At 35.4% G+C, this 144,179-nt stretch overlaps 2 protein-coding genes and 1 long non-coding RNA gene across 3 annotated transcripts; 1 reads left to right on the top strand and 2 right to left on the bottom strand.

Annotated features, from left to right (window-relative positions):
- Nucleotides 1-38,896: 38,896 nt before the first annotated feature.
- Nucleotides 38,897-43,443, bottom strand: LOC142872919 (uncharacterized). Its single transcript, XR_012921013.1, has 2 exons — nucleotides 43,359-43,443; nucleotides 38,897-39,016 (listed from the first exon to the last, which is right to left on the bottom strand). It is a non-coding gene; the product is annotated as an uncharacterized LOC142872919 (long non-coding RNA).
- Nucleotides 43,411-127,533, top strand: GNAI1 (G protein subunit alpha i1). The gene is made up of 8 exons (XM_012779493.2): nucleotides 43,411-43,539; nucleotides 97,790-97,832; nucleotides 97,924-98,065; nucleotides 109,778-109,935; nucleotides 113,683-113,811; nucleotides 119,965-120,094; nucleotides 121,307-121,460; nucleotides 125,730-127,533. The coding sequence occupies exons 1-8, from the start codon at nucleotides 43,422-43,424 to the stop codon at nucleotides 125,918-125,920; spliced, it is 1,065 nt and encodes a 354-aa protein (XP_012634947.1). The 5' UTR covers nucleotides 43,411-43,421; the 3' UTR covers nucleotides 125,921-127,533.
- On the bottom strand, nucleotides 107,232-108,914 carry LOC105880286 (spermine synthase). Its single transcript, XM_076006485.1, has one exon. The coding sequence runs from the start codon at nucleotides 108,909-108,911 to the stop codon at nucleotides 107,709-107,711; it is 1,203 nt and encodes a 400-aa protein (XP_075862600.1). The 5' UTR covers nucleotides 108,912-108,914; the 3' UTR covers nucleotides 107,232-107,708.
- Nucleotides 127,534-144,179: the final 16,646 nt, after the last annotated feature.

The following is a 144,179-nucleotide window of genomic DNA, read 5'->3' as shown; positions in this document are numbered from 1 at the left end:
CAAAATTCTTCTGTAGCCTCAGCCTCTTCTGTGAACCCTCGCTGTACCTTCTTACTTTGAAGAAAACCTGGGTTTCCCCTAAGGACCTTCCTTATTTACAGTCTTTTAAGATGATGCCTTATTTCTTTTCCCCTTTCTTCTTCTTCTTTTTTTTTTTCCAGTTTAGTGCATACAGCTTTTATTTCTCTAGTTTAGAGGTAAAATATGTCTTCAGAGTCCTTAAGTCGATGACCAAAAACCCTGTATCCCAACATTCCACTTCCTTTTTACAAGTGGGCCAAAGAAGCACTAGGTATCCTTGTTCTTCTTTGCTACTTCCAGCCCATTCTCCTTTCATCTTCCCTAGAAGTCTCCAGCTTTCAAATTTGTGTCATCAGTTTATACCTCCCATTGTCCTCCTTGCTGTAGTCATCTATAACTCTTTAGGTCAGGTCCTCTGCCCTAGTCCTTGAATAAGGTTTACTGGGTCTTTGCATCATTGTCATGCTCTCCAACATTACTCCCGTCAAATATTTTGTTGACTGCAATATCCATCTACATGATCCTTTCAGTTCCATTGGTTTTTAATTACTGGACTTCCTTTCTGCCAAGTGTCTCCTCTTGTACCCTCCACAGCAACTCACTAACATGACCTTGTCCATACCAATAACTACAACTTCTTTATAGTTTTTATCATTTTCTCTAATACCACCTCAAAGTTTTCCTTTTCTTTAAACCTAAAAATTATTTGCTCTCACCAGCATGTACATTTCATTGAACATACCAAGCTCTCAACTCTCTCTCTTCCACCAGGCCCATGTCTTTTCTCCTCTTTTACATACCTTAAATCTTATGATCAATCATAATAATTACTTCTTTGTCTGTATCCTCAATTCCCTATCCCTTTACCATTTGTCTTATTTGCTTGGTTAATCCATAACCCTAGTTAAAACTAGTTATCTGCCTACTTCTTGCATGTAGTTCCACAGCTGAGCATAGCTAGAGAAAAACATATAGCCATACTCACTTGCCTCAGTCACTTTAAATTCATGATCACTAACCCAAGTCATCCTTGATGCTGCTGATTACTGTATTATAAATCAACACATTATTGACTCTCTTACTCACCTAGACTTTATTTCTTCCTTTATGATTTATTCTTAACCTTTCAACAATTGTTTTCCCATCCTTATTCTTAGCCAATGACTTGACATCCCATTTTATTTAAATAACTGAAGCAATGAGAAAAGATTGCGCATGCACTCACAACACTGTAGCACACATGCTATCTGAATCTTTGCATTCTTGCCTGTTACTATGGCTGAACTGTCCATTATGCTACTAAGGGCCAATTTTCAATTGTTCACTAGATGCTGTCTCCTTTCACATCCTCAAGTATATTTCTCCAGCGGTTCCACCTCCTCCTCTCTCTTGAGTCAGCCATTTTTTTTTCTTTCTCCACTACATCATTTCCTTTAGCATATAACATTATTATTCTTTTGGAAATCATCTTTGAAAAAAACTCTCCCATAACCTCATTGCTTCCTCCTACTTATATCTCATTTCTTTCTTTCCCTCTATGCTAAATTTCCTTGAATAAGTTGTCCATACACCCACTTTTTCTTCTCCTGTACTCTTTTGAACCTTCTAATCAACTTTTACCCCCTCTACTCCACAAAATATGCTCCTATTAAATTCACCATTATACTTCACACTTTATTATCCAGTCTGCATTTTCAGTATTTTTAGCTCCCATTTTTTTATTTTTATTTCTCTTTCTTTCTTTCTTTTTACTGACCTGTCAACATCACAGAACTCATAGCTGACTTTGTTCCCCTTGAAACATTCTTTTTTCTCTTTACATCCAAAACATCAGACTCTCTGGAGTTTTGTCCTACCTGTCTAGACACTTTCTCTACCTCTTTGCTGTTTCACCTTAATTTCCTGGTCTCTACAGTGGAGATCTTTGTCCTTTGGGATCTTTTCCCTATGTCAACATTCAGTCCTTTGGGAATCTCATCCAATCTCATAGCATGATATCCCATCTATATGCTGAGGGTCCCACATTTTTATCTCTATGTTGAACCTCTCTTCCAAAATCCAGACTCATATAACCAACTGCCTTCTTTATATCTCTACTTGGAGTCACCTCAAGTTTAAATGTGTGGAACTGAACTCCTAATATCTCCCTATCATCACCACTACCACAACAAAACTGTTCTCCACAGTCTTCCTATTTCAAAAAATGGCAACTCTGGAAGGTATATTAGAAGAAAGTACACGCTTGAAGCTCTGACTCGAGATGGGAGAGGGGGAAGGGCAATATATGTAACCTTAACATTTGTACCGCCATAATATGCTGGAAAAATAAATAAATAAATAAATAAATAAATAAATAAATAGAAAGAAGTAGAGGCTGCAATGTAGATGTAATTATATATTAAAACTATTGCTATTCCATTTCACTATTAAGGATTTCAATTTTTATAGATTCCATTAGTGGTATATAATTTTCCTCAAAATATCCCTATCTTAGTTTAGATTTTTCTCTCTTTTTAGGGAGACAAAAAGTGTATATGTTAATGTACTAACTGGAAGTACAATCCCAGGTCACCAAGAGTGACAGAAAAAGAAAGTGAGATAATGAAGATGGAAAGAAAATGCAAGGTGACATGTTACTATGCTGATTATTACTGTTTGGTAAGTAACATCTTCTAAACTTATGTAATGGAACAGCCCATTGGGAGGAAGAATAGAGAGGAAATTTATCTGCTGTCTCTTATCAACCATTGGTCAAAATTTGTCTCAGCAGAAGAATTTTCCATGTACTTTTGTGTTGTATCACCTGGTCCCTGTGGCAGCTTCTGGGGCAATCAGATCCACATTCTTCAGCGGTAGTCATGACAGGGAACACAACAGAGTCTGGAAGGTAGGTAAGGCTGGGAAGCTCTGAGGAGACACGTGAACACGGTTTTGACAAGCCCCAAATAACTGTATAAGGAGATTTGAGGTTAATGTCTTCTAAATACCAATGGAATTTGTGTCTTCTCTCAGAGAAAAGTGCCATCTATATTTTATTTTAGAATATTTCTTAATAATAATAAGAAGATAGTCATTTAGAAGTATTATCTGTATTTATTTTAAACATAAATATCAACTTCATATGTGGCTTACAATTGTGGAATAGCCTGAAAATACCTAGGCATTCCAGACCATCGGCTCATCATTTTATGAATATTTACAGCTAGAGTTTCTGAATCATTTCCTAAATTATTTCCCAAATTAGAAACTGCATGATACTATATTTTATTCTACAATTTATTAAAATTGTACTTTTCAATTTGTTTTATGTTTAGCATGTTGATGACTAAAGTGAACTGCCTGACTTTTAATATCTAATCATAAAGTGATATTTTTCAGTTTGACATCCAGCAATAAGGATTCTTTTCTATTTCTGATTCTACTGCTTTTGGAGCCAACTGAATAGAATAATATTTTGTATGTGACTTAGTTGTGAGCTCTAGAAAGGTTTACAAGTGAAATGCCACTATTAGAAAACTTACTTCAGCATTAAATTTTATGCAGGCTATTAGTGAGTGGTAATGTTATTTGTCCTTAAGTTACCTCAAGATCAAACGAGTCAAAGCTGGGTATGGTGGCACCTACCATGGTGCCTATGGTTACCTATGGTAACCCTAGCTACTTGGGAGGCTGAGGCAGGAATATTGTGTGAGTCCAAGAGTTTAAGATCATCCTGGGCAACATAGCAAGACTTCATCTCAAAATCAAAATCAAAATAAATAAATGAGTCTACCTAAGATATTTAAAACCCCAAACTTTGGTTACAATCAGGCATTAACTGAGTAATTCTAAATTCTGGGACAGATAAATGTTAAAGGTCTACAATTTATTTTACATACAAATAATTGATTTCTTCTCTATAAGGAAAGTAAAAAATAAATGTTAGCATCTATTTAAATTATAGTGATAGGGAAAATAGTGGTTATAATATCAAGAATTTCCCCCTCAAATCTTCATTTTCTTTTCTTTTCTTTTTTTTATTTTATTACTTTTTTTTTTGAGACAGTCTCATTCTGTTGCTCAGGCTAGGGTGCCATAGCATCAGCCTGGCTCACAGCAACCTCAAACTCCTGGACTCAAGCAATCCTCCTGCCTCAGTCTCCCATGTAGCTGGGACTATAGGTGCATGCTACCATGCCTGGCTAATTTTTTCTATTTTTAGTAGAGACAGTGAGTACACTCTTGTACTCCTGACCTCAAGTGATCCTCCTGCCTCAGCCTCCCAGAGTGGTAGGATTACAAGTATGAGCAACTACACTCAGTCTCAAAATTTTCAACTTTTGCCACCCCTAGTTGTTTCATGTAAATTTTATTTATATATAATAAACATGTTATGTATAATATACATATAAAAATCATAGTATAATTGGTTTCCATATCAAGAAAAAGAATATTATAGAACCTTCCATTGTAGAGTATACAGTAAATGTGAAACTAAGTATGAACATGAATTTGCTTAAATTAATAATTGCCATCCAACACACTTCTGAGTTCATTTCCATCAGAATTATTTAAAATAATTTTTAGAGTACAGTGATAATGAGATCTGAGTTTCACATGTAACGTTCATGAGTGAACAGAATGTTCTCAAACACAAATTAAATCCCTGTATTTGAAAGCAGTCTCACATTGTCTAATATTGGCTAGATCATGTAGATAAATCTTTATGAAAGTATCACTTTGATTAATATATATATATTCAATTATTACTAATTTCTTTATCTATAAATGACAATATCTTATTTGCTTTTCCTAAACCAAACTGGTATACACCATACTTGGTCATAATAAATAAAAGAAAAGGTAATGTTAATATCTTTCTTCTAATGTGTAGCATTTTGAAAAGTTCAAAACATGAATATATTATGGTCGAGTTTACAGACTATTAGGCAAAAGTTTAAAGAATGTGCTTATACTATTAATACCAAGTGGTGATAAAATAGCTCTACTATGCTATAGAAACAAAAAGGCAAATTTTATTACTTCAGAATATGAATCTCTTTTTACAACCCTTTGTTCTAAGGCAGTCTTTTGTTTGATGTCTCAAAAGTAATTTACCTATTTTAGTAGCAGTAACTCATTAGCACTATCTGCATACAAAGATCTATATTAGAATATCTTTAAAATAGAAGGAGAATGGCACTGTGGACATCAGGCTAAGTGCACAATTGAAAAGTAAAAGATCAAATTAAAACTGCAAAAATTTGAATCTGTGAAAAGATTCTAGCAAATCTAACCAGCAGTAGAACTAACTGTAGGCAACTAATGCCAGATTCAAACTGAAGAATGAAGATAAATTAGAAACAGTTGGGAAGATGATTTTTATAAACCACTAGGTGCCACTGTTTTGTGAAAAACTCATTCAATGATTTATTTGATCTCTATAATTTATATTTCTTTCTTAAATTTACATATTGAATTGGGGTGTTGTCATATTATAATTCTAAAGTAAGTATATTTCTTTGCCTGAGATTAGTTAAACCCACACCAAAATGAAAGTAATGCAATATTTGAAAGAAGTGATAAAGCCTCAAATTTATCATTCTCTCATGTAAATCTTTGGCTTTTAAAGCTGAGCCCATCGTTGATGTATATTCAAGGGATTTATGAACTGAAAACTTAAGTAATTTCACTATGTGTAGTAAGATGGCTGCATAAGTGTATTTAAACTGTAGCATATTGCTTTGGTCCAAAATATTATCTTTTCCGACATGATCTTTTCCTTTTTGGTCACAAAAAGTTAGTGTAAGAAAATTTCTTGAAATCAACTCTCATTAATCTGTCAATTGTCATTAACCTCAAGTTGGATATAAATGGGTCTACACCAAAACTACAGAGAATGAGATTATTTTCAGAAGTAACCAATCCATTGACATCCAAATATGAAAGACCCTTTTTAAATAAATATGCTGAGTTTTAAGAGCTGATTCTACTTTTTGTTCTAAATGAACCTAAACAAAATCATAAAACAATTCTGTAATGTCAGGCAGAGTTGATGCCCTTTGCTCTAGAATATAATGTTTTTTCCAATGCCTATGGAAGTTTGGTGGAAAGTTTTCAGCAGATGAGTTTTTATACTTTCAAATAACACTAAAATTTAAATGTTTATAAAGTATTCCTTTGAATAGACTGATGACTTTCTAAATCTAACCAACATAATTCAAGCAACTATGATTGATTGATAAGTCTCATCTTCTCATTAGACAAATGATACACAATAAGCCGTCATCTGGTTCATTTGTTAAATGTTAATATTCAAAGTAATATACTGTCTCAGCACAAGGTACTCTATTGGTTACCTATTACTAATAACATATTATCTCAAAATTTAGTAGCATAAAAATTACAAACATTTATAATTATCTCACGGCTTCTGAGAGCCAGGAATCCTGGAGTGGCTTAGCAGAATGGTTCTGGCTCAGGTTTTTTCCCACAGGGTTGTGGTTAAGCTGTCAGCCAGGGCTGTGGTCATCTCAAGACTCAACTGGAATGGAAGGATCCATTTCCAAGTTCATTTACATGTTGTTTGCAAGCTTTCATCACTCGCTGGCTGCTGTCCAGAGACTTCAGTTTCTCATCATGTAAGCTTCTCCACTTGTTCACAATATGGTAGCTTGCTAGCCTTAGACTGAGTAATATGAGAGAGGGAGTGTGGGCACCCAAGACAGAAGCCATAGTCGTTTTATAACCCAATCTCAGGAATGAAATACCATCATTTCTCCCATATTTTATTCATTAAAAGTGTACCACTAAGTCCAGCCCACAGTCAAAAGAGGGTGATTGCAAAATGGCATAAATATGAAGAGGTGTGGATCATTGGCCATCATCTTAGAAGCTGCTTACCATAACAACATCAAAGCCTAAGATACTCAAGTATCTCTTAAAGAAACTAAGGTTTTCTAAAACTACCATTGACTAATAAGCTTTCATCTGATTATTAGACAACTAATTTAATTTTTAAGTATTAAAGGTAATATCGTTACAGCACAAGGATACTAAGTGCATGGAGTCCATAAAAAGAAACAGTCAATAGATTTTGTCACTGTACATTTATACTGCTCAGGCAGTTTCCCTGGCTAATAGAAGTAAATCCCTAAATTAATGTATAATAGTTTGATGATATTGTTTCCTGAAATCATTCAACTCTCTTTACCATGACTCTATATAATACATGTGCAAACAATATAATCTTGACAAAGTGAAGGCCTGTTGCAAACCTAAGTATTTGTCTTTGTCTGAATAATATGAAAATTCCTGTTGAGCCCTCTTAAAATGTTAACCTTCAACAGTTTTATTTCTTACTGCAATCTATAAAGTGAAGAAGATATGGCTGTGTTATGTGTGCCCTGGTTAATTCCACTGATGGAACTAGTCTGCTCCTTCATTATTCTAAGTATCTATTCCCCTCCTCAAACTGTGACCTGGATTGAAAGAGCTATTTCCAGAAAGTGCCAATTAAAACTTTCATATTTTATTTTATTAGCCTCTAGTGATTCATGTGAAATAATTTCCTAAAATCCTAATAATCCTTGAGTAACTCAGAAAAATTATGACTGTGGCATATAATTGATTCACAGTAATTCTGTGGAATGACTAAACATGCAAACCTGAGGAGCAATTTGACCACATACTGTTCCCTATTTTTTCTTTTAAAGGTCTTTCAATGTCCTTTTAAAACCATCCTCTATGCTTTTTGTTTGTTTGATAATTACTCTAGTTTTAGAGCATATCTTACTATAAGTGTTTGGATACCCCAACAGCCTCATAGTACACAGTATGAATATGGTGCAGCTTCTGTGGCCTCCTGGGGAAGAGTATGGGCTGGAAGGGGTGCAGTTTGACCTTGTTGTATGTTGTAGGTGTTGCCTGCTAGATATATAATAAATGTCACAGTAACTAAACTGGGCAAGAGCAAGGACAGATCAGCACTGCTCCTCTGGAACAAGCCTCCCTTGTCTAAGCTAGTTATAGCAAGTTTGTACCCAAAGTTAGCAAGGTCTAGCCAGGTTCAGACTAGAGTTAGGATGGCAGAATCAGACTAGTGAGGTAAAACACCAGGGAGGAGACAAGTCTTACAAAAGCAGGGGAAAAAAGAAAAGAAAAAAGAGGGAAAATGTGAATGGAGCTGTGGTAATTACACAAGAGAAAAAAAAACACCACGTAAGGAGGGCTGCCACTGTCTTGAGAAGAAGGCAGAACCTTTGGGCCCTTTCACAGCCACTTCCAGATCTGACAGATGTTCATGTTCCTTCCCTGGCTGTCCTGAAGTTGCCTCCCCTTCTAAGAAATAACTAGAAAAAGGGCAGAATTCACTGTCGATAAAGACTCTGAAAAGCAAAATTATTTTACTTTGACTGGATCCAAGATGGTAAACTAACAATATTAGCTTTAAAAAAAAAAAAAAAAAGGAAGAAGCCACTGGCAAACCTGATATCATTATATGTTGAAATAGAAAAAATCAGTTATCAATATCAAAGATCAAGGTGATCCTTAATAGCACACACTACCGACATATACATGCACAATTTATATTCCTAATTATGACTTTGCTAACTGTAGGAATATAAACAAGTTATATAACCAATTTTAAAGCTTCTGTTTCTTCCTCTACAAAGAAAGAACACCTACTCCACAAAGTTAGCCTACACATTGTATGAAACAATTTTTTGTATTTCAGTGGAAAACTACACATCTTCTAGAATATACCCTTCTGAGTTACCAGATTCTAGCCCTGTTCATTTTCTTTTTTTTTTTTTTTTTTTTTTTTTTTTTTTTTTTTTTTTTTTGATACAGAGTCTCACTTTGTTGCCTAGGCTAGAGTGAGTGCCGTGGCGTCAGCCTAGCTCACAGCAACCTCAGACTCCTGGGCTCAAGCGATCCTTCTGTCTCAGCCTCCCAAGTAGCTGGGACTACAGGCATGCGCCACCATGCCCGGCTAATTTTTTCTATATATATATATTAGTTGGCCAATTAGTTTCTTTCTATTTATAGTAGAGACGGGGGTCTCGCTCTTGCTCAGGCTGGTTTTGAACTCCCGACCTCGAGCAATCCGCCCGCCTCGGCCTCCCAGAGAGCTAGGATTACAGGCGTGAGCCACCGCGCCCGGCCTGTTCATTTTCTTTGAGTTATTTTGCAACTCTTTGTAAGTTGTAGGTAACTGATAGAATGAGGAAATTCTGTCCTGTCTGGTAGTGATTTAATTGACTTCTTCTCCTGTGTGGAAAACTAGTTTTATCTCCATTTGCAATTCATGTCAACATTCCTTTATTCCATAATCATTTGTGCTGCTTTCACTCTTCCTTTGAACCTGTTATAACATCTACCTGGTAACTTCATATCATATAAGGAAATAAATTCTTTAACTTGTGTTCTTTTTTATATCTGTATGAGTCATGATTTTATCTTTTTCTGAAAATTATCTTTTAACAAATGTGTGATAATGCTGGGCACAGTGGCACATATTAGAAATTCTAGAATGTAAATTCTATTTCTGTTTTTATTGTTCTTTATTTTTATCTGTTCTTATTATATTTTGAATTTTTAAAATTTAATTTATTCCTCCTAAAAATAATTTATGGCCATATTTTCAAAAAACAGTGCCAAAGGTTCACAATATATATCAGTAGTGAATTGCAATGTTCTGTCCATCTTTCAGGACTTGACCTCACAAATCATGAAGCACAACATTTATATCTATTTTCTTTGGTATTCATCTCTACATAAATAATATACTGACATAGCTATTTAATAACTTAGCAATCTTAGAAACTTCCTATTGATCTCACACCATTTCTTCCATACCACGAACCTCCATTTCTCTTATCCACATGATTAACATAAATATATCATAAATTTTACTTAAATTGAGTGTCAGTGTTTATTTACATAATATGCTATATGAATGGTGCCCCAGAGGCTCTACAAAGTAGGGATAGAGATTAAATAATTATATTCATGTAAATAGTGCACTTTGGTTATTCTTTCTTTCTAACGCTATTGTATTTGTTATATATTGCTGCTTAACAAATGACCCCAAAATTTAGCTTCTTAGAACAACAATAAACACTTATTATCTTATAGTTTCTGTGCTTCATGAATTCAGTAGTAGCTTATTTAGCTTGTTGGTTCTGGCTTGGAGTCTTTCATGAGGTGCTAGTCAAGACATTGGCTATGGTCACAGGCATCTGAAAGCTTGACAGGGGCTAGAGGATAGTTTCCCAAATTGCCTCACTCATGTGGAGCTGGTTGTTGGCTGGTGGCCTTAATTCTGACCCATATGGGCTCCATGGACTGCTTGAGTATGTTCATAGTATGGTGGCTGGCTTCCCTGAAAGCAAGTGATCCAAGAAAGAGCAAGGCAGGCAAGGTATCTTTTATGATGTAGGCTCAGAAATAACATATCTTCATTCCTTTCTGCCAAAAAAAACCAAACAAACAAAAAAACATTTCTTGAGATATACTTCACATACTGTACAACTTATCCATTTAAAATGGAAATGTACAGTTCATTCACATTTAATATATTCACTGATATGTCTAACCATCACCACAGTCAATTTTAGAGCATTTTTATCACCTCTGAAAGAAACCCCATATCCTTTACCTATCACCACTATAAACCCCAATAATTTTATACCTTAACCTTAAGTAACCACTATGCTACTTTCTGCCCCCACTGATTTCCCTTTTATGGACTTTCACATAAATAAAATATATTTATATGTGGACTTTTGTGATCGGCTTCTTTCACTTAGCATATTTTCAAGGTTAATCCAAGTTGTGGTATGTCATACTTCATTCCTTTTTATGGCCAAATAATATCTCATTTCAAGCTCTTCTCTTGGGTAGAAGTAGAAACACATGTCTAGAAGTGGAATAGATGATAAGTTTAATTATTAGAGGAAATGCCAGTTTTCCAAAGTGGATGTATAACTTTATATTTTTACTAGCAATTTATGACTTATAATTTCTACACACCCTTACCAACATTTGTTATTATATGACTTTTTAAATCTAGCCATCCTATTGGGTATGATGTGATATCACACTATGGTTTTGATTTGTATTTCCCTGATGACTAACAAGCTTGACCATCTTTTGATTTGCTCATTAGCTGTTTGTATGTCTTCCTTGGAAATGTGTATTCAGATACCTTGCCCGTGTTTTTTAGTTGGGTTGTTTATCTTTTATTATTTTTCTTAATATTCTAGATTCAAGTCCCTTATTATATATACATAATTTGCAGATGTTTTCTCCTATTCTGTAGTTGGTCTTTTTACTTTCTCAATAGTGTCCTTTGAAGAACAAAGTTTATGAAGCCCAATTTATCTACTTTTTCTATTGTCGCTCATAGTTTTGGTATCATATTTAAAAATCCTTTGCCAAATCCAAGGTCATGATATTTCTCTTTTTGTTTTCTTCCAAGCATTTAACTCTTATGTTTAAGTCTTTGGTAAGTTTTGAGTTAATTTTTGCATGTGGTATGAAGTAAGGGTTAAACTTCATCTTTTTGTGTATGGCTATCCACTTGTCCTAGCACCATTTGTTGAAAAGAATACTTTCCCTGTTGAGTGATCTTGGTACTCTTATCAACAATTAATTGACCATAGATATACTGGTTTATTTCTGGACTCTTGATTCTATTTCATTGATCTATATGTCCATCCTTATGCCAGTTGCACACTGTTTTAATTACTGTTGCTTTGTAGTGAGTTGTTTTTGTTTTTTTTACAGAGTCTCATTCTGTTGCCTGGGCTAGAGTGCCTCCTTGGTGTCGGCCTAGCTCACAGCAACCTAAAACTCCTGGGCTCAAGTAATCCTACTGCCTCAGCCTCCCGTGTAGCTGGGACTACAGATATGCACCACCATGCCTGGCTAATTTTACATATATATATATATTTTTTTTAATTGTCCAGCTAATTTCTTTCTCTTTTTTTTGTTGTTGTTGTTAGAGACGGGGTCTCACTCTTGCTCGGGCTAGTCTCAAACTCCTGAGCTCAGATGATCCACCTGCTTTAGCCTCCCAGAGTGCTAAGATTACTGGCCTGTAGTGAGTTTTGAAATTGGAAAGTGTGAATCCTCTTTCTTTGTTCTTCATTTTCTGAATTGTTTTGGCTATTCTGGGACTCTAGCAATTTCATATGAACTTTAGAATCAGCTTGTCAATTTCTGCAAAAAGTTAGCTGGTATTCTGGTAGGAATAGCATTGAATCTATAGATCAATTTGGAGAGTACTGCTATCTTAACAATGATAAATCTTCCAATCCATGAATTAAGATCTACTTTAATTTCTTTCAACAATGTTTCATAGTTTTCAGAGTATAAGTTTAGCACTTCTTTTGTTTATTTCTAAGAATTTTATTCTTTTTGATACTAAAGTAAGTGGAGTTATTTTCTTAATTTCATTTTTAGGTGGCTCCATGCTAGTATATAGAAATAAAATGAGTTTTGTATATTGATCTTATATTCTGCAACTTGGCTTAACTTGTTTATTAGCTTTTATAAACTTGTAATGGGTTTTTAGTGGATTCTTTAGAATTTTATATATATACAAAATTATTCATCTCATACACACACACACACACACACAAGATCATGTTATCTGCAAAGAGAAATAGTTTTACTTCATCCTTTCCAATCTGGATGCTATTTATTTATTATTGTTGTTGCCTAATTGCTATGGTTAGAACCTTCAGGACAGTATTGAATAAAAGTAGAGAGAGCAGACATCCTTTCTTATTTCTGATCTTAAGGAAAGCATCCAGTCTTTCACCACTGTGTATGATGTTAGCTTTGTGATTTTTGTAGATTCCCTTTATCAGGTTGAGGAAATTGCCTTTATCAAGAACACTTGGGGCTAGGCGTGGTGGCTCATGCCTTAACTTTGGGAGGATGATATTCTATCTCTTGTAGGTGACCTTTGTTATTTTCTCTGGAAGCGTTTTTTTTATACCTGTTATTTTGAAATGTCATATTTTGTGTGTTTTGTAGGCTGTTCTTTCACTTTTTTTTTATGGGCCACTTGTGTTGGACACCTTCAATTTGGAAATTTATATCTTTCAAGTCTAAAAATTGTTTTCTACATTTCTTTTTTTTTTTGAGACAGAGTCTCACTTTGTTGCCCAGCTAGAGTGAGTGCCATGGCGACAGCCTAGCTCACAGCAACCTCAAACTCCTGCGCTCAAGCAATCCTGCTGCCTCAGCCTCCCAAGTAGCTGGGACTACAGGCATGCGCCACCATGCCCGGCTACTTTTTTCTATATATATTAGTTGGCCAATTAATTTCTTTCTGTTTATAGTAGAGACGGGGTCTCGCTCTTGCTGAGGGTGGTTTCAAACTCCTGACCGCGAGCAATCCGCCAGCCTCGGCCTCCCAGAGTGCTAGGATTACAGGCATGACGCACCATGCTCGGCCTATATTTCTTGATAGAAAATGTATTCTCTCTTTTCTGTCTATAATTTGTATTAAGTAGTTACAGAACCTCATTGATTTGTCCTCTTTTTTCCTATATTTACTATTTTCATGTATCTGTGCATGTGTATTTTAACTTTTGGTCCTTGGCTTTATTTTTCAATCCTTTTATAATGTTATTTATTTTTATCATATTTTTGTTCTCTATTTTTTCCTTCTCAGAGCATCGTACTCTTGTAATAGCTATTTGAGAATATTACTTTCACATTTTAAAAAACATTTCCTGTATTATCAGTTTCCAACGGGTATTTTATTTGTTATGGTATCTCTTTTTTATTACTTTATTCCTTAATATAACTAGTATTTCAGTGAGTTTTGCAGAAGAAAATAAAGTAATATGTGATGAGTCATTTTCTCAAAAAAAAGTCCCTTTTCCCTTTTGATGTTCCAAAATATTCAGTTTATATTTTTCCATTTGTACTAGTTTAAATAGTGTCCCCTGTAATGCATGTCTTCTCAGAATCAATGAATGTGGCCTTATTAGGAAATAGGGTCTTTGTAGATGTAATCAATTTAAGATGATACCTGAGTAGGGTGGGCTATAAATCTACTATGACTAGTGACCTTATAAGAAGAAGAAAATTTGGACACAGAGATAAACACACAAGGGAAAAGAGATGTGAAGACAGGCAGAGATTAAGGTAACATATCTGTAAGCCAAGGGACATCAAGGATTGCCAGCAACCACCAGAAGCTGGAAGAGGTAAGAAAAGATTCTTCCCCAGAGCCCCACAGGGACCATGGCCCTGCTGACATCTTAATTCCAGATGTCCATCCTCTAGAATTGTGATCACACCCCCCCTGCCCCGGGCCATGGACCTGTACCTGTCAGAGGCCTGTTAGGAACTGGGCCACACAGCAGGAGGTGAGCAGCAGACAAGATAGAGAAGCTTCATCTGTTATTTACAGCTGTTCCCCATTGCTGGTATCATCGCCTGAGCCCCACCTCCTGTCAGATCAGCTGCGACATTAGATTCTCATAAGGGCACAAACCCTACTATAAACTGAGCATTCAAGGAATCTATGTTGCACTCTATTTCTGAGAATCTAATGCCTGATGATCTGAGGTGGAGCTGAGGTGGTGATGGTAACACTGGGGAGCAGCTACAAATACAGATTGTCATTAGCAGAGAGGTTTGACAGCACAGTGACCATAATAAATCAATTGCTTGCAGACATTTTCCATGCACTTTATTTCAATTATTATTACATTGTAATATATAATTATTTCATACACAATAAATGTAATGCACTTGAATCATCCCCAAACCATCCCACCCTACCACCACCACTACCATGCCCAGTCCATGGAAAAATTATCTTCCATGAAACCAGTCCCTGATGTCAAAAAGGTTAGGGACTGCTGCTCTAGAAACATGAGAGAATAAATTTCTATTGTTGTGAGTCACCTGGTTTTTGGTACTTTGTTAAGGCAATCCTAAGAAACAAGTATACTCTTTCTCATTAAGATGAATATAGACTTTAGCAGAAACAGAAAGATTAATTTGCTTTTTAAAAAGTTGTCTCAGATTAAAAGCTTCCTTTTTTGAGAAACAGAAAACTCAGACAGTTCAGCATCTAGCAAGCCTTCCCTATAATCGTACCAGTGTTGAAAACATAAATCCCACCCTTCCTGGCTCAGTGGTTTCTTTTGGCCTGGTCAGTTCACACAAAACTAGCAGTATTTTCCACCCAATGATATGTGGGCAGAAGAAAACAGTTCTTCCTATGGTGATAATTGAAGATAAAATTATAGTTTTATATATTTAACTAATTAGAAGTAGAGATAATGACTGCTTTTCATATATAATTTTGGGGTATGGGCAGTTTAATGCCTTTTTCTCTACAATCAGATTGGTATTCATTTTCTTTTATTACTAACAATTTGTTCGGCTCTGCTAATAATTTTACTCAAATATTTTTGTTTCAAGACTAGTGAGAGACAGAAATAAATATATTATAGAAAACAAAACAAAAAAGGGAATCTGAGGGAGTGAATAGTTCAAGAAGGAAATACTCAACTTTATCAAATGCCACAAACTCCAAATAAAATACAGTCTGGAAGCTGTTTTATGTGGAGGCAGTTAATGATGTCTTTGGTGTCTTAAGGAGTGTTATGAGAGACCAAACTGCACTAGGCTCATGATTGCATTAGAGGAGAGGAAATAGCTATGTAGATATGGAGTGTTCTACTCTTAGAAGAAGTTTGGTTTTGAAAGAAAGAAAAGAGAGGAACAGTTATATTATATTATTTTTAGAACAAAAGAGACTAGGAGTGTTTACATTCAGAAGAGAATTGGAGGTCAGGCGGGCGGTCGCAGTGGCTCATGCTTCTAATTCCTGCACTTTGGGAGTCCAAGGAGGAAGAGTCATTTGAGGTCAGTAGTTCAAGATCGGCCTGGACACAAGGCTGTCTCTACAAAATGTTAAAAAAAAAAAAAAAGAGTCTGAAAGGAAAGAGCAAGTGAAGGTGAAGAAGTTGAAACTATAGGAGACAGGGAAAGATAGAGTTGAGATAGAAATGAAGAGCTAATGATAGAGGTAGAGAGGAAAGATAATAGAAAGAAAGGAGAGAAGAGGAGAAGGAAATTGGTAGAGAGATTTTCTTGAGCAAGAGGGTGTAGCAATATCCAGACAACAACATATATTATTAGCCTTAGCTTTGGACATAAACATAGCCCCTGAGACTAGAAATAAAAATAACTTATCTGGCTGCAACTTTGTTTTAAGAAAGTGAAGTGAGGAGAGACAGGAAATTGACAATCCTTGACTTTCTGTGGAATTACAAGGCAAAATCATGTGCTGAATGCATTTATGGAAAGAAACTAAATTTAATAAGCTAAAATTATTATATTATTTTATCTCAAATCCAAATAGGAATAAATGACAAAATAAGCAGGTGCTTTAAGAGCTCTCTTTAAAACAACATGGAGAGAGAATCATTGAGTAACTTGAGGTATCCTAAACATATGGCTTCTTAGTAAGCCATTAACAGAACTTATAGATTTCACAGACCATCAATCTTTTATTTTTAGTTCATTTAAAAAACAATAAATGACAGGTACAGACTGTGGTTTCAGATGCTAAGAGACTGGTTGGTAGGTTCTGCTATTTTATCTCTGAAGGCTCTGAGTATCCTGTTTTGGTTGAAAAAAAAATAGTGCTTCCTCTAAAAGACATCCATTGAGGATGTGGCTTTATGAGGTACACTTTTACTTTATTTGCTTAAGTGCTTGCTCTTCAGAGTGTAAGTAAAAGCTGCATGGAAATTATATTTGACTTCATCTAGTATACTGTCTTATTTCAGAAAAATACTGGTTAAAGAAGTATGTAGCTCCTGTAGAGAACATGAAAGTTCCTGACATAAATTTCAAAAATCAGTAAAATATAGATAAGTTACTTACTGAAGTATTTTATGTCAAACTGCTTATTTAGAAGAGAAAAGAAAGTGCTTTCATCAGCTAAGTATATAATTTATCCAACCCTCTCAATTAAATGAACACTTTCATAATTGAACATGGCACAAACGTTTGCTAGAATGCCAAGAGACACACAGAGTAAGACTCTTGTTTACAAAAAAATTGTATAAAGATATTTGTAAAACAAAAATTCAAGAAAGGATTTTAAAAGTATTTTAGAAAGTATTGTGGTTTACATTTGTGACTTTTCTTCTTGCTTTTACTCCGTCTACAAGAGTACTGTAGACAAAAGGGAGAGGAACTGCACAAGTACAATTTTGTATTCAGCTTAGACACATAGCCACTTGTAACTAGTTTCATTTCCAAGTGAAATAACACAGTAATTGGTATAAGCCAATCCAAACTTGGTTGAAAACTATGTCTATTTCTAGCAAATTAATCAATCCTGCCATTATGATGAACTACTTTGTAATGCTTTTCTTCCTGTCCATTGGGTTAATGATGAAAGAGCAAAGTTGCATTAAATGTGATGTCTGTCTTCTTGGTTTTTACTTTTTCTACCAAAGATTATTTCTGAATGGATTTTAGTTTTTATAGCACAAAGCCAGGTTCAAGAATACTAAGGAAAGATCAAAAATATAGAATTATGGAAATGATCCTAGCCACACTTAAAAACATTTATTGTACTTATGAAAATGAGACTGCTTTAACTAAAAAAAATCAGAACTTGAGGAATGTGATTACCATAGAAATAGAAGAACTGAGTTTTTAAAGTGCCTGTTTTCTTAATATAATAGGGTAATATCCAGGCATTTCAAGGCTTGTTGAGAAGTAGAAGCAGCAGTTTGTGGGCTGAAAGATCATGTATATTTCATTTAACATATAATTAATTGATAATAAAACATTGTATTCATAATATTTTATATTTTACACTGTTATACCAGATTTGTTATTTTTCTTTAGAAAGAGAAAATATAACTTTTTAAAAAACATTAAAATAGAAATTTTCTTGTAAATATGTAATAATTAAACTAAGGGGAAAGTAACAAATATTTACAGTAATATATTAGTTTATAACAGAACAAAAGCACACACAAATAGGACATTAATAATGCTATTGTTATTGAATTCTTGACTACTTTCCATGTTTAAAAATATTTTCACAAACTGTACGTAGACTGAGTTTTGTGTTTGCAGTTAAGAAACCTAGATAAGCTATAAATTGATCACTTATCCTGATTATCACAGTTGTACCTACCTACATGTCTCATACTACTACACATAAAATTATTAACTTCCTGGTTTATAGTAATTTGGGTAAACTCTCAGTTTTTAAAATAGAAAGGTAATTTTTATAGTTCTGCATACTTAGACAATGTTGGGCCTACCGTGTTTCCCTGAAAATAAGACAGGGTCTTAATATTTATTTTTCCTCAAGAAGACACCCTAAGGCTTATTTTCAGGGGGATGTGTTATTTTTTTTTAAGTACAGTACAATAATCTACATTTATTCAAATATAATTAAGTCATCATATCTATAAGTCATCAAATATAATTAAGTCATGTTCTTCTGGAACATCATCATAACTCTCCAAACCCCGAATTCTTTCCTGAATTTCTTCTGATTCTATTTCCTTTAGAACCATTGGCCCCAATCTCTCATGTGGAGCAATAGAGCTCTCATAGGGCAGATGAGAAGGGCTGCTCCTCTTCTTTACCACTCCGGGGAGAAATGCATGGGTTGTGCAGGTATGCTGCGTAGCCACACCCATCACTAGGTCTTATTTTCAGGGTAGGGCTTATATTGCGCAAATGCTTAGAAATCCTGCTAGGGTTTATTTTATGGGTAGGTCTTATTTTCCGGGAAACACAGTACTACTTAGCCCGTAAAAACTCATCAACATATATTAATGTTACCAAGCCTATTTATGGAAATTAGTACATGTTTTTGTTTTTGAGAGTTCCCTTTATAAAGCATTCCAAATTATTAGTATTTTGGTTTGTCCAGGGCCTTATCACTCAACTGGGACCTCTGGATCAGCAGAATCCACATCTCCTTTCAGGTCCCACCTGGGATCTGCTAAATTGTAATTTACATTTTAACAAGATCTCCAGGCGATTTCTGTGCACATTAGAGTTTAAGCAGAAGATGTTCATGGGATTAAAAACTCTCAGGTGGTGTGGAAAGAAATTCCAAAGAAATGTAGTCCAAATCATATTTAACTTTACTTTTTCACATCTTGGATTCTCTTTAGAATCTATATATTGCAAGTAGGTCACTGAGTGAGTCACTTAAACAAATAGGCATAGTTCAGAATTTTATAGAAACAAGAGATTTTATTATGTAGGACTGTAGATTGGAAAATTATTTTTAAGATAGAAAAATATCAAGTGATTATTAGTAATATGTTTTTCTGGTTAATTTCTTCATTATTTTAAATATTATTTTAATAATATTCAATATATCACTGAATCAAATGCAAAAATCCTTAAACAATGAAGTGACTGAGCATTCCATTCACTTTCTTTGCATGACTTGAATAGATTTCTAAATCTGAAGAAACTCTTAATAGAGTGGAAAGTACATACGACTTGGTCCTATTTCGACAATGCACTGAATATATGTGCCAGAAGTTTTCCTGCCTTCACATATCGAGTCCTCTATAAACATTTATTGAATGAATAAATTAGTGAGAAATCAGAGTCAAAGACTATTCTTTCTAGAATGTATAATAATAGAAAAAGATATAGGACAATATCCAAAAGAAGCTACATTCAAAATGTTTTTGTTTGATTGCTTATAAAACCAGAAAGCCAATTTATTATTTTCAAATAAGAATTACATTATCAAGAAGAAAAAATATTCATGTTTGCTGATCTGTACATTCTCTTCCTGGAGAAAATATGTATTGGAAGCAATGTTATAATCAGAAAGTTACTGTGAGCCAAAGACATTAGATGGATGATTATAATGGCTAGTGCCAACAAGCCTGAAAAACTGATAGATCTGACACATAGCTTTTTACCATAAGAATATACCATAAGAATATATTGTGGGTTCAGGGTACTTCATCTGATCAGTTATAGAGTTTGCAGAGTATTTTATTATTATTTGCCCTTCTGATTCTTTTTTTTTTTTCCTTCCTTTCGGAAAAATGCTTAGAATGGAAACAAGAATGGACTGAGGGAAGGTAGTTAGGAGCCGGTTGTTCTGGTGTGTGTGTGTGTATTTGTGAGTGTGTGTGCACATGTGACCTCAATACGAATTTGCCTGGAGTAGACCTCATTTATACCTATATAGTATTTTCTAGGATTTTTTTCATTTTTATGAATATTAGTATTAATGTTTGCATTAAAATAATCAGGGGTGATTTTGTTAGATCCATTATTTGTGTTTCCAGCTTCTGTCATAGTCTGTCAGGCACATGGTTATATCTCAAAAAAACAATATTCCATAACCTTCTACCTTTTCTAGAGCCTTTCCAAATTTAGTATAATTAACTTCTCCCTTTCAAGAACAGCATACAGTATGCTGACTGATAAAACCAAGTATCCTCAGAAGTGAGTGGCTAGGGACAGTCAACTCTTTTCAGTTTCCTGTGGTAATAGAAGTTTTGAAGCTGCAGCCTCTGCCAGATGCTGTTAAACTAGCCAGCTCTGTTGTGGTGTATGTCACAGCCTAGAAGATGCATGAAGCTACCACTCAAAAGCCAGGAGGGTCAATAGGAAATATGGTAAATGAAAGGTTAGATATATGTGATACTTCTGCTGCATAATATTTAGAGTACTTTAAAATCTCTTGTTTGAGTAGTTTTCTCATTCACTGAATCCTGTAGATCTACAGATAGTTATTTCATTATTTGGTAAAGCTCTTTTAGTTTTCAATAGAGTCTTTTTGCAGCAATGAATTCAAAATATAAAAAGCATGTTTAATGAAAATGTTGGTACTGAGTATCCTTTTTTAAAAAGTAAGTAATATAAATTTGCATAAAAATGTTTATCAATGCTTATTCTCCATAGGAGCTATAGTAAAGTTGATATTAATAGTCACTAGAAGGCCAGAAAACACAAATATCTGTAAAAACATCAATATCTACTTCAAAAGTTAATAGTTATTTTAAGAAGAGTATTTCCAGACAACAATTTAATACCTGCAGCTTCTACATTCCATTCTGAAAATCTTGAGTTTTCATTTAGATCAAATAAGTTTTTTTTTTTTTGAGACAGAGTCTCGCTTTGTTGTCCAGGCTAGAGTGAGTGCCGTGGCGTCAGCCTAGCTCACAGCAACCTCAAACTCCTGGGCTCGAGCGATCCTTCTGCCTCAGCCTCCCGGTAGCCGGGACTACAGGCATGAGCCACCATGCCCGGCTAATTTTTTATATATATATATCAGTTGGCCAATTAATTTCTTTCTATTTATAGTAGAGACGGGGTCTCCCTCTTTCTCAGGCTGGTTTTGAACTCCTGACCTTGAGCAATCCGCCCGCCTCGGCCTCCCAAGAGCTAGGATTACAGGCGTGAGCCACCGCGCCCGGCCAGATCAAATAAGTTTTATTCTAAATAATTTATCAATCCCAATTTTTCTTATGCACATATGAAAAGTGAAGCAAATTGCACTTATGTCAGTTTTATGTAAGTGCCACTAGATGCTTCAAATAAGAAATCATATAAGTCGATTCCAATAACACTTAAGTTTTTTTCACACCAAATTCACAGAATCAAAGTGAAACCAAAGTAAAAATTTTGGAGAAGGTGAACATCTGTCATTTACAATATTATATAAAATTAATTTAAAAGTTCAACATTTAAGATACAATTATTTATTTTTAGAGCAATTATATGAATACAAATTTTGATGGAGCAAGGACTATGATAAAAACAATGTTGCAGGCCGTCACAGTGGGTCATGCATGTAATTCCAGCATTTTGGAAGGCCAAGGTGGGAGAACCCCTTGGGGCCAGATGTTGAAGACTTGCCTGAGCAACTTAGCAAGACCCCGACCTCTACAAAAATATTACTAGAGAAATTAGCCAGGTGTGTAGTGGTGTGTGCCTCTAGTCCCAGCTACTTGGGAGGCTGAGGCAGGAGGATCTCTTGAGCCCAGGAGTTTGACGTTGCAGTGAGCTGTGATGATACCACTGCACTCTAGCCTGGGTAACCATGTGAGACCCTGTCTCAAAACGAAAAGACAGACAAAAATATCACAGCTAATTTAAGAAACCTATTGTATTAATTGACCATGCCACATTAATGCTCCATTATAAATCACCCAACAAATTCAGTGGTTTAAAGCATTTATTTTCACGGGCTGTCAACTGTAAGACCAGCTAATAGATGAATGCAATAATCAAGAGTGAGACAATGGTGGCTCAGATGAGGATAGGAATGAGGGCATGGGTGGTAGTGAGTAGTGACTTAATTTAAACATATGGCTTGGCTTGGCTTCAGACTGTGGCAGCGCACAGTCAACTGACCTGAGCTCCATTCAGCTGACACCTTATTCCCTGTGTTTCTCATCCTTTTCATGGGACTAGTAGGCTAGACCAGGACCTGTTCTGATGGGGATGGCAAAGGCTCAGGAGGGCAAGCAGAATTAACAAAGGCCTCTTAAAGCCTAGGCTCAGAACTCGCACACTATCAAATCAATCCATACACCACTGGTCAAAACAAGCCAAAGGATGGGGAGGAACATTCTGCTCTGGATGACAAGGGCGTGGATACAAAGAAGGCTCCAAAGACTTAGGCCAATTGTTCAATGTACAAACACTTCTGGCAGCAATGAGCTCAAAAACAGACATATATTGTACTTGGAAGTATCCATTGTGCACATACAATTAATTGCATTCTGAAAAGTGCAATGTTTTTTCAACAAAATAGAGGAGGTTATATATGTCAAAATCTACACATTTTATACATTCACAGAGTAGGTGAACTACAAAATTTTTGTGATACAGCTTATGTTAAATAAATTAAAACATACTTCAGCCAGGTAGTACATGCTTTCTTTGCTGCTCATCATCAATAGGATTTTAAGAAATATTTGAGACTTGAAAGAATTTGTTTGTAAAACAACCTAAAAGGCCAACAGTGGAACTGAAATTGTTTTTATAAAAACAAACAACAACAACAACAAAAACGTCTCAATTTTGGTTCATTTTGTTCAAAATTAAATTTGACAGTCTTTACTCAAAATATTCTGCAAATGGAGCAATAAGACACTGTGGCTATTCAGGCTTTTAGAAAAGTAAAATTATTGAAAACAATCCTTAAAAGAGAAGGACATTAAACTATAAGTATATTAGCAAGGGAGGGACTGAATAAATTAAAGGATGAGAGCTCATATGTACATGATTTAATTCTGGAATCCTATAATTGTACTTTGGAATATTTTAATTTGTGAAATTTGAACCTTTTGATAGAGGTCTTCTTTTTAATGGATAAATGTATAACTTCTACTAAAATTGAATAAGAGACCTATAATTTTAAATATGGTGAAACATCCAGACATATAATAAAAAGAGATAACTTATTTGACAAGGTTTTTTAAAATATACATCAAAGAAAGCCTTTATGAATGAAGACAACAAGATAAAGCCTGTCAAAATATTTAGGTTGAAATATTTACACATTTGAATGCAAAAAATAATTTGACAATATCCTCCAGTTATCAAAATTTGCTCAGCTCTTACCAGGCATCTTAGCATCTATAAATAGAGTATTTGTTTAACTAAACATATAATGGTCCACAGAGAAAAATCAATCTAAATTGTCAACCATTTCTTTCTAATTTTAGTAGAGACGGGGTCTTGCTCTTGCTCAGGCTGGTTACAATATCCTGACCTTGAGCAATCCTCCCGCCTTGGCCTCCCAGATAGCCAGGATTTACAGGCATGAGAACCAGTGTGCCCGGCCTATCTGTACATTTTCAATACCAGGGTATTATGCTGGCTGTGATTTCAGTATATGTAATATGTGTATGTTTGTAAATGACAAAAAATGTTTTTTTCATGAGTAATAAATCAATATAGAATACAAATATATTAATTTTTAATTTCCTCAGTGCAGTAAATTCCAGTAGATTTATGGTTTAGTTGAATTATACATTATGTTTTCTGGATAAATGGAATTTAAAAATTACCTTTCTCTATGTTATCTTATTGGACTCTTCATTGATTTGCCTAGGTATCACATAAAATTAATATGTAATGAGTATTTTTTTCCTTATTATTTTCTGACTTGTTACTTTCCTTATTATTTTTCTGACTAGTTTGTCATGCCAAATCCAGAAAATGTTATCCTTTTCCTAATATTATTTCAAAACACCAAAAATAATTATATTCAGAAATTTCAAATGAATCAAACTTGGGAGGCCAAGGCGGGAGGATTGCTCAAGGTCTCAGCCTCACTAGTAGCTGGGACTACAGGCATGTGCCACCATGCCCAGCTAATTTTTTCTATATATTTTTTTTAGTAGGCCAATTAATTTCTTTCTATTTTTAGTAGAGACGGGGTCTCACTCTTGCTCAGGCTGGTCTCGAACTCCTGAGCTCAAACGATCCTCTCACCTCGGCCTCCCAGAGTGCTAGGATTACAGGCTTGAGCCACCAAGCCCAGCCTTATTTGAATATCTTGAAAAGAAATTTTTGCCTGTGTGCCTATGTGTATATTTTGAAAAATTCTTGTTGAAAATATGATGTAGAATCCTGCAATAATATAACAAATGAATTTATAGGCCAGGCATTGGTAGTTCTGAGTAGTTCTCATTGGTAGTTCTCTTTATATCTGAGAAACTTTAAATGCCACTCTTTATTGAAGGCATTTAGGTATTTAGCCTGGATAGGGGTCAGTAAGTAGAGATAATCAAGTGCTTCACAGATAACTACAAATGGAACAGAAAATAAATGAGCTAAATGGAAACAGAATCAGTTGGATTTTAACAATTATCAGAAAGCTAATTCTAAAGTTAAAATGAGGCTTTATTTTCCTGAACCTCTAAAAATGTCAATCATATTTCTTGATACATTCATTCATCTTTCATGCCTTTGAAAAGAAACTCATTCATTATGACATTAGAATACAACAGAAATATCCCTTCCCTGCTCCTGGTAAGAATATATCTTCCCCACCCCAACCCCAGTTAACTGTTACCCAGGTTTCCTCTTACCTTATACTTGCCTCCCCTTCTCCTCAGCCTTTATCTCTTAGCTGATACACACCCCACCTCGTTGTTCACTGAGGGAAGTTACCCCTCACAGGGAGTTCACAGGGGAACTCCCCCATTATCTCCAGCAGCAAATCTATTCATTATCTCTGCCACTTCTGCGAATACAAAGGAACTAATTGTCTTATCAAATTTGTTTTCATCAGCATACAGATATTCTCTACTGTCTCCATTTTTAAAAGCCCTCCCCTAACCCCACATTTTTTCCATTTACTCCCTTACTTTTTTACTCCTCTTCCCCACAGAAATTCTGTATTTAGTTGCCTTATTTACTTTCTGTAACTTCATTTCTCAAGTTCATCCATCAAAGTGCACCTATTTGACTTTAGACTCCCTTGCACCGACTTTATTATTTTCAATGGCACCAACTACCTCAGAGTTGCCAATTTCAGTAAGAATTTCTGTATGTTTAACCTACTTGGCAATGCTGTTCTTCCAGAAAACTTCCCTCCTGGATTCTTCAACCTAACAGTTCTGCGCTTTTCCTTCTCCCTCACTATTTCCTCAAAATCAGTCTCTGATGTGTGTCCTGCTACTTCTAAGCTCAAAGTTTAGTCTTCCCCTTTTATCTTTGTTACCTGCGTCGTCTTCCTAGGTTATTCCTTTCTTTCCTGTAGCTTTATGTACCATTCCCACGCTCCCATGTCTCAGATATCTTTCTGAGGTCAGACCTATCCCCTCAGTCTGACTTAAAGACTCGTGTGCTCAACTGCTTATCTGATATCTTCCCTTAGATACCCATTTGGGTTGAAATGTTCAAAAGTGAGTTGGTGGTTCTCTCCAGTAACCCTGTCCTCTACCTGTTTTTCCATTTTACAAAATGGCATTGCCAGTTACTCCATAAAAAAAAAAAAAAACTAAAAATCATGCTTCATTCCTCTGCTCCATGCCACCATGAAATCCAATTGATTATCAGACAATTAGATCAGTTAGACATCTCCTTGTATAACTCTGTACTGCCATTGCCATATCCGAAGTTATCATCCTATCTTTCCTAACATATTGCAAGAACTTCTTAATTACAATCCCTGCTTTCATTACCAATTCATATATCCTCCAAATTGTGGCAAGAGTGATCTTTGTTTTTTGAGACAGAGTCTTGCTTTGTTGTTCAGGCTAGAGTGAGTGCCGTGGTGTCAGCCTAGCTCACAGCAACCTCAAACTCTTGGGCTCAAGCGATCCTATTGCCTCAGCCTCCCGAGTGGCTGGGACTACAGGAATGTGCCACCATGACTGGCTAATTTTTTGTATATATTTTTAGTTGGCCAATTAATTTCTTTCCATTGAGCAAGAGTGATCTTTTAAAATGAATCAGATCATATTGTTTTTCTGTTTATTCTCATTTAATTGTTCCCGCTGAATTTTTCTAGGATCAAGTTCCTATTTACCTCTGCAAACACAGGCCCTCCTCATCAACTGTTGCTCACACTCCATGCTTCAGCCCCCTGGCCTCCATTCTGTTCCACCAGTGTCCACTTTACCTTTTCTGCTTGAAATGCTCTTCCTCCCACCCATACCTGGCTTATTCTTACCTTCAGATTTTAGCTCAAACATCGGCTTCTTAGAGAGTTCTCCCCTCCCTATACCATTTAAAGTGGCCTCTGCCTACTACTACTTTTTATCTTCTTACCCTGTTTATTTAGCCCTACATTTGTTATCACCTGAAAACATCTTATTTGTTTTCTTGTTTAGTATCTATCTATATGAATGTCTATCTGGATGGAAACTCTGGAAGAACAGGGGCATTGTCTCTTTGGATCAGTTTTGTACTTTCCTAGACATGGACCAGTGCTAGCTTTGCGTAGCACTTGATAGACAATTAATAGGTATACAGCTAAATGAAGAGATTATTTATACAGTGTATTTTTATACAAAAGAGGTCAAGGATTGTGATACTGGATGATTTCACAATCTAATGCAAACTAATTGGTCAAGCACTCTCAACTGTCTAGAAATTTCAGAAAATACAAATAATCCAAAGAGACATGGAGCAACAGCACAACTGAAGAAAATAAAAATATTTTAAGTTTGGAGGGACACATTTTTTCCTTTTCTGAGATGTTACATAGTAATGTATATATAACTACAGAAATCTTAGAATATATATATATGTAAGGAAGAATACTCTAAGAGCACGTGAAATCCCCCCATCTTGTTAGAAACTTTCTATGGTTTGGATATGGTCTGTGTAGCCCTACCAAGTCTCACGCTGAACTCTGATCCCCAGCATTGCAGGTGGGGCCTGAAGGGATGTTTAGATTGTGGGGGTTGGATCCTTCATGAATGGCATGGTGCTATTCTCACGGGAGTGTATGAGTTTTCACTCTTAGTGCCCAAGGGGAATGACTGTTGAAAAAAGCCTGGCACTTTCTCTTTCTCACTTCTTCTCTTACCATGTGAGCTCTGCACACCAGCACCCCTTCACCATGAGGGAAAGCAGTCTGAGGCCCTCACCAGAAGCAGACACTGGCGCCATGCTTCTCCTACAGCCTGCAGAACTAGGAGCCAAATAAACTCCTTTTCATTATAAATTACCCAACCTAACCTAAGGTATTTCTTTACTGTAACACAAAAAAATTAAGACAAACCTCGATTAATATTTGATTATATAATTTTCAGATTTTTTTTTTCCTGTGGAACCTATATATAGTAACTGAGCACTTTGAAATGTGGCTAGTGTAAATGAGGAAGTGAATTTTTATTTTATTTCGTTTTTAAAAAGCTAAAATTAAAACTGAAGCATCCTAAAATATTTTTTCTAATAAACACCAGTTTATTGTTTAGTATGACTACATTTTAGTTTAGTTATTGCAAATACAATGTCTGATTTGAGATGTGCTATAGATGTAATATGCCAGATTTTAAAGACATAACATAAAAAAGAATGCAAAGTTTTTACTAATAATTTTTTGATGGATAACATGTTAAAATGATAATATTGGTATTTATTTTGGATATAATGAATTAAATAAAATATATTTTAAAAATAAATTTTATTTATTTATTTTTATTTTTTCTAATGTGGCTACCAGAAAATTTAAATTATGTTATTTGGCAGACATTATATTATTTGTTTTTTTGTTTTTTTTTTTTTTAAGACAGAGTCTCGCTTTGTTGCCCAGGCTAGAGTGAGTGCTGTGGCATCAGCCTAGCTCACAGCAACCTCAAACTCCTGGGCTCAAGCGATCCTCCTGCCTCAGCCTCCCGAGTAGCTGGGACTACAGGCATGCACCACCATGCCCAGCTCATTTTTTCTATATATTTTTAGTTGGCCAATTAATTTCTTTCTATTTTTTTAGTAGAGACGGGGTCTTGCTCTTGCTTAGGCTGGTTTCGAACTCCTGACCTTGAGCGATCCCCCTGCCTATGCCTTCCAGAGTTCTAGGATTACAGGCGTGAGCCACTGTGCTCAGCCAGACATTATATTATTTGAATAGCACTTTTATACGTATACATATACATGTACATATGCATATACATACACAAATATAGGTTTTTTTATAAAACATATTTTTATAAACTACTTCCTTGACTTAGCAATTATACTAAAATCATTCTTTGTAGTCAATAAATACAGATCTATATTTAGCCTCATCAAATGATTGTTTAGAATTTCACTATGTGAAATATTAGAGATATTCTTTATTAGTGAGCATTTAGATGGGTTCTAAATTTTCACTTGTATATACAATTCTAGACGAAACACATTACAGGAAACTTTTATTGGGGAGTGATGGTTATAAAGGCCAAGTACCTCCCATGTTAAATTTTAAAAGAATTGGAGAAGGCCATGGGAAAGTTTTAGAAAATGATTTTTATAAAGTACGTAATCTTACATACTTTATACTTTACATACAGTTGTCCCTTAGTATCTGCAGGGGATTGATTCTAGGACCCCCAAGGAAACCAAAGTCTAAGGATGCTCCGGCCCCTGATAGAAAATTGTATAGTATTTGCATCTAACCTACATACATCCTCCTGTACACTTTAAATCATCTGTAGATTACTTATAATACTTAATACTAATACAATGACTACACATCACTTTATTTATGTAGATATAACATAATACTCAGTGCCTGACAAATCCAAGTTGTGCTTTTTTGAACTATGTGGGACTTTATTCTTCTAAATATTTTTGATTCTCAGTTGGTTGAATCCTTGGATGTGGAACCCATGGATACAGAGGGATGACTGTAGTTTATAAAGCATATAAATCATTATACAAAGCATATAACATATTGTAAAGATTTCTATCAAAACAAAAATTAAATTTTTTAAATGCTAAGACATTTCTAATTTTCTGAAAAAAATACATATTAATGTGATGATGATTTCACCCCTCTGAGAACACTTTTTATAATTTTTGATAAATGAAATACTGCTATTTTAAAAAATAGAATATAAGCCCTTGGGACTGAAAGCTCTGGCCTATTAGTCATTTTTGCCTGTCTCTGAGATGATGCCTTGAATATAACCTCAGAAGACAAGGAGCTTATATACAGGCATCCTGGAGCAGCCCTCCTTAGAAAATACATGTTGTTTCTATGCTGTTGTCACCCATGTAGGCTCTGTGAGGGGTTTGCAAAGAAGTGGAATGGAATTATTTTTAGGCCAATGCAGAGAGGCCCTTACCCTCTGAGAGCCAACCTGTTAGACCTACTCCATGTGGCCAGAATCTATAACGATGTTGTCTCCAGAGAACTATAATACACTTCACATTAGAGGAAATAAACAGAGTAGGACTGTCTTGATTTTCCAAATGTTTTGAGTACTTGAGCTGAGTGTTGACCATACGCTTAATATTTCAGTATTGTATGAATTATACATTCCCAGTGTTCTCCAGCCACTATTAGGTTTCTAGACAGTAAAAAATTCAAGTTTAATATAGAAAAAAACTACAGATACAGAAAAGGAAATATTTTATACTGTCTTATCAAAATAAAAAATAAATACCATATTGAATAATGCTAGAAAAAGTATTTTAGAATTTGAACCAGTTACGCTACTTACCTTAATCATAAAATCATATGACTTTCTTGGTTACGAACAGTACAGTTCAGTCCTTTTCATTTGTTTGTCTGTTTGTTTTATCTTTAAGGGTTTTGCTTTCTATGTCCTACATTGGAATTTTACTATAATTTCACTCCATTTAAACAGATGATAAGTGGTAGCCAAGCATTGCTCAATTTCTAAGTTATGCCTTTTATACAATTAAGTTGGAAATTCAGTTAGAAGACATTCCTTTCTACATCTCTGTTGTAGTGTCACAGGAGCACTCAGAAGCTCTGTCCTCTTTTTCTAGCTTTGCCTGTTACTGATTATATAACCAAGGGCATGTCAACTAATCTCTCTGAAAGTCAATTTCCTCATCTATAATACGAGAACAATAAATCCTATGCTATCTATTTCACATGATTGTCATGAGAATCAAATGAGGTAAAATATATACATACATTTTGGAAAAAAAAAAAAAAGAGACAGAGAGAGAGGTATCATTCCTGGAAGCCTAGAACAATTTAAGTAGTGGTAATAACAATAACAAGTCCTCATTTTACAACTATTTCTTACATGAAGAATCTTTTGATTGCAATCAATAGAAATCAACTCAAACTATATTAAGGGGCACAAAAGGTGGAGAGAAGGTTGTATTGTAAGGATACAACAGCATCTCCTGGTATCTGAAACCAGAAGTACATCAAGGTCTGAGGAAAGAACTGGAAGCCATTAATTCTTCTCCTTTCTCTTCTATTTATTCTTTGTTTGCCTGAAGCATTATTTTTAATATCTCAAGATAGATTTCTTCTGCTTATCCTTGAATAAAAATGTGGCTGCATGCAGACCCAGATATATTTTACAGACTCAGCCACCTAAAGACACCAATCTCTCTTTAATTTTCAACTACAAATTCAAGGGAATCTGGTTATGCTTGGATTATGTACTCCCCTATAATCCTATAAATTGTGATGAATGAGCAAGAATAAGATAAAGAAAATGGCTGTTATGTGAACACTGCTATTCTGCAATAGAGACATTTTTTTTCCTCCAGAAAAGGGGTTGTTGAATATAAAATTCTTTAGGTATCCACTATTCTCTTTAACATTCCAAAGCACTTTCACATGTGAATGAAATGAGAAAATATATTATCTTAACAGATAGAAACAGAATTTCTCTGAGGGATGGAACTATTTTTGTTAAGAGAGAAAAAAAGACACTTTGGTAAGCCATTTGAAAGAGAAGTGAGATCTGGAGGGCACCGAGGCCAGCTGAGTCCCAAGAACAAAAGAGTGCTTAGGGTGCTTCACTTTAGAAAATGAAAGGCATTGAATTTTGTTCCTAGGAGGACTGGGGAGGAAAAAGACAAGAAGGAGGAGACTAGGAGGCAAAGAGTGCAAGAAATGCTGTGCATCAAAGCTGCATGGAGCAAAGAACTTGTAAAACTCTCCCTGTGGTACAGTGCCCCACCTCTCCCACCCCTTCACCTTCTTCCACAAAAACCCTTAAAAAGAAAAATATCCAGTATGTGATTTTTAGTTGTTTTTTGTATAATTTGAATGATATGTCCACTCTGTGGACATTATCTGAATGATGTGAGTGTGTGTGCAACTTAAGTATGTCTGGACTGCATCAGTATGGACCGGAGGGAGTATGTGTTACTGCAGAGGCCAGGCACACACCACCCAGGATGTCAGGGGCAGGGAGGCACAGTGGACTCTGGGTTATAAATGCATTATTTCCTATGATCCACCCAACAGCTTGTCAAGTAATTAAAACAGATATCATTACCATTTGACAGAAACTGAGCAATCATTTACCCAATGTCTTAATTAGCCTCAGAGCAGACCTAAGATCTATATGTCTCTTCACTCCTGGACTCGTGTTACTGCATTGAACTTTTTTCCTTCAAGTGTTATGACAGTGGCAGAACAGTGGTAGGCATACCTTAGTGACAAGAATCAAAAAGACATTTCTTTAAATGAAATGCTTTTAATGCTTTTAATGAAGCTACTACACTTACCTGTTATTCATTCTTCCATTCATTTAATATATATTTGTTGAATTTCTGCTCTGTAACCAGCACTATGATAGGTGACAGCCTTTTGCTTATAAGTAAGAATCAATTGACAAAAATGAATCTTAAAATTACGAAAGAAAAAAGAAACCTAGGTCGAACATGCAATTCACAGCATCCTTGTTGGTGGCTTTTTGCACTTTTTGAAATTTCAGTGACACACAGAGTTTGGTCTGGTTTCAGTAGCAGAAGTGACTGAGAATTCAAAACTAACCACATCAAGCCTCATACACTGATGGTGAGAATGGAATAGTGCTGCCACTTTAGAAAACAGGTTGGCAGTTTTTCAAAAAGTTAGAGTTACCATAGAATCCAGGATAATTAACTTAAATTTTCCTTTCTAGGAACAAGAAATGCTTAGTGCACTGCCAGTGTAAGTGCTCTTCCTCCTCCAGGAGTTCCCAAGGAGCATACTATGGTCTGAATGTTTGCATCTCCCCAAAATTCATATGTTGAAACTTAATCCCCAATTCAATGGTACTAAGAGGTGAAACCCTCATGAATGGGATTAGTTTCCTATGGGAGGAAGGTTGTTTGCCCCTTTTGCCATGTGAGGACATGTAGGAGGTGCCATCCATGAGGAACTCGTCCTCACCAGGCTGGTTGATACCTTGATCTTAGACTTTCCAGCCTCCAGAACTGTAAGCAACAAATTTCTGTTGTTTATAAATTACCCAATCTAAGTTATTTTGTTATAGCAGCCTGTGTGGACTAAGACAGAGCTGTTTAGAAAAGGGACAGAAGCACTTTGTGAATCAAAGCACCACTCTGTCAATAGCTGTGCAACCCACATATCCTAAGTAGACCCTTGGTAAAAGATTGAAGTTGAATCTGTAGCTGAAGGCTATGCATTACCTCCCAGTCAAAACAAATTAAAAATTTGTGGGCCAATGCCATCAGGCTTGCTTGTGAAAAACAGTGTGACTGAACCACTGAACTACCGATGTGCACCAAATGGAAGACAGAAGCTCCTGCAGAGCTTAGAAACAGGACACACAGGCAGATCATGGAGTCTGGAAGCCTGCTTTTAAGAGGAAGTCAATGTTCTGGGATCCATTCCATGACCAAGGCTTTGGCCTACTGAATTATTTAATGTATGAATATCTTCCTAGGTGTTAGGTGTTAGTGAGCTGGGACTAAAGGAGGCAGGGATAGGTCAAGCGCAGGAGAGGCTAACAAAGATTTCCCTCCAATATATATATTTTGCCCAAGTCACTTTTCTCACAGGAGATTTAGGACCTGATTTTCAGCATTTGCATGCTGATGTGGTTGGGTATTTAGAAGATCTGGATAGTTTCAGGTTTTAAAGCTTCACACATGTGATTTCCCCCCATTCAATGACCCTGAACTCTTACAAAGAGATTATTTCTTAAAAATTTAAAACACATTGTCCCTTTTAGCGCCCTAATCCATACATAGCCTAATAAGGTATTGATATTCAATAAATGTTTGTTAAATTCCTTAATACCGTTATTTGGAATAATATTGCCACTAGCAATAATTAGGACAGAAAAGCTCTCAGTGCTTCCCTGAATCCCTTTGGCCCAGCTCCTACTCCCAGCCTTCTATCTACCCTTCTGTCACAGTTCCTGCTGAGCTGAACAGGAGACACACATGTCAGCTTCACAGCTTAAACAAAGAGCTACAGTGAAAGAAAAACAGCTGAGCCAGCAGGAAGCATAAACAGAGGGGGAGGTGTCAAGATAGCTATTTTTTAATCCAATGTAGTAAATAAACACACAAGCTTTAATAAGGCCAGGTAGCTCTTTCCTTGAGAAGCTAGTCTATGCTTATAGCTTGGCCCTAGGTTTGCTTGATCCCTTATTAGAACAGTATTTTTTAAATTTTGGTCAAGCCAATCAAACACTGGGGCAAGGGAGACATGACCTCATTCTTAGGCTTATTCTCAAAAAGAAAAGTAGAAAGTGTGAAAACCAGGAAAACACAAGGCAGATAAAAATCACCAAAAAAGGCCAGGCGAGGTGGCTCACGCCTGTAATCCTAGCACTCTGGGAGGCTGAGGCAGGAGGATTGTTTGAGCTCAGGAGTTAAACACCAGCCTGAGCAAGAGCGAGACCCCATCTCTACTAAAAAAATATAGAAAGAAATTAGCTGGACAACTAAAAATATATATATGGAAAAAATTAGCCAGGCATGGTGGTGCATGCCTGTAGTCCCAACTACTCAGGAGACTGAGTCAGGAGGATCTCTTGAGCCCAGGAGTTTGAGGTTGCTGTGAGCTAGGCTGATGCCACAGCACTCTACCCTGGGTAACAGAGTGAGACTCTGTCTCAAAAAAAAGAAAAAAAATCACAAAAAAATGCACAGAATTTTATTGTTGCCCATAAAGACACAAATGGATACTGGATCATGAATTGACTATAAAGTAATCTCTCCTCTTTGGATCTGACTCACAACTCTTATCTTAACCCTCAGAACCCTCAACTGTCCCCACCACCTTAATCTCTTTCTCTCTACTTTGCTCTTACTATTGGATTTTATTTTATTTTATTATTATTTTTTGAGACAGCATATTGCCCATGAAAACTTGAACTTGAGATCCTCCTGCCTCAACCTTCTGGGACTACAGGTGCATGCCACCATGTCCTGGTATAAAACAGAAAGAAAAATGTACTATAATGATAAGCACATGATGCACCAGGAACTGTGTCATGCATTATGTTACTTAATCATCACAACAATTCTGATACCTACAGTTTTGAAGAAGAAACTGAAGCTTATAAATTTCAATTTTGAATGAACTTAGAATAAATTCCCATCACCTTAGAATGGCCTGGAGAGCTCTACAGGATCTGGCCACTGCCTACCTTGCAGCCCTCACCTCTCTGATCTCCTACCACTCTCATCTCCACTATCACTCTTCAGTCAGGTTAACATTTGAGTTCCTCCATCAGGCTAACCTCTGTTCTACCCTAGGAGCTTTGCACTTGCACTTGCCAATGTGAGAGACTGAAATTCTCTTCCCCCAACTATGGTTCTGTCTTGTCATCCGGTTCTCAGCTCAAAAGTGCCACCTCATTAGGGTAATCTCCCTGAACACTCAGTTGAAAGTACCTAATTTTTCCCTCAGAGTAACTCCATGTTGTGGCCACAGGGTTGCATCATTCAGGGGACCCTCTAAAGGAGTGTAGTTGGTGGACAGCCTCCAGCTGCCCATCTTTAGATCCAGTGCAGTGTTCACGCCCAGCCCTGAGGCCTCATTCTTTTGAGGGTGCCCTGAGCCCATGACTTAGCAATGTAGGGGCACCAGACCTAGGCCATTGTGCCATTTCTGCCAAAAGTGGGACTTCTAGAATGAGCAATATTTACTTGGGATGGGGGTGGGGGCAGAGGTCTTGCCACCAGGCTAAGACTTTCTTAGAGCTGCACCATAGGCTGAGGCTCTTCCTACCCCAAACTCCTTCCTTCCTTCTCTCCTTCCTGAGGTGTGAGAGCTGCATCCCATTTAAAGGCTTTCCCCAACCACTCCTGCTCCTTTTCTCTTTTAGCATTCACAGGCACTTCCTCCAATAAACCTCTTGCATGTTTAATTCTGTCTTGACATCTGCTACTCAGAATACCTGAAGTAGTGTACTCTCTTGTAAAACAATCTAGTGTGTATCTTCATAGCACTTCCTGTTATTTTTATTATATGCCATTGAATTGGTCTACTTCCATATTTATTTAATGTCTCTCTTGTACCACTGCTGCCATCTCCATGTCAATGTAATCTGTCTTATTCCCCACCAGTGCTAAGAACAGTAGTACCTGGCTCATAATAGGTTAATATTATTGAATGAATTGATTAATGGATTTAGAAGACTAGATTTATACTCTAAGTCATTTTATTCATTTACTATGGATACCACTCTTGTAGGTATTGGGCATAAAACAGTAAAAAAAAGAAAAACAAAGTGTCTTCCTTTTTGAATTTATAATCAAGTGAGAGATGACAGGTAATATACAAATTATCACAAAAATATATATGCTATATGGTTAAGAGTTGCAAAGAAATTATTGGTTAAGAGTTGCATAATAAGTGAATAAATTGTGATTATTGGGTGCTTAGGGAATGTATCTCTCTGATAAGGTGACATTTGAACAGAGATTTGAAAGAAATAAGGGAGTGAGTCAAGCAGATATCTGGCTTGAGAGTGTTCCAGGCAAGGGAACATAAATGCAGAGGTTCAATGACAGAGTGTGTTTGGCAAGGTCAAGAAACATCCTGAAGGTCAGTGAGGCTGAATCAAAGAGAGCAATGAGAATGGCAGAAAACACTATGGGGAGTGAAGAGTGGACATGATAAATCAGATAAGTCCTTGTATGTCACCACAAGAACTTTAGATAGGCTTTTTCTCTGAGGTAGAAAGTGAATAGACAGTTTTGACACATTTTAAAAGGATGACATTGGCTACGAGGTAGAAAATAGTAAGGGATAAAGTAGAAACAGGGGGACCAAAAAGAAGGCAACTTAATATCTTAGATATCTCAAACTAGTGTATATAAGTAGGGATAGTGATATTTGACCAAATCCTGGATATATTTGAAGGTAGAGTTAACAGGATTTCCTAACAGATTGAATATATGAGGTTTGAGGGAAAGGAAGGAATGAATGTAGGATGACTCAAAGTTTTTGGCCTGATCAAATGGAAAGGTGGAGTTGTTCATCACTGTTTTCCTCTGGTCAAGATCAGGCTGTACAGATATAGACATAGATAGGCAAAGAGTAGATTAAACCAGATTTGAGGTTATTCTTCTTGAATATAATGGTGACATATATTCAAAGGAATAATTATTCTGATGGAAGATGGGACATAAGTTGCATGAAGAGAGAAATTAGCAAATGATAGAGCATGAGGGAGAGGGAGAAGGCATGTGGTCAATAGACAGAAGGTCTCTGTGGGCTTGAGTTGATGGTGATGAGGAAACAGAGAAAGGAAAACAGATATGGAAAGATTACAGGGGGAGGTCAGAAAGTAGGGTAGCCATGGTTTTTCCTTTGTACTATAACAATCTCCTTTTCTCCCCCTGAATAGTACTTGAGAAGAAGAGTCACACTTAAAATGAAACAACAAATTCCAAACCCACACCTCTATCTACCATCCTGTATGTCTACCACTCTCCAGAGTTAAAATTCTTGAAAGAGTCTCCTCATTCAGCTTCTGCATTCTCAGAGTTCACTTAATCCTTAATTCCATATGGTAAGGCTTCCATTCTTGACAGTACATAAAAAGTGCTTTGGTGTATTTGGCAAGCATTTCTTCCTATTGAAATGATAGATTCGGGGAAATTCAAAATAATTAGGACTTTGCAGATAATCTAATTCAACACATTTATTTTCATAGGCAGGGATACTGGAATTTAAAGAGGTCAGGGAACCTGCAAAGACAGATATGCAGTTGAAGTCAGAATTTTGAATTGCTCTAAGGTTACCTGATTACTGGCCTAGAGTTTCTTCCACCATATCACTATTGTCAACCCTCTTTTTCTTTATATTTGACCCTGAGGATTGTTTTTGAATACATTTGGAATTATATGGTGCCCTTTTTTCTTAAACATCTCCTTCCTTTACTTGTTAGTCTTCAATGCTCCCTGGTCTCATCAATATGACTTCCATCTTTAGCAGAAAGTTAAGTCCCCTAAAAGTGTTCCCAAAATATTTCTTAAAGTCCACAAAGGTGGCATCATATTTACATGCGCTCCTAAGTCAGACTGTTGGTTGAATTCACTGCCTAATATCTTCCATGTTTTTCCTCTTCTTTTTCAGTTCTCTTTTGTCATGGCAACTGTCTATCAAGCTACTTAAGAGAAACTAAGTATTGCTAATGGTAAGGTGCTCATTAGGAGAATGACAATGTCCAAACCCAAAGTGTTGTCTGTAGACATTTTTAGTTTGTCAGTGCCCTGGTGCCCTAGTGGAGCCATATTCCATACAGAGAGAATGGTCACTGCATTATTTCTGTGCCACAATGTTGTAATCTGCATACTCAAAGAATGCTGCTTGTCTCCTAAGTTTCTCAGGAACAATTCAATGGGCATTTGTTTTTCAACTTTTGCTCAGAATCTCACAACATGTCTAATGAAAATAGTCTTGGTTTGGGTCTTTTTTACCTCTAACCAGAGAAGAGTACAGATGCCATGCTAACCCCTCTATCTTCTTAAATATTCCTAGCCTCTAACTAAATGCAACTCTTTCCATCTCATTTAGAAAGCAAAAATAATGCAAACAATGGAAAGGTGTCCACTTGCCACATCTGCTCCCAACATAGCCAGCCAAAGATACACATCATATTCTGATATCTCTTTTTGGATATCTCTCTCCTCTCTCTCTCTCTTTCTCTCCCCTTTTCTCTCTCTCTTTCTTTACATACACATACACACATATGTCAGGTGGACCTTACTATGTCTTCTTCTATGGTTCCTCCTTTACACTAATCCATCAACACACACGAAAAACATATCTCAGATAAATTCTTCCACTTTTTCTTGTTTGTATGATGACAGGATGGGTAGGGAAAGTGCTGGAGGCAAGAAGGAGATCCAAGTTTTAATTTTAAGTCTGATACTAATCCCATTTGACTTCTGAAAAATGTAGTATCTCAAAGTGTCTTAGTCTGTTTTGTGCTGTTATACCACAATACCTGAGACTGGGTAATTTATAAAGAACAGAGGCTTATTTCTTATAGTGCTGGAGGCTGGGAAGTCCAGGGTCCAGGGACTGGCATCTGGAGAGGGCCTTCTTGCTGCATCATCCAAGGTAGAAGGTGGAAGGCTGGAAGGGGGATAGGGGAAGGGAGCTGAACTCATCCCTTTATCAGTAATTTATTCCGCTCCCAAGATAAGGGCATTATTCTATTCATGAGAGCAGAGCCCTCATAATCAGCTCATAAGGGCTCTACCTCTCAATACTATTGCTTTGAGGATTAAGTTTCCAACATGATCTTGGGGGACACATTCAAACTAGAGAAGAAGGGCCCCTAAAAGTTCATCTAGCTCTAGATCAGGGGTCCTCAAACTTTTTAAACAAGGGGCCAGTTCACTGTCCCTCAGACCGTTGGAGGGCCAGACTATAGTTTTAAAAAAGCTATGAACAAATTCCTATGCACACTGCACCTATTTTATTTTGAAGTAAAAAAACAAACAGGCAAAAACACCCGCCTGTGGTCCGCAGGCCGTAGTTTGAGGACGCCTGCTCTAGATTGTGTTCAATATGAGATCATCCAGTCTATATTTTTACATCTTAGACATGAATGAGTTTCTTAGGTTGCCTATTTCCTTTTATGGGAATTGTGCACCATTCTTTTTCAAATTATGGTAAAATTGTATTTGTTATAGCTTTCTTTCACTACCACCTTGAAGCCAAACGGAATAGGTCTGTTCTTTTTGATTTATGGTATCTCTTCACTCATTTGGAAAAAGCTATTGTGTCACTTTGTATTTTCTCATTCCTATATTAAATATCCCCAGTTTCTTCAATTATTCCTTATGACATAGTTTGGAGCTACTTTAAAACCTGACATTCTCAGCTGAATGTGTTCTAATTTATCTCTTAACATATGTTTCTAACTCTCTTAACATATAATGCTCAGTATGATTCAGCAATAAGAAGTACTGGTACGTGCTACAATATGGATGAATCTTGAAAACTTTATGGTAAGTGAAAGAAGCTAGTCACAAAATGTCTGGAATAGGCAAATCTAAAGATACAAACATTAGATTAGTGGTTGTCTAGGACCTGGGAAGGGAGATGAAGGATTGGGAAGGATGGCTAAGGAATGCAGGGTTTCTTTCTGGGGAAATGCAAATGTTCTACAGTTGATTGTGGTCATGGCTGCACAACTTGGTGAATATACTAAAAGCCATTGAATTGTATACTTTAAATAGGTAAATTTGATAGTATGTGATTTTATCTCAATACAGTTGCTAAAGCAAACCAAAAACACAAATGTATAATGTTGAGAAAAGAAAACTACAGTACTCTGAAGTAGAGTGCTTTAACAAACTCTGTAATTTCAATTTCATTCTCTATAAAACAGATGAGTTAATAATATCTGCTCCACCTCTTTGACAAGGTTGTTGAATCATATTTTGCAACATCATAATTATGTAAGTTATTAGTTTGAGTGACTCTCACCACCTCATATTGGGATTACTAACACAATCCACTTACTGGTAATTCAATTGTTTTACATATGGTGGTACGAGATTTTTTTTTGACATCTATTACCCAATTCAGGAGAATAGAAGGGAAACTCTATACCCATTGTATCAAGTCCAACTCTTCACCTTAATCTTTAAAACTGAAGATTTAAGTTTTCCAACTTTGTCCCACACAACCTATCATTCATCACAGCCAAACTACATTTCAATTATAAAACAATTGTTTTCTCCTACATATACTTTGCATATTCACCCTTTAGCTGGTTATTTTTCTAAAAATATACATATACCCTATTATGGCCTGAACGTTTGTGTGTCCCCAAAATCCATATGTTGAAGCCCTAACTTCTAATATGATCATATTTGGAGATAGGGCTTTTGGGAGGTAATTAGATTTAGATGAGGTCCTGAGAGTAGGTAACTTATGATGGGATTAATGACCTTATATGGAGAGGAAAAGAGACCAGAGTGCTTTCTCTCTCTCTCTGCCATGTAAGGACACAACAAAAGGTGGCCATCTGTAAGCCAAGAAGGGAGCCCTCACTGGGGAACTGGATCAACTGGATCCTTATTCTTAGACTTACCAGCCTCCAGAACTGTGAGAAATATATTCCTGTTGTTTAAGCCACTCAGTTTGTGGTATTTTGTTACGGCAGCCTGACCTAACTAATACATAGTCCTCAAAACTCCCCACCAATATCATGTCATCACTCCCTTTCAAACATTTTGTCAAAACTTTCTTCTCTTAGAATTTAAACCCATACTGATCACTTCATTACTCTGCATCCCCTTAAAAGTTTTGCTTCATGTAAAGCTAATTTGTAGGTCTTATTTTTTGTATGTATTACAATTTATCTCTTCATCTACTTGACAAACCTTTCAAATGAGAGAGGTAATGTGTATAATCCTGTTAAACCTTGTGTTACGCTAAAACACAAGTTTTGTAGTCATTTCCATCAGTACTCAGCTATGATTGCTTCCTTTTTTGCTGAAGCTATGGGTCCCACACTCTGTCTGGCCTGAACTTAATAGGAAATACTCACAAGAACAGATAATCCAAAATGGCTAAGACACAAACACTGTGTTGAAATTTGATTTTGTTAATCCCAGAGTTCCTGATATGTATTAACATTTAGAGGATCAAGAATTACAAAGAAGGTAGAAGGTGATTAAGTGCATTTAAAGATTGTTTCTTTTTGTTGCTGTATTACAAAAGGTCATAGAAGAAGTTGAATTGGGTCTTGAAAATGAATCTCTTAAGTCCAGCAAGTTTTGACTTTTGTAGAACAGGAAAGGGCATGTCACATAAGGAGGGAATTGCCTATCTCTGCTAGCTCACAGGCCTGGTCTAAGTGACCTACTAGAAAGCAAGTCTGCCTGTATCATCAGCTCAGCATCACTTTAAAAAACTCAAGCTCAGTTAAATAAGACTTCCAGATGGAAACTATAGAGCAACCCTAAGCTATAATTATCAGGAAGATGTTTTTCTGTGCTAGTAGCCCATCCCGTTTTCTAAGCAGTCAACATTTCCTGTGCTGTCTGTAGGGGAAAGGTTTGCGCAACTGACAGGGAAACACCAGAGTCTTCACATAACAAATCCCTTTATTAAAAGGATCTGCTCTGTAAAATATGGATCCAATCAAAAGGCTGCACTCAAGGCTGCAGGTTCCCCACCTTTGGACCGGACCTTAAGCCCCTGCTCATTCACTGGGCGCAGAGTAAAATGCCTCTGCAGGCCCTGGGAATTCATTTCCCTCAGAGGAGTTAGAGCTGGAAGGATAGAGCCATAGCTCCATAGATCAACTCATCTTATGAACAAAGCAGCTAAGGCCTGCAAAAAGGAATGACATGCCCGGTGGCACAGAAGTTACTTACATGATCATAAATATTGGCTCGATACTTGGCATGAAAGCTTACATGCGGAGGAGATCTGTTATAGTGTGGAGATTTGTTTGTGTGGGTGTGTTTTATTGCTCTTGTCATTTTAAAATAGACCCCTTGATTCTCTGTCTCACATTTTTTCTTGAGGTTATTAGGAAATCCTTCAAAATGTGTTCTGCTTGTGAAAAGAAGCGTGAGAATGGATGCGAACGGGGGAAGGCTAGATAGTAAGGAAAGAGAAACAGAAGGAAGGAAGAAAATTGACCTTGGTGCCCCCTGCTGACCCCTCCCCCGACTTTTCCGTTCTCCACTGTCCCCGTCTCTGGTTTCACCACAGTTCCATTCCCTTCCCAGCTCCCTCTGTTTCCCAGGGCCCTGAACGCCAGCCTACAGGGGTTTACATTTGGAAACCCTTGCGTGCTGCCGCGCTGGGCATGCTCAAACGCCCAGGACCGGCTTTTTTCGGCTTCCAACTTTGGCAGCTCTCCCACCCCCACCCGAAGGGGCAGGTACGCACAGATCCTCGGGTGTGAGTAAACGGAAAGAAATTACCCCACTCCCTCGCAGGGAGCGGGGTACGGGGGCGCCGGGGCGGGCGGCCACAGCCCCGCAGGGCAGTTCCGCGCCCCGGGGGCGCTGCCAGGGGGCGCGCCGGGCCCTCGGGGATTGCGCGGCGCCGGGGTCGGGGAGCCGCGGGCGCGCGCGCCCCTCCGAGGGGGCGCTGTCCGAGGGCACGTGCGCGGGCGCGCGCCCTGGGAGTGGTCGCGGGGTGGCGGGAGGGGCGGGCAGGGGCGGGGCCGCGGCGGCGCGCGGAGGCCGAGCTCGGCTGGGCTTCGCGAGGCTGCGGCGCGGCCACGGGCGGGAGGGCGGTAGCCGCGGTACCCAGAGCTTCCACGCCCCAAACCCGAGACTCGGGGGCGCTGAGCGGCGCCGGGCTGTGGGGGAATAGCCGCGCGGTGCTGCTCGCTCCTTCGCGGACCGCGTTCCCCTCACTCCGTTTCGGAAGTGGCGGGGGTGGCGTGGCCGACGGCGGGAGGGAGCCGAGCGCCCGGTAGGAGGGAGGAGGAATTCACCTGTGCTTCGAGACAGCACTCCGGGCGCGCAGGGAGCGGCGGCGAGCTCTCGCTCTAGGCACCATGGGCTGCACGCTGAGCGCCGAGGACAAGGCGGCGGTGGAGCGGAGTAAGATGATCGACCGGAACCTCCGCGAGGACGGCGAGAAGGCGGCGCGCGAGGTCAAGCTGCTGCTGCTCGGTAAGGGCGGCCGGCCGGACGCCGGGCGGCCGGGGGTCGGGCTGGGGGCTGGGCGCGGCGCCCCGCCGTGGCGGCTGCGCGGCCCTCGGCCTTTCGGAAGCCGGAGGGAACGTGTGGGAGCGGCGAGAGCGTGGCTCGTGCGGCGCGGAGCCGAGGCGGGTCCTCCTCTCCCGGGCCCCTTGCCCCCTGCGCCCCGGCGGGTGAGAACTCCCTGCTGTGGGGCAGCGCTTCACTTCTGCTCACGCCTCAGTGTGACCCCGCCAGGAGCCGGGGAGCAATTTTAAGGTGGCGGATCGTGTGTAAACCCTTTCCCTTGAAGTTTAGTTCAGCCTTAGGAGGATGCAGGGGCATTCGCAACAAGAAAATACCCCCACCCAGTCCTCTCCTCCCCCGGAAAACCCGTCCTACGAGGTGGTGTGTTTCGCATGGGCCACGTCTGGTGAAACCAGTGCACCTTTGTGGGCCTCTGTGGGGTTGAAGTGTTTTTCCTGTTAACTTCCTATGGCGACTCACTAAGTGTTAATAGGAGCACTAATTATATTTACCCAGCACAGGAAATAGGCTGCTCTGGATGCTTGAATTTTATTATTGTGGGGGCATGGAAATCACCCAAGTTGGGTGGAAAGGTTTGCTCCAGTAGTAGGAAAGGCAGAAAACCGCTGTGAAAGGAGCGAGAGGGTCATGCCAGACAACACGATTCTCTCTCCGCTGCCACGGTTTCTGATGAATGAGATTCGCTAGGTACACGCTAGGCTTTTATTTGTTCTTAGTACTGTTCGCCTCGTGAAACGCTGTGGTGGAGGTCTTTTCCAGTTGTTTGAAGGGGAAGAAAATAAAAAGAGTAAACAAGGGTTTTGACTGAGGGAAACATTAGGAAGATATTCACAGTTTAGGATCTTTAGATCCCTGAGTTAGGGCTTTCTTTTGTTTGTATGTTTTCCTCCCACACTCTGTAGGTATTTAGGTAGATGAAAGATTTCTCAGAATCTTCATTGGCATTTGCAACGATTGCTTTAATTTTTATAGCAGTTATAATAAAAGAGAAATATTGCACAAACCTGTTTTCAGTAAGCTTCTGTTTCATTGGCTTAATGACTGCAGAAAAAAATGGTGGTTTTTTTTTCTCCATTACTAGTGGGCTTTAGAAGCAGCAAACTTGGCATGACTAAAAGTAATAATGATCTGAGTCATTTTGCAAGTAAACTGTGAAATAACTTTGCATTTTAAAGACCTGGGTGCCTTTCTTCACCCTCCTGTCCCCACATAAATCTTTCTCAGTTAATACAGTTTGCCTTAGTGTTTACATTAATAAGAAATACTGTATTTTGAGGAGCTCAGTGTATTTTTAGCACACCGCGCATAGAAGAAACAGACAACTTGATGTCAAACCGTGTAGACACTACTCCTTTTGTGAATTGAATGTGCTTGAGACGAGTATGAGATAAAAGGAGGATTAAAAACTTCTTTTCCTGTAGTTTTTGCACTCCTGCTCTGTTTTTTCCGTGTATTTCTGTGTGACTCTTAGTTTGAGCCAGCCATCCACCATGTTTAAAGCAACTGAAAAATGAATCTTCTAGTGGTGGTGTTTTAGCCATTAGAGAGAGATGGAATAGGGTGAAGGTCCCTGGAATAGGCTTTTGTTTATATCTAGAAGAGATCAGTGTTTCTTAACCTTAGCACAGTTGGCATTTGGGGCTGGATAATTCTTTGTTATGCAGCCTGTCTTGTGCATGGTAGTAGGTCCAGCAGTGTCTTTGGCCTCCACCATTGGATACTAGTAACAGCCCCCCAACATGTGACCCTGAAAAATGTTTCTAGATATTGCCCAACACCCTCTAGGGGCAAAATTTAACCTTGGTTGAGAACCACTGTTCTAGATTAACAAATATAGTTAAATGTGTAATATAGAACCAAAAGTTCAATCTATACAGCCATCTATAGTAAGTTATAAGAAAGGTGTAGCAGAGTCCTGATTTTCAGAAGAAATTATGGAATTCTTGGAAAGATTTCAAAATGATTTTTAAAAATCTTTAGGTAACTAAATTCCTTGAGCTGTCTTTTCTATACCTGTGATCTTTGGTTTATTCTTGCTTCTCTTCCCTCTATGGAAATCCTGTCCCATCTCTGTTTTGTTGGCCCAGCACACTTCATCTGTCTTCCTCCCCCATGTTACCCTTTTGCCCAGACTTCCATAGGACCCTAGGTCCTATAAACAGAATGCTGCCTTACTTATTTCATAAATCTTAATTCTTGGAATGTTTGAAAACATTTTTTTTACCCCTCATGTGACTTTAGCAGTGAATTGTAACCTTTGGTTTTATTTTTGGATGTTTAAAGCATATGTGTAAGCAGCTCAATGAAGTGATTTCATCTAAAACATGGCACCTGAATCAACTAGAAATGTAAAATGGTTTCTAGGTAACCTATCATGAGTGTCATGGCAATTTACATCAGGTCTTCCTCATTAATTATTTTGTTTTTCTCATCAAATTATTTTTTTCCATTTAAGACATAAAGTCTCAAAAGTACATTTAGGATAGTCTATTAAATAGTTCTAACTAATCATATTGCATTTGTGTTTTCTTAAGACATGTGTTTTTAGACATCTGGGCTGAGAGATTCAGGTATAACACTTGCACATTATTAGTAAAGATTTTGGTACTGAGTGTCTGTATGATTTAAATCAGAGGTATTTCACTATCCTTATTAGGAGTAGTGAATTAGGCCTTAAAAGGGCCTAGTCTAATCATTGACTCTAAGAAAATTAGATCAGGGTTTGGGTGTTTTACGTCTTTTAGGTTTAGTTTTTGGGCTTTAATATTAGAATAATAGTCCTAAATGAAGAAATTTATTTTAATGAAATAAGTATTAATGAAAGTTCTCTTTCTTATATATATGATTGTTGCAGGGAGAAATATCTTTTATTGTTTAATTTTTGAGAATGTTTTAATTTATCACCCTTTTAAGGGCAGTATCATTAGGCCTAGGTTGTATTTTAGTAAGACTATAGTGTACTACTTGTATTTGCACAATATTATTTTATTATATATTTTGAAGATATAAGGGGTTAGATTACATAAAAGTGAAGTTTTCATGAATTGTTCCTAAATCATTTCACTCCAGAGCTTTGAGCTTTATTCTCCTTTACTCCACCTCAGTATTCTTCCTTCCATTCCACCCATCCCCACAAACAAAAATCCACACCTTAATCTCCTTTTTTAGCTTGGTTTAAATGTTACAGGTTTGGGTAAAAGTGAAGTGAGAGATTGAATCTCTTCTGTTCGATGGATGTTTTTCTATTGCTGCCACCAACCAACCAGCTATTTGGGATGTTACATCATTAATCTTCTTTACTCCCTTTGAACTTGCCCTGTGACTTCCCTAGTTGAGAAATTTTGGCACTGTAAGACTTTTGATTTTAAATTGCTTTATCTATTTCCATAAAATTGGCTCAGAGTCTTAGAAGTCAAAAAGCCCATTTCCTTGGATGAATGGCCCTGATATTTCAACATGGATTGTGGTGCTTCTCCCTCACTGGTCTACCTTGTATTAGCAGTTACCTTAATAGAAGCCACAGGTGGTATAAAAGTATGCTTTGAATAGTTCAAGTCCTTCTCTGCGTCTGGCAGTTTAGTTCCAATAGGCTTTCCTCCTCTATCCCTCTAGCCTATACTTTCTACCATAAGTATCATGCTGTTTCCTTGCTCAAAGGCCTTTGTTGACTTTTCCATTTCCTATAGAATAAAATGGGTTTTTTTAGACATGGGTTCCCTCTGGCCTTATACTCTTTTCTAAGGACACCCTTCTCTTCCAAACAGAAACTGTTGGCATATGTTAAAGCATATTTGTACTTGGTTTCTATTGTTGTTAAGCCTTATGTCCTGCCTGTGTTCCTATTGCTGTGAGCACTTTAGGGGCAGAATCTTTGTAAGTTATCTTTGTATTCCTAACAGCCCTTCTGCTTTGTCATGTGTAAAATTATTATGTTGGTAGAATATAAACCTTATACTTTGCCATTGTCAGTGTCAATGGGAGTAAATAACTATGCATCCAAACAGTGTAAACAACAACAAAAAGAATAGTAAAAGTGTGTGATGACCAAAATAGATACATGACATCTAAAATCAAATTGTTTGATTTAAGATTTTTTTTCATATTTATGAGAGCTTTTCAGTGTCTTTACATTATTTAGTAAGTTAGAGTTGAGAAAATGACAACGGATAATTGTTGGCTGCGAGTTTGCTATGTTACAGTTATGGTGTTATTTCTTAAAAACATTTTTTTGTAGAGGTAGATCTCATTTTCCTATCTTGATTTCTGGCCTTTTTAAATCATAAAGATTATGAGTCTTGTTAAATTTATCAATGATAGGAAATACAATACCTGTTTTTACAGAATTTAGTAGATGTTATTTATACCTGAAAAAGATTGCTATAATTAAACAAAAATTAAATATCCAGCCATAGTCTTGTTTTTTGTTTTGTTACGCATTTCTCACTGCCTTGGAAAATTTTAGATACAGCACATTTATGTGGGAAGACCTGAGTGTATTGGTTACATTTCTAGGTCACATATTTCTTGGTCACATGTTCTGGTATGCGGTTACCCAATGTGTAACTACTCAGAGTATGACATTGGTGAAGTTTAGATCCCAGATGGCATTTGAGCCTTATGAACTAAGGTCAGCTTATGGTGCTTAGGCTGCTTTCTGTCATAACTTGTTAAATGCTAAGTAAAAATCTTAACATAAATAGGGCAAAAATAATTTTTAAATGAATGCTTATTAGCATAAACTTAGTGGCTTAAAACAGTGCATAATTTATTGTCATATAGTTCTGGAGGTCAGAAATCCATAAAATGTTTCCACAGGGCTAAAGTCAGGGGAGGTTCTCAGGAAGAATCCATTCCCTTGCCTTTTTCAATCTTTGTATAGAGGCCACCTACTTTCATTGGCTCATGCTACTTTCTCCATCTTCTAAGCCAGCAATGGCTGATGTTGTCTCTTTCCTGCCTCCCTTTTTAACTTATAAGGACTCTTGTGATTACATTGGGCCCACCCACATAATCCACATCTCAAGATCCTTAACTTAATTACATCTGCAAAGTTCCTTTTGCCATGAAAGGTAATGTATTTGCAGGTTCCAGGGACTGGGACATATGTATTTTGGGGTACTTTTATTTTGCCTGGAACAGTGTGTCCTTTGGCTCCCAAAGATTCATGTCTGTCCTGCATGCACAATGCATTCACCCCTTCTTAAAATCTCCAAAAGTCTCAACCCATTGCAGCAACAAGTCACATTCCAAAATCTCATCCAAAACTCATAATCTGACTCAGGAATTTGTAAGATTCCAAGTATAATCCATACCAGACAAAATTCTTCTCTATTTGTGGACCTGTGAGACTACAAAACAACTTATCTGCTCCCAGAATATAATGGCGATACAGGCATAGGTTATCATTAAATGGGAAGGAATAAAGGAGTCATTAGTCTTGAGTACTTTCAAAACTCCATTAAGTTTCAAGGCCTGGGAATAGTCCTCTGTGACACGCTGCTCTACATTTCGGGCACTGGACTCTGCCCTGTTTTGGAGTCATGCTTCTTTTCTAATGAAAGGTAGCACACATTTGCAGCTGTGTAGTTTCATCATCCTGTTTCTTGCCTATAGAACTGTAGTGATCTGAAAGCATTATTTCATTTTGTATTCTCTTAATATACCTTTTTCCTCTCCCATTTTACTGTAACCAGCAAGAAAGAAACAGGCCACACCTTTAACACTTTGCTTGAACATTTTCTCATCTAAATATTCAAGTTCATGGCTCAGAAGGTCTACTTTCCACCTCATTGCTGGACATAATTCAGCTAAGCCTTCTGCCTCTATGCAACAAGGATCCACCTGCCTCTAGTTTCTATTAACATGCTCCACCTTTGCATCAGGTCCTCACCAGCAGAACGTTTAAAGTCCATGTGTCTATCAGTACTCTGTTGATGATAATTTAGATGTTTTCTAAGATGCTACCTGTTTTCTCTGCCATGCTCCTTACTTCCTTCTGAGCCCTCACTAGGAGTAACGTTAACATCATATTTCTTCTAGCAGTGTGTCAAGGCAATCTAGGCTTTTTCTAGCATGCTCTTCAGAAGTGTTTCAGTCTGTGCCCATTGTCCAATGCCAAAGCCATTTCTACATTTTCAGGTATTTGTTACAACAGCACCCCACTTCTAGGTATCCTCATTGATATTTTACATATAACTTTAGGGAAGGCATAATGATTGTAATTTTATATTCTCCAGTCCTTCATGATCTATGTAATTATCATGGTGACACTAAAATCACCAGTTTCTGGCCCTTCATATTGAACCCATGGTATTTTACTGGTCATAATGTGAAAGAATAAGACTTTATTTGCCTCCTCTTTATTGATGACTTTCTTGATCATCCAGTCTAAATTTAGTCTTCCTCTCCCTTCTTAATTACACCATGTTGAAATCATCTTGTGCATTTACCTTTTTATTATCTATTGCCTCTCTATGGGGTTTGCTGCATCAGAGCATGAATCTTGTCTGACTTGTTTCTTATTTGATGGGATGGCATGTGGGTAGCCATTTCATAAATGGTGGTTAAATGAATGGATAAATTATTGAACATTTGACTAGTACTCCTTTAATGGGAAAAATTGATATGTTTTCCTTGTGCCTTGGGTAATTTGAGTGACTTTTGGCTCAATTTTTCCCCATTTATCTTTTTTCCTATCTTGCTGGTTAGAGTAACTAAAACCTCTACTATATTATTTCTAACATAATTCTAAAAGTTAAATTAATTTGGGGGACCGGATTCTTGTTGCATGATCAGAAAAATACTGTGACTTTTGGTAAATTAATTAAGTGGTAGAGTGAAGTGTGATTTTTATATTTGTATATTCTGGGTACCTTGTTTTTAATAGCATTGTTGCATTGCTACTTCACATGTTATTTTACTGCTTTCTTAAAATGCATACGTGATACAACTGGGCCTTTAATATATTTGCACAACTGTATATTGTTACACAGGATGATGTATGTGATTTTGTGGGTAACCTTGGCTTTCAGGAGCCAGCAGAGTGCCCAGAAGCTCTTTAGCAGTCTGTTCTTTATTGTCTTGCCTGTCCTTATGTGATGAGGATTATCACTTGTGATGTTTGTGAAGTGAGTTCTGTGCTTTTGGTGTCAAGTTATGCTTTAGCCTTATCAAATCCTTAAGATAATTTACAATCTTCTTAGGGAAATAAAACATATACATAAAAATCCCTCAGAATGGCAAATGGGGAAGAAAAAATAATAATAGATACTAGGTAGGGGAGGTAAGCATCAATATTGGGGAGTTCAGTGTTGATCTTATGGGGTGGAAGTGTAGCATGCCTCTCAGAAATTACTGTGGTTATAAGTCTTTATTTCCTTCATGTATTTCTGAGCTTACTATTTAATCCTGATTGGCTATAAGCTCTGTGTTGTGTAGAAACTTACAATTTAGAAGAGATTTAGTTATATATGCAAAGTCTTCTTACATTTATTTTTTCACATTTTTCATGTGTAAGGAATTTTATCTCTTCAAGATTTGTTTAGCTCTGAGGGGACACTCTCCAGATAGGAAAAGGCAATTGACCTAGAACTCGGAAGGTAAAATATTTCCCATGAGACCTTGGACAAGTTGTACAAATTCTATAACCTTCAGTTTTCTTTTCTATAAATGCCAGATAATAATAAAGTAGATAATATATCTACTTTACAGGGATAGGGACAAAGTAAGCTAAGGCATCTGAGCTACTTAATAGTACATGATGTGTAGGTTCTTAATAAATATAAGCTATTATAAATACTTTAGAGACTCTCTAGGATCCGCCCTCCTTACAGTTTTATCCATTTATAGTCATAGACATTAAATAATTCCATTGATTTTTTTTTTTTCCTAGCAAGGGTGTATATATAGTGAAGACTTCAAGAAGTATAAAATCAACTTTAATTACTAGTTTCTGATCCCACCATAATTTTCTTGTGGGACTTGGATTGCTGTTAACAGTCTTTTTTCAGTGGGATTAGACTAGTAAAGATCTGTGCTGTTTTAAGAATTCTATACAGAATGGCTTTTGAGTAATTGGAAGATTTGTATATCTTTATTAATCTCTTCATTTTATTATGCATTTTTAGAATGTAATCTTTCTTGCAAACTTTTTATTTTTCTAGAAAATAAAACTGTTAGTGTACATTTGAGTTGATGCAAAAGATTGTCCATTTCTCAGGGGAGTTTATGGTTACTTCCCACAAAATTTAATATCTTTCTAAAACTTTCTGTTCTGTTGACTCAAAGAGATTTCTGATACAACGCCAGGATTACCATGAATTTACTTTTCGGAGAAACATCTCTTGAAAAGTGGTAGTAACCTTGATACAGAAACAGTGAAGCATTGAATCTGTGAAAATGTTTGTGCCTTTTAATAAATTGTGAAAAGAATTCCTTAAGACTTAGCCTTGAATTGTCTGGAACTACTCCTGTTTATCTTACCTTTCTAAGATACAGTCCAGAATTTTTTCCTAATAATTTATCTAGTCTATAATATGTATGTTTCCTATTTGGGCACATGCCTCTTATTTGACAGCCTTTTCTTAAGGCTTACTAATTTTGTTCTTCAGGAGATTTAAGAAATATGAAACTTGTAAGTAAACCTGCAATTAAGATTAATATAGTGGGAGTTAGACGAAAACTGCCTTCTTATATGAGTTGATGGTTCTAAAGTTAATCTACTTTCAAGAATTACATTTATTTCTGTACAGTTTAAAATTGATCCATGGTATGGTAACTAACTGAGTTTTTACAAACTGAGCACATCAGTCAGCAATCAGATCAAGAAATGTGTGCAAGGGATGTGTTGTTACTGTAAAAAGTTGTAATCTTAGTAAAGTTGCTGGAATGGATGTGATGGGGTGGTGCTTCCCTAATTTGGGGCCAGTATTCTGCGCCTGTTCCCACTCATTTATTCTCTTTTGCCTTTTTCCATCCACCTGATTTTCTCTAGCATTTTCACACTGGTTTAAAGACTCGTGTTCTGGTCCACAAACATTTTTAATTCATGCCTAACATTAGAAGTAATAAAATCCAAGTAAAACTGTCTGTATACTCCTTAAATAATTTTTAATTTTATTTCTACATTTGAATTTTTCAGAATATTAGGAAGCATTCCTGTTTTTACTTTTTCACTTTCCAGTCACTCTTTAAATTGTTTTTTATATTAAATTATGGACTTTTTCATTGATACAGGAGTATTTTGAATTGTGGACCTATTCATTGGTGAAAAAGTACTTTAAATTATGGACTTTTCCATTGATATAGAAGTATTGAGAAATACAGTCAGTCAGTCATGTAATCACAGCTGTTTTCTTTCTTTCTTTTTTTTTCTGGAGACAGAGTCTTGCTTTGTTGCCTAGGCTAGAGTGAGTGCCGCCATCAGCCTAGCTCACAGCAACCTCAAACTCAATCCTCCTGCCTCAGCCTCCCCAGTAGCTGGGACTACAGGCATGCGCCACCATGCCCGGCTAATATTTTCTATATGTTTTTAGTTGGCCAATTAATTTCTTTCTATTTTTAGTAGCAATGGGGTCTTGGTCTTGCTCAGGCTTTGTTTTTTTTAAAGAGGTAGTAGTGTCTTGTGTCTTTCTCTCCTTTCCTTTCCTTTTGGAATTCCTTTTTTTATATATAGGTTGGGCTTCTCATCCTAACTTCTATTTAACCTCTTTCTGGTTTTTAATCTCTTTATCTTATACTACTTATGTATGTTCTAGGTTCATTTCATCTAGTGAGTAATAACCTACTCTGCCCTTTAGTATATTGAGTTTTTAATTTTAATGGTGACATTTTTATTTCTATAAAGTATTTCTAATCTTTCTTTTAAACATTGTTTATTATTCCATTCCTTTATTTTCTAGCTTTTTAAAAGCCACTTTTATTGTATCATACCTATTTCAGTCTGTGAAAAATTCATCATTTGAAGTTCTTAGGGTTGAGGTATTTGTGGTGCTTGATTGTAACTCATGAGAGATTGTATCCTCTTGTGGTTTTTCATTTTGATCATATGTTAAGCAGTATATTATCTGTGTGAGTCCTATGCACCCTGAGTTGTCTGTAGTTTTCCTTTCCATCTTCCAGATGCTGGGGCCTCCCACTCTGTTTTTCCCAGGCATCCCTTTGCTGTACAGCCAGTGCTTGGTAGCCAGGCTCTTAGCTATCTTGAGCACTCTGCCTTCTCTGGTCATCTCAAGCATGAGGAAAATTATATGTTGTATGCATTCCACAGAGGTGCCACGGAGCTGGGGAGAGGCAGCTCAGGAATTCCCTCTGCTTAGCCATACTTCTTTACCAAGCTGCTTGAATTCGTTGCTGCCTAGGAGACTTTCTTATCCCAAATAAGCCCCTTTGCTTTTAGCAATCTCATTGTCTCAGACATAAAATTCAGCTCTGGAACTTTGGCCCAGAGGTGAGCTCAAGATAAAGGTCTTATTCCCATCTTCCTTCCACAGTTATTACTAACTGATTGCTCTGTGCCACCCCAACTTGCAGGCTCTGCCTGGGATACCTGGGAAAGTAAGTCACTGTACTCTTTCACTTCTGGCTGGATGACACCAATGTCTGCCTCTTTTCCCATTATTCATGTAAATGCAAAGGAGAAAAAAACACATTAATAATTTTAAAAATATTTCTCATATTACATTCTCTGTTGTCTTGCTCTGAAATGAGGGTTTTTTTCCTCCTCACAATCATTTTTCTTGTATGTCCTTGTACCACATGTGCTGACCTTATTTTTCTAAAAATGCTATTCTTAAACTGTATTTATTTATTTATTTTGCTGTTTAGAAGAGAATCATATTAAATTTTTTTTTATAGCTGGTGAAATTCCATTTATTTTTCAAAGCCTGATTCAAATACTTCTTTCTTTTTTTTAAATTTTTTTTATTTTAGCGTATTATGGGGGTACAAGTGTTAAGGTTACTTATATTGCCCATGCCCCCCTCCCCCCTCAAGTAAGAGCTTTAAACTTTAATATGCCTCGAAGTTATTTGGAATCTTTAATTTAAATTGCAGATTCTTATTCAGTAGGTTGGGGTGGGGCCTGAGATTCTGCATTTCTCACAAGCCTCCCAGGGGGAAGCCTGTGCTGCTGATCCACAGTCCAGTCCATACTTTGAGAAGCAAAGCCCTAAAAGAAGGATCCTCTTGGCTCTTTTCCATTTATCCATTTCATAAGCATTTTTCAAGTCTTATCCTGTCTTTGCCACATTCACGAAACCTCCCATTGCTTTATCAGTACTTTCAGAGTAAGCCCGTGTTATGTTTTATATATTCATATATATTTACACACACATATATAATGCCTATCATATTTACTATTATTATTCTATAATTAATATTCTAATGTTAATCTGGAACCGTGTTTTAGTAGTGCATTTTGAGAAAAATCATTTGGTATTATCTTTTATGGAAATATGCACTTCCTGAGGAGTGACCAAAAACTATAATTAATGATAATGAATCATCTATGAATTTGGCAAGAGTTTTTAAAGTAGAGTTCTTCTTTTGATGATATGGTTATTCAGGTCATGTTGAAAGTGCCCCCATACTAATGTTTTTGTGACTGCTTTCATCTGGAAGTGTTTGTGATGAAATTCATTTGTCATAAGTAAATCAAGGATAGTTGCTGCTGGGGACTGAATGTTTGTATTTCCCCAAAATTCATATGTCGAACCCTGATCCTCAGTGTGATAGTATTCAGAGGTGGAGCTTCTTATAGGTAATTAGGGTTAGATTAGGTCATGAGGGTTGGGCCTTCATGTTGGAATAAAGTATTATATTATATTGAAGGCCGGGCGCGGTGGCTCACGCCTGTAATCCTAGCTCTCTGGGAGGCCGAGGCGGGTGGATTGCTCGAGGTCGGGAGTTCAAAACCAGCCTGAGCAAGAGCGAGACCCCGTCTCTACTATAAATAGAAAGAAACTAATTGGCCAACTAATATATATAGAAAAAATTAGCCGGGCATGGTGGCGCATGCCTGTAGTCCCAGCTACTTGGGAGGCTGAGACAGAAGGATCGCTTGAGCCCAGGAGTCTGAGGTTGCTGTGAGCTAGGCTGACGCCACGGCACTCACTCTAGCCTAGGCAACAAAGTGAGACTCTGTCTCAAAAAAAAAAAAAAAAAAAAAACCAAGTATATTATATTGAAAAAACCCCAAAACAACAATACAGGAGCTCTTTGTGTGCATGCACCAAGGGATGGCCATGTGGGAACATAACTTGATGAGGGCTTTCACCAAGACCAGACCAGACTGGTACTCTAATCTTTGATTTCTAGCCTCCAGAACTATGAGAAATAAATGTTTGTTGTTCAAGCTACTCAGTTTGTAGTATTCTGTTATAACTGCAACAGTTGCAAACTCTGATAAAGTTTAATGTCATTGGGCTTGAAATAATTGATCATGCTATTTTTATATAACTTCAGCTCTCCTAACTATAGGTGCATACATGATTTCTGATCTTAGAAAACTACCCTTCAATTAGTATTTAGTGATATATAATTAGAATATATGAATTATTTTGTGATTAAACATCGCGAGTGTTGTATTAACTTCTGCTTTCATTATGGTATCATTTGCTGATTGGGCTTAGTTGAAGTTGGTTATGACAAATGGTTCTTTTTTTTTTTTTTTTTTTTTTTTTGAGACAGAGTCTCACTGTGTTGCTCAGGCTAGAGTGCTGTGGCATCAGCCTAGGTCACAGCAACCTCAAATTCCTGGGCTCAAGTAATCCTTCTGTCTCAGCCTCATGAGTAGCTGGGACTATAGGCATGTGCCACCATGCCTGGCTAATTTTTTTCTGTATATATATATTTTTAGTTGGCCAATTAATTTCTTTCTATTTTTAGTAGAGATGGGGTCTTGCTCTTGCTCAGGCTGGTTTCGAACTCCTGACCTTGAGCAGTCCTCCCCGCCTTGGCCTCCCAGAGTGCTAGGATTACAGTTGTGAACCACCACACCCGGCCTGACATCTGGTTCTTATGAAGCATGCAAATTCATTCAACAAATATATATAGAATGCCAACTCTATGGCTTGCATTTTCTGAATATCTAGGAATGGAACAATCTTTGGGAAGCTGATAATAAAGCAGAGAAAACATTATTAGGTAAAATAATATGGTTATTTGTGTTTGTTTAGCTATAAGTTTAAGTACAAAAAATGGGTTGTGGATTCATTTCTTCATTTGTCTTCCTATACTTTCGTAGCAGATCATCTTAACTTTGTTTTCAATGATTGTGCTTTATAGGATAGGTTGAATTTTATTACTGGTTGCCCAAAACTATTCTAAAACTTTCAGAGCTAAGACTGAACTCCATGGTAATTTACGCTGTGCACATGGTGATGCTTAAAATTTTAGAACTAATTTTCTGAAAAGTTATCAAATGATAGATATAGTTTATTGTAGACTTAGCAGTCACATCTGAAATAGCTTAAGCTCTAATTTAAAAAGTAACTAGTATACAAAGAGTGATTCTGAAAAATATAAAACTCTTAATGAGATCTTATTAGTGGCTCCTTTTGGAAAATCAGCAGGACTCAGGCTTTATAATTCATGGATTTGTGTAGATTTTCAGTTGTATCTGGGTGTATGTGGATGTTTGGAAAAAACACACAGAAAGAACATAGGAAATTTGAGCATCTAAGGAATTTAATTTTTTCTGAATAGAAGTAAAAAAAAAACTGAGGAATTTTTAGAATAGGGAAATAAATTGAGAACTTAGGTTTTTGTTTTTTTTTTTTTTTTTTTTTGAGACAGAGTCTCACTTTGTTGCCCAGGCTAGAGTGAGTGCCATGGCGTCAGCCTGGCTCACAGCAACCTCAGTCTCTGGGGCTCAGCGATCCTACTGCCTCAGCCTCCCGAGTAGCTGGGACTACAGGCATGCGCCACCATGCCCGGCTAATTTTTTGTATATATATTTTTAATTGGTCAATTAATTTATTTCTATTTTTGGTAGAGACGGGGTCTCGCTCAGGCTGGTTTCGAACTCCTGACCTTGAGCAATCCGCCTGCCTCGGCCTCCCAAAGTGCTAGGATTACAGGCGTGAGCCACCACGCCTGGCCCGAGAACTTAGTTTTAATATTTTAGAATTGTAGAGATGAATTCCAGAAATGATTTAGCATAAAAATTTATCTGTATTTCTGAAAGTGGGATTAGGTATTTAAATTTATGTTAGTTTTAATAATTAAATATTGTGTGAACAGTTTTATAACCAATATAGTCAGCTTATTTGATAGAACCTTTGAGTTAAAAATATAGAGGCATAACTTTCTTATATTTCTCATTTACATAGTCTGTGACTGAATAAGGGTTGGTTTTTGATAATGTATATATTGTCTACATTTGTGGCATCTTCAAGGTTTAGTTTAATTAAGTTTCTGAAACTTGGTATGTGAGTGCCTTCAACTGAAGCATTCAGCCAGAGCACTTCTGTTATTGTAGTAATCTTATGAGTCCATTTCTTCTAATAATGAAATATATACTATAGATCCAAGATTGTTTCATACTTTAATACAACTGTTATAATTTCAGTATAGAAACTGTATAAGACAACTTGGGCATGAAGAATTTACAAAGTGTTTTTCTTTTCTAGCTACTGTTTCTCTAATTTTATATTTAATGTTTATATGTCATTCTCTTATAAGAATTAAATTGGCTTCTGTGCTGGTAGTTATGGCTGATACTTGGCACGATGTGAGAAGAACACTTCTGATTTTACGTAGGGCTCTTTATGCGCTAGGAGGAGATACTCCTCAAGCTAGTGCTAGCAAGGGGGTATTATTAGACAGAAGACTCAGATGAAACCCAAGGCTGAAACTCTCTCAAGCTGGTTGGTCAGGCACCAGCACTGATGCCAGTGGCTCTGGTGCTGCATGGCACCACCAAGGTCATTTCCATCCAGCCTTCAGATTTCCTCACTTTATGATCTCTAAGCTCAATTCACACCACTGACTGCCTCAGACTTTTAATTAGTTTCCCCAAATAGACAAGTCTGATTTGACTGTCTCTGCTTTTGTCCCAGGCTGTGGAGTCCTAGTTAAGATGGGGCAAACCTCCAATGAAGTATTCCTCTGTGGTCCAGACAGTTGTAGGTCAGGGGTTATAGTGCTGTGTCATGGTGCCCACTTTTCAGGAAAGTTAAGGAAGGAAAGGGCTGTCAGACTGGTAAAGAAAAAGTTATGGTACTGCTTCCAAATCCTGTACATCTCCAGTTTCAGAAAATCATTTATTTATTGTCTTTTAAACAACAAAGAAATAGCTTTTTATTAAGCTCTCCTACATAGGATGACATATGTTTATTGTCTCTCATGTTTTGGGGTGTTCAGTCTTGAGATTGATAAGACATAATACCAACTAATATCTCAATGTAATTTGAATATCTTGAGCTATATGTAGCACCAGTATATTATTGTAGGAAGAAAATATGGGCATTCTCTTTTGTTCTAGTATGTAATTATTTTCAAATGTTCTTTTTCTAATTATTATGTAAATTATTAGGTCTGTACTGTGGATATGTAGGAAAATATTAATAAACATTTGAGTAAGTTTCTTTTATCTATTTTGAATGGCTCATGTTGTAGTGTATATGTGACTGCACTTCTTTTGGCTTAAATTTTTACCCATCATTAAACATTTTCTGTAAGTCTCAAGTTTAGTGGCTATGCAACAATCTCTTTTATAGATTTGCCATAATTTATTGAATCACACTAACATTGAACATTGAGGACTTCCAATTTTACATTCGTGTTTTATGCTCTGATGACCCTATTTTATGCATCTGTTATTGCCTGTTTTCCTGATTATACCCTTAAATTTCTGAGTTAAGTTTTGTACTGTTTTAAGGCTTATGATATGTATAGGTAGATTGCTTTCCCCAGATGTTCCAGTTTCTATCCCTATAGGAGGTATGTGAGACTGCTGTGTTGCACCTCATCCTCATCAACATCCAGTGTTCTTGTAATTATCTGCACTAAGCTGATTGGTAAAAATGGCTTCACATTGTTACTTTAATCTGAAATTTTGGATTTGCTGCGGAGTAATAGAAAGGACTTTTGTAAAGAAATTAATGTGGTCCATTTTGAGATTCATTGGAACCTGTCCTAAAATACTTTGCATATATTTGCATCTTTCCTCATTTGTGTACTTCTTGATTTTGTTACTTTTGGACATAGATAGCTAATTTTACTTTATGTTAAGTGAGAAGATTTAGAATTGTTTAAGTTTTTGGCCTATATATGCTTTGAGTAGTTTTAACAAGACATTTTTAAATTCACTTGATTTTATATACCTTCAGATTGTACAACCTAAGAACTTTTTAAATCAGAAGTAGAGAAGAATTTCTTAAACACAAAGAGGAAAAAATGCAAAGTACAGTAGACAAGATTGATTAGTTAATTCATGTTAATTTTGAAGACATATGTACCATAAACAAAATGTGGCACAAAGCATACCATATACCACCTATTATCATGAAAGTGCAAATTAAAATATTATAAAATGCCATTTTACACCCATCAGAATCAGACAATGCCATATGTTGACTTGGATAACTTTAAAATAGCTTGGTTGGGGCTGGGCATGGTGGCTCATACCTGTAATCCTAGCACTCTGGGAGGCTGAGGCAGGAGTATTGCTTGAGCTCAGGAGTTCCAGACCAGCCTGAGCATGAGGGAGACCCCGTCTTTACTATAAAAGTAAATAGAAAAAAATTAGCCAAGCATCTAAAAAGGGAAAAAAATTAGCCGGGCACGGTGACACATGCCTGTAGTCCCAGCTACCCCGGAGGCTGAGGCAGGAGGATTGCTTGAGCCTAGGAGTTTGAGGTTGCTGTGAGCTAGGCTGATGCCATGGCACTCTAGCCCAGGCAAAAGAATGAGACTCTGTCTCAAAAAAAAAATGCTTGGTTAGAACATCAGTTGGTAAAACTGTTTTGGGTAAAGCTTTGTCAGTACTTAGTGAAGATATACATATCTTTGGACCCAGTAATCTCACTCCTAGGTATAGACTTCAGAGAAAGTGTTGTATAGTGTAGCAAGAGAAATATTTACTACAACATTGCTAGTAATAGCAACATTTGGAAATAACTAAATTATTTATCATCAAGAGTGAATAAATTTGTGAGCTAGAATGAGTAAATGAGAATATGTGTTGAAAATAAAATATTACATTAGAACTGTACAAATGAAATACTATACAGGAAAGGTGAATGAATGTATGATAAATCTCAATAACAACGTTAAGTTGAAATGTACAGTTTGTAAAATGATATACTCTGGTACACTCATATAAAGTTAAAAAATCCTCAGAACTGTACCATATGTTTATAGGTACAACATATATAGGAAAAGTAAAAAGAAATTCATGGAGAGAATAAACATCAGATTTAGAATATTGGTTACTGGTTACATCTGAGAAGGAAGGAAAAGAGGCACCCAGGGTGCTGCAGTGTTGTAATTCTTAAGCTGGTTGCTGGACACACAGATGTTCATTGTCTTATTTTCTAGATATTTTTGTATGACTAAAATATTTCGTAAATAAACAGAAATTTGTTATTGTAGACTAATTCATGTCAATTTTGGCATGTCTTTTCCTGTGCTTTCACATCCGGTTATTTCCCAAGCCTTCTTTACTCTTCATTTGCATTGCATTTTGCATCATCCTCTCTATTCACGTAAGTTAGTCTGTTCTAGTATCCTCCTACCTGGTCTTCCTACCTACACACTTTCCACCTTCAGGGTGTATCGGCCCTGCAAAATAAAAGTTTTGATCTTATCAGTAACTGTTCAGAAGTCTTTAGTAGTTCCAATTATTTACAAAATATCCCCATTTATTAGCACGATATGTAAGAGCCTCTGTGGTTTGGCTTCCACCCTGCATTTCTGTGTTTCCCATGACTTTCCCTTTCCTCTCTGAGCACTTCCCATTCTCTCCCATCTTGATATCTTTGTTTATGCTATTCCTCTTTCTAGGAGTGCCCTTCCACCCTTATCTGTTTCCAGTCCTGCCCATGTAGGTTCATGAGCAAAGTTTGGGATGATTTTTCTTAAAATTAAATAATATCTGGATCCCTAATTAAACAATTCGTATGTATTTCTGATATTGATTTAAATATATTTCAATATCACTTGACTATACACAATTATGAAAACATATAATTAGGTGTAAATATCATGTTTCTCACTCCTAGGTAATCACAAAGCCAAAAACATTACAGATAAAACTACAAATTAATATTCTCATTACTTATTCTGTGCTAGTTGTGATGACACTGACATTTTAGACTGCTTTCGAATTTGGCATGCCTATTACCAAATGCCACAATGTGTCTTAACTCTTTCCTCTCCTTTTCCTAGATGCAAAGTCGTCATTCCTGGGGTGCTCCCACTTCCAGTGGGATAAATGCCTGAATGAGGCATCATCTGTGATACCATAAGTTATAAGGTTCAATCAATTGTGTTCCCACAGGTGCCTGCTTTCACACATTAAAAAGTAAATCTGGATTAAAAAATATATTTTTTATATATTTATATACACATACACACATATGTACATCTGGATCTAACTTCAAACTGCATAAATACAGATAATCATTCAATAAATATTAAATTAACTACTGTCTGATGTGGACTGTGTTAAGGGTTGTGTGGATCCAAATATGTATCACATATAGATCCTACTCTCAAGTTCAGATGAAAAAGAAAGCAAAATGAAACATCACTGGAAGGATAAATGGGAAGGAGTTGGATTTGAACTTGTACAGGGAGGCACCTGAATTTCAAGTTCAGAGCTGTTAACTACATAGCCCTTCAGTTACTAAAGTAAACAAGCAAAAATATGAAGTTGGCATGTTTATTTCAAGTTGATTTTTCTATGTTAATATTTATGTTAGCCAATTTACATTAGCCAGGTGCGCCGGTCATCCCAGCTACTCTGGAGGCTGGGGTAGGAGGATTGCTTGAGCTAAAGAGCTGGGGCCAGCCTGGGCAACATGGCAAGACACCATATTAAAAAATATTTTTTTTGTTCTCTTTACCATTGCCTCTTGTCATTTCTTTTTCATGGACTCTTTGTCCTTCAGTTTTCTATAACAAAGGTAAATAATAATAATATGATATTACAAAGCGGAATATTGAGGCTTTTACAGGTAAACAATTTGCCTAAGGACATACTGCAACCAAGTGACCAGGCTGGGTGTTTGTCTTTCTTTTTGTTTGATTTCTAGATCTTAACCTTCTTAGTGTAATGCCTCTCAGTCTGTTTTTGTGCTTCTATTCATATGTTATTTCATGTGGATATTTGCAATTGTGAAATTAAAGAGTATTTTTCTCATATTGGGTGGCAGGGCCTGGGCAAGAGTAGACACTAAGTAAATACTTGTTGAATACATTAAGTATGTTGAAAGAATTAGTAAGTGTAACTTTAAAAACCAGTATTAACTGATATGCCTAATCAGGGGTCTTAATAAGACTTTTTAAAAAGGAGAGACAGACTAAATCATATACATTAAATAGTGTCAGTGTTTTGTTTTTAAAACAATGAGTTTGAGAAACAAACTTAAGGGTATAATCTGGGGCTAGTATAGATTCAGTCTCATCTCTTACCTCTTCAATATTCTAAGGCTGAAATATTTCAAATGAAAAGTGAAATTTATTTTAAAAAAAACCTGAGGCAATTAAGTATCCTGAATCTTTGAAGAGAGAGTTAATTATACTTAATAAATTATATTTACCGAAGAATGTAGCTGTTATAATTTAGAAAGATTTTTTTAAGCGTTAATGACTTTTCCATTAACCAAGTTAACTAGAATATTAAATTTGTGACAATATACCAAATATAAAAATTGATAGGCTGGCTCCTGCGTGATAGTGATGGAGATTCCAAAAGGGCAGATTAATCCAGCTTGTCATGTCTGAGATAGTATTCAAGAAGGATCAAAGTATTCATTTAACTTTGCATTCCTTTTCTCTTTTGACATAGCCTTAATATAGTTTTACATCCCTAAAGTTTTGCTTACAACATGTGTATCTTAAAAATTAGTAAACTCTATTAATGCTTGTATTTTTCTAATAACTTTTAAAGTATGTTTGAACACTGATTTGTCTCATTATCAAGTTGAAATTAAAATTTTCAGTTTTACAAACTAGGAGTAATGTTGGGAATATTTTTTCTCTAATATGGTAGGAGAAAAAGAGTGAGATTAATAAACAAGACAGAAGTGACTGGGATAAGATACTTGTTCCATCCCAAATGCTGAAATATTGTAAATATACAAGGGAGTGTTTTGGTCAGTTTATTTTGAGAGGTCATATTAGTTAATGACATTAATATTCTGAAACATGACCCTAAAATATTTTTCTCCAGAAGCTATCAAGAAGCGATTCATCCTTTGTGCCATGGTGGTGAAGGAGAGGAAAAAATTTTTAAGGAACAGAAAGTAATATTTTTTTCCTGCATTTAAGAGATTGCCTAGTTTCCTAATCTTAATCTTCTTTGACTTCTATTTTGTTTCCTTTAGTATAACTCCTAGAAATATTTCAAGCAGCCAATTTATATAAGTTTCTATGGAAATCAGGTTTATATAGTCACTGAACTAATTTTTAAGGAAAGAAATAGAAGGACACGCCTTTATTTTAGTCGTTATTTTTATGGTTATAATGTCTTGTGTTTAATTGAGTTCTGGTTGTGGACATTTTATCAAGGGTGTATTTTTAAGCGTGCATGAAAGTGGTTAATTTTGTACTTGATTAATTTATGGAAAACTAGGATTGGACTTAGTGCACAGAGACTTTAGAAATAAAGCCTTAAACTTCCCCAAGTTCTTGGGGGTTTGCCCTGGAAAGAATGGCAGGGATGATGTGACAACATGATTCTGCAGACTCTATAGAATTAATTTCCAGAATGAAGTTATGTGGGCTTCCAGTTTTTATTTGGGTGCTTATTCCATAAACAAGCCTAATTTGTATTCATTACTAAAGTAACTTGATTTAGGTTCATGGTTGACAATTAACACACTTCAATTATTACATCATTTTTTAGGGTTTGTTTTCTTTACATTAAAGGAAATGATGCATACATTTTATATTTAAGAGAAAACCATATCCCTTCAAAATGGTATTTTCCCCAAGTTGAAGTTTTGATTATTGTAAATGGAGCTTTAGTCCCAACAGTAGCTTTCTGGGCTGTGTTCCAGGATTACACAAGGGGTATAATTGTGAAAGACTTGGATTTACAATTTACTAGGTTATAGATATATTTTTAAAAGTGAATTATTTTTCCATAAAATATACTTTCATCTTTAATGGAATATATTATTAAATACTTCATGAAAGAGCCCTATTACATATTACAGAAAAAGTGAAATAATACATTTTTCCATTTTAGCCTGCTTTTGAATTCATTTTTAAATGTATTGTTTATGTTATAAATGTTTTATTTCTAACTGAGGTGGAGAGAATTTTCAAAATTACTGACTCAGTATGTGGGATTATGCAACTTTTGAAACACTGAGCTTTTCTTGGTAAAATGAAGTTTAATGCTTATTGTAATGTCTTCTTGCATGAAGGACAAAATATTTTGAGTTGATATTAATCAAACACAGGAATTATTTTGTTTTTTGGATATTTTAATCATCATTGAATTGTTTTTTTCTTACATAAAAAGTAAAAATTTCCTCATCAATTTCAGATAATTTCTTATTCTCTATTTCTATCAGATAATACATGTATAATGCATAAAAATGATTTTATGTGGGGTGTGCAAGGTCTATAATAGTTAAAGATTTTAGTGGTTTCAGAGTTTGGCTGTTACAAGTTTTATTTGTATTTGTTCTGAAATCAAATGATATCATCAAAAGTAAAGAAAAACTCTTATGTGCTTACCTTCTTTAAATATATTTTATGTAGTCTAGTTTTCAAGACTTTGCACTCTTAGTCATTAAAGTGTCAAAGTCAGTGAGTAGGCTGGTGTCTTTATTATTAAAGATCAGTGATTATAATTGAGGTTTTGAAATTTTAAGTAGCAACGGCATTCCAGGAGGAATGATAGCAGAGTTATGCAGTTAGATGTTTAAGAAAAAAAATTCAGAGTGTCACTGAGCAGACAGACTATTAGAAAGTTAATGTACATATCGGTGACATTGAAAACAAAGAGCTGGAACAGGCATTAGTTGTCTGAGGATACTATATTCATTTGCATAATCTTCCCACTTTTCCTTGTCTTAAAAAAATGTATTCATTAAGCATTTATTGTGTGCTTATCATGTGCCATGTGTCCTGTTAAAAGGAGTGAAAGAAAACAAAAAAAGAGAAGATTCTTATACTCTGGATCTAGCAGTGAGTGAAAGATTTAAGATTTTCTTCTGTAAGTTAAAACAAACACCCCTAGTGTGTGTCCTATGTATAATTGTTATAAAGGAGGGCTTTTGAGTACTGAAATAAAATCATTGCTTTTTAAGTCCATAACTTTCTTTAATAGACTATTTTTTAGAGTAGTTGTAGGTTCACAGCAATATTGAGCAGGATGTAGAGATTCCCATCTTCCTTTCTTCTTGTGTGTATAGGTTCTGTTATCAATATCCTCCACCAGAGTGGTACATTTGTTATAATCAAGGAACCTACAGTGACATATGATTATCATTCAAAGTCCATAGCTTATGTTACAGTTCATCCTTGGTGGTGTACATTCTGTGGGTTTGGATAAATACATAATGACATTTAGCCACCATTGTAGAATCACATAGTAGTTTCACTGCTGTAAAAATCCTCTGTGTTCATCCTGTTTATCCCTCCCTCCCACCTAACTCCTAGCAACCACTGATCTTTTTACTTTCTCCATAGTTTTGCCTTTTCCGGAAAGTCATATGGTTGAAATCATATGTATGTAGCCTTTTCAGATCAGCTTCTTTCACTTAGTAATAAGCATTTAGGGTACCTTTATGTCTTTTCATGGCTTGGTATAAGATCATTCCTTTTTAGTGCTGAATGTACGTCTGTTACCTAGCTGTACCACAGTTTGTCTGTTCACCTTTTGAAGGACATCTTAGTTGCTTCCAAATTTTGGTAATTATGAATAAAGCTATAAGCATATGTATGCAGGTTTTTGTGTGTGCATAAATTTTTAACTCCTTTGGGTAACTAATGAGCATGATTGCTGGATCTTATGGCAAAAGTAAGTTTAGTTTTGTAAGAAATTGTCTGTCTTCCAAAGAGGCTATACCATTTTGCATTCCTACCAGCAAGGAATGAGAGTTCCTGTCACTCCATTCTCTCACTAGTATTTGGTGTTGTTGGTGTTCTGGATTTTGGCCAGTCTGATAAGAGTAGAGGTGTTTTAATATCATTCGTGTTTTAATATGCATTTTCCTGATGACATGACATGAAACATCATTTTATATGCTTATTTGCCATTTGTATATCTTCTTTGGTGAGGTGTCTATTAAGGTCTTTAGCCCATTTTTTAATTAGGTGGTTGTTGAGTTTTAAGAGTTCTTTGTATATTTTGTGTTTTGAAAAATATTATTTTTAAAAAATTTGACAAATGAAAAAATTATGTATTTTGGATAATAGTCTTTTATCTGTATGTCTTTTGCACATATTTTCTCCCAATCTGGGCTTTTCATTCTCTTGTCAGTATCTTTCACAGAGCAGAAGTTTTAAATTTTAATGTAGTCCAGCTTATCAGTTCTTTCATGGATCCTGCCTTTGGTGTTGTATCTAAAAAGTGATTGTCAAATCCAAGGTCATCTCAGTTTTCTCTTTTGTTATCTTCTAGGAGTTTTATAGTTCTGCATTGTCCACTGAGGTCTATGACCCATTTTGAAGTAAAGTTTGTGAAGGTCTGTGCCTAGATCTATTAATTTGCATTTGGATATCCACTTATTCCAGCACGATTTGTTGAAAAAACTATCCTTTCTCCATTTCATTGTTTTTGCTCTTCTATCAAAGATGAGTTGACGGTATTTACGTGGATTTATTTCTGGGTTCTCTCTTCTGATCCATTGATCAGTCTGTTTCACCATTACCACACTGTCTAGATTACTGTAGATTTAAGTAAGTCTTGAGGACAGATAATGTCAGTCCTCCTCCAGCTTTGTCCTTCTCTTTCAATATTGTATTGGCAACTCTGGATCCTTACCTTCTCCATATAAACTTTAAAATCAGTTTTTGGATATTCACAATAACACTTGCTGGCTAATTCCATTACTCTTAATGAGGTGTTTGTTTGCTTAATCAGTATGGTAATATTTAGCAGTGTTTTTAGATATTTATTAAATTCTTCTTTTCCAAAGGGTGACCTTTAAGTAAAAAGTCGCAGTGCAAATGGTGAAATACTGTTTTCTCCATTTACACCAAGCTATTCTTGCCAGCTTGAGGAAATCCATCCCTTTCAAATTACTCCTGGTTCATCCTGGGATTTGTCAGGGAGGACCTATCAGCTGTAATCGTTGACCTAGAACTCTTGATTTCCACATGGGCACCATCATTTTCCTTCTCTCTTGCTGTGGCTCACGGTGGTCGTGTTTTCCATAGCTTTTGAGGTTAGAGGTTGCATAGCTTCTGCCACTGCCCACAGCAGACATGCTGAGACAGCTGATGCCCAGGCTTGAGTTCACTGTGTCTGTCCCATGACATCATGCAGTCCCTTGTGATGTTCCCCATGTTAAGCAGAGTATACCATCTAGGACCACATAGTAAATAAATCTTGTGCTGCTGGCATAAGTTCTAGTGCTTTGTACTCTTAGTCCCACGGAGACTTTTGTGAAACAATTCTTTTGGGCTTTATTTGCTTATTTATTTTCCATGTTCTTGTGCCCTATTCTAGTCTAAGTCCAGGTGGGCTGTCTGAACAATAGAACCATAGCTATGAGTCTGGTACTTTGTTTTTAAGCCAGGCTGTGTGAACTGATATCCCTACCTTTTGACACGTGTCTAGAAGAGCCTAACTTCTAAGTGAGCGCAGCTCAAGTTCAAGCAATACTCTTTTTGGCCATGTGGACACCTTAGATAGATATTTCTATTTATGGTCATCTTTTTACAAAAAATTTATGATTGATACATGATAATGGTACATAATTAAGCAGGACAGCGTGATGTTTTAATACATGTATATGTTGTATAATGATCAAATCAGGGTTATTAGCATATCACCACACTAAACATTTATCATTTCTTTGTGCTGAGAACATTAGGCAAAATGTTGACATTTTAAAATATTCTTTCTTTCCTCTTTGGGTGGTGGAGAATCTTTAATTGTGGTTGTCTCCAGGTAGATTTTCTTCATTTTACTTTTCTGTGCTGAAAGAGTCTGGTGTTCAAGCAGGCAGAATTCACTTTGAATCTCAATTTCCTCACTGGTGGGGTGATTGTGGTACCTTTCTAAATTTCTGGGGAACTCAGTGTCCTCATCTGAAATTGACAGAAAGCACCTGTCTCATAGGGATTGTGTGAGGATTAGAGATGTGTGTCAAGTGCTGGGCACATGCTCGATACTCATTATGTGGTACTAATGTTAGACTTCTCTGAGTTAGCCAGATCACTTATTAACCATCAGTAAATAAATGAATCCCTCCTGTTACTTTGTTTCATAGATCTGTGCTTAGAGGCAGCTCAATGCAAATCAGTTCCCTTAAGCCTTTCTGGTAAGATGACTGCTCTTTTTTAAATAATTACACCAGTACCTCACAGGTGACTTTTGCATACTATTGGTAGCCTCTCTTTTAAGTTAGGTCATTGCAGACAGTTTTCCCTTAAAAATTAAAAGGGAAGCAGAACTGTTCTCATATGATGTGAGCATGCAACAATTAGGAGGGTGTAGATTTAAAAAAAATTTTTTTTAAAATTCAACATCCCACAGAGTCCAGTTTCTTTGTAAGTTCTCCAGACCTTTGTTTGGTTACTAGGAAAAATGGGAGTAATGAACCAGGTGATCTTTTAAGAACATTTCTGTGTTGCAAGTCCATTATTCTCTAAGGAAAGATCTGTGCTCAACTTTGTATTTGAGACAGATGGCTTCGATATAACCAGAATGTTTGCTGGTATTTCCATCACGGATTATGTAGGCATCCAGGAGAAATTCAGTGTAAGTCAGAGTTTGGGAATTGACCAGGCAGCTTCCAGCCCCTTTTAGTTGTGACCTTCAGAGATTTTTATTACATTTAAAAAATGAATACTTGTGATATCCATTTGTAAATCAAAGTTTTCATTTTATTTGCCAACGTATTATCTGTTTTATCTGTTATAACTTTTAAGAAGAGTATTACCTTGAATTGTTGTAGGACATTATGTTCTTAAGAGCATCGCGCAATCTGTTTTATTGAGAATATTTTGGTAAAATTTGAGTATTTCCTAAGAAAGGGAGGAAATATATTTTTATGTACTTTCCATTTAGTAATAATTCTGATTTTTAGAAAAAACAATATTCTGATAACAGATGTAATAGTTAATATTGTGTAGTATGCTGTCTTGCAAACAGACTTTTCCAGAATAACTATCCACAAGTCAAATAACGTGGCTCCTTGGTTTATTTAAGAAGTGCTGAGTTAAAGAAAGTTAACAGATTTTTAAAATGTGGTATTCTTTTGAATCTTTAATATGCTAATGTGAATTGTGAATCTTCAGAAAAAGTATAGTACACACCTTATTAGACTGTGTAGGTTGGTATCCACATACCTGTTGACATTCTTTATAATGTTAGTGTTCCAAGGACACAATTTGTAAGAAGTTCATTATATAGTATTTTGTAGTTTGTAAAGTACTGTTGCGTTATTGACTCATTTGATTCTCACAACCCTGTTAAGTGTTGTTTTACTGGTCAGGAACATGAGCATCTGAGAAACTGTTGCTATATTATGAAGGCACATACTTATTTACTTGGAGATTAGTTTGTGTTGAGAATGAAATTAGATCTCAAGTCAGCAACAGCATGTTGTTTTGAGAAGTATTTGAGAAGCTAATTGAGTACAGTTTTAGTGATTATAGAGAAATCCATTAGAAGATGTTGATATAGAGAATGAGAGTTTAAAAATGTCAGCTAATTACCACTGGGCATCCTAGTGAAATTTTCCACTCCTTAGTTATGTTTGTGTCAACAACAAAGAATTTCTTTAAATGTCATTTATTTTTAGAAGTGCTATATGGCTCTACAGTATAAATTCTCTGGGTTTTTATTAAATTTAAATATATGTTAATCTATAATGTTATTGTTTTTTAATGCTGTGTTTGTACAATTGTTTTATTAACAGATACTTATACAGTGCTTCCTCTTTGCTGGGCAGTGTCCTAAGTGATCTATAAATACCCGATTATTTAATTAATAGTTATTAAGTGTCTGTGCTATGGACTGAATGTTTGTGTCCATCCAAAATTCTGTGTTGAAGCCCTAACCCAGAATATGCTGGTATTTGGAGATGGGGCCTTTGGGAGGTAATTGGATTTGAATGAGGTCCTGGAATAGAACCCCCATCATGGGACTGGTAACCTTTTAACAGGATGAAGGGACAGAGCTCTATCATGTGAGGATATAGCAAGAAAGTACCTGGCTGTAAACCAGGGAGAAGGCCCTTACTAAGAACCTGACCAGGCTGGCACTCTAAACTCAGACTTCTAAGAAGCCTCTAGAACATGATAAATCAGTGCTTGTTTAAGCCACCCAGTTTTTGATTTTCTGTTAGAGTATCCCAAACTGGCTGAGATAGTCTACTCATATGTCAGGTAGTTTGCCTGGTTCTAATGTCTTTAAGACATTTTATTAAATCATACAGCAATTCACTGAGGAAATTTGTATTATGATGGTCATTTTATGTATGAAAAAACAAATATTCTTCTGATCCTATGCTTCTCAAACCGAAGGTACACAGCTTTATGCCAAGGTTAATACAAGCAGCAGGAAAATAACTGTCTTACACCTTCAAGTTTTGGCTTTGTTGATACACAAGCAACATCAGCTGAATTCTTTTCCATTTCATATTTCCAAAGAGAAAGTTTTGTTCTTGGAGCTACCACTTCAGTAGCAATGGAAAAATCTCTCCACCTAAAAGGAAATCATTCTTGGCTTGAATGAATACTTGGAAAAGCTCCTTAAGATTGGGGGAGATGCAATAAATGGTCTTTATTAAACAACACACTAGGATTTGGTGTGGCTGAGCACATTGAGTGGATTCTGAGACATGGGTGAAAAGAGATTTGAGAGAGTTAAGTTCAGTAAAGAGAAACAGGAAGGAAGAGTGAGGGCAATATTGATAGATTTCTGTTCTGCATTGTGTGATGTGAATCTTATTCCTTGTCTTCCCACAAAATCTTTACTAAATGTTTATTTTTAAAAATAATTTGTAAGATTGGATTTGTTTAGGGAATGTGGCCAAGTACTGACTACAGCTTCAAGGGAGACTTAGAGGACTTGCTGAGGCCACCCAAGCAAGGGAGACTGGCAGATCTAAGTTTCATTTGTCTTTCTGACAGTATGTATATCAATTTTATATAGCATCTGAAGGTTTTAGGTGTCTAAAGTAGTTTTAGATGTCTAAAGTGTCTAATGATCCCTACCCTTGAACCCCTCAAAATTTTATTTAAGCTAAATAATTTCAGTTTTGTAATCATCTTTATCATATTACCCCCAGACACCTCAGCATCCTGCTAGCCCTTCCGTGGGTGGGCCCATACCTATTTGCAAAACATGGATGTATCCTGAACAATAGTGAGATTTTACACCTTGCTTAATCTCTAAATGTCTTTTTAGTAAGATGGTCTGTTTATAGTAGATTCTCCATGACTGTGTGTGTTAGCAAACTCATTGGCATGTTAATTGTATTATACTAAAATTCACTTACGTAATAACTTAGCTTAAACCAGTGACATATATTTGAGAAGTTGGACATTTTGAGTTTTTCTGTTTTTTAAATTAATTTTAACATATTCAAAGATAGTTTGTTTTAAGCCCATTTATTACTGAATTGTGATATATTTAGAGATACTTATTTTCCTTTTATCTTTCTGCTCACCTTTTAGTCAAAGTATGAATTCTGTAACACATTATCCACATGTTGATACTAATACATTAATCAACATTCCTTAAATAGAGTTGTCCTACCAGATAAAAACTCACCTAAATGCATGAGAGTCTAGCATTGTATTCTTGTATTGAACACAGTTTCATGGGACATATTGTTAAAGCCTTTCTGAAATTAGACTACTTTAGGTCTAAGATATAGTCATGCCTTTTCCTCTGATAATCCTACACAAACAGAACTGACCTTTTTTTTTTTTTGAGTACTAACAATTTACTTTTTAATGAGTTGTCTTCAGAATTTTCAGAAGTTGACTCTAGGCTTTACCTAATTTTCCTACTCCCCCTTATAATGTGGGGCATTTGTTCATCTTTGGTCTTCTCTAACATTCTCTGTGATTCCTCAGATTACCTTTGATAAGTTTAGAAAGATACTAATAATTGGAGAAGCAAGAATGATGGCTTGATAATATCTGGTTGACATTTCAGAACATTGGAGTACTACCTACTTCTTTACTTGGCCTCTTAACAGTAATAGAGAGGCATCAGAGGAAAGTATGTATAAAAAGTTAGAAAATAAAGCCTATGAGAAACAGCTAAAGATGGCATTATTTGTCTCCCCAAGAGAGAAAGCTAAGACTTTATATGTGAGGATGTATTGTAATGACCAGCTATTTTGTATATTCCACAAAGACCAAACAGAAGGAAATGAATTTAAGATGTATTATTCAATGATTTATATTGAGTATAAATAGGAATTTTTTGTTTCTGAATATTGTTTATCTCTGGAGTAACTTTTTGGTGGAAGTTTTTCCCCCCATCTAAAGTCTCTAAAAATAACATCAATTTTCATCTCTCAATAACATTGTAGCCTTATAGTACTCCCAAAGGCTAGCAGAGATACTAGGTGACCTTTGCAAGTCCTTTCTTGCTCAGTGATTTTTCTCTTTTCACAATCTCACCTCACATCTAAAGATGTGTTGCATTAGACTCAACTTTGATTCTTTCTCTTTCATTTAAAGTGCTGTTAACATTCCATCATGAATCTGCTAATGGAAAAGTAGCCGTGCAGCTTAGTGTGCTATTCTCAGTGTAAAAATAAAACTGTGCTTTATATATTTATGTAACATATAAATACTTTATACAATATTTCAGTAACTTAAAACAACATGAGATAATTACTTTTTAAGATAGTCTTTAGTTTTACCTTCAGGGTTTTGGCAGAACATTTTTTTTCCTATTGTGAAATTGAGCATACCATGCATTTATTTTTATTTTTTCCTTCAAACATTTCATTACTATTTAGTACTTCTAAATAAAATATAATGTAACTGGAGGTATTTTTCACCATGATACTTTTTAAAAACTAGATTACTACTAAGTAAGTCATATCTATTCCAAAGGAACATAAGCAATTTGGGACTATCATTGGAGAAAACAGAACTTCCAGATTGTTTTTAAAAAATAGGGAGGGGTACTATTTCTTTAGATTCTTTTCCTTTGTGCAAAATATATTGATGCATTATTCTTTTAAATAATCTTAAGGCTAGTAGTAGAAATACTACAGTTTCATTTTTATTTGCTTGATAATAAATGAGTGTAGAGCATGGTTGGAGGAACTGGACAGTCTCTCAGTTATGTTGTATTTACATACCAATATTTAATATTCTTGGTTGCCTTTAGGATTATTCATATTGAATTTTTATTCTAATTTTGTTTCTTTAACTCTACATATTATAATTTAATTTTAGTCCTTTCAAACTACATAGGAGCTTTGATAGTAATATTTCTATTTATAAAGTTATTTTCAGTTTTATTTTTTCCCCACTAATTCTACTGTCCTAGGTTGGGGATAAAATGTTACAAATGAATATTCTACACATAATGCTTTATAAAATATATGTATTGATATATACCTGTGGTCCTTAGAAGTTATTAATATTTTCTTGAGTTCCCCAAGCATGTTCCTTTTCAGTCTTCAGGTTTATAAGTTGACATGGTCTATAAAATATTTTGTTCTGACATGTTTATTTGTCATGATTATAGTATATTAACTGGGATGTCATGTTGCTTGTGAGAGCTGATGAGGTGGATGATATCATTATAAATAATAACCAAAGAGAGTGAATAGGTTAATGGGTTGCTGTTTCCCAGTAGTGTTTTATACCCTGTACCATTGGTGGTTTCATAGACTTCTTAGAGTTGGAAAGAAAAGTTGTAACCCTCCAGCCTCAAAGCTAATGTAAGAATGACCTTTGCCTTTTTACATCTCTGACTAATGAACATCCAGACTTGGAGCACTGCACATAGATAGATGGAAGAAAGAGAAGAAAGTTTTTCCTTGCAATGCTTAGCATTCTATGTGAGAGAAACATTTATAGTGTCTATAATGTATAGCAGGAGTCATATGGAGTTACTTCACTTTTCTACACTTGAGATGCTGATCAGTCTCACTAAAGTGAAGATGGAGTTAGATGTCTGGCAAAGGAATAGGTGTCCTTATTTTACTAGCCTAGTGCAGTAGCTTCCATCCTATCAGACCCAGTGCCCACTTTTATAACATAATTCTAATGCCCCTTACAATATACCAACACAAAATTTGTGGTTAATAATAACTTATCTTTATATATTTACCAATAAATAATCAGTATAACATGCCCAACTCTAATGTATTAGACAAATTTTAAAAATAGTTTATAATAACATTTTTCAGTATATAAGTGTTCAGCTGCAACTATGAGTTGTTATAAAAGTTAGGTACTTATTTCTGTACGTAGAATCATTTACAGTTTGCTACACATGCAAACTGCAACAGGTGTGCCATTGAGAATATGATAATGTACAAATGGTGCTCAACTTTTCTAAAATTTCCAAATGGTAAGGATCTAGTCTTCTGTCCATTTATACAGAAGTTGCATATTAAAGCCATAGTCTTTGTGTTTATGTGGAAAATAGAGTTAGGTTCTAGACTCAGATATTTTGAACTTTTTTTTTTTTAACCACCAGGATATCCAGAGGGTCATTGAGGAATTGTGCTGGGCATGGGAAAATACTTCATTGATGGGATTGTTCTGTGTATCACACTAGTATACCCAACAACTCCAGTGACCAAAATGCTCTCACAAATTTCCAACTGCCCACCGGGAGGCACCATCCTTTTTGAGAATCACTGCTTGATATTGACTCCACTAGAACTATGACCTGTAAAGTCCTAGGAGCTATCTGAGACCAGAGAACTGACAAGAACCTGGCTAGATACCACGTATTAACCCTCTTTTCACTAATTTACTAGATTTTTAAAATGATTACTGTGGAATTTATTAGAAATAATCCTCCCCTCATGAATACAATGACCACAATTAACATACCAGATTCACTTTTTCTTATTTTGGCAAAATATGTATTACACAAAATTCATCATTTTAATTATTTTTTAAGTGTGTAATTCAGTGGCATTAAGTATAGTCACATTGTTGTTCAACCAGCACTGCTATCCATCTCCACAACTTTCACAGCATCCCAAACTGAAACTTGTACCCGTTAAATGATAACTCCCAATTGCCTCTTCCCCCCAGCTGCAGACAGCCACTATTCTACTCTCTGTTTCTATGAACTTGACCATTTTATATATCTCATGTAAGTGGAATCTTACAAAAATATCTGTACTTTTGTGTCTGGCTTATTTCACTTAGCGTACTGTCTTCAAGGTTCATCCAAGTTGTTGGTTGCATGTATCAGAATTTCTTTTCTTTTTAAGAATGAAAAATAACTGCATTTATTTATATATAGTCACTAAATATGAAATGTCTGATTTCAAATCAAAGTGTAGTTTATTATATATCCACCAAGAAGCAGTACAATTAATCAAAGTATGAGCCTAAACTGTCAACACAGTTTTGCCATCTTAATGGTAGCTCGTTTATGCCAGCAGCAAAGAAATCTGGAAAGCCAGTAGCAATGAAATCACAAAAGTTTTCCACAGCTTGTTGAAAATTGAATATTTTTCCTTGCAAGAAGGTATCCAAAGCCTGGAAGAAGTGGTAGCCAGTTTGGTGCAAGATCTGGTAAATACGGTGGATGACAGAGAGTTTCCAAGTCCAGCTTCTGTAGTTTGAGCAGTGTGGTTTGTATGACATGTGGTTGAGCATTGTCTTGCAAGAGGTTTGACCATTGACCTATTGTGGCTGCTTAATCACAAGCATCCTCATCATCTCATCCAATTGGTTGCTGTAGACATCTGCTCTAATCAGTTTACCAGGTTTCATGAAGCTATAGTTGATACTACCAGCTCTGGATCACCAAACAGGCATGATTAGTTTTTTTGGATGAATATTCAGTTTTAGACTGCATTTTGGCACTTCATCTGTATCCAACCATTGTGCCAAACGCTTGCGATTGTCAAAAAGAATCCATTTTTCATCACATGTAACAATATGGTGTAGAAATGGTTTGCCTTTATGTCCTGACAGCAAAGAAAGGCAAGCTCCGAGATGATATTTCTTCTGACACACATTATCCAGTTTCTTTACCTTTCCCATTTGTTTCAAATGGTCCAATATTGTTGGAATAGTAAAGTAAAATCTTGCTGCTAATTCACGTACAGGTTGAGATGGATTCGCTTCCACTACAGGTTTCAGCGCATCATTGTGCATCTTGGTCTCAGGTGACTCATTTTCAAGTTTAAAATCACCAGAATGGAATTTCTCAAGACATCAACATACTGTGCATTCATTAGCCACATCCGTCCCAAACACTTTATTGATATTTCAAGCTGTCTGCACTGCATTGGTTCCAAGGCGGAACTCATATTTGAAAATAATACAAATGTTTGACTTATTCACGGTTTCACCAAAAAATTGCTCTGAAAAAAAATTTTGGCACAAGCCAAAATGTGCATTTGAAAGAATGAGGACATACCTTCACAATAAACATAAAACAAAAAGTGTCAAAGTGAAATGTCAGAGATATCAACTGTCAAACTTAGTACTTAAGGAAATTGGACATTTCATTCTTAATAACCTAATCTGTTTATATATATATATAAAATCTCCACAGCACATCTGTTGATCTATTCAGCCATCAGTGGCCATTTAGGTTGGTCCTACCTGTTTGGCTGCTAGGAATGACACTGCAATGAAGATGGGTTTATAAAATATCTGTGAGACCCTGCTTTTAATTCTTTTGAGTATATACTCAGAAGGAGAATTGCTGGTTCATATGGTAATTATATATATATATATTTTGGAATAAAAAATTCTATTTTTTAATTTTAAACTGCTATACTGTTTTCCATCATGACTGTACCATTTCACATTTGCACCACCAGGGCACAAGATTTCCAGTTTATCCACATCCTTGTCAGCATCTGTTGTTTTTGTTTTGTTTTTTTATGGCAGCCATCCTAATAGCGTCTAATTGTGATTTTGATTTGCATTTCTCTGATAATTAATGATGTTGAGTATCTGATATATATTCTTTGGAGAAATGTCTATTCAAGTCCTTTGTTCATTTTTAAATTGGGTTATCTTTGTTATTGAGCTAAAGGAGTTTTATATATATATATATATTCTCTATATTAATCCCTTATCAGGTATATGATTTGAAAATATTTTCTCCCATTCTGTAGGTTGCCTTTTCACTTTCTTCTTAGTGTCTCTTATGCACAGGTTTTTAATTTTGAAATTCAATTTAGCTCATTTTTTTTGTTGTCCGTGCTTTGGATATCATATGCAAGAAATCATTGCCAGATTCAATGTCATAAAGCTTTTCCTTTGTGTTTTCTTCAGAGTTTTGTAAGTTTTATCTCTTATGATTAGTTCTTCTGTCCATTTGAATTAATTTTTGTATATGATATAGATAAAAGTCCAACTTCCTTCAGAATGTGGATATTTAACTTACTGGATTTTTAAGTTTTGATTTTGAAAATTGTCATTTGTAGACTTACCTGACTTTCTGTTTTAATGTCTTTTTTGTTGTTGTTCATTTTAATGTCATAATCTCCGTGTCACATGTAACTGTTTTCTACTTAATTTTTTAACTCATCCCACATATTTTCTAATTTATGGTATGCATTCACTTTTATTCTCTGATATGTGAACATTTTATTTTCATGAATTTCTTCAATTATTTTAGCTTTGTCTTCTTCAATCTTTATTTTTAGCCATCATATGTCTAATCTCTTAAATTTTTTCACTTGCCTACTAGATACAATGTTGACTTTGGTATTTTTCCATTGCAAACTAACTTTTTATTATAAAGTGATATATGATTAATATGAAAAGAATTTACTAAGAAAAGACGGATAAACTGGAAAATGAAAAACAATCATAAGTCCAGCTTATCTCAGGGGATAACAACAATTAGATGTATAGTCTTTCAGATACTGCTCGATTAATTATATATGTGTATATCAATACATACATATTTAGTCATATGCTTTCATAGCTTTTTTGCCATATAATGTATCCTGTATGGTTTTCTATGTTGACTCATGTAGAACCATCACATTTTTAATATTTATTTAAAAATACATTGCATATAACTATATCATAATTTAACAACCCTTCTGTTCCTGGACATTTAGGTCATGTATACTTTTTTCATATTGTTAAAATGCATAAATGTGTTTAGGCCATGCCACTAAAAAGAATGATAGTGTTTGGATTTAGGATATTTAAGGCTTTGAAATAGTCAGTTGCCCTCTGAAAGGTTGTTAATAAACAGAATATGAGTGTACTCCTCATACCGCACCATTTCCAAAAATTTACCATAACGGTTTGACTAAAAATATTTTACTACAGGTTTTGTTTTTAATGATAAGTGAGGGTGGAGATTGACTTCTTACATTTATAGTGCTTATATATTTCCTCTGTTACCAGTTCTTTATTTTCTATTTCTTTATTGTTGGTTGTTCCGTCTTTTAAATGTAAACAATATTTTTCTCATTACCCTCTTTCTGTATTTCTGTCCCTGATTCTTTTGATTTTATTTGCCATAATCAAAAACATTTTCATGACTTTTTCATTTTAAAATGTTCTTGGATTTAAAACAGGGAGCAAGAACTTTGACTTGAAAGACAACAATTGTGGATTCCACATCCTACACGTGGCATTTGGGATGGTGTTCCATCCTCTTGCCCCTGCAGTAGCCCTTCTGTCTGTCTGTAATAAAGTTCTATCATGACTGTTAAATGGCCTAAAACCTTTTAACTTTTGCAAGTTGGAGACTTACAGGCTAAAATTTCCTCCTGAGGGAATATTTTACTATTACTAATATCATACTAAAGTAGTAGAAATACATTATTCTCTCATATTATGTATGAAATCTTTGGACTTCATCTAAAATCACTAGTCTTTTGTCAAACTGTGTAGTCATAGTACTAAACAGTAGAAACAGAGGAAGAATGGAAGTTTCATTTAGGAAAGATGTGGTCTTAGGAACAAAGAACCAAGTGTTAGTGTTTCAGGATGATGTCATCAGAGGGACATCAGTGTAATGTCTATAATTAGGTTTTTAGTACCATTCCTAAATTATCTTGCTAATTATTCTCAAATTTTTATTAACTTTTAAAAACAGCTTTATTAAGATATGATTCACCAAATATTGACTTGCAGTTGTATAATTCAGTGCTTTTTTTGGTATATTCTCAATATTGTTCAACCATTACCATAATCAATTTTAGAATATTTACATTACCCTTATAAGAAACCCTGTACCCTTAGGAGTCCCCTCCCATTTCTCCAAAACCCTACCTCAAACCTAAGCAACCACTAATCTGCTTTCTGTCTCTGTAGATTTGACATTTCTGGTCATTTCATATAAGTAGAATCATATAATATATAATCTTTGTATTTGGCTTCTTTCACTTAGGATAATGTTCAGAAAGTTCATCCATGTATTCCCTTTTATGGCCAGATAAATTCACTGTATAGGTAGGCCACATTTTGTTTGCCTATTCATCAATTGATGGACATTTGGATTGTTCCTACCTTTTGGCTGTTACAACAATACTGCTGTGAATATTCATGAATAACTTTTTGCATGGGCTTATGTTTCATTTCTCTTGGGCATGTGTGCAGAATTGGAAATACTGGATCAAATATAATTCTGTTTAATTTTTTTGAAGAGCTGCCAGAGTGTTTTACAAAGTGGCTGCACCATTTTACATTTCCACCAGCATGAGGGTTCCAGTTTCTCCACATCTTCATGCACACTGTTATTGCCCAACTTTTTGATTCTAGCCATCCTAGTGGGTGTGAAGTAGTACCTTTACTGTGGTTTTAATTTGCATTTCTCTGATAACTAAGTTGTTGAGCATCTTTTCATGTTTATTAACTTTTGTTACCTCTTAAAACTTTAGCATACTAAATTCCTAATGGGAAGCTCTAACCTGGCATTTATATCTCTATTAATGAGATTGGATCAAGGGTATCATACATCATCATCATATCAAGGGTATCATATATCATTAATTCTAAGAAATACGTTTTTCACATTTAGCATCACTGCAGCAGTGCCTTTTACAGTGAACATATTGTGACTTTAGTAAAGACAGTTTGAAAAAAGAAAATTCAGTTGACAATTCAGAGGTTTATTTCTTCTGATTCTGTAGTCCTAGGGCAGCTGGTTCATCTAGAAACACAAGTGTTCTCGAAATAAGACCAAATAATTTTTTCTCTAACATATCATCAGATTAAAATTTTAAATCACTGATGGTATAAAGCCTCTTTACCTACATAAACCTTTTCTGATTTGTTTACCAATACTTGCCAACCTATTTAATCATATCGTAGCCAATCATAAGGAATTTGATGCATTATTTATCCTTATTTAAAAAAATAAGGATTTTCTTATTAAAAAATCTTATGAATTTAATTGGTATTTACTCAAGAATTTTTGCTATATTCTTTATAAATATTGTCTCTTGTCACTGTGCATGAAGGAGTGCAGGGATTTAGTTAAAGCTGCACCATCATTTATCACTGTTAGACTCTTGACTGGTAGAGACAGCTGTTGAAGGAAAGCAGTGATGGCTTGTCTTTTATTTATCTTCATTGGACTTTGACACCGAGCAGAAACTAGTTAATGTTCAAAATGTATACACTCAGTGTCATCTTTTATTATTGGTGTTTATATGAAACCTACATTTTATTAATAATACAAGTGCATGAATCAAGATTGTATAGATATCTTTAATGATTTCCATTAGTGTAATCCAGTGGTGTTTTGCCTCATTTTTTAAAAATTTACATCTTGATATAAAATGGCTTCTAGTGAAACTATATATAAAAACTACTTCCCACCATAGAGAACTAAGGTGGAGTTGAGGGCGACAGTCCTATGGATAATGATATAGTTTCATAGATTCTGGCAGCAGATTATTCATAGATTATTTCTTTTCTGGAGCCAGACTTGCTTCTGTACAACTTCTATTATTGATCTTAATTTTAATCTTTTCAGTGTTAAACAGTGTAATTTCTCTCCATGTGAAGGCTCTCTAGCTGTTTATGAGACATCTTATTTTCACTTAGTCTTTTTCTTCCCTAAACATTCCTCCCTCCTCCAGCTTTTCTTTAAATGAAATAGTTTATAGTTTTCTCTACCACCACTTTGGGCATAATCCTATTTATCAGTGTACTTCCTAGAAAAATGGTTTTAAAAATGGTATTTGAAACGTTAGTCGAACAGCAAAAACTACAATATAGCTGTCGTTCTTATACAGGTTTTGTCTCAACTTTTTTGTAATCTTTTACTGTCATTTCTTCTTTTTCATTAATTAAGTTCTTACAGTGAGTTACTAGGTAAATTAATTTGTTGTTAAGATACATTGATAGCAGGTGTTGGTATATTAAGTAAACTGTCCACATGTATTAATCTCTTGCTTTCCTTATCACACCATCTGAAGTGTTTCCTGCCACCTGTTCCTCCCCCTCATGTGAGCAAGGCCGGCAGATATTATTCCCACTGACTCTGTCCTCAATGTCCAGCATTATGCCTGCCATACAGTAGGTACTTAATACATACATTTTGAATGAAAAAATAGGCATTGTGATTATTCATTTGCATGACTGTCACCTTGTAGTCCAGATTGAACTCTAGAATCAACCCACATCTTATTCAATTTTGACTTGATTGTCTAACATAGTTATGGCTTGGGGATTAGGTAGATTATTTTGAAGATATATATGGCTAGAGAATGGTTGGAGGTATAGAAATGAGGCTGAAAGGCCTTTGGATCTGATCCTAGAATGCTTGGAATGCCATGCTAAGAAGTTTGCATTAAAGACTTGATACAGATTTAAGCATTTAAAAAAATAGTTCTAAGAGGAGTATAACAGTTGGGAGAATGGAGGTAATTAAGTTTCGAATATGTTGGTATACAGGGTAAAGTTTTTCCTCTGTCCTGATGGGATCAGAATTCATCTCTTAAAAACAGCTTAAGGGGATCTTCTAAAAATAAAATAAAATAATTAGAAACATACCTTGAATATTTAATTTTGGTCAAAAACATAGGTATACTTTTATTTAGCAATCTTTTGATATAGGGTCATGGCCTCTTTTTTTGAGGTATTGTTCACTGATTATAGTTCACAGTTATCTTTTTTTGTATATCCAGAATGGACCCCTTATTTCCCATTTCTGTTCCTTTCAAGAGAGAAATTTAAAAATACTTGCAAAATATCTAAATGAAGAGTTCTTCCAGATTTTAAAGTTTTTTCCTCCCTATTTAACAATTGTTTCACCTTTATCTAATTCAATAGCATCTGTTAGTAGCTGGCCTTATTTCTTGTCTTTCTAAGGCATTCAACTTAGTTTTCAGGAGGAAAACCAAAACAAATTTTAAAAAACCTCCACTCTTTGATTTTGCATATGTTGATTTGCATAATATTGAAATTTAAAAAAATTTACCTTAGAGCAAAGGAAAGGAAAGAATAGGCTTTTGTGTGGCAGAAACTTCTGGTTCTCCCCCAGGATCCAATGTCCTTCAATACCTGTTTACTTGGGCACATGGCCACATAGCCAGTGACTCTGTTACCCAGCCTTATTTGTGGCCACTTGAGACCAGAGGACTAGGTTCTGGTCATGGGGATGTGAGTGGAAGTGACAGGTACAACTTTTGGGTCGTACCCTAGTAGGGAAAGGGTATTAATTCCGTTTCCCCTACTTGTTCTCTTCATCCCACTGACTGCAAGGTCCATGTACCAGTACGATCATGACCAGGTGTCTTACATCTGAGATGGAAGCCATGTCATGAAGGTGATGACAGAGTATGCTTTGTAAATATGCTTAGAAACTTGTTAATAATGTGTTGATAGTGAGGATTACAAGAATTAATTCACACTATAGTTTAGATGCCAAGTAAAAACATATTTGAATTATCCTAAAATCACCCTACCTCCTGTAAGCCCCTACCTGCTGATGAGTAGGGGAAAACTGCAAAATGTTCAAAAATTGCAAAATGCTTGGGCTTTAGTCCTGTCTGATAATTTAAACAGTCTGTTTATGTAGTGTTCAGATAAAATGTTTCATCACTTGCTGAGTTCCCCCTCCTGCTGTTCTCCTTAATTGGTGTTAGGGACAGTGGGTAGGTAGGAGGGAGAGAGGGAGGGAAGAGTGGCTTGCTTGAACTATTGTAGCAAGGAAAGTCTGGTCCCATAGATGTGGTGTGTTCTGCCTCCTCTGGTCTCAGAGGTGATGGCTCTCACCTAGGGCCCCTGGCATCACACGGGGGTGTAGTGCATGGCTTGCTGCAGTGGTCCTCAAACTTTTTAAACAGGGGGCCAGTTCACTGTCCCTCAGACCATTGGAGGGCTGTTGGAGAGTGCGGCGCACATTCCACACTGCACACTGTGGGCCCAGGACGAGTCGGCTGCTAAGCAGGACAGGCAGCAGCGGCTGGCGGAATAAATGTCCTTGGCGGGCCGCATATGGCCTGCAGGCCATAGTTTGAGGATGCCTGGCTTAGAGCCTGACTCCTGGGGCTCCTCCTGCAGGCCCGAGTTTCTGTAGGGCTACAGTCTTGGTGGTTGTTCCTCCTCCTGCCATTCTGGGCCATGTAACAGCCCAGTGTCTGTCAATTCAGTTACCACACTTTCTGAAAATTGGAGGTTCCTTGGTTGGGAGACTCAAACCCAGAAGCTTCCCTGCCTAAGCATGATGTGGTCCTTTTTAGGGCCCATGTTGATAAGAGGCTCAACTTGGAAGAAAATGCCAGGGAGGAATGGAGACAGGGATGATCCTGAAACTTTACAGAGTAAAAGTAATTTGCTGTGACTAGAATGTGTGATTTATGTGCATGAGTTATGACATGGGAATGTGGGAAGATGCAAATGAGATTAAAGAAGATGATTTTATTCAACTTTAATCATCGGAAAGATGCAAATCTTTCTAAATAAATTGCAATTTTGATTCAGTATAAAATTTGAATTTAAAGAAATGTTTTAGAAGAAAAATCGTATTACTCAGATATAAACATTTATCTTTTGAATGTATTTCTTCCCATATACTTTTCTTGTTATATGATTGTATGTCTATTTATATGTTGCTTTAAAATACTATATATGCTGTGTTTTTCTACATGTATTGTTTCTCAGCCTTTGCTGTTCTTTTAGAATATTGGTATTTTTCTTGTAAGTTAATGTTCATTATGTATTAAAGAAATCTATAGTTTGATACTCATTAATTATGAATATTTTTCCTTATTCTGTATTTGCCTATCCATTTTGTCGTGATTTAAAAAAATAGATTTGGGGGCTTTTTAGTTTGTTTATTTTGTTTATATATTATGTTTACATGTTTGTATATTTGTTATATATTTAAATGTAGCCAACTTTTAAAAAATTTGTCAGCATGAAGGCCAAGCTATTGTATCAAAGAAACCTAACTTGTCCATGGCTTATAGAAGATAGATGTTTAGTTCTTCCATGTAATCTAAGGTTAAGTAGGGCTAGGGTGCTCTGCCTCACATGGACATTTAGGGATCCAAGTACTAGTCATTTTTCACTATTGTGCACTTGGGATAAAAGAAAAAGCTAAAGAAGTAAATATTATTATTTTCATTATACTTTGAACTATAAATACTCACCTCTTTAATATTCCCTGTGACCAAATAGGAAATAAACCTAAATTACTTCTGCTGTATATCAAAGTGTTAAGGTCGGTTATGTTTGGGATAAGCACTTGACTGAGTTGTGAACTGAACTGAACTGGTTATACTTTTTTTGGAAAACCATTTTTAATAGGCAAACAATGGTTTCTCCAACTTGAAGATTTGGAAGCATTAGCTTTTCACTTCAGGGAAAACAGCTAACAGTTATTTGTTGCTAGTAAAATAATTAATTTGAGCTTTCAAGCAAAAATAAATAAATAAACTAGCTAACTAACTTATCCCTGTTGTTGGGATCTTCTTGACTTCTTCCCAAGACTTAAAGCCTTTTCTGATGAGATGGGTGATATTAAAAAAGGAATTTTAAAAATATATATGTGTATATGCATATATGTATAAAATAATTAAATATGTCAATATGCAATTCTGCATAACTCAGTGAATCAACTTCCAGATCAAACATGGGTAAATGACTCATTCCAAATACAAAATAGACTGATGGATTTACTGTACAGGCATGCCTCATTTTACTGCTCTTTACTTTTTTGCATCTCATGCATATATATATATATATATATATATTTTTTTTTTTAAACAACTTGAAGGTTTGTGGCAACCCTGCTTCAAGCAAGTCTGTGGATATCATTTTTCCAACAGCTCACTTCATTGTCTTTTGTCACATTTTGCTAATTCTCACAATATTTCAAACTCTCTTCATTATTATTATATCTGCTATGGTGATCTGGGATTGTGATCTTTAATGTTACCATAGTAATTGTTTTGAGGTGCTACAAACCATGTCCATATCCTTAATAGGACAGCAAATTAATAAACGTGTGTTCTGATTGCTCCACTTGCCTGACTGTTCCCATCTCTCTCCCTCTCCTTGGCCTCCCTATTCCCCAAGACACAACAATATTGAAATTAGGCCAATTAATAATCCTACAGTGGCCTCTAAATATTCAAGGGGAAGACAGAGTTACATGTCTCTCACTTTACCTCAAAGGCTAGAAATAATTAGCTTAGTGAGGAAGACATGTTGTAAGCCAAGATAGGCCAAAAGGTAGGCCTCTTGTGACAGACAGCTAAGTTGTGAATGCAAAGAAGTTTTTGAAGAAAATTAAAAGGGATACTCCAGTGAACACACAAATGATAAGAAAGTAAAAACAGCCTTATTGCTGATATAGAGGAAGTTTTAGTGGTCTGGGTAGAAGATCAAACCAGCCACAATATTTCCTTAAGCCAAAGCTTGATCTAGAGCAAGGCCCTAACTCTCTCCAATTTTGTGAAAGCTGAGAGAAGTGAGGAAGCTACAGAAGAAAAGTTTGAAGGCAGCAGAGGTTGGTTCATAAGGGTTAGGGAGAGAAGCCATCTCCATAACAGAAAAGTACAAGGTGAAGGAGCAAGTGCTGATGTAGAAGCTGCAGCAAGTTTTCCAGATCTAGCTGAGATAATTGATTAAGGTGGCTATGCTAACAACAGATTTTCAGTACAGAAAAAACAGGCTTATATTAGAAGAAGATGCCGTCTTGGATGCTCATAGATGGGAGAAGTCAGTGCCTTGACTTCGAAGCATCAAAGGATAGGCTTACTCTCTTTTTAGGGGCTAATGTAGGTATTGACTTTTAAGTTGAAACCAGTGTTCATTTACCATTCTGAGAATCGTCAGGCCCTTAAGAATGATGCTAAGTTTGTCGTGCTTGTGCTTTATAAATGGAACAACAGAGCCTGGATAACAGCACACATCTGTTTACAGCTTCGTTTACTGAATATTTTGAGCCCAGTGTTGAAACCTACTGCTCAGAAGAAAAGATTTCTTTTAAAATATTACTGATTAGTGACAACGTACCTGACCACATAAGAGCTCTGATGGTGATGTGCAAAGCAGTTAATGTTGTTTTCATACCTTCTAACACAGCATGTTTTTTGCAGCCCATGAATGATGAAGTAATTTCAACTTTCAATTCTTACTATTTAAGAAACACTTTTTGTGAGGATATAGCTGCAATAGATAGTGATTACTCTAGTAGATCTGGGCACAGTAAATTGAAAAACTTCTGGAAAGGATTCACCATTCTACATGCCATTAAGAATATTCACAATTCATGGGAGGAGGTCAAAATATCAGTATTAACAAGAGTTTAAAAGAAGTTAAATTCTAAGCTTCATGGGTGACTTTGAGGGATTCAAGACTTCGGTGGAGGAAGTAACTGTAGATGTGGTGGAAATAGCAAGAGAACTAGAGTTAGAAGTGGAGCCTGAAGATATGACTGAATTTCTACAATCTCATGATAAAACTTTAACAAGGTTGAAATAGTTGCTTCTCATGGATGAGCAAAGAAAGTGGTTTCTTGAGATGGAATCTACTCTTGGTATAGATGCTGTGAACATTGTTGATATACAACAAAGGATTTAGAATATTACATAAACTTAGTTGATAAAGCAGTTTGAGAGGATTGGCTGCAATTTTGAAAGAAGTTCTACTGTGGGTAAAATGCTATCAAACAGCGTCACATGCTACAGAAAAATGTTTTCTGAAAGAGTCAATTGATGTAGCAAACTTCATTGTTTTAAGAAATTGCCACAGTCAGCCTAACTTTCAGCGGCCACCACCCTGGTCAGTCAGCACCCATCAACATAGAGGCAGGAGCCTCTCCCAGTGAAAAGATTATGACTCGCTGAAGGCTCAGATGATTGTTAGTATCTTTTAGCAATTTAAGATATGTATATTGGGGGGTTTTTTAGATATAATGCTATTATACACTTACTAGACTACAGTCTATTGTAAGTATGTGTAAATATGACTTTTATATTTACTGGGAAACCAAAACATTTGCATGAATTGCCTTATTGCAGTATTCGCTTCATTGCAGTGGTCTGGAACTGAATCCGTAATATTTCCGAGGTGTGCCTCTGCCAAGGTATAAAAAGTTCATAGAAATGACTTCAGATTCCACATTATAATCAAACTTTAAGAAGTTACCCCTTTTCAAATTTTAGTATAGAATAAGAAAAGACTATCCACAAGTATCTATAAATGCTATTGAATGCTCTTCCCTTTTTGAACTACATAATTACTTGAAAATGGATTTTCTTCATATATTTCAACCAAAGTATATTGCAGTATATTAAATGCTAAAGTAGATATGAGAATCAAGCTGCCTTTTATTATGCTGTTTGCAGAAATGTAAAACAGTGCTACTTGTCTTGCTATTTTGGGGGGAAGGAAAATGTAATTTCATAAGACAATGTATTTGTTTTTAATACCTAGTTAGCAACTTAATGACTATTTTTTGACCATTAATCCAGGAAAAAAAAAAGGTGACCTTTTTCTTTCTCAAAGAAGATGCATGGTTCTCAATCTTTACATGCATCAGAATCACTTGGTGGGATTGTTAACACACAGTTTGACCCAACTTTTAGAGCTTCTGATTCAGTAACCTCTCGGTGAGAAAATATCCTTTGTAACAAATTCCCAGGTGATGAAGATACTATTATATTAATACTTTGATAAAGCCACAGTTCTGTTTCTTTAGATTTATGGGGCAAACTTGTTTTAGCTGCCACTTGGGTTGGAAAAAGATTAGAATTTTTGAAAGATAAGTAATTTAGTAATAAAGACAATGGCTAGAAGCATCCTTAGTTACCAAAAGTGTAGGAATTACTTAAAATTAAGCATAATGGTTTGTCAAGAACTGTTCAGTATCTGAGACTTTCCCCTGCTCACAGGCTAACAAATTAGTCTACGACAGTTTCATGGTTGCTGACAAAAGACATGAGATTTGTGGTTCAGAGACAAAAAAGGACTTTATTAGAGCAATTATGCTAGAGAGTCAGCATTTGTGGTGATTTTCTAAGCCACAGTTATGTAAAGGGAACTTGAACTATTCCAGGTGATGGCTGCACAAGCAGTGGGTTATGTTATAGTATGGGAACCTTAGGCATCCCAGTTTTTTTTAATAACGTACAGTAAGTCTGCCTGACCTTTGTCCTGGAGGATACATTATCTTTATTATACTGGATAGTAAACAGATCTTCCCTCTGCTGTAGAGGGAGACATTATGTATGTCTTCCAAGATTGTTCTCTATACAGACATCCTTGAAAAGGTAGTTAGGAACAAAGGTAGTTGGTACCTCTGCTCACAGATGTTTGCAGATGTGAGAGAGGCCTATGGAGAATTGTAGCTTGACATAGGAAAAGTTGAAAACATTTGCATTTGTTGATCATTTACTGGTCCTTACTAGTAACAGCTTAGCAAAATGAGAACAATTAGACTTGAGCTTTAGAAAAAGCAATGTATGATTTCCTGATGAAGAAAAACTCTCCCTTGTGCAGTTCTAAATTATTTTCATAAATATGTGTAACTGTCATAGGAAGTAAAATTCCTTATGTTTATATATCTTACATGAACTATAAAGGAAAACAATCATAAATTATATATATATAAAATTTAAATGTAAAATTATCATTGATTTAATATGACAATGATCTGTTAGCCACAATAAATTGTACTTCAGTATGATTCTTTTGATTTAACATACCTCTTCTACAGTGGGCCCTGCAATGACTCAATTTTCCCATATCTTTTTCTACCTAAACTTCTCTCCATTTCTTTTGGACAGCATGCAGTGTTTATGATTTGGCCCTCATTTGGTGCAGTGCATCATTAACCTCCTTTGTTTTTCCCTCATTAGCTCAAGATAATTAAAGTAATACTACTTGGCACAGGGTTAGTCCAGACTCTGGGTCCACCTGACAGAAAACAAAGTCATAACTGGCTCTCATAGCTTGGAAATCAAGGTGGACTTGTCTTCAGTTATGACTATAGTGACACGTTTCCTGCTTTGCCCAGCTCAGTCCTGGTTTACCTGTGCGTGCTTTAACTCTCAAAAGGGTCCCAATTTGGAGGGAAAATTATATGTTCTCTCTGACTATGGCTTCATTTAAAGGTTCAAGCAGTGCTGTCTCTTGTCCTGGTCTTCTCTCATTCTCAGTGCTGTTTCCCTCTGTTTTGGCCCCATCCTTTAATGGCATCCTCCATTTTGTGATCATGGAAAATGACTTTTTGGGGCAGGTTTCACATGCTTTCAGTGTTGTGATCTTTCTTTATAGCTGTTGCATAAAAGGCCAGGAAAGGAATCTGGTGTCTGGATCTCCTTTGTGGGGAGAAAAATCATTTTATCTGAAGTGATTCTTTTGTAAGTTTTTATATATATATTTTATATTATAAATAAATATCTTATATTAATTTGTGAAATGTTTTGTTCAGTGAGGAATTTTATTGCCGATGACACAACTCTGATGGGCCAGCCAGAAACACTTGACACGTTCTTTAGTGGTAAGGGGTCAGGTGATTGACAGCCTAACCAGATAGAGTGGTGGATGGAGAGGTCCCCAAGACACTATATTTGGCACTTGCTTAAGTATCTTAGGTAGTTTTAAAAACAAACTCAAATATAGACTTTGAAATTGGACTGCTCTGTGCAGATGTACGGTGGCATGTAAGTGACTCAGAATTTCTCAGAAGTTATTTTTTAATAACTATACAAATAGACCCTCAAGAACATTCTTTGGCCTTCCGACCTTCACCTTGTGGGTCTGTGTGCTCGAGTTTTAGGAACGTGGTCTGTCAGTTCAGTTAGCTGAATGATCTATTTGAATGGGCTGGCAGGAAAGAGTAAGTGTCCTACACAATTCTTTCTTTCATCCTACCTTTCTAGAGTAGCCTTGTATGTGCATGCATTCTTTTTATTATTGTTATTATTACATAAATGTATTCTTTCACAGTTCTGCAGGCTAGAGGTCCAAAATCCAGGTACCTACAGGGTTGGTTCCTTCTTTTTCTTTTTGACATACAAAAATTATATATATTTGTGGTGTGAATATATGTGTTTTTGTACCTGGAAACATATATGATTAAATTAAGCTAATTAACTTATTGATTGCCTCACCTACTTATCGTTTCTTTGTGGTGAGAACATTTTAAGATCTATTTTCTTAATCAGTTTTCAAGTATACATGCTATATAGTAGATTTCCAGAACTTACTCATCCTAACTGAATGGACCCTTTGACCAACATTACCCGAACAACTCCAGCCCACGCCCCTGGTACAGTTCTGCTCTGAGTTTGACGTTTTTAGACTGTACATACTGTATAAGTACAATCATGTGATATTTGTCTTTCTGTGCCTGGCATCTTCACTTAGCATAATGTCCTCCACGTTCATCTGTATTGTCATAAATGGCAGGATTTCCTTCTTTTTAAGACTGAATAGTATTCCATTGTATGTGTGTATGCGTGCGCTTGTGTATCACAACACATTTCCTTTATCCTTTTGTCTGTTGACAGACGTTTAGGTTGATTCCATATCTTGGCTATTGTTAATAATGCTGTAATGAATATGGGAGTTCAGCTTTCTCTTCAACATACTGATTTCATTTCCTTGCTGTGCATTCATTCTTGCCCAGTGTAATAGTGTGACACCTATCACACAAATGAATGGCTAGGGGAATAGTTTTATGGGAAGTTAAGATTGGGGGAAGTGGGGTCATTTTGAGTCTTTTGATTTGTTTACAGCCATTATCAAATTATTCTTTCATCCCAGAATGTCAAATATATCCCATATATACATGAATATTTATTTAAATATAAGTTCAGAGCTTCTTATAGCTAAATAGAAAAGATTTTAGATTGTTATTCCTGTTGGGGAGTGATAGTTAAAAACAAAATCTTCCCCTAACCCAGAAATCCTCTCCACAAAAAATAGTAGAGAAATAAAACATTTATATTATAAAATAAGCATTAAACCAGAATCTGATATGCATCACAGGCAGTCTGCTAAGAGATTGTATAAACAAATCTCACCCTCTCATATAGCCAAGCCAGTACAACCCATTACTTACATGTTTACAAGGTAAACAATAACTGTGTCCTCAAGAGGACTTTTTCACCTTTTTCACACATAGTTCATCCTAACTTTACTGTGGTAATTGGGATGAAAATTTGTGTTAGCTAACTGGCCTTATCTTGAGGTGAAACAGTCTTCTATCTTTATGACTGGAGGTGGTTTTGCATCTAGGAGCAAGGTGCCAGGGAAGTATTAATATCTCCCTTGATGTTTACATTTCAAAGCGAAGGCTACAGGTTCTTCAGAAGCTGATAAAGGCCTATTTAGTTTCAAAAGGATATATTATATACATTTCAAACAGTGAGGAAGGTATTTCCAGTTATAATATTTCTAAAGTAAATACAGTAAGGCAGTGGTCCCCAACCTTTTTGGCACCAAGGACCAGTTTCATGGCAGACAATTTTTCCTTGGGGCATGCGCGGGAGATGGTTTTGGGATGATTTATGTACAACCTAGGTCTCTCACATGTGCAGTTTACAATAGGGTTTGCACTCCTGTGATAATCTAATGCCACCACTAATCTCACAGGAGGCAGAGCTCAGGCGATGATGCGAGTAATGGGGAGCAGTTGTAAATACAAATGAAGTTTCTGCTCTCTTGCCCACTGTTCACCTGCTGTGTGGTCCAGTTCCTAACAGGCAGAAGGGGTACCAGTCTACAGCCTGGGGTTTGAGGACCATAGCTGTAAGGAAGAGGAGGGGAGGGAAATCTTTTCCCTTACTTTCAACAGGGAGAATTAAATCTCTTTTTTTTATTTATATTTGCCCTTATGCCACCTTTGTTTGCTTCTGCATTAAATATAAGGGCCTAGATCTTGTTAATCTTATAATAGCACCATGATAAACAAAAGTGATTTTAAATGCACATTTAATTTAGTTTTATTTCATTTAAAACTAAATTGTAGTTTAGTCTTATTCAGTGTTGACATTTTAAATTATTAAATTCTACATAAAAATTGGAATTTCTTAAAAGGAGAGTGGTGGTATCAGGAATTCAGCATAAGATAACGTGACTAAATCACCATGTTATAGCTGAACAACCTTTGATGTTGGGCAGCTTTGAACCCCGAAACCAAGAAATAAATGATATAAATGTGACCCTAGGCCAAGTGCGGTGGCTCACGCCTGTAAGCCTAGCACTCTGGGAGGCCAAGGCGGGAGGATTGCTCAAGGTCAGGAGTTTGAAACCAGCCTGAGCAAGAGTGAAACCTCATCTCTACTAAAAATAGAAACAAATTAATTGGCCAACTTAACAATATGTATAGAAAAAATTAGCCAGGCATGGTGGTGCATGCCTGTAGTCCCAGCTACTTGGGACACTGAGCCTGGACTCAAGAAGGATTGCTTGAGCCCAGGAGTTTGAGGTTGCTGTGAGCAAGGCTAACTCCATGGCACTCTAATCCAGGCAACAGAGTCAGACTCTGTCTCAAAAAAAAAAAAAAAAAATAAGTATTAGTTTTCTGAGGTCAGAGATATTTTTTGTTTTTTTTTTTTAGAAAAAAAACTTTGCTGGCAGTTAAAACTTTAAAACTTTCTTACTACCCCTCAACAAATTCAGAGCCTGATGCTGTTTGTCATTTTTATACTAGTAAATTACATGATTCTGTTCAAGGAATTAGAGTCTAGCAAGAGTTACTTTACTAAGATCCTGATTTGTTTTTAGTTTTTACCCTTATTCTTCCTTCCTTTCTTTATCCTGGCTCAGCTCGATTCATTTCCTTTTCATGAATCCTATGAGTAGGCTGCTGTATGTTTGAGACCCCAAACTGCAGGTGAGTTCTCTCTCTGCGTTACTATGGTGGTGCTCCTTTGCCCGTACAGCATCTCTGTGGTGCAGTCTTCTCATTTGCCAAGCTCCACTTCACATTCCTGCTGGGCTCAATATTTTCTGCCAGCCACTTCCTTCTTGCAGGAGACTTGAGGGAGGATGACTCCTCAGTGTTCCACCTTTTTTGCTTTATAGTCACGGGCCTCCCATGACCATAGTGCACATACTCTGCCTCTGCAGTCTCACTGCACAGTGACCAGCTTGTTGACAGCTCCTTTGCAGGCCACTTAGTCACCTTGACCAGCCAGGCCTTGTGCCTGCAAGTGGTATATACACTTTGATCTTTCCTGATTGATAGATGTTATATATTCCTTATTTTACTTGAAGTTGCTTTTAGTAGGATGGGAGCACTGACTGCTGCTGGAAAAATGTACCCTTTTCCCCAGCCCATGCCCCTCCACACCTCATGTATTGGTTGTTTTTTTTTTTTTTTTTTTTTCAATATTTCTTCCTGCAGGCCTCTCAAAAGTGACTGAGATTTTTTAGAGTACAACCATTAACTCTTTCCTGTATATTGTATGGAGAGAATGCCAGTATTTAGAATGTTGAAACTTTAACCATTTGACATTTGTAATTTTTCTGCTAGGAGTCTCACTGCATGGAAGTGAGAATTGAAAATTAATCATGTAAATTGCTAATCTTTGAAAGATTTTTGCAGGATTTCTGCCTGGGAGATCTCTACTCCACAAAGAGTACTTTGTGACTAGGAAGGAAAGTAGAAATCCAGTTAATATGACTGCTGTCTCCACTCTCTAATGTTAAATAGATTTCAGAATTTTTTTGAACCATAAGCCATTGACTAGATGCTCATTGCAAAGTAAGCTATTTTTCTCACATTAACAATTATTTTAAGAGCTATAAAGTGATTAAAACTTAAAGATAATGTCAGGAAATTAGGAAAATTCGTTTTTAAGGTTTAAAAGTTCTCAACTGTACATACATAGTTCAAATGGAAACTGTCTTATTCTTTACTATTTCTGATTTTCTTCCTTGTGGGGCTCACATACCTCACTAGGTTGTATTGCTTGAACCTTTCTCTGGGCCTTTGAATTGTTTCACTAACAAAATGGACCATGGGTGGCTATTCATCAAAGCTCATTATGCCTGTGGAATCAGCACCTCTCTTGTGTATGGATATTGGGATCTAGAATGTCCCATCATCACAGTATGGCAGCTGCTGACTCAACTTCCAGTACTCTGGAAACCCAGAGCTAGACAGTCATGCTAGAAACTGTGTAGGTTGTGTTACTTGGGTGGACTGCCCCTGGATTAGAGAAATGCATGCGCCATAATGCCTGCAGTTGTGCTTTTCATAGAGCCAAGTACACTGTTGTTGATTAATAAATAATGGGTTGTTTATCTTGGAATTGTTTTTATTGGCAGATACCCTGAAAGATTCAAAGGCTGTCTGTAAGTGAAGAATGCCCTTGTTGTTTATTCAGTGCCTTGCTTTTCTATTGTGTGAGGGCATTTGGGGAAAATTTCCTGAATATCAAACCATAAGTAAAATTTAGACAGTTTTATCCCCAGACTTTCAAATAGACGATTGCACTACACCCTGTTTTCAGATGCCTCTGATGGTTTGGATCTGTGTGTGTCTGTCTGTGTGGCTGGAGGGCAAAAAGGGCGAAGGGAGGATGCAGCCCAGAAGTTACAGTCTGGGCTGTAGTCACCATCTAATTGTATCAGTCACAGATAGCTTACGTAAATCCAAGGACATTTCTGTTTGGTTGACTGCATGTCTAGCACAAGCTAGCTGCCGAGAATTCAAATATAAACATGTGCAGAGTGAGAGGTGGCAGCAGTCACATGCAGAGTGGGTCAGGAGAGGTGGACAAACAGATAAGTTTGGTGGTTAGTAGAAGATCACCAAGGTGACAAGAACAGAGCAAACTGCATTTTGGCAGGGGAAACAGTGTATTTGAAGATGTGTGGCATGATCAGCAGTGGGTGTTCTTGGAACTGTGAGTTGTTCAGTAATGCTGAGCGTAATAAAGTGCTGTAGGAATGGCCCTGGAAAGATGGGAATAGGGTTTCGGTACGGAAAATCCAGGGCCCTGTCTCTCAAACAGTAATAAATTCCTCTAGGACATGTGAAGCCAACTGATAGTTTTGTCATGTCTTCCATAGCTTGTGTCCTGTGCTCAGATGTTCTCAATATCAAGGAATCAAGAGGAGCCTGACAAATCATTGATCTAATTTGGTATCAGGATAGCAGCTGTTGTTAAGTGGGAAGGCTACTTAATAGGTCCCTAATTGTATAAGTGGCCATTTATTTCACTGGTAGTATTTTCATGTTGGATTAGCATAATGGCAAGGACTCAAATCATGAGGAGACCCTGTGTATGGAGAGAGTGAGGGAGAGTTTTGAAAATGGCTCCTGGCTTTATGACTTGCATGACAAGGAAAATGAAAAAACAACTCAGGAGGACACATTTTTATCCAGCACACCATTGTGTCCCCAGTGCTAGCAAATCAGCAAATCATGTTGGCTATGTATTAAGTGTTTAATAATGGTGATTAAACACACATTGCATGTGACATAGCTAGTCAAACATCCGATATGTAAAAATTATTTTTCTTGGGGTTTGTTGGCACCACTGCTGTACTTCACAAGAACCAAAGGTTAAAATAAGATAATTGGCCAAGCAGTTAAAACACCTTTCGATGGGGAGCAAAATCTCAAATAAAACTAATCTATAGTGAGTCAGTTTAAATTGTAGGAGATGGAACTTTTTTAATGCTTTAGAGAATATACACAAAAAACAATGAAAGCATTTTTCCAGTTGAATTTATTGAATTTATTATGAAGTAATAGGCAGAAGGGACTTAGAAACTAATACAGCTCATTTTATTTAATTTTGAAATCAATTTTGTATGTTTAAGGTATAAAACATGTTAGATACATATATCAATTCATAGTAAAATGGTTGCAACAGTGAAACAAATGAATATATTCAGCCTCTCTTAGTTGCCAATTTTTTCTCCTGTGGCAAGAACAGCTGTAATCTACTAATTTAGCAAAAATCCTGAGTACAATACACTATTATTAACAGTAGTCCTTACGTTGTACATTTGATCTTTAGACTTGTTCATCCTAATATTTGCTGCTTTGTTTCTCATTTTACTTATTTATTTTTATTTTTATTTTTTATTTCTTTTTTTATTTTGCCATTGACTTTAGTTAAGAGTCACTTGTCTCTCATTTTAATATAAAACAAAATGTGGTTCTGAGAGAGAGAGGAGACCACATATGTGTGTGTATGTTGGAGGTTGTATATATTGAAATGATGAAGTTAGAAATCTTTTATTTTTTTAGGTGCTGGTGAATCTGGGAAGAGTACAATTGTGAAGCAGATGAAGTAAGTAGATTTAAACATTAAATTTGTTTTCTATGTTTACCTTTCCATCAAAGGAAATTAAGGTTCTTTTTTTTCCTTTTGTCTTGTTTAGAATTATCCATGAAGCTGGTTATTCAGAAGAGGAGTGTAAACAGTACAAAGCAGTGGTCTATAGTAACACCATCCAGTCAATTATAGCCATTATTCGGGCCATGGGGAGGTTAAAGATAGACTTCGGTGACTCAGCTCGGGCGGTAAGTTATTAAGTTTGTCGGAACAGGCCTGATTGATGAGTAAACAGAATAACTTGCATGTTAATACCATATACTGTATAAAGTAGGCATGTCAACTAGCAGGATTGTTTTATAGAAGGAGTCGAAAGGATAGAAGTGAGTAAAGTGATTTGAGTGTATTAGAAGTGAGTGAAGTAAGAATGTATAGGATTGTATAATCTTTCCTTTATAGCTATGCTTTCTTTATCAGATGATCAACTGAATAATCACTACAATACTTTCTTTATAGCATGTTATATTAGGTACACCTGTATCCCCATAACAACTTTTAGTAGATAGTGTTGAGTAAACTATTTATACTGGCCCTCTTCAAAATCTGTTTCTATAATTTGGAATGCTGAAAAGAGCTAATTATTTGTATTCATGCCCAGACTAAAAAGCAATCTAATCTTGAAAAATGAAAGCAGTATAAAAGTTTGCTTATCTTTGAAATAGAAAAATATTGGCTATGAAAACATACGTACAGAATTTTAGAGCTAAAGGAGACCATCAGAAACAAGCTAGTTCTATCCCTTTATTTTGCCAAGAGAGAAACTGGAATATATGATTGAAAGATTGCCATATAGCTAGTGGTAACCAAGGCACTGTGCTTGTGCTTCCTTATTTGGACCAGTAAGTTGTTTCAGTTTGATTTGAAACAGGCCTGAATCAATCCAGAGGATACCTTCTTTTTTTTTTTTTTTTCCCTGAGCTTCTGTTTGATTGCTTAATCTGTTTATTTCAAGTCCTTTATTTGTGTATAGGTCATACTTTACTGTGATTCTTTTTTTAATGACTAGTATAAAACTTGACCAGAAACTTTTAGCCAAATCTCTAGCTTAATTTTTAAATACCTTTTATACAAAGTAGATGTATTATTACGTTGTTATTATTTATTTTTATAGTTCCTTTGTATTTGTATGCATTCAATATATGTGTGTGCTATCTGCCTACTAATACTATGAAAATTTTGTGTATAGAGACTATAACTTTTTCTTTTTGTCTTAGTGTCAGCTAGATTTTTTAACATACAAACCCAATTCATACTTAATATGAATGAAAAATGAACAAAAGGATCATTAGGGAATATGCGTTGGAGAAGTTGGCAAAATAAACCTTATTTTTTTAGTAAGTTACTTTAAATTTTTCTTATAAGTTACTGGGCCATATTTATTTGCTAAGGTTTTTATTTTAAACAAAGATTTAAAAGCTTAATGTGATTCATTAAAATTTTTCAAGTAGATTTCAAGATCATTTTTAATAATTTATGCATATATCATTTATTCATTTAGCAAATGTTTTTTGAGCTCAAAAGCATTTGCTGAATGAATAAATGATAAATGCCTAAATTACAGATTGAATGGGTAGTAGATAAGGCAAAAAATGTTGTGGATATGATCAAATCTTATTTCACAAAAGACAATTTAGAAGAATGTTATGAATAGTTATTAAAAACGATCTTGAAATCTACTTTGAAACATTAATCACACTAAGCTTTTTAATTTGGGCTTAAAAGAAATATACAGAAGGGAAACACTCTTAGATTAAGGAAAAAGAATTAATATAAATTGCACTTTATAGTAGTTCCAATTATAGTAATTTAAACCTTTTATCAAATTCACATATACAGTATTCTGCATTCAGATTTTATATATGGTTATAAGAGAGAAAAGTTTTGTAGCCTCCATTTTAGGAGATAATGAAGGGTCAATCAAGCAGCTTTTATGAGTTCTTTTTCCTTTTTAAGTTTTTCTCTCAAGAAATACTGTTTTTTTCCTCCTTTTTAAAATTTTTTTTAAAACCTAACATGGGCGTAGTTTCAAGATTGGAAGTAACTACTTTCTCAACACAAGCTTTTTTTTAACCGGTTTTCTATGCTTAGGAATCTATATGTGGGACTGTTTTTGCTCATCTTTAGTCCCACTCTTTTTAGACTCTCTCTGGCTATTCCCCAGTAACTATTTTCTTCCTACCTTCAGACTATTACTCCTGTTTGCTTTAGCCATCATTAACTCATTCACACAAATGTCTTCATGTTCTCGTTGGTTCTGGGCGGTCCACTAAATGCTCTGTGTTGCCTCACCTGTATATACGCTTTTACAGTACTACTTGGCTTTTGGAATTGTGTTATGGAAGACCAAGATGAATTAATCATGGCCTGGACATGAGGAAGGAACGTTTGAACCTAGTATTGAAATGTGAATAAAGTTTTCTAGACAAAAACAGGGAAAAAGCATTCTATGAACAAAAAATAGTATATTCAAAGGAAGTCAGTATGTTTCTATTTCTGAAGTGACAGTCCTTGGAAGTATTAACTTTGAGTTGAAGGTTAACCAGATATTTAATTTTGATAAGTACCACAGATTTACTCTCTCCAAAGAAAAGCAACGTGAATAATCTTTTCTAACAACCATGCATCAATGTCTCTTTTCCCAGAGTCTAGCCAACTCAGATATTACTGTTATCAACATTTTAATTTTAAACATCTGATGAATGTGAAATATTATCTTTCTTTTTATATTGTTGGTTTTTAGTGAAGTTGAGAATTGTTTTAAAACATTTTGTCTATTTGTATAATATTTCTCCCGTGAACTCCTGTTAGTAATCTTTACTCAGTTCTATTCGGTTGTCCTTTTCACATTGATTCATTTTGGCTGTTAGGGATATTAACCCTTCATTTATATATTGCAGGTATTTTTGGCTAGCATATTTCTTTTACTTTTTTGAACTAGTACTTTCCTTGTTGCAGAACTATTAAGGTTTTCATAATCAATTTTGACTTCTCTGTGTTTTGTTAGAAAGGCAATTCTTCACCCTGCAATTATTTTTAAAAATTTCCTAATTTTTCTAGAATGTTTATAGTTTATTTTTATATTTATCTCTTCATGTGCCTGTAAATGTTATTTTTATTTGTTGCTAGGTTGGATCTAAATAAATTCTATAATATGATCATCTCTTGCTGTGCAGCCACTTATTAAATAATCAGTCCATTCCTCAGTGACTTGAAAATGCCCTTAGCATTAAATTGGGTATGTTTCTGGACTCCATTTTTTAAATGTATGTATTAGTTTTTTTCCCACATCAGTTAAGCTTGTTTCATCATAATAAAAATGGAAATAATGATGACATCTACCTTGTAGGGTTATGAGGAATAATGCCATAATGAATATTAAGCACTATGACATGCCTTGATCATAACAGATGCTCAGTAAGTGTTGTTGCAGTTGTTGTTGTTATATTTTATAGGTATTATTGTGCTACTGTATTATTGTCAGAATCACATTATTTTAATTTCTATCACTTCATAGAATTAATTGGTATCTGGTAGAGTAATGTAACTCCATCCCATCCTATCATCCTTTTACCAGATATTGAGAGTTGTCATGCATTTCTCTTCCAGATGAATTTGAGAGTCAGTTTAATTCCCCCAATCCATAATTCCTCCCAAATTGAAACAAATCCCAATTCCCCCAGGATTTGTTTCAATCCTGTTGAAATAAAACAAACAACAAAAGCCTGTTGGTATTTTGATTAGGATTACATCTTATTATGTAGGTTGATTTGGTGAGAACTGAGTAAAAAGATGTAAAATTTTAAGAAATGGTGACTGATTTTCTGTGGTTTGCTTCATATTTGGCAGTTATCTGATTTGCAAAAGAGATTACACATTAGTTATTCAAAATGAGAGGAAACAAAATTGTTTTCAAGGCAGGCATTGAGCAATCAAATTTTATGCCTAATGTCCTATCAAGACTTTTTCAAAATGAGGGTTGCCTATCTGTGGATGATAATATATTGATAATTCGGATTATTATGTTTCTAATAGTGTGAAATTCGAGAACTATTACGTAAGGGCCTATTAGCATGTCTCAGGCAGTAGGCATGTTGAATAGTGGGACTCAAAATGTGGTCCATGGATCATAAGAATAAGCACAAAGTCAGTATAGAAATTAAGGATAAATTTTTAGATGTTTCTGTCAACTGACAGAGTAATTTGTATGTTAACTCTGATAGTTTTAAAAATACAGATTTATATTTTGTATGTTATATGGTTTTATTTTTCTGTTCTGACATAGGTTGAAAACAAATAAAAATAAACCAAAACACTAATTCTTCCTCACAGATAGTTCGAGAAGCACTTAGTTGAAATACATTAGGCCAAGAGAGAACAGGAAACCTTGGCTTGAGTTGATCTAATCCCTCTTTTCCCCACCAAGCCTCAGTATGCTCCTGTATAATGGCCACTTTTCTGTTCCAATAATTTTGTTGCTAATTTTCATTAGTTTGTTTATGCGTATCTGCCACATTTGTCAGATTGCTTTTGAGAAAGGTGGTATCAGTTTACCTTCCTGCCAACAGTTTATGAGTGTCTTTTCTTAGCACTCCAGGCAGCCAAAATTCAGGAGTCTTAGATTTAAAAAAAAATCTTTGCTAACTTGTTATAATATTAGTGAATTATATGTTAATTTAATTTGCATTTTAATTTTTAGTGTATTTGTACAGTTTTCCATATCTTTATTCTTTTTATTTCTCTGTGTTTGTATCTTGTTTCTTTATTCATTTACCTGTGGGAGTCTTGATATTTGATTATCTGTTTTTTTTGTTATATGTATATATATATTAACCTTTTGTCCACTAGTACAAAGATTCTGTCACATTTTGTTTTATTGTCTTTAATGTTATGATAATACTGTATTTTTTTTATTTTTTAAATCTTCTATTATTTCTTCCATTATGTTTAAATGTAGAACATTCTCTCTCAACTGAAGATTTACCAAGTATTTATGCTATTTTTAGAGTTTTTTAGGGGAGTGCATTTTAACATTTGTTTCTGTTTGTTCTTTAATCTCTCTGAAACTTGTTTTGTTGTATGCATGGAGTAAAGATCTACATTATTTTATTCCTCTTCAGGTGGCTATCTAATTATCCATCAGTGTTTTTTAAAATTATTGTATCCTTCCCTACTGATTAATCTTTCCCACATTTATCATATATGTTGAGATATGGGATTTTTTTCTGCTGTTGATATACGTTAATACCAGACTGTTCTATATCATCAGTCCTCAACTTTTTTGGCACCAGGGACCGATTTCATGGAAGACAGTTGTTCCACAGACTGGGGGAGGGAGGATGGCTTTGGGATGATTCAAGCCCATTACATGTATTGTGCAGTCAAACCTCTCTGCTGATGATAATCTGTATTTGCAGCCACTTCCCAGCTCTAACATCACTACCTCAGCTCCACCTCAGATCATCAGGCATTAGATTCTCATAAAGAACACACAACCCACATTTCTCACATGCACGATTTACAGTAGGGTACATGCTCCAGTGAGAATCTAATGTGTCCCACCTATCTGACAGACAGAGCTTATGCCATGATTTAGGTGATGGGGAGTAACTGTAAATACAGGCAAGGCTTTGCTTGCTAGCCTGCCACTCACCTCCTGCTATGTGCATTCTGGTTCCTGATCCATCACAGACTGGTACCTGTCTTGCGGCCCCGTGATTGGGTACCACAGTTCTACGTATTGTAGGCTTTTAATACCTGATAATATCAGCCCTCTTTTCCCAGTCTTTTCCAAAATGTTGCTAGTTATTTTTACTTGTTTTTTCCAGATGAATGTTTGAATCATTTACAGTAGTATTCTGGTTTGTGTTTGAAAACTAAGATGAAGAAACTTACGGTTTTTTATTATTTTGAGTCTAAGAAATATTGACATAGGATGTGGCAAAATGATATTAACTATCATTTCCAAACTAATGTGTGCCTCTAGCACAGTTTATTTCTACTTCCCTCAGTTCACTTATCACATATTTCCATATCTCTTTTGACAGCAAGTTCTATTGTTGATACAAAGAACACTTAAACATCAATAATTCTCCATTTTATTAATTTAATAAATGTCTATACATTTAAAATAGATTCATTTATAAGATTTATAAATATATGCATAAATATTTAATACACTCATAAATAGTTTCCCTTCTTGACATAGCTCATGCTTCATGGTAAATTCACCAAAATTTAGTCAAAAATTTTGCTCTCTGCAATTTAGATAAAATTAAATTATTTTATTTTTAAGCTTTTCTCTCCTTTTGAATAATCTTATGGGAAAAAATTAAAATGAATTCCTGTTTCCTTGCCTCAAGTCATTTATAATTTGATTACATATGTGTTTTTGGAGAAAATGTGTTTTATATTTATGTATGTTTTAAAAGCAACTCTTAAATATCCCATATTGGCACCATAAGCCATGGACTGATGAATCCATTAAAGGTCTTAGGAATTTCCTTAAGGGTACATTTACTTGTGTAAGGACAGTATAGGCTGTCTTAGACTTATAGGAATGATAATGCATGCTGTAAAAATGTGGTAGGTTAAATATGTAAATTGGCTAATGTTATTAATGAAATTATTAAACTACACTACATTGAAACAGGATTTCCATACATAGATCAGTCATGATATCAACATATTATCCTGGTGGCTAAAGTTGCAAAGCTATCGTTATTTTTTAACACTCCTTTATTATATTATTTAGCTTCTATTTTAGAAGGGCTTTCTGAGATTATTTAAAGTCTTAATCTCATCCATAAATTCTGTCTTCTATATAACAATAGTCATCTAGCCTTTGCTTAAAAACCTCAATCTTTTAATACCCTTCCCTTTTTTGTTTTTTAGATGGCTTTGATTGTTAAAAAGTGTTCCTCTTATTGAGTTGAAATCTGATGTCTTTTGCTCTAAGAATGTTCCTTTTTCTGCTCTGTAGCTAAACGGGAACTCTACTCTTTCTTACCTTCTATGATTATTAATATGTGAGAAGATAGCCTTTATGGTCCGTCGAAGTCTTCTGTTGCCCATCCTGAGAAGACTCTTCTGAATTCTTATAAAGTTGCTGACAGCTTTAAATAACATGTCCAGTCACTAAATAAGTACAGTATGCGAAGCGTTCCCTGACCATCACTGGGAAGGGGGACCTATTAATTCATCTCTTGACAAAATGGCATTTCATAGCTCCTTTCTGAGTTCTCAGAGCACTCACCTGAACTGGAATTTACATTCCGTAAATCATCTTATTTTCTTTTAGTTATTAGTAATTTGAAAACATTTGCCTTAGCTACATCCAAGGATTTTTCCTTGCTACTCTCAAATAGATTGCCTGACAAATAACATTTCTTTCTTTTTAATACCACAAAAGAGTTCCTTTAAATTGTTTTACTAACTTGTAGCCCTCCTGACCAAACTCCAATCTTCTCTTCAGTAATCCCTGTCCTTTTTCTTCCCTGTGTCACACCGTTTTGATGCACTCATGTTTATGTTTGTAAATGTTCTTAAGTAGTCTTATTTCACATAAATCTTGCAAAGACCTTGTTCCATGGCAAGATCATTGTCATCATTCTGTACTTTTTAAATTAGTCCTGTTTTAGACAATGACTAATTACTACTAATTATTGACTTACTAATTTATATGATTAGGTGATTAATTAGCCATGGGACTTTTAAGTTGCTTAAGCTCTCTGTGCCTTGGGATCTTTTAATGCTAAACAAAAGATTAGGTGGAATAATTTTTACAGTGCCTTCCTGCTCAAATTTATTATCTGAAAGCTCATCTACAGACATCTGAATGTTCTGCTAATGACATGGAGGTGAATACTCCAATTTTTCAAGAAGAGGCTATTTTATTCATTTTGTTAGAGACTTTTAAAAAGTTATTTGAGGTTTACAACTTGATGTTATGAGATACATATAGATAGTAAAATGGTTACTATAGTGAAGCATATGAACATAACCATCATCTCACATATTTTTTATTTGTTCCAAGAGCAGCTAAAATCTACTTATTTAACAAAATACCTAATACAACTGTATTAACTATAGCCCTCATGTTGTACATTAGTTCTTTAGATTTGTTCATCCTACATATCTGCTACTTTCTATCCTTTGAACTACACCTCCCCATTTTCTTTTCCTCCCACCTGCTTGTGGTAACCACTGTTTTATTCTGTTTCTGTATATTTGACTTCCCCCCTTCTTTTTTTAGACCTGAAGGACATTATGAGAAGTGAAATAAGCCAGACGCAGAAAGAAAAATATTGTATGATCTCACTTATATGTGGAATTTAAAAAAAGAAGAGACATTTTTGAATGCCACAGAGAGAGTGAAATTTATAAATATATCTTCCAGAGTTTATGTCTTTTCTTCAGGCCTTTTCCTGAAAGTTTAAAGGGAATGTAATTTTATGAACCATACCATAGGGCATTAGTTGTTTCTGTCAAAAACTTTACTGAAATTGAATGGAAGATATTATAATGAAAGCTCATTTAAAAACTTAGGTGGTACTTTTCTAAAATAGAGAGATTATGTTTGATGAAGTTTAATAAATAAAAATGTTCAAATTCAGAAATTTCTCATGTATAGGTATTTGTTTGGAAAATTGAATAATTGTTTACTGGAATTAGGTTAATGGTACTCAGAATGACTTTGAAAGCATGTTATGTGGGGTTTATTAAGGATATTGTGCACGTGTTGCTTGCTTGCATGCATTTCTCCTGTGATTTACTAAAAAGGGAAACATATGCTTGAATAATATGTTCCCATGCTGAGAGACTTAATTATTTTTCATGATGGGTTCCAGCTGAAAAGAGAATTTTTCACAAATTGGCAACAGGATAAATTTATACTGTCAGCTAGTACACTCTGCTAGCCTATGTCACTAAATGCTGCTTCTCTTCTGTACACCTTATCATAATGTGTGCCATCACTTCATAAGCGTCTGCTACATTTTGGAAGAATGCCTCTTGAGAGAAATTAGGCATCATCCACCCAGTTAACATAAAGCTACATTTCTCAGGCTAAAGAGAATTCGCTGAAGCTAGCAACATCACATCTCTCTCTTTTTTTATTAACTGTTATTACCTGGAGACTAGAGTTATGTTACTTGGTATGGTAGCTGCTACCCACATGTGGTACTGAGTACTTAAAATGTGTGTAGGCTGAAATGAGATGTGCTTTATGTATAAAATGTACACCAGGTTTCAAAGACTTAATATGTATAAAAAAGAATATGAACTATGTCATAATAATTTTATATTGATTACATGTTAAAATATTTTTATATAGGTTAGGTATGTCGTTAAAATTAATTTTTTTTTTTTCTCTTTTGTGATTTTAATTGAAGCATTACTATTCATTTCTTTAACTCTTATAAGCACCAAATTTTAATATCTAAGTCAATGTGGGAGAAAGAAACACCATCAAGAACTTCCCTCCAGAACAAAACAATGATGTTCATTCCTCCAAACATCCAAATTGAAGGTCTACCAAAAAAAAAAAAAAAAAAAAGCCCACACAGAAATAAAAACAAAAATCACATTCTAGGGGGTCAGTGCATTTAGCAGTCTTCGCTGTGCTGTCTAACTGTCCTTCAGCTGACTTTCAACAAAAATAACACCCTAGCTCATCAAAATATACATTTCCCATTTGCTTTTTTTAAATTAAAAATAATTATTAAAGAAAACTTTAAGGAATTCACAATCAATTGCCTGACTCGTTTCGATGTCATGTACAGCATATGGAGGTCAGGAAGGTTATCTGCAGCACATGATTGGGGATATTCATCTTCAAGGCTTAGCTTTCTTCCACACAGTGTAAAATACCCACAATTCCAAGTATGAAGGGACACAAACGATCTCCTTCGAGAATTCCACAGGACAATACAGGCGCCCGAGCTGTTCTTCATAGAGCGACAGGGCTTCTGTCAGATTGACACAGTTCCCCTGTGTGAAATATTTCCCATCCTGCTTCAATACTTTCATGGAGAGGTCAAGAATCAGTCTGAGAAACTCCCATGTGGAATCTTCTTCTGGAGACGTGGAGATTGGAACAGCCGTCAAATCATTAATCACATAATCAAACTCTCTCCCTTCTTTGGCGTACCTCTTCAGTACTGGAATACAGTCTTCTATTAGAACCTGATAGCAGTCTCCTTTAAGATTGTCTAAGACATCACCGCACGTTTTTCGCATATATTTCTTACATCCATCAATCACCATTTGGTCAATCTCTACCATAGTGACCATCTTTGGTTTCAGTTTGACTATTTCACATAATATGCCCCCATCTCCACCTCCCAGAATCAGTACGTCTTTGCCAGTGTAATCTTCTTTGCCACTGCCCATGATGGCCCGGGTATACGCCAAGTCACTCTCTGCCAAATTAACATCCCCGCTAAGAATGAGAATATTTCCAAATTGCTTTGAGTGTAAAATTTTAATGTTTTGATACGGAGAATCTTCATCATACACCACTTCATCAATGTCGTATTCAACCAGGCGCCCGTCAGCGGTGGGCCAGTATCTGTCGATGGCCCCTCCTCGCACTATGGGTGGTAATCGCTTCACCCGTCCAGTACTGTCCTGGTTCAATTCTTTCATTCTTTCTTCAACTTTGTTCAGAAGTGTGTCAATTTCTTCCTTGCTCTGTGCATCGGTATCATAACTCTGAAGGTCCAGTAACACCAAACCATGTGGGTAAATTCTCAAATTGGCAAAGCTGCCGTTTTTGTTTGTGTAGGTTGCTAAATAGCCGTGGTCCTGCCAGGTATGCACCGACTCCACCATCCCCTGCTCCTGGAAAATGGACTGGAGGCCTTTTAGAATGGTCTCGCCATCAGCTTTGGCGCCGAGCATGAAGTCGAGCGTGCTGTGCCGTGCTGCTGCCATAGTGAGGCGAGGCCCTGTGCCATGCCTGGGGGAGGCGACCGCGGGAGACTGGGGGGCCGCGCGGCGTGTCAGGCTGCGGCCGGCGGGTAAAATTAATTTCATTTGGCTTTTTTCCTTTATATATATTTTTAAACTATTTATTAGAAAATTTAGATTTCATTAGTGGTTCACATTATATTTCTCTTGGACAGCACTGATCCAAAGTGATTAATTACCTGTAGATCAGAATAACTGTAAATATTAGTAGCTTCAGAATTTAAATTTGTATGCAGTATTTCTTAATTTTATAAATGTTTGTGTGCTTTCTTCTGTTCCCTATGAGTATTTCTACTCCAATTGTATGCTTATGTTGTTTTCTATGCCTGGATCAGCAAACACCTGCTCCCAACTCCTGCCCCATTGAGTTTAATGTGTGCATACTTTAAGGTCTCCTGAAAATCTCACACCATTCCATGATACTATTCCTGCTTACTCCACATTGATTTCTCTCTTTTTCTGAACTTATTTTGCATCTATAAAGTATATGAGAAAGCTAACACCTAATTATATGTTAAGTTATTTCTAAAGGTATCATGCGTTTCATAGATTAGAAGCATTTTGGGAATGGAGTAGCCAGACATAGGTTCTTCTGTATTCTCTAAAATGATCATCTTCAGTACAACAGCAAGCTGTCAGTGAATAGTTGATTAATGTTCCCTTCATGGGCTATAACTTTAGTCTTTCTTCAGCTTACTAATGCCTTGAGAGATATTACCAATATCAAAAACATAGATTTATGGTTTATAATTATGCTCTTTTGGTTACGCCAATTATAAGTGGTATTTTAGAGAAAGTGAAGTTATGACACTTCAATAAAAAACATGAAGGAAATTCACTATCGTATTTTTAAACTTTATAATGTTCTCCTTTGTACTTTTTATCTCTAATGTCTACCTTTTTACTTTTAAAAATGTTCTTTGAATATTCAGGATGATGCTCGTCAACTCTTTGTGCTTGCGGGAGCTGCCGAAGAAGGCTTTATGACGGCAGAACTTGCTGGTGTTATAAAGAGATTGTGGAAAGATAGTGGTGTACAAGCCTGTTTCAACAGATCCCGAGAGTACCAGCTTAATGATTCTGCAGCATAGTAAGTAATCATAACTTCGAACTAAACGATCATGAATAATTACTTACAAGTCAAATATACCTCCAAGTCAATTTTATTGCAGAATTGGCTGACACATTCTTGTACAACTTAGGATATTCATGATGACAATATTTGAAAACTTTCTGTCTTTTTTTGTGTTTGTAGATGGCAATGCTGTTATTTCTTATGTGTTCAGTGGTGTCTCAAGAGACTCATGCTTATGTAATTTTAATTGAAACATGCAGAATGGGACTGTTTCCAGTATATTTCCAAGAAAATAATTGAAATTTCCCAAAATTCACTCTGAATTCAGGTGTATCTCTGGTTTTCTTGGAGCTAGCCAAATGAGAGGATAATTGATTAGAGTTTTGTTATTATACTAATGGTGCCTGAGAAAAGAGGTACTTGCTCAATGATAGCCACCTTAATTAGGGATTTTTTTTGAAGGGATGTGTGATAATGCTAAGATATTTTCTCACTAAGTAAAATAGCTCTGCACTTGAAAATTTTCAATCTTGTGTGCCCTGTTTCACTAGACACTGTTCACCGATATTTATGTATAGTTCTTGGAAGAAAAATTTGCCTTGATTTCCAGGCAGTGGCCCCAGAAAGTTTGCAAAGCAAGTTATGATAAAACCTAATCAGGGAGCTTTCTGTTTGGTAATCTACATAGAATTTTAAAAAATCAAGTGTTTATTTCCATAATTTGGTATACATATTCAAAAATGTCAGATAAGATATGTGTAGCATTATTTGCTCTTTAAACATGTGCTGTGCATTTATTTTATTTTCTAACAATGTTTCTTGACAGCTCTTTCTTGACAGAGCTGTTGGCTCTTAGGGACACAAGTAAGGATTAAATAGAATATTACTGGTTTTAGAAGGTCCTGGTAAATGTATGCACTTTGCCACAGTGAAAAAAAACAAATGGTACTGAGGACCTTATCATAAGATACGTTATTTATTGACTGTCAGAGTAGGCCCTATGTGTTGTGTGATTTAATGTGAGTGAATAATAATACACATCATTGTATCACCCACAGCAGTCTTTATAAACATACATTTCTTTCTTTATATTTTACAGTTATAGAAATCACATATATTATTACATATATGGTTTATATATATGTAACTTAATTCTTATTGAATATGTAGCCCATCCCTCCAACTGATATTATCACTTCTATGAGGAAATATTCTTTTACCCACTGAGTGCTCATAATGTGATGTACTGCATTTATTTTGAGGTTATTTGATTCATATGTATGTTCTGACGCTTTGATTGTTTTCTATCTCTGCCACTACATTGTAACTTCAGTAATGTCTGTTTTTGCCTAATGGCGTATCCCCATATAGTCATCCCTCAATATGATATTGTTTAATACTTATCAATTAATAAACAAGACTTCACAAGAGGTTAAAAGACAAATTAGGAAAATTACTTAGAGGAAGAACACAACACTTAAGACATAATATTTGCTTTGGCACCACTGTAGCATCTACAGACATATTTAAATAAGAATCACTATTGTAAGGAGAAGATTATTCTCAGATGAGCCCAGCAAAAGAGCTACTTCAATAATTAAAGGGTGCTACTTGGTCATGATAGGTTGAAGTCCTCTTCCTCACCATTTGGGGGGACTTCTAGACTCCCTCAGTCTCTTGACCAAGACCCTCTCTCCTGTTCACACTGCTTGGAAATACATTGAGAAAAATGTGTTGCTTCGGCTTCCCATTATTTTGTTTCTAGTAATTCTGACCTTAAGATGGAATAATTTAGCCTTTTTTTTTTTTTCTTTTTTTTCCGGCGACAGAGTCTCACTGTGTTGCCCAGGCTAGAGTGCCGTGACGTCAGCCTAGCTCACAGCAACCTCAAACTCCTGGGCTCAAGCAATCCTTCTGTCTCAGCCTTCCGAGTAGCTGGGACTACAGGCACGCGCCACCATGCCTGGCTATTTTTTCTATATATATTCTTAGTTGGCCAATTAATTTCTTTCTATTTTTAGTAGAGACAGGATCTTGCTCTTGCTCAGGCTGGTTTCAAACTCCTGACCTTAAGCAATCGCCTGCCTTGGCCTCCCAGAGTGCTAGGATTACAGGTGTGAGCCACCAAGCCTGGCCTAGCCATTTTTTAAGATGAAGGAAGTAATAGAAACCTTCTCCATAGTGGTTAGAGAGCATCTTGATTTCTCAGTTCCTGAGATGCTGGGATGCTGCCAGGTTGCTCATTAGGACTGTGATCATTTAAAATGATGGAATTTTTCACAGTACATTTTTTTTCCTTTTTTTGTCTTGATGAAATATAAATATGTATTATTTTTAGAGGCTATTAGAACTATGGCGTTTAATGATTAAGGGATATCAGTAAAATCTTGTCATGGCTTGTTTTATTTGTTTATTAAATCAGATTTTATTACAGTAAAATATTATGTATATTGAATTAAAAGCACAGATAAAGTACGAGGAGATTATCACCAATGTAATAATAAAATTCTCTTAAATTCAGTTAAATAATAAGTAACTCAAGGTATCATCTATGTATTTTAGTATCAACCCCACTATGTATACTTGAGTGTCTGAAACATTTTTGTTACTAATTCAGTATTTGGATAGTTTTCTAACTGTATCCCCAACAAATCAAATAAATTGAGTTCCTTTTGTTTGCAAGACCAGGTTCTAAATGGCCAAACCACAGTTTCAGAGGGTAATATCAGTTTAAAGTTTCAATAGTTGGCACCTCTCTATTACCTACATTTATGTTCCAGATTATTGGTCATGTTACTACTCTAGTATTACAGAATGTGCAGTGATGCTTCCCACATCTAGCTAACCTTAGGACTGATTTCAGACTTCTCATTTAGGGCTATACGTAGCTTACTAGTGGCCTTACTCTCTAAGAAAGAAGATGTGACTACTTTTGTCTCTATACTGACTTACAGCTTCTCCCAGAGCAGTAACATTCTCTTTTTTCTGTTCCATTATTCATGTTTCTATGTGTACCCCTCACTATCAGTGAATCCTCCTTTAATCATCTGGGTCCACATTAATCTCTCCATTCCTGGACTTTTTGTGAATTATTGACTCTACTGTATAATTTAACACAAAATAATTTATATTGAATGATATGATACCATTATATTTTTATATCACAATGTATTTAGCATCATTGGCAGAGAGTATTAGATGAGTGACTAATATGAGTGTTGATTTAGAGAGCAGTAAAATGCAGAGTAAAGGAGCATGTGCAATGTTTTCCTGTATGTAACATAACACTGGCTGAAAAGAAACATCCCATTCAGCCTTTGACCGGGGATTTCCTCACTACTTGCTCCAAAATTAAGGCTTTAAAAATCTGCAACAAAAGTGTGATGTCTGGAGCACAATGCTGCATAAAAAACTGTAATAAAGAATTTTTAGAAACAAACTCATGTTGTGCATTAGTTTGAGTGTCTTTTAAAAAAGTTATTCTCTTCCCTTTGAATTACTAATCACTGTTCTTAAGAAACAGTGTACACATTTTAAAAATACTAAAAGAGCTTTGTGGCTAGAGGAGAATAAATGTTTTAATTTCAGTGGGAGTTATATAAGATATAGAAGCTTAAACTGGTTGTTTTATATCATTATACAGAAATTTTAAAACTTAGTGATTTCAGAGTATTGCATGCATTGAAATGTGTTTTATTCTTTAAGATGATCTTTATTGGCTATATTTACTTGTTAACATATTGTTTTGCTTATATTTTTCAGCTATTTGAATGACTTGGACAGAATAGCACAACCAAATTATATCCCAACTCAACAAGATGTTCTCAGAACTAGAGTGAAAACTACAGGAATTGTTGAAACCCACTTTACTTTCAAAGATCTTCATTTTAAGTGAGTAACTTTGAAACATATGATTTCTAAATTTACAGTAAAACACATTGTGTTAGAAATAAAAGGCATAATAACAGTTTACAGCATTTTTACAGTTAGAAATTATAGTTGAAAGGAAGCTTTTCTTAGATGATTATACAAAAGAATTTTGCAGTGAAACAGGGCAAAAAGAAGCATTTTTAGAAAAAATCTTTTTATTTTTATTTAAGAAAAAATAGCCAGGAAAATTCCTTTGCTATAGTTTTTGCAGTGATTTAAACAAAAATAGTTTTTGGCTTCAATTTCTAAATAGAAAATACGCTCTAATATATAGTGTGTTTTGGGAAAGTTTTGCCATCTATTTTTAGATAAAAAGAGTTTTACTGATAGAACATATGCTTATTTATGGAAATGTTAAAAAAGGGTGTACCTTTTTAAATGTTTTCATGAAAATTTTATTCATAGGGAGCTGATGTTTGCAATTTTTTATGTACATTTAATTTAAAGTGTACTGAATATTAACTTACTGAGTCTGAGTAGACACACACTGAATTGTAGCCCTTAGAAATGGAGGAGATGTTGGAGTTCATTTTGTTCAGTCCCTTCATTTTATAATGAATCAGGCTCAGGGAAGTTCATTGAAACATTACATTCCAATTTACAGAACCACATTTCTCTTTTTCCAATAAATAACAGCGTTCAAGGTATGAGAAAAACTGTTAGATATACAACCAAATGTAATGTTTCAATTTTCAGATTCTTGTTTTATCTGTACAGCCTTCCTGGTCAGTTACTTAATCCATTTTACCCTTCCAGGTCATCTGCTACCTGCTTTTAGGTATCATAACTTTCTTCTTCGGAGTACCTACTTACTAATTCCACTGTGTTCACTCAATCAAAATTGCCATTAAGTGTGCATTATTATTCATCATTTCTAATCACCTTATTCTAGTTAAAATAATAACAATAAAATTATGGAGAAAGTGGTTGCATATCTCATATAAAGATATATACATGAACAAGATAATTTAACATCACAGGATTTTTTACTAAAACAAAACTTGTGTTTTCATAGAAATCTCAGAGGACTGTCATGTTATTTGATCTTAAAAACTATTAAAAATAATTTACACATATTTCTTTTTCCCCCTTAGTATTATTTGTTTTAGTATGTTGAAGCTAAACAAAGGGGCTAGCAGAAGTTCTTTTTTAAAATCTGCTAGTTTGTAATAATTTAAATTCATTTAAAATGTCACATTTCCTAAGTACCAGTTAAGTTCAGCAGAAGGGACACCAAACACAGAACCCTTAAAGAGCTTGTGAGGGAGCCCTTCTGAGTTGACAGTGCCTAATTTATATAAATATGACAGAGTCACATTATTCATACTATATTAAAACCCATGCATTCCCTACATTTCCTATACCATATAAATTTTTCACTAATATTCTTGGAAGTAAAAATAATAAAAATACTAGAATTATATGCATTGTTAGATACATAGCGGTTTTTTGTTCTTATTATTTTTCTTAGTTTAACAGATAGGTTTTTGTTTGTTTGTTTGTTTGTTTTTTTAACCCAACTAGGTTGAGATTGATTTTAAGAAAAATGCAGCTGCAGTCATGGGCATCCATTAGATGCTATCTCACTTCTGCAGAGCTTTATAGATATGTTGACTCAAACTGAGGACTCTCCAGTTGGCACTGCAGAAAATCAGATTAGAAAAGGCATTTATGATGTGTTTTATTTTTATGATAATTTTTGTAATTTTCATATTCCATATTTTTCTGAGTTTTAATATTTTAGATATTGTGAGGGATTAGATAAGTCATTTGTTATCTGCTTGTGATATACTTTTTTCAGATTATTATTTAGTAGAGGTTTTGAGTTTCTTCGTAGAAATTCAAGCTTCACATGTCTGTGTTACTATATCCCCTTAGCTTTTATTCTTCTCCATTCCCACAGTAACAAAAAAGTAGAATGAATAGAAGATAAAAAAGCAAAAACAATAAACTGTTAAATCATTCTTAGTTTGTTAAAAAGTAATTTATCTGCATATGGTTTGCAAATGGAGTATCCCATATTGTTAGCGAAATTATTTTTCCCCTTTTACTTTGATTAAAAATTATATGATTTAAGATAATTCTAAATAAACCTTTAATATGAATTATGGATTTTTGTTTCTAATGCTCTGAAACAGTAATGATAATAAAGCAGAATTTCTAAAATCATCTTGAAAAAAGCTTCCTAGTCAGAGATAATTATCAGTTCACCTCATAAAGAAAGTTAACTGTTACAAATCATGAGCACAGTTAAATGTATGCAACTATAGTTCTGATTGCTTCCCTAAGTATTTTAAGTATATTTGTTACTATCATTTGTCACTAACTTATCAGTGGTTTATGTAATTGATTTTTAGAGAACTGAAATTTAATTTCAATTTTCTGTGACCACTTACCCCCAAGAAACAAACATTGCCCTGCTTTCTTAAACAAAGATATAGATTATAATTTAGTTTATCTGACAACATTATCATTATGCTTTAGTATATGGTATGGTTTTACATGTGCTTTTAATTTTTTTCTGTTTTCATTTTTTTGTAAGCTCTCAGTGGACATTTTTTGCTACTGATATTATCTCTTATTGAAATCACTTACCTTCTTTCAGTCTGCTTACTACTACATCTAGAATATTAAATAACATGTCTGATATGAGGACTACTGTCATATTTATCTTAAAAGTGTGAAGTGATTTTAATCATAGATAAGTATACTGTTAGAATGAGACTTTAAACTTTTAAAATTAGGGCACTTTAGATTCTGATTTTTTGTTTACTTTGTTTTAATAACCATGTTCTAAAGCAAATTTAACTTACGTTTAGTTAATGGCTTAGAGTAGTCCAACCTTATCTGTGGGAGATACATTCGAAGACCTTGGGTGGATTTCTGAAATCACTGATAGTAATGAACCCCATATACACACACAAACTGTGTTTATTCCTATACATACATACCTATGATAAAGTTTACTTTATAAACTAGGCACAGTAATAGACTAACACCAATTATAATAAAATAGAACAGTTATAACAATATACTGTAATAAAAGTTATGTGAATGTCTTCTCTGTCTCTCAAAATATTGTAAATATTTTCAGGCCATGGTTGACTTGAGGTAACTGAAACTGCAGAAAGTGAAACCATGGAAGAGGGGGTTAGGAGAAGGACTATTGTATTTCTAACCAATATAATCCGAGAAGAAAATTCATGGTGTTGGGGTTAGCAAGTAAGGGTTCTAGACCTAGTTTCCTCTTTTAATTAGCTGAGTAAACTTGGTTAAAATTCTTAACAGAGAGACTGTTGCACCTTGCCCATTACATCACAGGCTCAAAGATAAAATGAGTTATTGCCTATAAAAAAATGATATAAAGGTGAGAACTCTATAAATGATAATAAATGGCAATGGCAAATGTTAAATCAATTATTGATACTTAAGGCAATCTGACTATATAAAATTCACTTTTAATCTTGGTTAGATACATTCTTAAACATTTATTTCCAGACCATACTTATCACTTCCAGCCTAGGTTTTTCAAAATTGTCATTTCAACAGCATTCAGTAAAACTGACTCTTATCATGATCTTTCCAGGAAGTCAGTTTGTCTTACTCCATTTAAACTCCTTGGGTGACATAGAATTTCAAAGCATATATTTAGTTACTATTTTCATTTGCTGACTTAAGATAAACACAGGTTTGTTAGGAACTTCAGATAAACTTTGTCTTAGTTTGGATTTTTATCATTGCTAACATACGGTTCAACCTTTGCTTTTTCTGTGTTAAATCTCAGATGCATGAGGGCAGAAATGCTTATAGAATAATTCTTCGGGGAACTCTTTGAGTATGGTCATCATTTTATAGTTCTGTGTTTCATGTTGTAATTCTTTGATTTTAACTGCTAAGTAAAATTTCAGTTTCACTTATCTTTTTGTAAGATTGGTATTAAATTGAAAATGAGGCAATAGGGCATTTTAAGAATTCATATTATCACCTCTGTGACTAGGCACTTAAGGGTCAATATCTCTGTGGAAAATTTTGCTTTAATTAAAGAATCAATAATTGTATTTTGCTACAATATTTTTGTCAGATATAAAGCCTCCCTTCTATAAAATTATCATAAGACAAATTGTATTCCTTTTCTATAGTAGTATAAATGTGTAATGGATTTTGGAGTACAACATTGTATTTATGAGTTTGATATCCATGTATGGTCAAATAGCTTTTTGCTAGTCAGTTTGGGTCACAGTACTGTTAGATGATAGTGTAATGATAAGTCAGCACCTCTTAGGATGTCCAGCATCCCCTTCCAATCCACCGTCCAAAAATCCCTTAAGAAAACTCAAATTCAATTCCTATTTGATGTTAGTCAGAAGTCTTATATTTTCATATAAAGGAGAACATACCACAGTTTTTGTTCTGTTTTTCTTAAAAATAGAAGTTCAGAATTTAAAGAACAACATATAAAATAATTAAGCTATTTTCATTTGTCTGTGTGGAGCAGTGAACAATTAGTGCTTCTTCTAGATATTATCTTCATTTAGTTTTTTCTAAATGCTAATAAACTTAAGCATAGTCTGATCATTTGTCATATCAATTCTTCATCATTTTTGCTCCCTGGCTTATGGATTAATTCTCAAAAGGATTGCTCCCTAGCCAGTAACATCAGTATTTTCCACCTGGGGATTCTGAGTCTCACCAAAGTTTGAGAACCACTGGTTTAGACTAAAAGTTCTTTGTTTATGACCAACATACAAAACTAACCGTCACAGAAAATGTGGGATAGAGTGGGTTGGATTGTTACTTTATATCTGTATTGGGTGGAGGGGATATACAGGACATTTAACCAGAGAAGTTATCTAAGATAGATTATCTTTTTGGTAAATTTATTTTCAAATTGTATTCTTAGAGAGTTTAACAAGTCGTTACCCACTTAAAATCATTTTATTTTCTTTTATTTTGTTCTTGTTTAATATTTATTATCAGCTATCCTTTTTGTATCTTAACTATTTTGATTTGTTATGGAATAGAAGCATTTTGTTATATAGGATACTTAAATTTAATGAACAATTTACTAGCTAAACCAAAAGAATGAAGACCTCTTAAGTGGTAAGAAAAGTAACAATACTAGCTAATGTACTCAGATTCAGTTTATAGGCCAATACTACTCTGTGGGGAAAATTCTTTTTGCCTGGGAATTAAATAGGGACTATTTTAATTAGTGTACCAGCTAGATAAATGGAGCCTTTAAAAATGTACCAGTTCACATAGTGTTTTCATTATATAAGTGGTTATTTCTAGGTTGCATAATGTAGTCAGTGCAAATTTAAACTTTTGTTTAACTTTATAAACTCTTGTAAGAAAAAAAGAAAAATTGTCTTTATATTCATTGATGTGTTACTACCTCATTCACTAACCTACAAAGGTTCATATTGTGTAAAAGTTAAATTTTCCCTCTAAATTTCAAGGCTATTCACTTGGGCCCCCTATGTATTTCATATTTCAATTCTCTCATTTTTTTCTATACCATGTTTTTGTTTTTTTTAAAGTAGGCAAACCTGTTTGCACCCTCTGAATTTGATTTGCTGGCCCTGCTTTTTCTTACCTGGAATGGTTTCTCCTTTACATCAGAGTCCTGTTTGTTGCTCTGAGAGTAAAAGCACTGTTTTGTCGGAGGAGGAGAGAGGCCATGTCCTCTGCCTTTCATATTCTGTGACTATGGTAGATTGAATATGTACTCTTTGATCTCTGCACTCCCCAGTTGCTTTATGTGACTTCTCAGTGTTTACACATAGCGCAATCTATTCATTTGTATTTGCTTTAATGTTCTAAGTATTCTCATATGTTAGTGAATGTCTTGTTTTTGAGGGTATTTTTGTTTTTGCTTTTGTTTTAGAGATACCCTCTCTCCCTTCAATGAAAAACTTAAAAAAACCCAGCAGGCTTTTTTCCACTTTCAGAAAGCCAATTTGTGACATTGTTTTTCTCCCATAAAGTCCTTCTCTCCTTTCTTCCCACCCTGTCTTCCTCCAGCTATCTGGAGCTTTCTTGTTAGCATTATAGAACTCCTCAGAGCTTCTGAACATTTGATGTGATGGCAACTCATTATTTTTCCTCTGACAGAATGTTTGATGTGGGTGGTCAGAGATCTGAGCGGAAGAAGTGGATTCATTGCTTCGAAGGAGTGACCGCCATCATCTTCTGTGTGGCTCTGAGTGACTATGACCTGGTTCTGGCTGAAGATGAAGAAATGGCAAGTGGAACCACTTTTAAGGGTTGAGCATAAAATATGAAGAGCTGGCAATGTTACCAATGTTTTTTCTAAGAAAAATTCTTGAGAAATTCTTACTTAATGCCTGAATTATTTGAAAGTTCACAGTCTTTCCTGTAACTTTTCTGTTTGCATAAGAAAAGGGAAGTTTACTAAAGAAGCACAGATGGAGCTGGAGAAAAAGGAAAACATTGAGAGTCAGTCTCACCTCAACCCTATAAACTTAACTGCGCAGCAGCATTTTCTATATCTGGTATCTACATACCAAATGAAAATACAGTTAGTTACGTAGTTGCCTACGGCTTATTTTACATCATTTGTTACTTCTACCAGTTTAGTAATCTTTGATATATGTTATGCTTTGCTACTGCCATGTAATCTTAAGATGTGTTTCAATGTACCATTAATTTGAGGGAAATATTTTTAAGGACAAATTTATTTTTATTTTTTTAAATTTATTTTTAATTTCAGAATATTACAGGGGTACAAACATTTTGGTTACATTATTGCTTTTGCACTGCCCGAGTCAGAGCTACAAGCATAGAAATTTAAAACTGTCATTTCAAATTAACTTTAGTACAAAGTGAGAAAAAAGAGGTAGAAATGGCGAATTTTGTAGTTTTAAAATCAAGTCTATGCAATTACAGTGTGGTAGACCACATGGTCATTTCTCTCATTTCATCACTATAAAATGTATCAATACCCTTTTTGAATGCAGATCCTACAAGGGCAGGACATAGGAATTGGAAGTCTCCTTCCCTAATATTTAGAGTGTGAGGCTAATTGAGTTTCAGCTTGTTCAATTTAATTTTTTAATCTTTAAAAACCTCTTCTTATCTTTTAATGGAAACTTAGATAAACTCTGTAACAATGACATTTCTTTTCAGATGTTTACACAATGTCCCTAGAGTATAACATCCTGCAGCAGGATGTGCCCTGCACAGCACACGACACAGTGGACACTCAGCAAGTAATGGCTGAATCCAAAAAGTGATGAGTGATGGTTAGTCACTTGTCTGGCCTAAAGTCAAAGTATGCTTGCTCTGAAATGGCAGAATTGTATTTTTGTGTTATCTTATCAATTTTTCAACAAACTCTGCTTAATTACCATTTTTGTTATTTTTTAAAATTATATCTCAGAATCTTTGCTGTTACTAACAAATTGGTTTCGGGGTTTTTTTTTTTCTATTACAGAATCGAATGCATGAAAGCATGAAGTTGTTTGACAGCATATGTAACAACAAGTGGTTTACAGATACGTCTATTATACTTTTTCTAAACAAGAAGGATCTCTTCGAAGAAAAAATAAAAAAGAGCCCTCTCACTATATGCTATCCAGAATATGGAGGTATTTTACTTTCTGTAAATAACTTACTAAGTCATGTATTTCTAAGAAACTTTTCCCAAGGCAATATTTCAGTTGTTGATCTGAATCTCTTGGCTTAGTAATTTTTATGCTTTTAAGGGTTATTATTTATCAAGTTGCATTTGAGCACAGTTCCTTAAGATGTGGATGAGATTACTGAAAATATTCATTTTATGGAAAAGCTGTTAAATAATTTTTAGTGAGAACTCCAGGTCTTCATAAATTTAAACAATTGATTTGCTCATCTAGATCTGCTCATAACAGATCTTATGTCAGGTATTCTGTTATATACAATAAGACAGACATGTATCTGCTCAGTGTCTAATGTCAAAGACAGAAATACTAAAAAATAAACAACAAATAATAGCATTAGAACATACTGCCAAAAAAGAACATGAGCATTATTATCATAAGAGAGAAAATGAAGATGAAATCAGTGAGGCAGCTAACTCTTTCAGAGAGTCAGGGAAGGTTTCTCAGGAAATCTAAACTTTAGTAATGATACTGTTAATGGTACTTTAATTTTACTACAATGGAAAATGCCCTGGAGTGAGAAAAGTAGACCTGAAGTACAGTCCTGGCTTTTTCATAATTAGCTATTTGATCCTGAACTAGGCATTTAATTTACCTAGGTCTCAGTACTCCATCTGTAAAATCAGGAGTTGGACTAAAACATTGGGTTTAGTTTAGTTTAGTTCCTTGGAGTACCTCGTGGGTTGCTATAAAACAAGGTGGTGGAGGTGGGCATAGCTACTCCTCCCCCCTCCCCCCACAATTCCTTTCTCAATAAAGCAGATAAACTCACCTTTCATCTGTTTTATATATTGGGCTCCTGAATAAAATTTTATGTCAGCAAAGAGAACTCTATGCCTTAAAAAAAAGAGAGAGACGGAGATCTTTTTGACTATCACTGGTTTGTATTATCTCTAAATCTAGATAGTCTGCAGAGTTTAGTTAGTTACTTACCCTTACACCATCCTTCCTGTTTAAAAAAAAAAAAAGGTCAGGAACTTGTTTCATTATAAAGAAAACTTTAGTGTTCTATTGAGTAAATTGTATGATGAATATGGGTATTTACTGCCATTTCATAGGCGATGTTAAGATAGTCCTGTGATGTCAGTGCTTGGATATCTCCACTCGTGCAAAACACCTGTGAAAACACTGGGGCTTGATGAAGGCACCAAGCCCAAGTTCATTGCACTTCTGCTCCCAGGCCAGGAACAACTAGGCTACATTTAATTAAATTCTCACTGGAACCAAAAGGAGAGGATCCTTTGTTAAATATAATCATATTATCATTATAGCCTTTTTTTGTATACCATGAAGTTATACTTCAGCTCAAAATGATTGCACACTTAAAAACTTGCTTTCTTCTTGAAAGTCGTAGTATCCTAACTCGCCTAATTCAGAAACATTTTTAGTGTTTGTTAGGAATAAAATTATTTGTAACTGTAATTTCAAGATTGAAATTATGCATAATCAAGGTGACTTGGTTTTTCACTTACTTGAACCTTCCTTTTAGTTTATTTTTGTCATTTCCTATGATGATAGCCATTTTGTACTAATTCATATCGTCAGAGGTCCCAAATGAATCCATAAATGTTGTATACCTACAGGGACTTCAGAGCAGCCAATAATATACTCTTTAGCTCTTTCCTTGCCAGTTACAGAGTGTGTTCAAGAATTTTTGCTTATGTTACCAAGTTAATAAGAATGCCTGAGCTCAGAATCTTTGCAAAAAAAGAATATTACATAATTCTTTCACATCTCTAGTGTTAAGATCATAATTTAAAATCTCTACTTCATGCCTTAAGTATTGATTCAGTTGCTTCTTGCTTCAACCTTAACCCTCAATTCCTATGACTATTGCTCCTTATAGAACACTGTGTAGCATGTCCCCGCTACTCACTTGATTTATCTCCTCTCTGCTCCACTTGATTTCTCTCCTATCTCTCTTTGCTCCTGTCTCCTCCTCCTCCTCTTCTTTTTACAGTATATTGCCATTTCACCAGATTCCATATTACATTTCCTCTTCCCTGCCTCCACTTCACTGTCCTTTTCTTAAGACTTAAAATCAGATTAAGGAATGTTCATTCATTCATGTATCCTGTAGCTTTTGGAGTATAATGATCTACTTAGCTACCCAGAGTATATAGCAAATTGAGCTATTCACTCAGTGTAAACTGTATCCTTTGAAAACATACATTTCATGGTTTCATTAGTATCTGTGGATCAACAAGACATTGTTTATTGCTTTACAATTTTGGAGCAACAACTTATTATGATTGAGTAAAATAGAATTTAATTTTTAAAAGTATATGGCTGTTTGCTAGTGATATTAAAGAATTAAAATGTAAACTTATTCAGAGACTATGATTTTATTACCTTTTTATCTCTAATATAATGAGTTCCATAATGTATGCTGTCATAGCAGTTTAAACACAACATCCCTATGGGTGTTTGTCACATTGTATTGTACAAAGATTATAGGAGATATAAAAGGAAGATGGGGACTGTGGGATGTGATATTTATTCTTCTAGTTTAGAAGACTTAACACTGAAAAAATTTAAAACTCTCTAAAGCACTATAAGAAAAACTGAAATATAGAGTGTTTCTATAGTATTTAAGAGGGGAAAACATTTTTAAGCAATGGGGAGCCCATCTGGATTTGATTAATTAGGAAAAGTTATGTTGACTGCAAATTTTGAGCGAATGTGAAGGTAGTCAGAGATCTCAGCTGGTGAAGTACGGTGAAGGGGCCAGGCCACACTGCAACACCGCAGGTGGCGGTTTGTGTTTGGGATCCTCATGACATGGAGTAAGGCCCAAATGCGGACTAGAGGATCTGACACTATAGAGCAGGCTGGGTAGTAGAGGGCCTTGAAAGCCCAGCAGAATGGATTATTACTGCAAAAGAGGGATGCAAACATTTTTTTTCAAATGAACATTTTTCAACTATTATATTACATACATTAATATATATTATTCCAATATGTATATACATGTACACACATATATACATATACACACACACATGCCTCAGCATAAGTGTGAAGCTCATTAAATTTTTAAAAGTGAACATACCAATATCCACTATTCAGGTCAAGAAATTCAGGTCAAGTGAACATACCAATATCCACTATTCAGGTCAAGAAATTCGGGTCAAGAACATTTCCAGAACCCAGGAACCCCATCATACCCATACCTCCTCCCAGTCTTAATCAAACATTGTACCCCCTCCCCTGGCTACCAAGTAATCATTATCTTGACTTTTATCCTTATCAATTCATTTTGATTATTTTTCAAACATTAGTTGGATGATACAGTATACACTGTTTTGTGCCTGGCTTCTTTTGTTCAACAGTATGTTCATGATATTCATCCATGTTATTGTGTATAGTAGTATTACTTTCTCATTCTGTATTTTACTGTTATGTCACCTCATTGTATGCATATATTAGAATTTATTAGCTAGCTACAATTGATAAACTTTTAGGTTGTTTCTAAAAGTTAGTGCTGCTAATAACAATCTTTATATGTCTTCTGGTGAACATATACATGTATGTAGTTCTATCAAGTGTACACCTAGATATTATATTTGGGGTCAGAATATTCATGTGATTATCTTTAGATATTGCCAAGCAATTTCTGAAGCATTTGTACATAGAGGAAGTCTTCAGTCAATAACCCGAAAGCAGGAGTATGGTGTCCACTTTTTTGTAACCTCATAGCCATAAACTATGTTGTATACCCTTATAAAATTTTTGAATAAAGAAAAATGGAGGAATGCCAGTTAATGTATATAGAGGACAGGGAATAAAAAATACTGATCGCGTTCAGTCAGCATTTCTTTCTCCACCACTGGACAAGACCTGAAAGAACATGCCACCATCAGATACCTGAAGTTCAGTGTTGGCGCGTAGAGGATAGGGATAAGAGAAAAAAGATGATCTGGCATTTGGAGATTGTGGCAGGAACAAAGATCGTGGCAAACATGGAATGCTATGCAAAGGAGATTTTTTTTTTTTACTTTTAGGAATAACTTACAGTCATTAAAAGGTAATTAACATGCGGTGTTTTTCATTTAGAAGAAATAGTATTTCCCATTCTAGAAGGGAAAATGCAGTTAAGGCATTCACATATTTTTATATGTATGAAACTGGCTTTTGTGTTTTAAAGTCCATTTTGCTTACTAGTATACTTATTATTTTAACTTTTCGCATTGTATTTCTTTCCTTTTCCCATCTCAGGATCAAACACATACGAAGAAGCAGCTGCATATATTCAGTGTCAGTTTGAAGACCTCAATAAAAGAAAGGACACAAAGGAAATATACACCCACTTCACATGTGCCACAGATACTAAGAATGTGCAGTTTGTTTTTGATGCTGTAACAGATGTCATCATAAAAAATAATCTAAAAGATTGTGGTCTCTTCTAAGTTTTGCAGTTAATGGTAAAATGCATTTTCAAACCAAATGAGTACTTATATATGGATCTCTCTAGACTAGAGTCTTGCAGCAACACAGAATGTAGTATACAGCAAATGTATCTGGGATCTGACCAAAGTTGTTCTGTTTGTTTTTTTAACTGAAAGTAACAAAGGGACCATTCTTAAATGTGAAAGATGGTCCTGTAGTGTGAAACTGAAGGACAGTGTTAAAGCTGGGCTCTAGTATATTGATGATTTCTGTGTAAGTGTAAATATGCAAATGTATGTATACATGTATTTATGACTTTAGTTTCCCACATTACTTTTAGGTTTTAAGAGTGGCAACTTACAATTCTAGCGTGATGGGCTTTGGAAATAACATAAATATTAAGTACCTTGTACTGAATGACAGACCATTACTATGTTTGCCAGTTTTAAACAGATTTATTTATGTTTGTGTCTTGTAAATTTTTAAGTACAGTAATTAATATTAGAAAACATTGCAGCCCTTATCTTGACTATATGTATACTTGTATTCATAAAAAATGTTATTTGTACAAACATTGCACAGACTATTTTAATAACACAATTTGTTCTTTAAATTTAATGTGTTTTATTGAAAAGTTCTTAAAGAGGATGACTGTACCTGGCTTTGGATCAATTATTTAAATTGTGTGCATTTTGATTTTTCTTTTACAAAAACAACAATTTGATTTTACATTAGATTCCACATTAGATTTGGTTTGAAAAACTAAAAGTCCAGATTTTTGAGGATAGGCTCTCTAGACTTACAAACTCTTAATTTTTATTCACTTTGTTTTCACTTCGAATTTTAGTATTTGGCTAATATTCATTACCTTAAAGATGATATCAGATTAATTTTTATACATTTTAAATAACTACATTTTTATTTATAACTAAGTTTAGGTGGATATTAAGAGGATTTTTGTGGGCAAGACAAATGTCAGCATAATGAATTTTGAGACATTCATTTGTGTATTTCCTTTGGGAAGTCCCTTGTACCTAGCATACATGATAGTTCCTTGTTTGGAAGATAACAAAAAAGATCTTTGAATATTCTATTGCTGATGTAATGCAAGCTTTAAATTTATATATGTAACTAATTTCAAATTTAATTATCACGTGATGTTAGAATTACTTTTTTCCGAAGATACTCAAATTTCTTCCGCAGGCTCGAGTTTCTATTATTTCTTTTTAAATTATGCTATTATTTCTGAGAATAAAATGGACAATTACACTTAGAAAATGAGTAATAGTGTTTAATAAAGTCAGTGATTGTATGCTCAAATAAGTGTTACATAACAGGTAGATATTGAATTTTGATAGAATAATTTTGAGTTTTCACTCTGTGACCTCGTTTCAGCAAAATGAACAGCACTCCCCATCCTACCTCCCTATTTTTACTCATCTTGAAAATACTAGTCTTTCAGTAAGCATCGCTGGTAAGTAGTTTCTAAGTTTAGTTTATGTGTCATCATTTTGTTAAAGTATATTTGTTAGAGTATTGGTGTGTGTGTGGGGATAACCATAAATTACATTCATGTCTGTTTCATTTGGGGGATTTTCTTCTTTGTAATATAAAGGAATTCAAAGTTATCAAAGTTCCTTAAATGTGTTAGATTCTTTATGTGCCTTTCATGAAAGATATGTTTTCATTGATTTTTACCGATGGAAGACCTGTGCTCTCCACATTGTGAAGTTATGTATGAAATTCAACTATAATATGAATAAATTTGAATCATGAGAAAAATGGTTTTAAAAGTCACAAAGAAGCACATACTGGTGACCATCATTGATGAACTTCTGAACTTTATTCTGTGTAATTGTGTTACTAATAAATCCTAATAAATTTACATTTTTAAAATTTTACAAACCTGTTGGCTAAACACATTTTCCATTAGAATTTAAGTATTACTCTGTTCTATCTTCTTTTCTTCTTTCTCTGTGTTCTTGTCTTTTTGTAATTTCATCTACTCCAGAAGTTTGAGTTTTCTGGGCTCTGCATACTGGTGAATAAGCCAAATTCATCAACATTCCCTTTAAATCAGTTCTCATATAACTTTGCCACTTTAGCTGCTAAGTACCATCATCATGTAATCCTTCAGTGGGGAACTTTTAGCCATTTGGAAGTCTTATCCCTCATATCCATCTCTGTTTACTGACAGTTTGACTTTTCCAAAGCCTTTGTTTTTGTTTTCTTCTCCATTGCGACTACTACATCTTTGCTGAATTTCACTTGAAATGGCTTATTAATTAAATTCCCCACCTCCCATTTCTACCTCCTCTAATTCACATTAGTTATCCTAATACAGAAATGTGACTATGTTGCCTTTTTTGCTTTGAACTCAGATCTCCTGGTTCCCATGCCGGCGCCTTTCCACTGTTCCATACTGCCACACTCTCTTCTGTGCTTTGACAAACTACATTGACAAACTGACTTGTTAATAAAATTAAATACAACTTTAGCCTCCCATTCAAGGCTTTTCATAATCTGACACCTCTTCACTACTACTGCACTCCTCTCCTACATTACATTCAAATAAGTACCCTGTGCATAACCTGTACTTTCCTCCAAGCATTTTACTATATACTTACTATTTATGGTATACTTAGAACATTGCCTAGAATGTGGGAAACATTTGTCTCTGTTAATGTCATTATTTGTATGTATTAGCACTTATGTTTGTGATATCCTTTTCAGATTCCTTTGGCATCTGTTCTTCAGTCTGCCCGTTTTGGGAACTTTGTGATTCTGGTAGGGCTGCCGGTCTAATTTCATTTCCCTGGCTGTGGGCTCAGGCCTGACCAATCTTAGCCTGCCTTCATTGAACAAGTGACCCAAAATGAACCACTCAGACTCCCAGTTCCAATTCCTCAAGCCCCGTAAAGCTCTTGTAGTTTCTAAATTCCCTTCATTTATTTCAGTACCCTTCTGAAAAACTACTTTGATGCTTGATCTAATTCAATGACATTCAATCTCTTACTGAAAAAGTCCTGATTAAAATGCATTTGTTCTTACTGAATGCTGACAATAACTGTGAGATAAATCCAAAGAGGCTCAAAGAGGTTAATTAACTTGAGCAAGACCAAGTCAAGGTTTTAAATGTAAGATTTCTGACTCTATGTCTGTCAGAGGACTCTAAAAAGTGCTACCTTATTTTCAGAAAATTTATAAGTAGTCTTTCATTTATTCCCACTCTCCCCTTCCAAGTTTCTCTGAACAATAATTCTTTTTTAGATTGAAAAAACAAACCGTATGATACCTAGTATGTCTTGCATCAAAGCTATTTATGTTATCTTAACACTCTTTAGATTTGAAGCTGCTGAAGTAGAGGAATAGTTATATGCATTTTTTATATAATTTGTTTGCAGAACAACCTGCATTGCCTTGTGTAAATAAATTTAGTTAATAATGTAAATCAGTATTACAGGTGTTAGCATTGTCATTGTATATAATGTGTTATTTTAGACAGAAGTAGAAAATGATGGTGAAAACCGTAGGCTTTGGCACTCAGTCTGGCTTCAAATCCTGGCTCTAATTAACTGGGTAATCTTGCACAATTTATATAATCTTACACTCTCCCTCCTTTTAATCATCTGGGGGAAAAAAACAGGTATTAAATAATCAGACCATTAATCTTAATGGTTGTTATCAGTATGAAATAAGTTCACATAACATGTGAAGCACTTAGAAGGGAGCAATGGCATGTGATAAGCCTTCAATAGATTTTCCTATTTGATTAATATTTGATTTTAGGGTATCGTTAAAATAAGCAGTGCTTAAGAAATAGTTGTTGATATGAGTTTTGAATGAAATGCCAAAATAATTGATCTTTATAATTAAAACTGAGTATCTCACATTTATATCAATACTGAAAAATGAATGAGACAAAAATAAATCTCTTTAATCCACTTCAGGATACCTATTATTTTAATGTAACTGATAATACGGGAGATTTATTTTAAAGTTGGAGAAATTTTCTCTTTTAGTTGCTTTTCAAAACCCTATTTTAACAGTTAAAGTACATTAAATCAAGAGTTTTCATTTCACAATCCCACTGGCCTGTTTCCCAGGCATTTTTTCCTTAACCAATAACTGCTTGCTTTGGTGTCTGTTGTGATTTCTATTATTTATTTGGATTTGTATTTACTTTAAAAGTTAGGAAGTTTCACATTTCATCAAGTCTAGAGACACCCAAATATGCACAGATGGGAATCAGCCGCAGTTGTCCAGGCCAGAGCTGATGAGACCTGAATCCCACCATATAGTCCCACCATATAAAAATCTTTCCAAGCAACATTTATGAGGTCAATTATTTTTAGCCTCTTTGATTTTACCCATCTTCCTGGGTCTCCATTCAAAGAACTATTTATTCAAATTACAAATGCAATTAATTAAAACTGAGAAAATAGTGTTGAGGAAAATGCACAGAAGACCAATCTAGGCAGGGGCTATTTTATTAATAGCAGATAAGAGATTACCACTTTTAGTAAATGAAAGCGATGTTTCTTCTTGAATGCCCTAGTGCATCACCTAAAAGAAAGTACAAATGCTCCTTGATTTACCATGGGATTAGGCCCTGATAAACCCATCTTAAGTTGAAAGAATCGTAAATTGGAAATGCATTTAATACATCTAACCTACCAAACATAGTTTAACCCACCTTGAACATGCTCAGAACACTTCCGTTAGTCTGCAGTTGGACACAATAACACAAAACCTATTTTATAATAAAATGTTGACTATATCATTGAATTCTGTACTGAAAATGAAAACCAAAATGGTTATATGGGTATTTGAAATATGGTTTCTATTGAATGTATATTGCTTTCACACCATCATAAATTCAAAAAATATAAATTGGACTCTCATAAGTTGGGGACCATCTGTACATAGAGTAGGACCCTTGAGAACCTAAGGGCCAAAGAAATTGCTCTTCCAACTGCAGTTTCTGGAAGGAGTCTTAAAATTAATTTTATTTCTGTGCAAAAACACTATATATGTATTCACTGTTTTACCAGGACTTTGTTCTTGCTAAATTAGATCTACAATTTTGCAGTTATTTTTTACTGAATTGAAAAATGTTTGTACAATTTCAGCATAAAGCTAGTCTTCAAAATAAATCACTATGAAGATTGGATATTACCTAGAATTTTCTATTATACACTCTTGAAATTTAATTATTTTCTCTGGAAACTTCACAGAATTGCAGCTTTGATCCTTTTCTCACTTTTGAAAATCAAAAAAGAGCAAAGTCAAAGCTACTTCCAAACCAGTCTGTCTTTAATTTTTGTTAAATATTAGTGAATTGTCAGTTTTTCAACTAGTGGAATGTGGACTGTTCAGCAGCAAATTCATTAATGTGATTTGCATACAACTCATTTTGCAGTACTCCATTATAATATAGAGATATGTTTTCCTATTCACAAATAGAAGGAATTACCTTTTCATTATAAATGACCAATTCTCCTAGCAACCTACTTCACAAAGCAATTTATCTCTAATAAATAGAACTTTTTTGCAGACTTGGGTGTACATTTTATTCCATTCTTAAATTCCCTATTATGGTAGGTTATTTTAACTGTGGATCTTTTTATTCAAAAGTCTGAAGTCTTTAATAAAGAGTTTTTCCACCTAAAGTGGGAGTGGAAAGCTTGGAGCCAGAATAAAGTGCCATTTTTTTTTCTGTCTTGAGAGTCCTACCTCCAATCTGCACTTAGGGTTTCTAGGTGCAGATTTGAAACAATTCTAAATCAAGTCCCTGGAAAAATTTACTAACATTATAGGATTTATTCAAAATTTTAAACTCATACACAGCTTTAACCATGTTACATATGTTATATGATACTCTATGCCTTCTAATACCATAAATATAGAAAAAATATATATAATACATTTGTTGAATGCCTACTGTGTGCCAGGCACTTTTCTGGGGGCTTTACTAATGTTCTTATTTAGTCATGAGAGCAGTCTTGCAATGACAGTAAAATTTCCATTTTCCAGATAAGGGGGACATATTTAAGAGTAGTTAGTATTTTGTGCATTGTTGACTACCTCTAGTAAGTGGCAAAGCTGATAGTAAAATCCAGGGCTATAAGTCACTTGTTAGCCATATCTTCAAAATCCCAATGGCAAATGTTTTTCCTAAGGGCACTGTATGGTGTAGTACAGCATGCCCAGTGGTGTTGCCTGAGCAGATGTTAATAAGCATGTATGATGCACATTAGCATGTCTATGGCTATGAAAAGACATTGCAGTAAAGAAAGAAAGAACTCTGTTTTACAAACATTGGAGCTATGCTAACAGCAGCCACAACCCATATGTGGATGTAGAGCACTTTTTCTTTTCTTTTCTTTTTTTTTTTTTTTTTTGGAGCACTTAAAAATGTAGCCAATTCAAATTGAGATGTACTGTTAGTGTAAAATAAAAATATACATGAGAGTTAAAAGACTTATACCAGGAAAAGAATGTTCATGTTGAGCTGATAATATTTTCTTTATAGTGGGTTAAATTATATATTATTTAAAATCCCACTTTTTAAAAACACTTTAATATGTCTACTGAAAACTTGTAACTACTCACATGTCTTTGTGTTATATGTGTATTTGTATGTGTATTTTTTTCACCTTCTACAACAACTCTATTTGCATTCCATGGAAAAGTTTTCAAGTTTTAGAGAAGCAGATACAAATGGATAGAAAGCTAAAATTTGCATGTGGAAGATTTGTTCTTGTTGTCTTGAATAAATAGCTACAGTGACTCCCTTGGAGAATGGTGGGCCTCAGGGAAGGTTGAACTATTCCAGTTCTTAATGCTGTGGTTTGGTTTGATGTAATATAGCCTTTCCTGTGGGAGAAAAAAACCCATCTCATTGTCACTTCAAATATGTCAGCTACAATAGAAGAGAGAAATACACATTTTAAACCCATACTCTAAAACTGAGTTTTGAATTAGTATCATTATTTTTAGTTCCAATATATGGAGTAGGAGTCAACTCATTAGTGTACTGGAAAATTACTAAGCCCTGGTTTATAAACCCATCTCCTGAGTGGTCTGTACCCAAATCACAAGATTAGTTTTTTTGTTTTTTGTTTTTTTAATGTTACTGTGTTGTGTTTTGTTTTTTAATATGTTTCTATTCCCCCAGACAAATTCCTTTCTTCCTCCACACCTCCTACAGGACTAGGCTGAGCACACTCATGCATTAAAAAAGCTTCCGAACTAACTTTTGAAGGAGTAGCTCCCTGGAGCTGTGGAGGAGGACAGGAATTTGATATTCTGCAGGACTTAAATCAGGATAAGATATCAAATGTTCCAAGGTCTTAGATGCATGTTTTGGTTTTTGATAAAGACAGAAGACTGCAAATGGTTTACTCTTTAAGGGTCAATAAAAACCTATCTGCTAATCTGTATGATTGATGCTTACTAGATTCTCAAAGTTCCCTCAAGATTGGAGGTTATTTGTTTAATGGGATCAGTCTGAGAAACGTGTGGCTATAGAGTCCAACTTCATCTTTTAGGCCTGTGGTTTTTCTTAGCATAAGTGTGTGGATAATCAAAATCAATGGTGGTTCTGTTTACTAAGTAGCAGAAGACTTCACACACTTGGCTGGCAATCCCAGCCCAGGGCTGTTTTCAACATATCTCAAATCTAGCAAAATAGTTCATTTAAGAAGTGATATAAATACATCATCTTCTCTAATTAAATGTTATCCTTCTTTTCCATGAACCTTTGACCAAAAAAATGCTTTTCTGTTTACTGTCAAGGACAACTGGGAAACACTTGACCAGTTAGGAAAATATGGCTGCCAGCTCCACATATAGACACTGTAGTTAAACTAATCAAACAGCAACTTAAGAAATGTATATGTTCCTTCCAATAACTTATTTTGCCAAATCAATTCTAATGATTCTAATTTAGGTCTCCAAAGACTAAGGACAACCTTTTGTGTGTATACCATTTTTAAAATTACCCCTGGTTTGGATAGAACACAAATTATTAATATATTGACATTGTATCCCAAACCTTTTTTCCCACTAATATTTAGGAGTAGGAATGTAAGTGATTGAATCTAGGGGTCATTTACTTTTGAAATGACTGTTAAGCACCTTGTCTGTCCTATTTGGGGAAACAAAACAGGAATAGTAATAAACCAAACTGAAACTGAATCATGGCCCTGCCACGTCGTGTTGTGTGACCCTGTGTGAGCAAGTTACCTAATCTTTTCTTGCCTTGATAATTTCTCTACAAAATGATGATAACATTAATACCATCCTCCTATAGTTTTTGCAGGATTAAACGAGTTACTAATATAAAGTGCATTATGTGCCCAACACATAGTAAAATTTCCATCACATGACAGTTTATCTGTAATAATTGTGGTAGTGGTGATGACGATGTTATGAAGGTTGGAGAGGAAGTGGAAAAAGATTAAGAGAGGCACACATGTAAGCAATTGTAGTTCAAGTCAAAACAAAATGGATACTATAGTGACAATACAAGGAGGGTGGCCATCTGTCCCAGCACAGTTCCAGTTTATCCCTGTTGCCCTACCACAATTATTAATTTCATCCCTTTGCCCTCTCAGAATGGACCTATGGTTTTATAAATAAAAGCAGCCTGATATAATTGGCTAGGGGATGGACTTAAGGCATCCTGGAGAGAAAGACTTCTGACTAACCCATAAAAGGAACAGGAATAGGGAGGAAAAACCATTTCTCTGTCCCTTGCCAAGCTCCTCCTGAAAGGGAACTGGAAGGGTGAAAGCTACATTTTCCTTGAGTTTTCAGCAAAGCAGAAAATAGAAAAAATCCAAACAAGACTATTAGTTTCTTATTGCTTTTGTTGTAACAAATTACCACAAAATTAGTGGCTTAAAGCAATACAAGGTTATTCTCTTGGATTCTGGAGTTCAGAAGTCTAAAAGGAGTCCACAGGACTGCACATCATCTGGAAGTTGTAGGGTAGAATCTGTTTCCTTGCCTTTTCTAGCTTCTAGAGGCTATCTGCATTCCTTGGCTTGTGGCCCCTTCCACTGTCTTCAAAGCCCACAGCCTAACTAACCTCTTCCCTCTGGCGTCTGCTTCTGTCCTTATCATTTTCCGTATGTGCTCTGACCCTTCTGCCCACCCCTTAAGAGGATCCTTGTGATTACATTGGACTCACCTGGATAATCCAGGGTAGTCTCTGTATTTCAAGAAATTTAAGTTAATCCCATCTGTAAAATCCCTTTTACCTTGTAAAGCAACATATCCACAGGTTGCAGGAATTAGAACATGGACATCTTTGGAGGGCCATTATTCAGCCCACCAAAGAGAGACTCATTGCTCTCATTGATCTGCTATCAGAAGTATAGTGTTCAGAGCCAAATGCCATCCTATTAAAGATGAAAGGTTTAGTATTTTAACAATCTCAGGCATGAGATTTAACCTGGTTAAATCAACTAACTGTAATTTCCAAAACCAGAATCAGGAACTCATTGATAAAACAGGGCTTAAAACTTCAAGGTGACTTTTTAGGTATGTTTCAACTAGGAGAATATTAGTACAGGAAATCCTCGTTATCTGAGAATAATTGATAATGGAAAATATCTAAAAATGAGTCCTTTTAAAATAGGGAGAAAAATCCATAGTAAATAATGATGAACAAGGTTGATTCTGTTCTTGGCAAATGAAACTTAATACTGTAAAAATAAGTATACTATCTTATGTTTAACAAAATTTAGATTACAATTTCAGTAGTTCTCATTTGTTGAACAAAGAGTAAAGCAAGTTGGTTCTTTTAATGTAGTGTTTTTGAAAAAAAAAACTATGATAGAGCATGATTTCCTTCATATTTGACTTTCAAGGAATAATTACAAAGAGTTATTTCTGCAAATATATTTGAGGGCTTACCATTTTTCTCAAGCATTTCTCTTAATCATTTTAAGAGATTCTGATTTTGTAATGTTATCATACATGTACATATCCTTTGTATATTGTTTAGTTTTTCATATATTTTGAACTTTAGATATATTGCCTCCAACAGTAGGTGTTCTTCTATGATTTGTTTTTTTGTTGTTGTTCAACATTGTGAGATTTATCCACGTTGGCATGCTCTTCATTTATGTTCATTGCTAAGTTTTAATCCATTATGGCCATATCAAAATTTATTTAGTAATTCTTTATTTCTGGACATTTTGACCATTTCCCTTTGTTTGGCCAATACTGCCATGAACATACTCATCACTCATCTTGAGCATATACTTAGGAAGTGGAATTACTTGGTACAAATGTATTTACATCTTGAACTTTGCTAGATGTGAAATTATTTTTCAAGGTGGGCACAGCAATGTATATGCCTACCAGCATTTTATAAAACTTGCAGTTTATTCCCATCCCCAAGAACACTTGGTATTGTTAAAGTTACAACCAACTTGCAGCAGGGTAGCAAAGTTCGCTCCTGTGTCAGCTGCTAAGAGGCAGAGCCTGTGAAATTCTGAGCTTACCCTCTAAGAACACATCTATGCTGCTTCCGTGTGAGTCAGCATGAGTTCAGACCCAGCTCGCCTGTGTGGTGTCCTGTTGTAGGAATTAATGTCTGAGAAAATAAATGTTTACCTTAGATACATCCTTGAAACAGGACGGTCACCACTCCACCCTACGCAGGTATCTGGACTGGCAAGGCATCCTCCCAACAAGAAGGCAGAGACATCCGTCTTGACTGTGTGAGATGCGTGTGAGCAAATCGGTGGATGTGGACTAATTTGGCTTTATAGCTCTCTCCTTCTGTCTGGTGTTTGGAAGCAGAACTAATCTTTGTGTGATATTTATACTGCAAGCTGGTTAAACAGGTGATGCCAAGTCCATATTATTAGGTGATATCAAAATCCTCCTTTTGCTTTCTATTTCATTCACGCTAAATCAAATTTGAACTTCTCTGACAGGCTGTACCCTAACCCAAGACTCTTATAACCAGCCAGCGTTGTTTCTCACAACTCCCTCCAGAATTTTGTCTTGTCTCGTCAGTTTGATCTTCTAAAAGCCTTGTGAATATGCCAGAATTTATCATCAATATTTTCCCTTCTCTGAAATAATCTCTTCTCAAGTCTTCCTCTCATGTAAGTAGTCTGAGGTTAAACTTAACAACCATAACTTAAATTATGATAGCTGCAACCCTACCCCAACCTTACTTAAAGAAGTTCGGTAGATGTAAGGACTTCCCTTTGCTAGAACTATCCAGCATTTGCTTGTGGTAAGTCATGAAATATTTCTCATTGGCTTTATGCTTCTTAACTCCAAGGGAGCAATACCTGAAATGAAGCTCCTAGAAGTCAACTCCATTTCCAGAACCCTTTCATCTGTAGTTGACCACAGTCCACGTGGTATTGTCAGCAATTTATTGCTGTCCTTCCCAGCGGTGCAGCTGGATGTAAAGTATCACTGGTAACTTTGCTGGAGCTCTAGTAACCCTGCAGGTCTATGGCTCACCTGAACACCGATCACCTCTTCCTGAATTCCTAGTACTACTGGTGTCCCACACACTCCCCAGGATCCTGATGAAAACTTGTCAGTGACTCCATCCCTTTCTTGGCTCCTTCTTGTGAAAGGAAGGGTGGCCTATCCATTTAGTCAAAACCCTCTTTGTAACAGAAACCAAATGCAAATTCAAGCCGGCTTAGATTAAGTAAGCAAGTAAGTAAATATTGACTCATAACTAGCACATTTACCTAAGTATGGGGTAGACTTTAGCACATTTCAATCTAGGGTTTCTAACAAAGGTGTCATAGTTTCTCTCTGTCTCTGATTCCTTCTGTGTGATGACTTCATTCTTATGCAAGCCTTTTTTCCACATGATAGGAAAGATGGCTCCTGTCAGCCTCAAGTCAATATTCTCTATAGTTCATTAACCAAAAGAAAGAGAACCTTTCTCTTTCCCAGTGTTTATCTAATTACATGAAGGGGAGGGCTCAGGTCCTGTTTAAGTCACATCTCTACCCCTTGGACTATTGCACTTACTGATTAGGGAGACAGGTTATTGTGATAAGCTAGGCCAGGTCTGGGGCTCAGCCCTATGGCTAGAAGGCGGTGGAACTGTGATTGACAGGCTGCCTCAGAACCACATCAGATGGAAGAGGAACATTTCCCCCACGGAATGGTAGTGCAGAGCATGCACTCATGTATGCATATGCAGACAGACAGACAGACACCATACACACACTGTCCACTAAGGCCTTCTGGACGAAACCCAGAAGTTTAGGATTCTACACTAGACACTTCTATGGCCCCTTGTATAAAAACTTTTTAATGGTGCAAGCTCTTTCTTACAGTAAAAACTTGTCAAACTGTCCTAAGTTTTCCCTCAGCTAAAATGGCTGCTTAGAAAGTTCTGGAATTAAGCCTGCAATGTTCCTGAAAAGTAGCTTTCCTCAGATAACAGACCTCAGCACTAAGCGTGGTTCACTGGCTCAGTTTCCCTTTGTGAGGTGAATTCTTTTTGAGAAACTGAAGATTGAGGAACCACCAGCTTCACTTAGTAGGTCCCACTCTGGTCAATCGGATAAGCTTTTACCCATTTAAACCTCAGTGGTCAAGGTATCATTTTCTCAAAAAGAATTCACCTCAGAAAGAGAAGCTGGACCAGTGCACCACACTTAGTGCCAGGGTCTGAAATGAATGGTGTCTCATTCCATTGTTCAACGTAATCAAGTTCCAAGACTCCAATACGTTCTCATATTATTTTCTCTCAGGGTCCATTTAGGTCCCTCCTGTATCCTTAAATTTTCCATGTTTATTTAAGCTGATATTGCTCTATTCTTCCCCTGAACTGTTATACATTTATAGTATGTAGCACAGTCAGTTGTATGTTTGAAAAGAATGTATAGTTACAGAAAGATCCATACCTTATACATATATTGCATATTATACATGTTTAATACATGCTTTTAAATAGTCTTGAAGGTATATAAATCAGTCACTAGTTTTACGTGTAAGTTTTCTTAAGCTCACAAAGTTAGTATAATTAAGAAAACAATTCAAATCAATCAGTTTCCTGAGAGAGGAAAGCTCTCTGTGACACCCCTTTTCCCCCGGCCCCCCCTTTTCCCTCAACTCTCTGGGAGTGAGAAATTTACTGATTCATTTAAGCTAATGTTTCTCAGACTGTCTCACTGACAATTAATTCTGCAAGATGTCTCTCAAAAGAATTCCAAAGAAAGGCTTACCATTTCTCCCTTTGGAGATTTATAAGGCTTATTAGCATAATAAAGATTTTGAATATGTCTGCATTAAAGAAGGCTGCTTAACTTAATTTAACCCAGCAACTCCCAAACTTTGACCAGAGAAAGATCTTATATGAAACATCCATTAACATCTTGTACATCTAGATGTACAAGGAACAAAGCTTGAGGAACACAGTTTGGGAATGCTCACAAATTCAGAGATGTGGACTTTCCTTTAATGGCATCGCTCAAATGTTTTGCCAGAAGACAGTTACTTCATGCAAGATGGAAAGAAAAGGGTAAGTGTTGGGATGGTGTAAGAAAAAGGACATTTATCTGGGAGAGTGGTCATCTGGGCTCTATGACTATCAAAGCACATTTAACGTATAACTTTCACTCCTGATTCTGTATTATCTTATTGAATTTTTCCTTTGGTTCATTTCTTGATTACTTATAATATTTTATTTGGTTGTATTGCATGTCTTTAGGTTGTTTTAAATTCATCCTTTCATTTACACAAGAAAAGTTTATTGGAAACATATTACATGTAGGCTCTGTGCCAGTAGTGGGAATGAAAAATTAACAATAGATATATGAAAATGCTTTCTCGAATTTTCCAATTCATTGAGGATTTCAGACAAGTAAGCAAGCTATAAAAAAAAAAAAGTGTCATAAGGGAAAGTCCAGGGTTTTTCAGAGGGTATTATCTCTACATTCTGGCTATCAGCTGAAAAAAAAAAAAAAAGAGTGTTATCTCAAGCTGAAATGGTCAGGTAATTTTTCTTAGAAAAGATTATATCAAAGATTTGAAGGAGTAATGGTGAGGTGACCATCTGTCAGGGGCAGTGTTCCAAGTAAAAAGAACAACATGTGCTTTCCTGATAGGAGGAGAGAAAAAACATTCTGGGTTCAAGAAACCAAACATTTTAGTATGGCTACATCATTGAAGGGATTTGGGAAGGGGAATCATGGATAGATGAAGCAGGAGGATTACACAGAGCTTATGCAGAGCCTTGCAAGCCATTTTTAAGAGTTTGGACATGATCAGATTTGTATTTTAGAAAGATAACACTGACTACAATGTGAAGAATGGCTGAAAAAGGATAAAACTAAGCCAGGAGATCAGTATTAGGGGTCTATTTAATAATCTAAGGGATAGTGGGCTGATTTTTAAATTGAATATGAAAGTTTCCAAAATGAGAGCAGCTCATGTGAAAGCTACTCTAGTAGCTAGATGTGGGAATGAAAAATTAACAACAGATATGAAAATACCTTCTTTAATTTTCATGCTTTTTGGCTTTCTGTAGCTTCAACTAATGGAATAATGAGGAACAGCTGGGAATCAGGACCAACAAAAAGGAGCAACAGGTAGAACCACACATTAGTATATGCTTAAGATGCAGCAAGTTGATCTATAGAACAAGCATGTGTAGCTCATACCAGTGTCTCTCTATCCTGCCTGCTCATTAGAACCAACAGAGAGCTTTTAAAAATGCTGATGCTAGGGCAGAGATTCTGATTCAGTTGATCTGGGTTGGAGTCTTGGCACATCCCCAAGTGTGACCCAGGGGCAGAAGTGAGATCCAATGAGAACCATTGAGTCTACGGAAATTCAGACCTACCTATTTTAGCTTTGTTAATTTATGATCCATGGCCAAAGGTAGTTTTTCTCAAACTTTAGTAGGTATCAGAATTACCTGGGAGGCTCATTGAACTCAGATTGATGGGCCCCACTCTGAGAATTTTTGATTCAGTAGGTCCAGGTGGGATCTGAGACTATGCATTCATTTATAACAAGTACTCAGGTGCTGCTGCTGCTGGTCCAGACACCAAGCTTTCAGAACCCCTATTCTAAGGCAATCATTTTGGAAATGAGAACTTTAAAATATAATTTCTTCTTTTGCTGGAGGAGCTAACATCTCATTTTATTCTTTTATTTAGGTATGTGGAGTCTTTTTAGTTTCATACTTGTGTACTGCAAAAACACCAAAATGGAAACAAAGATTGAGAAACTATGATATGCTTTTATTTTATTATAGACTTGAGAAGTAAATACAGGGCTTTGAAGAATTTTCTCAAAATACTTTCTATGCTGAAACTTCTTTTAAAAAAATGTTATTCTGATCCAAATAATGCAGGAAACCCATGTTTTTAGAATGATGCATATACAATGAAGGAATATAAAAAATAATGATTCATCACTGTTCATGATTTAAAGAAAGCTTGCCCACAGTACTTATTAGAATGGTACATCTGAATTATGTGTCTTTCTGAAATGAGTCTGCAACTTATGACAGAAACCCAGTACCTGGGGCTGGCTGGTTGTCTCATAACTCAGAGGCAGAATCATTGTTGTCTGATCATGTTAATTCATTTTTTTATGTGACATTATTGTTTTTCTGATTTTCTAGGAATGTTGGTTAGTTTATATAAGACCGCCATTTTTTATACAGTAAAATATTACCAAGGAAAATTTGATTTTATAGTCAAGGCTGACATGTTTCTCAAACACACACAAATCATTTCAAAGTTTCTGTTAAACATAAAATCTACTTTAAAAAAAACTGTGCATGATTTAATCACATCAAATATAATTTAGAAATTGTATACAGTCATGCTTTGCTTAACGATGGGGATAAGTTCTGAGAAATGCATTGGTAGGCAATTTCGTGGTTGTGCAAACATCATAGAGTGTACTTATGCAAACCTTGATGGCATAGCGTACCATACACCTAGGCTACAGGGTACAGCCTATTGCTCCTAGGCAATAAACCTGTACAGTACATTACTGTATTGAATACTGTAAGCAATTGTAACACAGTGGTTAGTATTTGTGTATCTAAACATAGAAAAGATACAATAAAACTACAGTATAAAATGAAAAATGGTGCATCTGTACAGAGCATTTACTATGGAGCTTGCTGGAAGGTGCTCTGGGTGAGTCAGTGAGTGGTGAGTGAATGTGAAGGCCTAGAACATGACTGTACACAATTGTAGACTTTATAAACATTGTACATTTAGACTACACTAAATTTATAAAAATATTTCTTCAATAATAAATTAACCTTAGCTTACAATAAATTTTTACTTTATAAACTTTTTAATTTTCTTTAACTTTTTAACTCTTTTGTAGTTACATTTAGCTTAGAAAAGAAACACAAACACATTGTACAGCTATACAAAAATGTTTTCTTTATAATTCTATAAGCTTTTTTCTATTTTTAAAATTTTTTTATTTTTTACTTTTTGTTCTTTTTTAAAAAAAATTAAGACACAAATACACACATTAGCCTAGGCCTATACAGGATCGGGATCATCAAGAGGTTACTAGGCAATAGGAGTTTTTTAGCTCCATTATAATTTTCTGGGATCGCCATCATATATGCAGTCCATTGTTGGCCAAACATCATTATGCAGTGCATGATTGTATTAAAATGTATATTATTACGAATTTAATTATTTTTTTCATAAATAACTTTCATTTTATTAAAAATCTAAGTGCCACAGTGTCGAAGGTCTTAGCATTACTCTTTGTACTGAGAACATTAACAATTCTTGTGCCTATTGGTAAGTGAATTCTTATGAGTAGCAAGGAATTTTCATACTGAATAACTTATATAAAATACATGTTTTAAAATGTTTGGCATGTTTTTTACATACCATACATTTTTTTCACCAGTATTATTTTTAGTTGTAACAAAATGAAATCTAGTGACGGCCTCCAAAACATAATAATCAGTATAGATTTTACTTCTAAAAATATACCAATATGAAACATTATAGGGACTGTGAATATAAAAGCAAAACCATCAAAATAAAATGAAATGATACAATTTTGAAATTAAGGAACCAGTTGATTTCTCCTCAATTAGGAAAAAAATCTGGCTAAGCAGATGGATCCTGTGCTGAGTCCTGAAGCCAACAGACTTGGCTTTATTCAACCATGACCATTAGCCATGGCTTTGTCCTTTTCTTGTCATTAACTCATAGTACTTTACAAAACTGGAATATTCTAAAAATAAGGTAACTATTAAATTAGCTTTTGGAAGTATCTTAAAAACTGACAGAAAAAGCCAACAAACCAATACTTTTACTTATAATTCCAGATTAAGTCACCAAACAACATGAAAACTTTTAATCAATTTTGAATGTTTGCTAAATTTCATCTTTACTGAAATTTTTCCTGATACACCTTTCTTTCATAAGATGGTCCCTGTAACCACTTGAATTCCATTATGAAAGAAATAATATCATTTGTACAATCTCACAATTATGAGAACATGTCCTAAGAACATGCCCTAAGAACTCATAATTATTAATCGAGAGCAGTTTCAACATTTCAGGATAATGGGAAATTATTTTATGATGCATTAAAATTGTAGAGGAAAAAATCCCTCTGTAAGCTCCTAGAAAAAAAAAGCCTCTGTAAGCTCCTAGAAAGATTTACTATTTATTATTTAAATCTTGCAAAAGGTGTTTTCTTAAATCATTATTTGTATCAGAATTTGTGGAGTACTTGATCACCAGTCAAGAAACAGTACTAAGTACCAGTGCAAGACATTGTGCTAGATGCTTTTCAAAATAGTTTAGCTTCACTCTACATATATATGTTTTCATTATTTATTCATAGTTTAAGAAGACATGTTTTAAAACAATAACAGCCTGAATGGTTAATCATGTAATCAAGTTAGCCATTAATAGAATATAAGATATTAACATATATTACATTTTTACAATAGAGAATAAAGAACATTTATGACTAAAATGAGACATTGAGATAAAATAAGATATTATTGGATATTATTGACTTCTTGATGTTTTAAGTGTTTGTGCCAACAAGGGTGATAAACTTGAAGTATTTTTGCCTTTAGCCAACACAATAAATGACATGGTCAAGCTGGAGCCCCAAGGAAAACCATATAAGATAATTTATGGTTCTTGGAAGTGGCTATATGAATAGGTTGATAAATAAACAATTTAATCATAGCACTTCAGAACAGAAAGACAAATTAGAAATAATCTATTTCCACACTCTCATTGTACTCAT

Source organism: Microcebus murinus, chromosome 9, assembly GCF_040939455.1.
Source record: "Microcebus murinus isolate Inina chromosome 9, M.murinus_Inina_mat1.0, whole genome shotgun sequence".
NCBI lineage: Eukaryota > Metazoa > Chordata > Mammalia > Primates > Cheirogaleidae > Microcebus > Microcebus murinus.
Note: the sequence above shows the minus strand (reverse complement) of the source record. Positions and strands in the feature narration are given on the sequence as shown.

Bases quoted from the DNA above. Each gene is read 5' to 3' on its own strand.
- GNAI1 (XM_012779493.2), top strand. From the start codon at position 43,422: ATGGGCTGCACGCTGAGCGCCGAGGACAAGGCGGCGGTGGAGCGGAGT. The intron at 43,540-97,789 runs GTAAGGGCGGCC...TTATTTTTTTAG, and splicing joins GGTCAAGCTGCTGCTGCTCG to GTGCTGGTGAATCTGGGAAG. The intron at 97,833-97,923 runs GTAAGTAGATTT...TGTCTTGTTTAG, and splicing joins ACAATTGTGAAGCAGATGAA to AATTATCCATGAAGCTGGTT.
- LOC105880286 (XM_076006485.1), bottom strand. From the start codon at position 108,911: ATGAAATTAATTTTACCCGCCGGCCGCAGCCTGACACGCCGCGCGGCC.